At 41.4% G+C, this 144,179-nt stretch overlaps 2 long non-coding RNA genes across 2 annotated transcripts; both read right to left on the bottom strand.

The window, feature by feature from the left end:
- Nucleotides 1–57,467: 57,467 nt before the first annotated feature.
- Nucleotides 57,468–116,328, bottom strand: LOC121669955. The gene is made up of 12 exons (XR_006017971.1): nucleotides 115,477–116,328; nucleotides 114,755–115,020; nucleotides 110,435–110,714; nucleotides 107,858–109,641; nucleotides 107,078–107,167; nucleotides 92,680–92,866; nucleotides 90,738–90,834; nucleotides 88,359–88,714; nucleotides 81,085–81,172; nucleotides 69,061–69,379; nucleotides 65,976–67,622; nucleotides 57,468–62,642 (listed from the first exon to the last, which is right to left on the bottom strand). It is a non-coding gene; the product is annotated as an uncharacterized LOC121669955 (long non-coding RNA).
- An 11,843-nt stretch (nucleotides 116,329–128,171) lies between these two features.
- On the bottom strand, nucleotides 128,172–138,051 carry LOC121670006. Its single transcript, XR_006017989.1, has 4 exons — nucleotides 137,687–138,051; nucleotides 137,244–137,451; nucleotides 129,804–129,910; nucleotides 128,172–128,919 (listed from the first exon to the last, which is right to left on the bottom strand). It is a non-coding gene; the product is annotated as an uncharacterized LOC121670006 (long non-coding RNA).
- Between the last annotated feature and the right edge of the window lie 6,128 nt (nucleotides 138,052–144,179).

Here is a 144,179-nt window from a genome sequence, read left to right as displayed (position 1 = left end):
TGAACCTCACGACTGTCATTTCCACCTGGAGAGTGGCTAGATCATGGAGCAAGGGTAGAAATATGATCAGTGAATCATTAATGAAAAATGAAATGGTATTTGCTTAATTTTTAGCTGTGTAGGTTCTGCCTGGGTCCTTGGGAGGATACCTTGTGCTTAGTGACCATGCACTGTCAGACGTGTGTGTTTCTGTCAGTTAATTTTAGGGAAAGGCTGATGCCTTCTGGAGTTGTAAACACACAAGCAACAATTCCTCCCCATTTCCCCACTGAGTTTAGCCTACAAGTGGACAAATCACTCCCTCTTGGCACAGACTCACACCCCCAGGAAGTAAAGGGGAAGCTGGAAAAGTATCTTTACCATTGACTTGAAAAGGCGCTGCAAATCGTCACAGGTCCACAAAAGGATCATCCAAAAGCCAGTGCTTTTCCTCTGGGCAGTAGTGGCAATGCAAACCAAGCAGCAGCGAGTGCCTCGGTGCCCAGAAGTTCATTACTGTGTGACCTGACACATGTTCCAAGCAAAGACAACATCTTGCCTGGCTTCACCAACCCATATGTAGGGTCCTTAGGTTTTAAATATGTTTTAATTTGGTCCCATATTTGTCTCTCTGGAAGCTACATTTATGATGGGAAGTGGATGTTAACTGCTTGCTGTAAGGAGAGGCAAACTTCATCTGGATTTAAGAAGCACTTGGATAGGTCTAGTTTTACCCTCCCTGAGTCAGTATCATCCGAGGACTGAGAGGAGGGGTGATGGTCACACTGTGGAAACTTTTCAAAATATCTCCCTTCCAACAAGTCTGTAAAAACGCTGAGCTGAAAGACTCGAAGCAACTCACTTGAGACTCATTTTCAGTGTGGTTAAAGTTCTGAAACCCAGACTGCAGAATCTCAGGAAGCAGCTGGGTTCCTAATTAAAACAAATCGTTAATAGATTTAGCAGGCCAAATTTATGCTTTTCAATTAAAACCACTGTGGGGCTTGGTGTGTGCTTGTGTGTGTGCTCAGGCGTGCTGGAGATGGGTGTGAGTTAGTGGAGTTAGGGGTGTGATGTGTGAGGGATTGGGTCAAACCTCTTGCCCACAACATGCGCTAATGGATTCGGAACATCTCACTAACCAGAGTATAAAAACTTCAGAGCAGAAGAGTCACGACAAACGTGGTGTCAAGGACACTTTATGCATTCGTTTCCTGACCACAGACTGTTTGTCCTTCTGCATGAAGACAGGCATTTTCCTCAGAAAAGTTTGTTCTTATTTGAAAGCTACAAATGTTTTAGTCAGTGCGATGGGTCCGAGCTATCGACTGGCTGGTGGCCAGTCAGCAAGAATTAGCCCTTCAATTAGCCCTGCTTTTTCTGTGTACTGCTGATTTTCACACTTCAGACCAGAGCATCCATTTGCTTCCCTAGAATGGCTCTTTTGCAGGCGTTTCAGAAAAACTGGGGTAAAAGCAATTTTGTTGTTGTTGTTATTTAAATTATTTTTATAGTATGACAATAATTCTCATTACACCAAATTTGATGAAATTATTTTTATTTCCATATTTTTTCTGCTGAGACAAAGATTGCATCTGTATGTTTTTGTTGCAAGAAAGAAAGAAAAAAGCCATGTGTTGCCTCAAAGCATTAAGCTGCCGAAAAGTTCTTTTGTTGCTACCAAAATGAGGCTAGCAGCTCATATATCTGCTTTTGAACACGAATAAGCTAAAAACTGCTGTCATTTTGTAAAAGCTAATTTCTCTTTTCAAGTTAAATGGAGGACTACGTCTATAGATAATTCCTTCTCTCCCCTCCAAAAAAAAATTCAAATTTTATGTTTTCAAAATGCTGATGAGAAAATAAACTTTTTCCTGCAGTGAAATGTGAGGCAATATTAAAATTTTAAAAAAAGAAAAAGGACAGGAGACCACATATCTCCCAGAGCCTGTCCTCAGCTGATCACGGGACTCTCACTGTGCCTGACCCCTGCATGGTGTTCAAATGAAAATAGAAGCTCCAGTCCCACCTCCAGTCCTCTGACTGTATAGATATTTATTCATTTGTGCTATAAATGGGGAACTTGGGGTTATGGGTTCACTGTAGCAGATTCCAAAGCAAAATTGGGCCCCTCTCTATATACAAACATTTGTAACAGCAAAAGACTCTGTGGGCGCTATGGCTAAATGCAGGCTGGCTGCTCCATCTGCCTAAAGATTTGCTGCGACGCTCATATTTAGTGCATTGCTTTGCAAAGTGCTTTCAGAGACATCTCGATGGCAAGCAGACAAAATTCTCTTGTATTGTATTATAATGTGCAGAGCTGACCTGATTTATCCTCACTACCAACAGCGACATGGGGATCATGCAGTGTTTTTTGTAGATTTTGGAAATGCAGCAGTCCTAGAGATGTATTTGGGGTTGTCATGCTGGCAGCCAGAGGGGAGGTGGAAAGGGGAAAAAGCTGGGTAGATTCCATGGTGCTGCATTAAAATCCTGGAAAGCTCATTTAGTCAGAGATTAAGCTCTGGAGCTAAATCTGAAAGTGAGAAAGGAGAGGAAAAGCTATTGAAAACTGAGATTCTACTGCTGACTATGGAGGCCACATGACCCTGACACATAACTTTTACTGAGTTGACTATATCTCACTTCCTTTAAGTGCCTGTCCCTCCTGCTCACTCTCAAGGACTTGGCCAATCTCCTTTTGTAAATAGAACAATGCTTTATATTTCTCTATTACTCTGGAGTGACTATATCAATAATGCAGGAAAGGCATCTGTCCAGCACAATGAGATTATTTTTCTGATTTCGGTTGACAGTTATGGTAATAGTTTGGCAAACAATCTACTCCACCATCAATGACCACAGATTACAGCTGTTTTTAAAAATCTCAGCCGTTCCTGGAAACTTAGAAGATTGATTACTTGGACAGAAAGAGACAGAAAGATGTGTCAAAAGCTTTTATGGCTGAAACTTTTAACTCTGTCTTGCTCCCATTTTTCCCCCCTCCTGATTCTGAAAGTCAATGTGTAGCCTTGTGAGTGCAGAACATAATGAGTGGAGTGAGCAAACAAGCGACCGTGCTGCAAAGGGAATTGAGGAGCCGCTCAGCACCAATGCCTGTGGAAAGCAGGATGGGAGGTGTGAAGGTGCATGTGTGTCCCTCCAGAGCTGTGGAGGGCAGCCAGGGATGCTTGCTTTGTCCTCTACATGTCCAGTGGATTGTGCTGCATCCCCTGTGCATGTTGTCCCTGTGTTTGTGAGGCAGGATCTGGGTCAGGATGGTTCCTGCTTACAGCAATCTTATGGAGGGTGATGTAGGCAGTGCCTGATTTGTCCTTAAAACCTGAATTTGTTCCCCTTCATTATTTTCTTGTCCTCTCACTGAGCAGCTAGAGCATTTGACTGGGAGGCATCTGCAGGTTTATAGGAAAATCCCTGAAGAAAATGCACAGTTTCCTTTCATTATACATACTATTTATCTCACATGAATCAAAAATGGGACCTTACAATCAAATACACACCTTGCAGAGCTTAACACTACATTAAAGGACTCAGAACTACCAGTAGCCAGAGTAGAAAACACTGTTTTGAATGTATGTGCCCTTTATGCAAGGAACACAAATAACACCATGAGATCTGTGTGTCTAGCTAGCACTGGGATTTCAGATGGCAAATGCTCACAGTGAACTGCTCAGGGACAAATTTGCAGAACAAGAATTATCCTCAGAAATTATTCAGCAGATATTTTCAATTTGAGTAACAACGGAAGAGAGAAAATCAGAGGCTGCTTGTGGACAGGGCCATGAACAGATAAAAAAAAAGGGAGGTCAATTCATCAAATAAATTATTCCCTATGAATTATTCACGCAGGTCTAACTTAACTGTTATTCCTACTTTCCCAGCCTCACTACAGGGGTTGACAAAAATACAGCTTTGTCAGTTTCTGGACTTTGATATTAGCAGAAATAAAATCTCAGAGTGCAGCTAGGTCTGCCAGAGTCAGTCAGGAGGTGAATTTGGTCCTGCAAGTTGATTTTTCTCATTGGGCATGACTTTGGTATGTTATCAGCCATCATGAACCCAGAAGATGCAGTCAAGAAGGTTAGTCAGAAAAAGCTGACAATTACAGAAATCTCCTGATATTTCTTTTCCTTCTTAGATAAAGAGCAGAAACACTCCCAAGCAGTAGTGAATATGGATTAAGAATCTGGCTGCTCAAACTCTCAAAACTAATGTGGGTTCATCTGTCTTATGAACTCTTCACCCAAGCCCCAATTAGTATTATATTAACCTCTTAAAATATGGGATTGCTGTGATCTTACAATACTCCAAAATGGTCTATTAGCTACCCCATTTCCTGGCTCCATCAGATGAGAATGTCTGCAGTAGGTCACTCGAAGGCATTACTGAATTAATTCAGTAATTCAGAGAGCTACTGTGGGTACCCGGGATGTCGACCAAGCACAGCGAGCTTGGCAGACTTCGATTACACACCCTCACAATTTTACATTACGAGTGCGTGTAAACATGATCTGAGGACCTGGGCACCCGAACACTCAAAAAGAAACTAAACCTTGACCTCTTGCTGAAATTGATAAAAATTAGGTGCTTAAATCCCATGAAGAAATAGGGCCACAGTCTCATGAGTGGCCTTGGATTAAGTCCCAGGCAAATGAGATTATTAATTCTGGATGGTGCAAGCACCATATTGCACCACCATATATTCTGTGCATAATGCAGTTTACAAGAGGAATACGTTATCTCCACTTTTAGAGTTCCAGATCATGCAGAGGATTTTTCAGGTGGGCTTGGGGGAAAATTTCTTTTTTGTTGTTTGTAGGTCTATACAATCATTTCCTACTGAAAGTTACTCACAACATTGCTTGAAAAAGCCCTCAAGTTAACTAGGCATATTTTTTCAGAATCTGACTCCAACTAGCTTTTGAAAATGCAAGTGAAGCTCTCAAGCCAGCAAGGTATTTTGAAGGTTTTAGCTGAGGTGCCTGTTATATAATTCTATGGCACCACGTAAAACCTACTGCTGTTTGTGGAGTCATGGCATTGCTTCCACTGAATCCTTGCTAAATCAATCCAAAGTGCCATTTCCCAACTCATTTCCCAATCATGGCTCATTAAGCATCATGCAGAATGTAATCTATTAGCAGCGATCTCCTTGGCTGGTGAGAAAATCAGTTATGAGTCGCTAACTTTTATAAAACAGAAAAAAAAATAAAAATAAAAACAACATTATAAGGCCTGCCACTATTAAAGAGATTGAATGCAGGAGGTGTGTATTTATGCCATTGAGCCAACTTAAATGTTCATAAAGACGATGAAACTTCAGTATCCTGAGTCGTTGATTTCGAGCTTCAGGTCAGAGACAGATGACTTCATGCTGAGATTTATTACTAAGAGGCAAAGCTTTGGAGTTTGTGTCAAGGTGGGCTCATCCATCACCAGAAGAATTCTGCCATAATATTCTGCTGTCAGATCCCATCTACCCTTGATCAATCTATCAGTCGGCCTGCTTAGGAAATTGTACATAAACCCAGTATAATCTGATTAGACATCCAAAAACAGCATCGCTGGTTAATCATGCAGGTAAATTGTAGTGTGCTAAATATGACTCCTTTCTCAGGGCATGCACGTTGTGATGGGGGAATGTCCCCAGCCTGGCTAATGAATTTCTCACTCCTGTGCCTGGGGAATCAGTGTTAGAGCTGCATCCCAAATCGCCCACAGAGTGTGTGTGAGGCACTGGAGCTTGTACTTGTAAAGCCTGGCTGTTAATTTTAGGATGTTTTGCAGGCAAAAATACTGATGTTTACCAGCAGGTACAGACGATGCATTGTTTCCAGTGAATAGGGTAATTCTATCAACATCTACCGGTATCTGGTTGTGAGCTTTGCTATGTAAAAACCTGGACTCTGATCCAGGAAGGTGGAATGGTTGACTTAGCAGGGTCCTTTTGCTTTCTTTGAGTGCTTAACATCCATACAATCAGGGACAATCCTGTCCACTTGATCAATAAATCATTCCATGAGAACTCATGAGTTGCTACAACTCCAAGATGAGGATACAGGTGGATGTTGTCCACCAGAATTTGATCCTTGGCCCCATGGTGCAAATTTCATTATTGGGTCCTTTTAGGGCATAGATTAGATTTGGGAATGCTGGGTTGCAATCCTGAGTTCCCACAGTTCAGCAACAGATGCTGAGCTTCAGTATGGCTGAGACATTAAAAGAGATGAATTTTCCAAAATGAGGCAGACCAGTGAGCTGTGCTGGTGATATAATTCCATTACTTTCAAAGAACTTGAGTCTGTTACAGCCAGTCAAGTGGAACAGAGTTGTGCCTTAAAAAAGAAAAAGTTGGAATTTTTTAAATGGTTATTTATTATTATTTATTATTGTTATTACTATTACTATTATTATTATTTATCAGTCCTGTGCAAGAACATTAAAGAACAGGAGGTGTGAAGTTGGGTAGCAAACACATCTCCAAAGGGGAAGAATATCAGTTTTTCTGGGGTGTAAAATAAACCTGCTCATAGTTGAAAAAGCGGCTGCCAGTGATTCCCAGATAAAATGATGTGAAATGAAGTTAGTAAACACTTCACCCTCTGGTGCTTTGCCCATACAAGCACAATCTTGAAAATTTCCATTAATTAAGGGTTCAAATCCAAAGAAATATCCAAAGAGATGAAGACTGAGGGTAAAGTGAGACTTGAAGAGCTACTGAAAGGGACTAGAAGCTCACCTCAAGATCTTTTTCTCCAAATGTCTCTGACTTGCCTGTTTGGATAAGGAAAACTATGCAGATTGTCTAGACATGCAGAGGCTGTTGGCCACATCCATCAGCTTTATCTGAGTTTCTCTCCAAAAGGTGGCATAGACTCAGGACATGGGCAGTGCCATGATGAGAGAGGGCATTTCTCATCCCTGCCATTAATTTTCCAGTCTGAAATCAAGATAATTGGAAGAGCTCATAAAGAAGATTCCAGGGGAATTATTCAGATATGAGTTAAGAGAAAGCCTGTGCTGGTACAGATGATGAAGGAAGAAAAGGTGGAGCCCAACAGAATGTATAGATTTTCCATCCTACTACACAGGATGTTGCACAATCCAAGCAACAAAAGAGCCTGAACTGCACACGGTTAGGGGAAAAAAAAAAGGAAAAAGAGCCAATATTTATAATATCCTGAAGCCTGTAAAACACTGAGTTGTTTGAAAATCCAGCAGGAAGGTGCACTGAAGCTTAGCATCTATGTTTCAAAATAGAGTAGGAAAGGCACAGAGAGCCAGGGACATTTTCCCTGGAGCCCAGCTCTGAAATGCCAGGCTTTAATGATTTGGAAAGAAACACATTTCAGCACTACTGTGGCACAAAGTACAGCAGAGATGCAGTCAGGAGCCTGAGCAGGTCCTTCTCCTAAATACCTGAGGGGAATTTTGTAACCGCTCCAACCCACTCAAGTGCCTCCCAAGGGCAAAGTGTTAACAGTGTGGTGGCCTTGTTGGGGTCGGGCGATACCATGTATTACACCACCAAAATTGTACCAAAGCAGCTACAGGGGAATTAACCAAAGGTATTTGACAGCTGCTGTTATGCTGAACTTTGCGTTGGAAATGAATACCAAGTCAAACAGTATTGTTACATGAAACCACTACCTCAGATCTGGGTTACTGACCTGACAGGCCCTCCTTTGTTAGAGATTAAAATATTTGGATTTTTTTGCAATGGCTCCATTGAGGTAGGGTGTTGTGGTTGCTGTTTCAACTGTCTTGCTAATTGTTTATTCCCTCCAGGGCATTTTTTTGAAAATTCCCTTGTATGTCTTTAGCCAAAATAAGTACAGTTCATGGTAAGCATTGCCCGGGCATGTGATCAATTGATTTTTTAATTATTTTTTTTTTTACTGTAGCAGATGTTTATCTGTCTCTGAACGGCTTAAAATAGCACAAGACCAGGCAGTCTTATGATCAAAATGAATGTTATACAAGTGCTTGAACTTCAAGGACTCTTGCAGTGGCTGGACGGACCATTCTTTAAAGGAATTTTGATTTCTTCCAGTAGTGTCCATGTTTTTTCAGGTACACTGATTTACTGTCAAACCACCACCCCACCCTTGCAAGCATCAGGAAAGTACATGAAAGTTACATTCCAGTAGAAAAATCTAGGTAGCTCCACAACGTGCCTTGCTTGAAAGAATTCATATATATCTTTCCTCTCCCAACCACTCACTTCTGGCTATTTGTTTGGAAGTTTCTCAAGAGACCAGTTGTCTGGAAAATATGATGGATGAACAAATAAGCTGGGGGTTGGATTTTTTTATTTGGGGAAATTTTTTTTTGGCTTTTTTGTTTTCTAAGACTTTCTACTATCTGCAGATGCTTTTCAAACATGGGAGAAGCTTTCATTTTCCTCAGCATATAACCCTCAGAGTTTAATTCCCAGTGAGGGAATAGCAAAAACCAATGGACTGGGTGGTACATACATGGTTTGGATCTGTACCATCTTGTTGTGCTGAACTTTCCTTGTCACATTATTATGGTGTAATGCAAATAACTCTGAATAGTCCCATGGCGAGTGTGACCAGGCTCAGGCACATCACTCACAATCCATTATCTGTGCTTATGGAGACTCAGCACTAGATTTTTCAGAATGTGTTTCCAACACTGAGCTATATTGGGTTTTCTTGAACATAATTCTTATAAAACCTACAAAATCATGTACTTCCTCATAAATTTGTCAGGAGCGTGTGGAAGAAAGGGGCTGCTGCTATTTCTCTCTCACAGAAAATGAAAATTATATGTGAAAATTATACATGGAGAAATCATGACCAGTATTACCCAACTAAATATCCTACAAAGGTCAATAGAAACTAGAGTTTCATTGGTCCTGAAGTGTGACTTTAGGGCACAGTAGTACAGAATTAACCATGGATAACTAACTTCAGGTCAAATTTAGTAGCGGAAGGTGAAAGGCCCTTTTGCTTCCTAATTAAAATCAGTCACTGGATCCAGCCCCAGCTATTAAATTTAATCCAGGAGTCTTGCCCAAGATCACAAAGGCAGCAGGAGTGCATCACGGCAAGGATTGGCTCTCATCGCTTGGCCCCAGCCAATTCCCCTTCCTCCACCCCAGCCTTCTCTTTTGTACTTGGATTATTCCTGTCTGTGCAAGTGAATATCTGGCATGGGTGTTTGTGCATATCTGGACATCACCAAGCCAGTTGGGTTTTGCATTAAAAGAAAGGCAAACAAAGAGAACAGTTAACCTTCCCCTGCCCTGACACCCCCAATGCATGTTCTTTACTGACCACAGCATGCTGAATTAATTTGTTTTTATTAACCAAACTCTGGATCAGTGGGACAGCTAAAGGGAAGGAGGCAGTTATCAATAGATAATCATGCTGCTGTGGATTAGAGGCACTTAGCTATCTATTGTACCTTTGCTCTCCCAAGGGTCTGATTATAACCCTTGGCTACGCTTTAGATGATGTTAAAAACATACTAAAGCAACCGATATCCCTTCCAACCCCAAAACACACGCTAAAAAGGGAGATTAATCTCCTCTGGCAGCTGATTCCCTACCTGGTGGTGAGCCACTTTCATTAGAAGAGGAAGGGCAGGGCTGTGTTATATATACTTGCTGCTAACCATGCAAGTATGGGAGACATGTGACTTCACTGGCTCCGTGCTGGCCCTTGCAGCCTTGCTCCTGGATAATTTTGCCTGTTTATTGAAAAACGCTTAGAGGCAGGAGAGAGAGAAGCACATCAGGCAAATATTATATTGGATAGCTAAAAAACCAAAATGTCCTGGCCCTCTACCAGATTCCACTACAGTCATAAAAATCCATCTTGTGGACATGTTCACGTGAGTGTGGTGAAAGGCCTTTGTCGGTGCAATAGATGCAGAAGAGAGATGCAGAACAATCTGATGTTTTCCCCACACACAGGGTAGACAGGAACTCCTTGATCTCATCTCCGTTTCAACTCCTTCTGCGGCCTTTAGAAGGTCACTTCACTATTTTTTCTCCATCTGGAAAATGGGAATAAAAATAAATCACATGCTTATCTAACTATCTCCTGGGGTTGGTGTGAAGTTGTTCATAAAACACTTTAAACACTGAGCACGCTCTGTAGGGCTTGCCTTTATTATGAACTTTGTAAGTGTGTCCCAGATGAACCACTGCTGATGGGAGGATATTACTCCCACAAATTTTTCTGCCTGTAGAATCTGGCAGTGCAAGGAGACGAGAAGGGAGATGGTGAAAATATGGGGGGAAAAACAATAATTATGGGTAAGTTCAGAATAATTCCAAATTATTTTGTTAGCAGGTCTCCCTGATTCACTGAGGTCAGGTTCCTTTCATGCTCTCAAAACATACCCGGACCCCCAGAGGCTTCTCTATCTCCTTCACCTGCATACTCCCATTCCCAGAGGCTGTACTGGTACATTTCCATGGCCATCCTAGAGTCCCGTGACCCTCCCTACAAGATAAGATGCACAAAGTACTCCATGTCCTCCAGTAATGGTTGCCTTCTGCACCAGACAGCTGTTCCTCCAGGCATTTCTAAGGCTCAAAGTAGCAACAAAGCTACAAATGCCATGTTCTAAACACAGCTGTTCTGGTTGTGCAGTTGTGCTCTTCTTCCACTCCTTGACAGTTACTGCCTCAACACATTTGACACTGACACATAAAGTGTCACCTTGTGTTGGCAACATGGAGCCCACACTCACTGAAGCTAAGCAGTTTTCATGTTTGTTTATCCTGTGAGAAGTGCTTAACCAGAAAAAGTTGAACATTGGCTTCCTTTATCCATGTTCTCTGTATTTCACATCTTCAGATACTGAAATTTAACTTTTTTTCCCTTTTAATTCAAGAATAGGACTTGGATCCAAGGATATTACATTCTGAAGGAAATAATCAATAACAGGCTTTAGTTTTTTTCATTTATTCTCTTTTCTTTTTCACCCATCCACCCCCCTTTTCTCTTTCACTGGAGAGAACCAAACCTTTTAATACCCAGAATCCTTCTGACCCATCACTAATTGTTCCTATTTTTTAGGAGAGCTTGGCAGGTCTGGTGACATTATAGAAAAAGTCCTCCCTAAAGAGCACTGCCAATTTCAGCTTTAATTCCATCAGTAAACAACTTTGACTGTGTTGGGAAAATTCCATTAATCATTCATGTTCTGTGAAGAATGATACACAAAGGAGCTGTCAAAATCAAGCAGCTACTCTCCATTTGTTTGGTAATTAAGAAACTCCAGGCCATTCTGATGGTGCAGCGACACAAATTCCAAGCCCAGCTAGAACCACTTGAATGGAAGCGGTACAGAATCACCTGCGCTTAAACACCAGAGGCTAGACTTTAAAGCCCTCTTTCCATTTCTGTGCTCTCAGTGGGTGTATTTAAGGTCACTTGCACATCTAGATGCCCTATCAGGTATTTTGACATTTTGATGTCTAAATGATGTCAGCTGCCCTTGCAATGATTTGTGGGAATGCACAATAATGTGCCAGGGCCTGAGCAAAGAATATCATAAAAACATGGAATGAAAGAGAAGTAGTAATGTAGGTGGGTAAAACTTCTGATTGTGGGATTTGCTCCTGAAATTTTAGTTTAGTCAGTGCAGTTTTCCTAGGACCCATCCCTCCTCTCTCCCCTGTCAGTTTGCCCATTGCCCTTCCTACCACATTACATCTGATCCTTGGAAGCCCTACTGATTTCAGTGTGTTTCTTCTGGAATACTGCACTATGGAAAAGGGGATAGAAGCATGGGATATCCTGAGTTGGAAGGATCATCAAAGTCCAACTCCTGGCCCCATGGATCACACCATGTGCCTGAGAGCATTGTCCAAGTGCTCCAAGAACTCTGGCAAGTTCTTTCTGGTAAGAGAATCTACCTCTCAGTCATTAAATGTACTTGGCTTTTGAAATATAGTTAAAGATGACTTCTTACACAATGATTCTAAACTTTAGTGTGAAGCTCTTTGTGCAAGTTTCAACTGAGGTGGGAGTTAACACATTAAAGATATTTCAGGGTTATGTCAGACTGGTCTGGATAAGTATTCAAAACTAATATCCACCTTGTTTGAACTGACAGGCTTTGGAAAACATGGCAGATTCTGCCAGGATACTCCTTAAGTGAGCTGCAATGCTCCTTGCTGAATTGCTGGTGAGGGTCCAACCTATGCTCACATTGGAACCTGTGCTTAGTTTATCTTAGCTTGTGCTGGTTCTATCCTAGGGAAAAAAAACCCTATGTTTAGCATGGTCTTTTCCATCTTAATGATTCCATGATTCTGTGATGAAGAATAGCAGGGTGGAGAGTTAATTATGTAGGGCAACAGAGTATAAACTGACATACAGATTTGCTCCCACAGCGCTTCCAAGTAGGCTAAAATGGTAAACACAGATTGCTGAATTAGGCAATGATGTTCAGAAAGAAATGGGCTGAATGATGATCGATTTACTGATTTAATCACTGCCCTTCTCTTCTCATAAAAGCAGAACTAGAGGTTTACAAATATAAACTTTGTTAAACTTTCATACTATAGGAAATTACTTCTGTGGATTTTTTGTGTAAGCCAAGAAATATTCGATTTTCCATATAATAATTATATATGATATTTTATGCATCAGTTGTAATATTTTTTTTTTTACAGAAATAGCCTATCTACTACAGATACAAAAGCACTCTGTGCTACCTAGTGTCCAACTGCTATCTAGATGCCTCCCTAGAAACTCCAAATCAGGCAATTAAATGCTGTGAAGCCCATTCACTTTTAACTGATGGTACAAGCTCAACTCAGGCCCTTCAGAAGAAATCTATGCCTCTGGGGTTAGTAGTACTTCATGCTGCCGCCTTGGCTGCCTGGAGCTGAGGGCGATGTATTATTTACGAGATTATTATTAGATCAGCAATGATGATCCGTAATTCACTGGTGATGCTTGATTCTGGGCAGATGTTCTGGAATCAAAGGTGTTCGGAGTGATCTGCACAGTGGCCTGGTTTTTATGCTGAGGTCAGATTGCCTTGCAGACATTCCAGGCAGTCTCACTGGACTGATCCGGTGGTTGTGATGGGAATCACCTCGGAACAGCCCCAGCACACTCACCCTCCTGTCCTACTGCTCTCGTCTCCCAGTCCAAGGCTGCTCCTTCTAAACATCACCTGGAGAGTTCCCAGCCATGGGGAAAGTCTCCTCTCAGATGGAATTGGACACTAGCAAAAGAATGTAATCTTTCTTTTTTTAACAAAGTTAATAATCCCACTCATTTGTTAGGAACACAATGTCAGAAATACGTTCACTTTTTGACATTTAAATGTGACCTTCCCTTAAAACCATAATGTACTCTCTCCCTTGCATGATGCTGGCTCTGACATTCTTAACCCATTTATATAGGAGCAGTGCAGCTGAAGAGAATCCAATGATGTAACAAACCACATTTTAAGAGCTTTTAATTTTTTTTCTCCAAAATCTGGGTCTTGCCTCTATTCTCTGAGGTCCTCATAAACACTTCCTTGGCTCTGTCAATCAGGACTTTAAAACTCCTAACAGTTTGGAACAACGCATGGTCATTCAGGCTCATCAACTAACTGGGCATTTCTTCTTCCTTGTCCTAATATTGATTTCCTAGAAAATCATTCTGAAACCATAACTTGCATTTTAGGGGTGGGAAAAGATAACTAGCTATTTAGTTCTTAATCTAAATTAAGAAAATCAATCAATCAGCATGTGCTTCCATTAATGGGCAGTATTTATTTAGGATTAATTAGGGTGGTGTTTCCAATTATCCATCATGCCTATGAACAAGTTAAAATGCATGTTTCCTACCTGCTGCCAGGGAACAGTAACCATGTGCCAGCTGAGCTGCGGTGATTTGCTGCAAGTGCATTCCTGTACCTGGGGCAAACACAAAATTATACACATCACTTTGCCCTCTCTCGTGGCAGGCTGAGCCTTACCCTGTAAGCTGGCCTTTGCTTTCAGATAAAAGCATGCCCAGGAATGGTTGCTGCAGCTTAGCTGACTCATGGTAACTTGTTGAACTGTTGTGATTTGATCATCTCTTCTGTTTTTCTAATGAAAGCAGAATTTTTTTCAAGGTCCTCATTCTCTGAAGCTGTTCCTTAGGATAAAAAAACCATCCATCATCAAACTAGTGACACAACTACAAGAGTGGGCAAAACTGCTCTTCTGCATATTCTTGTAGCTTATGGAAGGCATTTAATAAATTCCTTGATATCAGACAGTTTTAATCTACATGGCTGGTAATTGAGATCGCTACTTGGCATACATTCATCCTGCATCTCATCTCTCCCTCCTATGTATATCACATCATATCTTAATTAGAAAAGTGAGTAGGTCTGCCTTGGAATACACTAGGAACGTGCCTCTTGAGGAAAAAAAGCAAAGTCCTGTTTCATATTCCATTTCTTTTGACTGCAGAAGAAGGATCAGAAGTTATAGCATGTACCACATAGACATGAATTTTTCTACCTGATGACAGTGGATGTCCTTTCAAGAAAGAATGATCAGCATTTTAGTACCAAACTGGCAACTTGTTGAAAAGACTGAGGAGCTGAGGTTTTGCTATACACCAGCAAGCCTGGAATTGCATTTGGAGAATGAGTCAGCCAAGCTGTCCAACACGGAGAATCAGATGAAATCAGGCGTGGGTTCACAGCCTGAGTCCTAAACCCTGGGAAATTACAGGCCCTGAAGGGGATCTCAGCATAGCAACATGGCAAAAATAACATAGTCCACAACAAGAATAAAAATTCTTCCAGCTAACAGGTCTCCTCAAGACAAATCTCAACTCTTCTGACCACAGCCCTAGAGAAAAAGAGTGGCCTTGATTAAAAAATGTGCTACACATCCACAGATTTAGGACCTGCTTTTCAGAAGCCATATTAATCAGGCTTTTATTTACCAATCCTAAAGACTAAATGGTTACAGCTGATCAGACTTCGTATACCCAAATATAGGGACAGTCTGGGACTTCAGCAGCCAAAATTCCAACGGGAATATAGCTGAACTAAAGCATTGTTTCTCTCATAAAGAGAAAGAACTGGTGGACCTTGTCCTCATAGAACAGCTCTAACCTTGAATAGCCATCCTCAAGGAGGGTAATCTGGGAGGAGATCAGTCTAGCTCTGGCACCTGGGGGTTGCCTCCTCTGTCCTGGCTCATGGTAGCAGAAGCTGGATGGTCTCAGCACAGTCAAGGGATTCCCAAGGATTGCCTGGTTGTCTCAGCAGAGGGCAAACATGAGGATATCTGCACCACCTCTGTTCTATCTGGACAGCTTACAAGGCTGGAAATAGCCTGGTGCTGGCATTGCTCACAGCAGTGGATTTCACTTAATGAAGGCAAAACCAGTTCCTTAAACTGCATAGTTCTGGCAGGTAGGATAATCTCAGTCAGAGCACTCCTCCCCTGGTCTCCCTTCCACCACTTCTGCCTTTCCTTAGGCATGCAGGAAAGCCTGTGATTTTTTTTTTAATTTTTTTTTAATGCCCTGTTTTCAGTAGGGCGCCTTAAAGGTCAAGTAAGACATTTGATATATTTTAACACAGGCAGCTTTGGAGATGAACAGATTTGACATATTTAAATAAAACATCCTAATAGTATGTTCTGGCCTTGAAGGCCTCAGGCAGCATACATTGTATTTGTTAGACACTATGGCTTAATTACTCTCATAAATGAATTATACCCCTTTCAATTTAAAACCATAAGTGTTGCATTTGAACTAGGGTCAAATTAAACTTTCTGTCAATTATGCAGATTACTTAAGCAATTATGTAAATTGTTAATAAATTCTTAAACGGAGGGAAATTTTTTTTCCTGCAAAAATATATATTTTATGCATTACCAAGCTTAAATATTTTCAGCACATTAAAGTATGGGAGAAAAAAAGAGTATGGTTTTAAATAGCTCTCTTGGGACTTGCTTCACTATCTCCATCTCAGACGCTGGTGATTTGGGGTCATCTGCTCTCCAGCTGGATAAGAAGGGGTCCACTGAGTTAACACCAGGTGATGGTTTTCCTTCTTTCATGGTATGAAAAGTGCCACTGAGCTTAAGGCAGGATGCTGTGGTGGCGACAGCCAGCACTGTCACTTCTTAGAGGTCAGCATAAGCTCCCCCTCCATCACATACTTTGTAAGGCATTTCCATAGATAAAAAGCTTTTGGAAGCAGAAACTGTGTTTTGCATCCATTTGCTTTATTGTTTAGGGTCTGTCTCTTTCAGTGAGGAAGAAGCAAGAGCTTTGCTATTGACTTAAGTATATACTGGTTAAATTCAAGAACAATGAAAATATAATCAAAGCAAAAGCGTTTCCTTCTCTGGATGTGTATTTCCTTCTGTTCTCCAACCACGGAAAGCAAAATCCTAATCTTGCTTCCATGAGGAAGAGAGTGGGATTACACAGTTACGACCAAGGAACAATCCCTCAGAATTCAGGCCACTGCTTGCTGGATGTGTTTTGATGTAATCACACTGAATTTATTTCAGTGCAAGAGTGTTTGGAATTTTCAGGGCTCCGTTTTAGTCCTGTCATTAGGAGGCTCAACTCTCCCAAGACCTGCTAGTCCTGTCACATCCACCAGTTTAACGCTAGTGTAACCTGATTGACTTAATTAGAAGTATGCCCTGCAACGAGAAGAGAATCAGGTCCATTAACTTCTGTGGGAACTTTCATTAGGGCTCAGTTCAGTCTCCAGGGGCTTCTAAATGAATTAAAGCTACATCCATTTTGTGCCCCCACAGAATCCCAGAAAGGTGCAAGTTCCGTTTCTGTGTCACCTCCACCCATTTGCACTGACTTGCATGTTGCTGTTATTGAATCCTGCTGATTTGTGTTCCTCCCAGGCCAATTTTTGCTTGTCAAAAAACCACAGAGGTTTCCAAGTCTCTACAAAGATACGTCCATGATTTATCTCAGCCTGGCTCTCGACTCACAACTTAGTCCTGTTTCTACCGTGATGCAAGTTGTTCCAGTGCCGGGTGGGGTGAGAACTGGAAATCCCACCAGGAAAAACAGGAAAGCAGACTAGTGGTTGGGTCTAGGAGTTCAGGAGCTTTTGCATCTCAGCTTTGGCAAGGGCAGTGTTCAAACCCAGAACTTGGGCGTTCCCAACTTGGCCCGTGACTAATTGAAATCCTAATAAAGAAGAGGCCTCTGCCCTCAATCCTCCGGGCCACTTACCTTGTGCAAATTAACATTTTAACATCAGTTATAAAATGTGCTACATCTCTGGGAGGTGGGTGGAGGGGGACATGAAGGAGGGGGAAGCATCTAATGCAATGAAATATGCATTTCAAAGCTTAAAAAGAAATAGGGAAATTCAATGAATGCTAAATTATGGATCTACAGAGGGTCATCTGTAAAAATCTACACGGCGATATCTTTAAACTCCAGAGTATTAACCAAAGGCATGGGGCAAACAAACCTGGCAACCCTTTACTTTTTATTCTTTGTGACACAGAGAAAATACTTTATAAAATACTAGATGAAAGGGCCCTTTCAAAGCTACTTTGCTTTTATGGTGCCTTTCTCTCGAGTTGTTCTGCATACTTAAAAGTCAGAGGCACCTTGAGTGGATTACATTTTTATTTTTTTTTTAAAGTGCATTATAGCTTTTTTGCAGCAGCCAACGTAACAGCCACCCGACCTGCGTTCCCAATGCCTTGTTGTCATCATGATAAGCATTTACTGTGATAGGAAGGCAAAGAGAATCAACCTTTTTAAACACACACAAAACCCTCGCTGCTTTGTTGAAGCAAGCGGCAGCCCCGGCTCGCAGGGATACACAGGGGCTGTAGACAGAAAGCTATTTAGAGCATTGAAAACAGGCTTATTACCCTGCTATTTTTTTGTGCACAGGATTTTTTTTTTTTTACCCTCCCTCTCTCTCTCTCCCTCTCTCTCCCTTTTTTTTTCCTGTGACATTAGAGAGTCCGAAGTGACATACATTTTTTATAGCTTCATAAAGTCGTCTCCTGACCGGGTCACCCTTCTCATAACTAGGGAGCAGAACGCTTGAAAAAAGCCATTCATCAACGTGAAAGGAGCCGCTGTCTACTGGCTCCAATATGCACACAGTCTGGCAAGATTCAGCTCAGTGCAAATGCTAAGTTACTCCTTTGCTAATGCCAAATGACCCGCTCACTTCTATTAGCACACAGAAGGGGACAAGAAGGGCATGGCTGCTGTCCGTGTCTGCATAAATGCCTCTCAAGATGCAGACCGGGATCAACACTTCTTGCTAAATGTACTGAACACATAAAAAAATTAGTTTCATATTTATACTAATTAAATATTCAATTAAACAAAGATAAAATTATGGGAAGAAAATTTGTTCTTGCCTAATGGGCTATGTCCCATTTATTACTTTTCCACACATATACCATTAAAATCTCTGCAAAGGGATGCAGGATTGTTACTCCTGGTTTATGTCTTCCCCTTGCTCCCCCACGGCTCTTTGTTCTGATCTGAGCCTGGAGGACTGGGGAGGTAAAACCAGGCAGAGGGACAAGCAGACTTCCCTTTTTCCTGCGGGAAAGCTCCCCAGTGAAAGTGCTGTGCTGCGAAACACAGACATTTGCAGAGGGTTTGCATACGGGAATACAGCGACACATGGGAAAATGGGAATGATTATCTTGGATAAGGCCTCTCTTTGCTATTAATGATGACCAAGACCAGCTGCCTTCAAGGTACACCCTGGAGACCCTCTAGTGGGCAACTCTGGGATGACCTGCCAGGAGAAGAAGTTTCTTCCTGACCCTCAATAATTAGAGTTTAGATTTCTGCCAGGGAGCCCGAGGGTTTATCCCAACCCCTTGGAAAAAGTGCGCTGAAGATGTTCAAAATGAACATTAGTTTTTTGTCATTATCAAAATAAATGTCAAATGGCTTTTTCAATCTTGCTTTGGACTCCAGAGAGGCTTTGTGGTAATGAATCTCATAGGTTAATAAGTCACTGGGTAAAAAAGCAACACCAAGGAAACTGTTTACTTTCTCAAATTTAAATGCACTTCATTCTTCTTGAGTTATAGGAAGAGTGATAAATCATTCTTTGATTTAACTTCTATAAGCTGTTCATTATTTTGCCAAACTCTTTCACTCATCTTCTCTCTGACTCACCATCCCCTAGTGCTAAATGGTCTTCCTAGTTTTCATTTATGATCTTAAGAAAGAATTTCACTACTGCTTTTTATTTTTGTGGCATTTCTGTGAATTTCTAATTCGTATAATTTTGCAGACAAGGCGATGATAAACTGCTTATTCATACAGTACACTGGTACCCCTACCTTAACAGGTTTATTCCAAATGTCGTTTTATTTTTTCTGCTGTTTTCACTGCAGCTATACATTTAACCATGGCTTCATTCACCTTTCCCTAATACACAAAACTTCTGTATGTTTTCTTTTTTTTCTCCCTTGAAAGATTATAAATACAAGGGAACTCTGGAAACTACAGGTCTATGTAATTAGAGCTATGTGCTTAACTGGGATTTCCTTTTTTACCAAACATGAAGGTTTACAACAGCTGCAGGTTTGGGGTTTGCTTTTTTGGGGGAAGGGGTTTGTGGTTTTTTGCTTTTGAAAGCAGAATGCTTTTGCAGGATGAATGTAGTGAGGCTCTTTACCTAGAGAAACCTGGGTTCACCATAACATTTCATTTGTACAAATAATAGTTGAGTATTTTTCTCATTATTAGCCAGAACTAATAGTCTCCATCTTTCTCCTGGTCAAGGCACTAACTTTTAAAATAATGTTCATCAGAAACATTCTGAGTTTTCTCAGAAGCAAACTGGGAGTGTTTCGGCAGCAAGTAGGTCCAGAGGAAAATTAAAGTGCATTGTTAGTGCTTCCTGAATAATGTTCTTTCCAGAACCCACCTCAGCAGATCTCAGATATTAAGTGGAGGAGGCAGGCACATCAGAAGAGACTCTAAATCTTTTGTTTGGAGGCAATCAACATGGTGTGTCTTATGGGCCTTTCAGAAGCTGTCAGTCAGAAGCAGCTTCCCAAACTGCATGTGTGCACATCACACTGCAGTAAGTCTGTGCTATAAAATTCAGAGATCCAACCAGAGAGGGGAAAAAAAATCAAGCTTTCGTGATTCCAAGCTTTGGGTCAAAAGTCCCAATGGAAAATTTGGAAGGCCTTATTAACCCTTCTTTTGTTATTGCTGTTCAGGAATCTTCTCCAATGAATAGCACTTTCTTCAAAAAGTCATTTTCCAGTTAGATACATGAAGGTCAAAGAAAGGCAAAAAATGTGGGGGAAGTTCATATATGGAGCCAGTGGCTTAAACACAAACTGCTGACCCCGTTCCTTGATGCAGACACACTGCTGTCCTGCTTTGAGCTGCCTGTGCAGGAAATAGAGTAACACATATGAAGATATTTGGGTGTCAAGGCAGCCAGGCTGTAATTGCAAATTACAGAAGAAGACGGTGAGGCTGCACTATTGATTGAGTGTTTGGAAGAGAAACTAATGTAAACATAGTGCATTCTGTAAGCATCATACCTTGATTGTGCCAAGTTAGATTAAAAAGGGCCAGAGGATTTTCTGCTATGGAAGGAGTTTGTCAAATGTTCCCCTTGACAACTGAAAGTCTTTCCCAAAATAGTGTCTCTCGAACGGTTTGCTTCTTTTCTGTGTCATTTGCCATGAAGCAAGAACCTCACAAAGAGAAAGCAACAACAACAACAAGTTTTGATTGGTTTTGCAACAGAGATTCTCTTTAAAGTCCCAAATGGTTTCCAACTGTTTCAGATTCAAAGCAATTCCAATTATATGTGGAATTTGAAGCACAGAATTGGACCATACGAATGGATGGAGTTTGAGCATCCCTCATTGCTCTTCTGCCATCATCCCAGTGAATGTGGTGTGACACTGAAACTCTGAAGATGGGAACTACCAGGCTTTAACAAAGGTCAAATGTCTGCTTGGATCAGCTAGGTTAAAATTCACCTGCAGGCTGCCTGTCCTGTTCCTAGGCTTCCTCATCCTATTGTGCTTCCTGAAGTCTCCATGTTGTTTTCTGGGCATATTAAAAATCACACTAGAAATCAGCAGAAAACAGAGGCTCTCAGTCCCTCAATCTAATCTTAAAATACAAACCACAAAGAAGAGTTATCTGTGAAGCAGAAGGGAATTTGGGGTTTCTTGAACTCTTCAGAAGTTTCAAAAATTGTCTTCAAAAGCAATGAAAATGTAACTGCTTTTGCTAGTTCTCACGTTTTCTTTGCTAGATTATTTTTTGAGTATATGTTTTCTTGTAAGGTTTATTAAACAGTCTAGTTACAGCCAGTTTCATATTCACGATTTCCTTTGGTTTCACTGTGACTTACATAGGAATTTGTGGGCAGAACTCGATGGCTGAGTAATTTATAGAGAAGGTCAATACTTGATTTGTGTGAATAATTGATTTTTCAGCTTGTTTGTGATTTTTTTTTTTTTTTTTTGGTAAACAGACTGTTTAAAGTCCAGCTGAAAAAGAGCCTTTGTTAATGTCCTGAATGCCTCAATGAGTTGAAGAAAAAAACAATCCACAGTGAAATATTTTATTCTTGGGAAGTCTTAATTTTAATCAACTTAAAGTGTACTGAGAACAGAGTGATTTGAGTTGAAAAGGAAAATTAACAAAACATTGGAGTTTTTCTTAGACTTCTTCAAAAGAAACAATTTGGTCTGTTTGACTTTTTCTTTTCTTTGCTCTTAAACCAAAAAAGAATTTTGAAAGAAGCTTTTACAACCAAAATATTTGTCTAGCTGTAACTATTGCTGAAAATAACTGCCAAGTGTGAAGAAATTGAGTATTGTCTTTTCTGTTATTTCTGTTATTCTTAAAGTCTTCGGTTTTGCCTATCAGACCTTGAGCTCTCAATTTAAATGTCAAAATATACTGAAATTAAGAGTGACCTGGAAGAAAATATAGATTGGGTTCTGAGCAACCTTGGGTGCCCTAAAGGGAACTATATTTGCTTGTTTTAATGCAATTCTAATTTTTCAAGTTTAATTGAAACTCTGAAAACAAGCAAAATAAACCTGTTCCAAGTAGAAAAAGAAGTAGCATTATTTGGAAATAACCCTTTTTCTCCAAATCTGAGGTCTGTTCTCTTGTTAGAAAAATATTCCCATTCAGGTTTCTGTTCCTGAGGTCCCACCTTGAATGTGATATTGGCACCTCCATTCTCTGTATCATTTTCCAGCCATGCTCTCCCAACAACTCTCGTATCTCCCAATCATACAGCACTGTAAACTTCAAATCCTTATAACAGCTTTGCCCCAATCTCTTGCTTCCATTTTTCTGCATCCTGCTACTTCTCTCTCTTTCCCCAACACACTGTCCTATCTTTTGCCTCCCAGTCACATCTTGCTGTTGGATCACTTCATGCTGCATCCCATTTGCATACTGAATACCAGCAGAAACAAGGTACCAATGTCGTGGGACATGACCCACAACATTTAGATTGAGATGCACACTTTTGGATCACTCACCCTAATCCCAATTGAGATGAAACACATCTGAGCCAGAACTTTGGCAGATGGCTCACAAATCAGGTGTTTGCAAAATCCCCCCTAAAAGTGGGAAGTATTTGTGTATGCTTTGTAAACTCCAACACTCCCCTGGTGACAAAGAGCCTGGTTCTCTCCTCGGGCATCCAGGCTGGGCTTAGTTTTCAGGGGATTTCCCAAAAATCATACTCTGTTTTCTGCCTTGAAATTTTTTGGAAAGGATTTTACAGGGCCTTTTGGGGGAATGGTTTTTGTGTTTTTCTAGTTTCTTTTCTTTTTCCTATTTAATTTTTGGAGCTCACCTCAACCTCTTGCTCAGTCTCCTGTAGATAATTAGCTTGAATGCCATTTCCATCCGTTGTGCTAATGTGAAATCAGACAATGTCAGGAACTGGGAGAATGGGTTTTGAAATGAGATTGCTTACTTTGTGGGTGTGCAGAGGGGATTTTTTTTTTCCCCTGGACTTGGGGAGCCACTGGTGAGAATGCTTCAGATATCTTTTCACTTGCTTTTATTAACTACATTGTACAGAATTTACACCAAGTCAAGAGCAATACACAAATGGCTGAGAGAAGGGAAAACAGCCCCACTTGCTCCCTTCACTTGAAACAAACATCAGTGAGGTTACAAAGGGTAGTTATGAATCATTTGGAAACTCATGTTTTTCAACCATCTTTTCATAGTTGCTTGTCCCCTTGACAGTTGCTGCCTGCACTCTTCCCAGTGGTGTCTGTATCAGGAGGAGATGCGTTAATCAGCTTTATGAAGTTTGACCATAGCAAGCCTCCTGCCTATACTCACTCAATCAGTGTTTAGCCTGCTGGTGCAGTTCTCCTCTTCACTGTTCCACTGGTTGAGTTCATTGTTCCAATATCCTTGGTGGAGTTAGCCAGGAAGGGATTCTGCACAAGGTCAGGGTGCCTCTGTTTCATCCTTCTCGTAAAGTCTGAATGGAGTTCAGCGGAATGACGCTTCTTTAAATAGTGTCTGTTATTTTTTTTTCTGATTTGCCTCCAGATTCCTGGGAACAAGGGGCTTAAGTCTTGCCCAGTGTTGTAAGTCAGGAGGAATGGCCAGAGAGTTGCAGATTTACACAGGCATAAAACAAGTGGAAGTGAAACCAGAGTCTCCAGTTCTTTTATCCTGAGCACAATGCCCTTTTGCCTTTTCTCTGTCTTCCACTGAAAAGAAAGATCCCTACACCCACCACCACATTGCTTTCCTACCACCTCATTACTCTTCTCTGAATGCTTCTTGCTTTACCATTTCAATGGGGAATGGGTCCGAAAAATTTACAACAGCCCTCTTGTCTCCAGGGGAGGAGAGGAACCCTGGAAGGTGCTGGGTGAGCTCACCAGCTCTCCAATCCCTCCTATTTCCTAGGGAATGTGCTTAATATCTTCTAGGCTGAACCCCATTCTTGAGCTGTGATCCTGTGGTGAGACATGTGGGTCTCTGGCCTTGTGCTTGTTTGAAGTCCTGTACCAGAGCATGTCAGTGCCCGTCCCCTGCCCGTATCAAGGCTCCAGACATCCAGCGAGTGTAAACCAATCTTCCCAGTGCGTGATGCATGCACAGCAATTTGTTAAATTTCCACATATGACACCTCCTTCCCCCGGCAACCCTCCCCACATTTCCTCTCAGCGTAGTTGAACTTTAAAAGGCCCAGGAGAAAAAAGAAATAAGACTTTAAATAATTTATTTTGGAGAAACAGTCAGTGAAGAGGAACAAATAATGTTTCACTAAAAGAAGCGGGACCTTTGACACTCCCCTCTTCGCTCGGGTACCTGAAGGCCTAGCCGGATTGCATTAGTGAAATTTTCATTTGATGGCATTTTAATATTCTGCCTTGATGACTTTTTAGCAACATTTACTTTCAGAGGTCTTGAGTGCTCCCTCGGAGGAAATGAAACATGTCAAAGCCCATTACAAAAATCAAAATTTAAATACCTCGGCCACGTTGGGGCTCACACACAATCCCATCAGTGCTTAAACTGCGGCTCACAACTACTCATTCACTTGCTCAGTTGGTAATGAGTACATTTGATGAAGCATTCTGGGGTCATGGAACATACGTTAGTGATCTAAACTTAACCCATTGATTGCTTATACACAGAGGGACCAGGGGAGGGGGTATTTTATTGAAACGTAATGTTAGAATAATTTCCGTCAGGGCTGAAATAACTTTTTTCTTTTCCTTTTTTTTAATTTTTTTTTTTAAATTTATTTAACAATTGTTTTGATGAATTGGAATGTTAATAAGCATGATGGGAGGACTTTTTATTTAAGGTGGGGAGGAAAGAGCCAGTCTGGGAATACAGAGCAGTCAGCTCAATTCTTCATCCACTCAAAGGCAAGTACAATGCTGGGGCTTTCTTCCTGTGAAACCTACATTTGAACTTCACTGGAAATTTTCCTCATTTTATCATCTACCTTCTTTTCTTACTGAAATATAGATTGGCATGGTAGAGGGAAATGGAGATGTTCAGCATAACATAGTAGAGTGGTAGCAAGAAAATGCTGTATCCAAAATATCATAGCTAGAATTCAGCATTAAAATTTTCTATAAAGTATCTGCACTATATAAATCAATCTGTACATGTACTGCATTTGGTTCCAGTGTGGAGGTTGCATTTTCTCTCAACCATTCCCCTTTTCTCCTTATTTTTCAAGATACCTAGAACAAACAGCTGCAAATGTACATCTTTCCCTTCTTTCTCCTCTCCTTCTCCTCAAAAATGGGAAGCATTTTCCTGCTGTATGCTAACCTCTTCCACGAGATTACCATGATTTCAGTACTGCAGTGTTTTGCTGTTATCATCTTTAGTGTGTGACCTATAATCAGCAGCTCAGCAGTAGATTCAAAAGTCCTTCCAGCATTTCCATCCCTAAAGAAGACTGGCTTCAAACTGCTCTTTGGCATGCTCATGCAATCAGCACAAGCTTTCTTGGTTTGTCCAATAATTTGTGTCCTTTCAGTCAGACAGATCTTCTTCATCTTCTTCCTTCCAGTTCAATGGTAACTCCAGCATTCAGACAGTAAATAGGCTGCAGAACCCAAAAGTTCATCAGGATCCAGAAAAACCTATTATGCAGGAAAGGCCAGCTATCACAAAATCTTTAGAGACAACTTTGCATGCAGGACAACCACTTTCTTCCAGCCAAAGATCTGTGTTCCAGCGTAGAAGCTCCCATTTCAGCACTAAATTGGCTCCTGTACGCATTTTGGATTTGCCTCTTGGAGCAGTCCTAGTAAGATGCACTTCTGATAACTTTGAGGTGTTCAGTCTTTGGCACTGGGGTTACAGGAGGAATGAAAATTGTCTTAACTGAGTAATTTGTTGAAACAACAAGCTGCAAATTCCTCCATGTTACAGACAGCTAAAAATCTGAAATCTGGAGAATTTTGCAAATATGCTGAGACAAAATTCAGACCCACAGTGACGTTCACAAAGGACAATCACCCTTAGACTTGATTTCATATGTGAGTGATAAGATGCCAAACAGCCCTTGAAGATGAAGGAATGATCAAACTTTGGAAAACAGCTTGGATCTCACCTGAATATCAGTGACTTTTTGAGCTGATGGGAGACTTTCTCCCTCACACACCATTAGATAGAGATTAGACTGGGCTGGCAATTCCCAAAGGCAAAATACAATAAAAACATTGTACATGGGGAAGGTTGTAACCCTTTCTTTTGTTGATGAAAGAGTAGCATAACTCTAAGGATTCATAATATTAAACAATTGTAGGTATTGTGAGGAAACCAGTATTAAATTGAATCAGGCCCTACCACTATTTTGTTGTGGGCTTTTATTGCTAGGAGGAACAAAGGATGCAGGAAGCACCTTGAGTGTAAAAGCTCTTTCTGGGATTATGAAGGACAAGTGGTTCAGTGCAATTTATACATGCTATAAATGTTGTCGAAAGTCCAGTTGTGGCCTCTTCCCAATTATTCTGCATTGCACTAACCAGAGAAGAGGAGGGAAAATGCTGGTTGTTATAAACAAACTTTAGGAGTTTCCGCTATTCCATTTTGCAGTCTCTTGGGTTATGTCACAACTCATTGTGGCCAATTTAGCTGTAAAATATTTTGAACTTTTTTTTTTTTAGTAATCTTCAAGAAATGTGCTTGCAATCAATTTTTTCAAGAAAGAATAGCTAGCAGGAGCCAGTTTTAACCACATATATTTAGATAATGTCAAATAGCAGCACAGGCAGTTAGCAAATTGGGGGAATTCTTCAGTGGATTTGTGTAATGAATAATTTTGACATTCTGAGAAAAGAAAAAGGAGAAAAATTCTCAGAACTTGTTACAGATTCTTCACTCAGCTCTATTGATAACTGGGTAAAATCAATACAGTATGAATGAGGGATCCTGAAATCAGGTAAATGGGACAAATACAAGGAGGCTTCTGAAATTCTTATTCTTGGTGAGCAGCATCAGACTTTTTACTTTTGCAGAATTTGTCAGTATATCCATTACAGAACCAGGGAGCAGAAATTGATCTGTGAGAGCTGTCCTCATCACACAGTAAGAATGCAAAGCAGAGGACCTCATGTGCACTCCAGACTTTGACGTCTTCATGCTCAAACCCATAGAAAACAGCAGCTGAGCGATTTGACTGTTGTGTGATAGTCACTCTGAGACAACATCACCACTGAAAAGCAGCCTGGTTCCACTTGCCCTGGTTCTGCCAATCTGACTCAAGACCTGCCCATGAATTTGTTGACCCATTTCTCCCTCGTTCTGGTGCCCGCCCCGCACACCGCGTGTGCAATAAATCCATCGCACACGATGCTGCACTGCTCTTCTGTAACATGAATTTATGCTAATGGCTGTCTGCATATGCTTATATCACATATCTATATTAAACTTAATAGTCTGTTACATTGCTTCTTAACCCTGTGTCCACACATGATTAACTTTTCTGATTTCTTTCAAAACCGTTATTAACACAGTGTAGCATTTCACTCAACATGTCACCAACTTTCCCTGCCTGATGCGGGATTTGGGGTAATTATGCAGCCCTATAGCTCTGTCAAGTAACACTGTACACAGAGAGTTAGGAGTTTATTCAGAGGTTTGGGGAGCTGCATGGATGTGTGTTTCTGTTCAGTTATTTCTCCTTAAAGATAAGTGGTGGTAAAGGATGATCCTTCAAAAGCCACTTTTTAACCAAGTGGTATTTCATTTCATTCAGTTAAATGAATCTTTTTGGGTCCAGATGTCAAGTTTAGACAAAGGAGCATCAGCATGCTTAAATTTGTAGTGATATTCATGAAAGTCACTTGAAAGCTGGAGTTTAAAGAATCATTCAGATGACGTGGAACTCATTTGAAAACCTTCCTGGAGACCTAGAAGGAGACAGACTTGAACCACTTTGACAATTTGATGATCACAATCATAAATATTCTTTTTATGTGAATATCACATTAAGAAAAATTAATTTTTATATGGCATAAAATACTGTATTTGCTTTTAGACATATATTTTCATTGGGAACTCCAATGAAGCTCCTAAACTTTCTGCTCAAGGGTGCACTGACACATTTTCTTCCCTCAGTCACGGCTCTGACTGCGGCTGTTAAAAGCAAAGAAGTTTGAGCTGGAAGGTTATTCTGTATAGCATATGTTCTGAAGTCAGAATTGCAGAGAAAACTCTGCAGTTTCATTTTCATGACACATTTTAAGGTTAAAATGCTACTGTCATTTATAAGCCTCTGAAATCATGAAGTTGTGCTGGAATCCAAAGGCCTTTGGAAAACTCTGCCTGCTGCATTTCACACTGAGAAGATGAATTTGGTATTTCCATCATATTTTATCTGTGGCCTTTGAATTTTAACTAGTTAGAAGATGGGACAGCAAAGAAAAAAATCACAAAAAATTGTGTATTATCTGTACCTTCATGCAATGTACATTTTCAATTCCATGGACAGGTAGGAAAGACAGGGGCTCCTGAGGTGCTTTGAAGGGAACAGCACCTGACTTCTTGGGACACACTCTGCTTGCTGAGTGGACTGGCATTTTTTACACTGAGGGGACAAATACATAATTTACTAGCTTATGTGCAAATGTACTTCTAGCTTCTGCTGGATCAGTTATGGCTCACAAACTTCTGCTCCAGTACTTGAACTTACTTTATCCTCTAGTCTCTGGCCAATATTTTTTTTATTTTTACTGGATGACAGTTTGAACTGATCAAACTGTTTCTCTAGCATTATGTAGGGCTTCACTGGCAGCCACAAAGCTATGAAATCATTGTAATCATGATGCAAAATCACTGTAAATGTTTTTAACACTAGACTACTTAAAAAAATCTTGCCAAGGGCATTGGAGATAACCTAGATTGAATTGCTCAGGTGATAGTCCTGGCTATCCCAAAGGTTAGGAAGTATCTGATCCAGACCAGTACCATGCTTAAATACAAAACAAGTGGCAGCCAAGTCTCTGTGAGCTCTCTAAAATATTGAGCTTTCTCTGGTGTAATACATGTAGCCATTATGAAACAGATTTGGCACTAGGGAGGCAAAAACAGAGTGAAATACCAGAGTGCTCTTGGGATTGATTGTATCACAGAAGTGAACAGGGAAAAGGAAAGGACTTTTGCTAGTGGGAAAAAAAAAAAAAGACTTGACAACTCAGGGATGTGTTGTAACAAGAACTTGAATAAAATAAATAGAGAGCATTTTCAGGCTGTGGGGGCTGAACGAACACCATCAGTCTTCCCTGGGCTGGAACTGCATCAGTCTCACCCACAGCTCCCTCTACTAAATTAAAATCCCATGGTAACTTTAGTTACACAGGGACACTCTGGCACAGGACATTCGCTGAGGTCTCCATGACGTGTATAATCATATATGGGATTTCTGAGTGGAAGGTTTTGGGGAGATGCAGCCTCCCACTGGCACAAACCCCACAGACCATGTCCCAGGGTGGCTTGATGTGGGCATGTTCAAGAAATCCAGCAGCCTGTCTGTTCAGACTGGATCTACATCCAGATCTTGGCATGAGAATAAATTGGTCATCAAACTAATACTGTGCCATGATTTTCCATGTCTCCTGCTGACATGCCTTACTCTTACCTACCACTTCTTTACCAGTCCTCGCTTTCAGATTCACACTTAAATTGTCCCTTTCAGGATGCTTTTGCCTTTCCTATTTTACAAGAACCATGAAGGAAATACCAGAATCTTTGTTTTAGTGCCACTAATCCTGTATTCACTTGTGTTGTTACTTCACAATTATTTGAAGGATCTTGAATTTTGGCTGGGGTAAATGCTTTTCTCCAAATTTCAGACCTCAGTAGGTAACTTCTGAGTAGAGAGCCTGCAGTCAGGACTTCCAGGTGCTGGTTCATCCAAGTGGTAGAGGAGTTTTGTTATTGTGGTTTAGGGAGTTATTGTGCCCCACTTGGTGTGTTTGACAAGTGTCGTGTGGCTCTTTGGTTTTTTAATTATTATTATTGTGGAAACACCTAATATGAGCCAAGTTCATGCAAGACTCTTGAATAAAAGATTTCATTAAAAACCTTTGTGTGGCTATTTATTATGCTGTTGATCCCTGGAAATAGAAGATGTCATGTGCAGGAGTCAGACCTTCAGCTCTGTAGAGTTTCTGCTAATTAAATTGCTAAGTGTGTCTGTTATTAGGAAAACCATGAGAAATGCAGCAAGGGGAGGGAGAGAAGTGCCCGTCTTGTCCTTTCTCTGCAGAGCAGCATTTGGATCACTCCGACCTCCAGGTCTCAGAGAAGCCGGTTTCTATCCCATCTTGGCCAAGGAGAGAAAAAGGTGACGGGCAAAGAGTCAGGGCTGGGGGAAGTGTGTGGCCAGGAGTTCATCTGGAGACTTTCAGGCAAAACTTGCCCTCCTTAGACGCACACTTCACCCTCTCCTCCCCCGGCAGCCCCGCGCATCTGACATTTCTGTCAAAAGATACCCTGAGACGCCCCTCCTCCCTCCCCCTCCTTTCTCATCCCTCGGCCCTGTTTTTTTCCCCCTCTTCTTTCCCCTTATATGTGAATAGTGAGAAAATGACTGAAAACAATGTGCCAGTTTGCAGCACTTTACACTGAGGCCCTTTTCTCCTCTCCCCTGACTCGCGAATGACTGAGAGTTGTTTTATTGTACAAAGATTCTCAGAGAAAAGAACTTTTATTTTACCCAATAACACAAGAATGGGCAACGGGCAAACAGTTAGTGCCTTGTTCCCAGCTGCCACTCAGACTGCAGCGGGGGAATCGCTAATGGGGTCTCTGTGCCGCCTCTCTCCTCTCCTCCGTCTCTCTCTGTCTAGTTTGGCTCGCGCCTCAGTTGGCTGCCTGCGAGCCAGGGTAAGATGCTCCCGAGATAAGCTGCTCCGATGGGTTTAATAACTCCAGCTTTAGTTTCTCAGGGCAAAAATATTCTGATTTTTTATCATCGAGACTTGGCAGGCGAGCATACAGCCGGGCAAGGCCATGGGTGGAGTGACACCACTTGTGATTTCTCCCTTTGCACCTTGGAAAAGGGGAACATAAGAGAAGAGCTGCAGCACTGGGTGCCCGTGTTAGGGGAAAAAAAATTACAAAATCATTTCACTAATACTTCAGCTGTTGATTCATAGTTGATATCTAAATGTCAGCCTTTTACAGCTTAATCATGGCTTTATTAACCCCTCTTTTTCTTAGCTGAAAGGCAGGCTGACTAGAAGGAAAGAAAAATAAAGATTGGAGGATGGGGAAGCTGAAATGTGAAGAGTGAATTAGACTTGTTTAGAAAAGAAAAGACTAGACAAGAAAAGACAAGCTGGGAAAGAAGGGTGTGAAAAAAAACCCAGAAGACATCGTGCCATTGGCTGTCCAAGTGTTTCATATTCTCAGCAGCAAAGTACGAAGCATAGTTGTTGGAGACATTGAGAATTTGGGAAAAAAAAAAAAAAGCCTCTACTTAATTTCATCCATAATTCTCAAAGCTCATCTGTCATTTAAAATCCTTCCAACTTGTTATGCACCAAGTCTTTGACTACGGGTAGGATTTTTAGATTCTGATGAAGTTAGGTATTTAAACTCAATGAGACATGAATCATCACATTTCCTTTGAAAATCCCTCAGTTTGGGGTCTGTTTTGATTTGTTTAATTTAGCAGGATGTCATTAGATTTGAAATAACAACATCAGGGGCCAAAAAGTTTTCACAATGGACTAATGTTTTCCTGAGAACTTCTAGTCATATATAACAGAAGCAAAAATATCTATACCTAAAGATATGGGGCACCTTTTTATTACAATACTTTAATATTGCTTGCTTACAAATATTTCTTAAGTGTTTCTGTGTGAACTTCAGGTTTTAATATTAATTTTATCGTTTATATTTTTCAGCAGAAAAAGTTTTCAGTCATTTTGAGAGATTGAAAGAGTTTATATTTCTTGCCCAAGTTAATGAATGTGCACTGTCATCTCCACCTAGACACATAGGAATTGAGAAAATTCTGTGGATATATCTTCCATTATGAATTTTATTCATGTTCTCAGTTTATTTATTTGTTAGGAAGAAAGATCTTAACGTTTTTTCTTCTGTAGTCCCTAACATGAGCTTCTGCTTCTGTTTCTCCTGAGGATCCCTTGGCTTCACTAACAGCCAGGTAGAGAGAGAGGAGGATAATATAATGGAAATTGTGCCAAGGATAATAAATTACTGTTAATGATTATATCTAACCTATAACTTATAAATAACTATAATATCCTTTACATATTAAGTAAAAAGTAATTGGCATGCAGTTGCTGTAGAGAATTTAAAAATGAGTTTAGATCTGTTTGAATCCCTTTTCTAAATCCTGGAAAAGCTGATACTATTAGAGATAGAGATACTATTACTAAGAAAGTCCAGGTGCATTGAAATCAAACATGCACTAGGCCAGTTCAGACCCTTTCTGTATGGATGCAAGATTGTTTAAATATCTTAATCCATTTTTGACATATGAAGTAGGTCTTCCCCAGTTTCACTAAAGCCTCATGTGCAATGTGCTTCAAAGGTTTATTTCCATGAGTGTTTTAGGTATCAAGTATGAAATGTTACATTTGTCCTTCATCCCATTTAATCCTTCTCCCTCTTACTATGGATAGGAAACACTTATTTTGGAAATTGCAAAAATACAAGCAGATATCTTTGAGTTCAAATCTTTCCTAAGCAAAATGAAGCTTTTAGTCGATAGACAGCCTGTATCTGGGTGTATTGATTCTGCACTGTTTTTCTTGGCATTGCAGAAAAGGGAAATATATTTCATATTGTCCATGTCAGAATTTCAGAAGTGCAGATCCCTGCTTTCAGTGTTAATGTTCCACAGACTGTATTTAGTGGCAATATACTGTAGAGATTTCAGGAGGCTCTTAGAAAAGGACTGGACAAACTTCACTTTCAACATCTGTAGTGCTGCAGTATCAGAATTTCTGGTTTGGTGAACCAGAATATAAATTTGGTTGTGTCTAGGTCACAACACAGTGATCCATGCCTAGTCAAAGGCACAGACAGTTCAGACATAGACAATTTGCCTTCTGCACATCACTCATTTCAGGGATGCAGATTTGTGGCACCAAATTAATTTGATACAGTCCATATGGGAAAATAAAGGGTGTGGCACAACTTTGTGTGTAGAGAGCCTGTGAAAATGTCAAATTCCAATTAAACCTTGATGCCTGGCCCATAAATTTCTCCAGGTAAGTGCTGTACATTGGCTTAGACTCCCTCCCTTTCCTGCTCATACTTATGGCAAGCTCCACAGTGAGTGTGATCTTAGTTAACTGTTGCTCAGGTTGTAACTCAAAGAAGCAATTCAGGCTGTGAGAGCAACATTTCAATTATATGAATAATCAAATTCAAAATGTTATTTGAATAATTTGAGTTCTTAAATTAAGCAAGCACTTTTTTTGCAAGTGGTCTATAAATTACATTTTCCGCTACATTGGCAGTAAACGGGTAATTAATATCTCAACTTTCCTTCTTAATGTTGATTTAAGAAAAATAAAATAAGCTTAGAACATAAATGAGCTTTGCTTTCACAGCTCAAACATTATTGTCCCTGCTCAGTTGGCTGTGTAGCTCTGCTGGCTTTCTCTTTCCCATAGCTGGACTGATACAGGTCCTTTTCTTTAATGTAAATAGAGGAATTTTAGAACCAAAGAAAGTACAACTAAGTTGTACTATTTTTTTCTGTTGATTTCCAAGAAAATGTATCTTCATCTTCAAAATGAAATAATTTGTTACTTCACATCCTGTACCAACCAGGCATTCTGGTTCATTTACCCAACATCAAATGAATTTAAATTTGACTACTTTCGTGAGAGGAAAAAATGTACCTAAGTTAATCCATTACAACAATAAAAATTTAAAGTGAAATAGAAAGAATATTTTAAAAATATGTCATCCAACTGCTCAGAAAGGCGCTGGGAAGATGGCCTTATTTTTTACTTTGCTGAAATAAAGAAGAGTCATTCAAATGGATAACATGGGATGAATTGTTAATATTTCTCAACCAGGGAGAAGATATTAGGTGGACCACTGGATTACATAAAGAAGGGGTCACCAGTGACTAAATACATCCATAGTTTAATCAGTTTACCCCTTCTATAAATATTATGCTGATAGGGATGTTTATAAGAAATACACTTGCTCAAAGTGTGAAGGTTAAACATGTGCTGTTCCCTTTGTAGGGTTAAATGTAGTGAAGTTTCACCCCAGTGACAATAAGATATATAAAAGACAGCAAGGGAGACAAAGAGGGAAGAAAAAAAGACTGTATGTTTCCAAAGCTGCACTTAGAAGTAGTAGAAAAATGCAGGGAAATAAAACTATCTGTTTCAAAAGGATTTCTATTTTTCATTTTTATTTAACCAATTACTTTTTTTTTTTTTTTGCAAAATACGTATAAAGCACCTATCTTAAATAGCTTTGAAAACAGATATATTTCCTATGAACTGTGAGGAGGGCATAGGAGGCTAACGATAATCATTCTTTATTTGATCACTTCCTTTGTTCATCCATCCATCTTTTAGCGAACTTGCTTTATTAACAAGAACCATTAAAAAAGCTACTCAAAATCCACTGGATTGTGATTTTTTTTTTCCCTCAGACTCTATTTCCTCAGTCTCTGCCTGGAGCTACAAGCTGAGCCAGCAAGGTGGTGAGAAACTGGTGAAGTGTCAGAGAGGAACAGTGAAATTTAGATTCTTGATTGTTGTAATATGGCCCTTGGGAGATGAAGAAGGGCAGAAAGTGGGGGGGGTCTACATAACTGAAAAGAAACTTCCAAACACAGGAGAAGCCCTGATACACACTCGGCAGCACACAGCATTTATGTCACTCAAATAGTTGTTTAAAATCAGACTTTTGTATGAAAACAGTTTTGTATGATCAGAACTTGTCTAGATGGGCTCAATTCTCACATTTGCTCCATGAGTGTCAACCCAGAAAAAACCTGTTGGCTACTTTGAACAGAACCTGAATTCAGGATTTGTTTGCCCCACTACATCTCACAGGGTATTGGAGGTCAGAACCTGCAGAGACTTTGGCCACAGTCCTGTTTTAAAACCTTGCACAAGCCCCTGCAAATCCCACAAGTGAGCCAGTGTGCTTCCAGCTGACATGCATTTCCAGCCCTAGGCCTTATGGAATGTTCGAGAGTATTTAGAAGATTTTCTACCTGATTCATCAGCCTAAGGAGGTATTAGACAGGAATATTTTTTTGCTGTTTGAGAAGATGAATACATGACCAGAAATAATTGCTCCATCGTTTCCTACTGGTCAGAGTTGGTAGTTGGTTAATTATTCAACAGTCTCTGGTGTTGCTGCCAAACCTGTGCTTTCTTCTCAGAGAGGAGCAGACAAGCTTGTTAGAGCAGCTGCCTTTGGACTGGTGCTTTTATGTTGATATGGGGTTTATTGAGATGCCAGCACTTTAATTTTAGTTTATTTCTTTATTTTTGTATTCTTTTATTTCTATCATTAAAAATGTACAACTCTCCCTGTGTATTTGCATTGTCAAGCTAAACTATATAAATATTACCTTTGTTATACTGTGCCATTCTTTTGAAGGAATTATATGCAGGATTTAATGTCTTAGTGGAATTCTAGAATTAATGTGTGCCTCTTTCCTGGTACCGTATGTTGCTGTTTTCCACTCGTATGGAAATGCAGGTAATCTTACGCCCTCCGTGACATGGGCAAGTGCTTTACAAAAATGTGTCTTTGACAGTTATCTTTCATACTTTAACGTGACCAAAGAGTGAGGCTCTTAACCAGTAGGCCTTGTACTACTTTGGGATTGGACAAAAGGCAGGAGTCTTGTGATAGTAGTATCCATTTATGAGTTTGTATTATCATTTCATAAGGCAAAACAGAAGGTGATATAAGCCCACTGCCATTCCTTAGTTTTTGACGGAACATATTCATCAAAAAAGCATGCAGTCCCCTGAGCTTGCAGCCATATGCTACAGGAAAATGTCACCAGTTAAAGATGTATTCATTTGCTGTTTTGAAAACTCTGTTTGATATTCATGCATTCCAAGTGTTTTGACCTAGATTTCTGTAGAGGCATTAGATCCAGTACTGAACAGGAAGCTAGACAGCTGTTGCTTGTGTAGTCAAAGGAAGAATTTAAAGTAAGGGGAAAAAAAAAAAAAGAATAAAAAAATGAAAACATTTATTAATGCATGCCAACATTTTGCGCAGCCAATATGTTTAATACTAGATTAACTAATATAAGCATATGGAGATGCATTTGTTGCAAAGCTTTAAAGAAAAGAACAAAGAAAAAAGTTGGATGTATCTAAAGTTCACAGAGAATAGAATTTGCACTTTATCCTATAAATGAAAGCCTGGTGAAATGGCAACATACTTTAATTATAAGCTACTTGCTAATGTCACAACATTTAAGTTTGGGGGCTATATTGTAGTACAAACCTCTCAGTGAATGCCTTGCTTAATCCAGAAATCTACAGGTAATAATCCTTCCTGAGTTTAGTTGCAGTATATTTTGCTCTGAAGCTGTATAAACAGTTTGTTTGTTGTAATCTTAGGTTCCTTTCTTGTAAATCCAGGTACAAAACAGATATAATGTAAATGTACACATCTAATTATTAAATGCTGGCATTCATTCTACAGCCATGGTAAAGATTCTGCATTTTGTTATTACTGGGTTTATACAGATATGGTTCATCTGATGCCTATAGGTCCTTTGGCCATTGAGTAACAACTGTAAATACCATGGGAAACAAGTGTTCTCTTAGTTTGAGAGGACCTTATGGGGGAACTCATCTAATCCAGCTTTAATGGGTCAAAATTTAGATGGCAAAGCTACTTGTCCAGGTTGTCTCTTCATAGCTCTTCATAGCACCTACTGCAGATGTCTTTCTTGGGCTGGGCTGGAAAGGAGCCTGTTTCTTTCCTTTGACTGTCAAGGGGATTTGGCTGATTTGTCCAGATCAGGTGCCAAACCTTAAGACAGCTACAGACAAGATATTCTCTCTTAACAGTAATAAATAAGCCCAAGTCTTTTTTAAGTATTAGTGGAAAAACTTTCTAGCTATTATGTTCAAGCAGTAATCTGTTACCAATTTCATCATTTTCTGGTAACGAATTTTATACCAAGTCAGTTCAAAAATAGAGGAAAAGGTGCAAATATTTCTCCTACCTGAAAATGGTTTTCGTTTTCCCAGTGAAAAATACAAAGATGGATTATATTTTTTTCCCAGTAGCTCTTTTCCTAAGTGTTTAAACAGTTTATGCAAACGCATTTCAGCTTATGGTTTATTTATAAACAGTTCAATTTCATTCTTCACAAAGGTGTGGGATTGGTTATTTATTTATTTACTTACTTATTTATGACTGGGTGAATGAAACTTTTTAAATGAGGGAAAAATGAATGAGGAATAGTGAAGAAATGATGCTGCAGTTCAGAATGAATAAATCACCAGTTCTAGATGTCATGAAAGTGAAGTCTTCAGTATGTTCATGAACAGTCAGGGTACTTGTGGAGGCCTGTTGAAAACTAAAAACCTGGATATTCCATGGTGTGGTTGAGATACTCACACACACAAAGAAATGTATGTATTTAGTCTCAAATGATGTCCCATATCAATGCCCAGCCTCTGGGTTTGGATGTGCTGTCGGTGCTACAGCCTCCCCCATTAGAAGTGATGCTCAGGAGGTGCATCCTTCTTGCACACTCAGAAGCCAGTTAAGGGGAAAAGACTTTTTGGAATCACCAGTCATCAAATATGGTCCCACAGGTGTGGCAGAAACGTCATGCTACAATCCCAGGAAATGGAGTAACACTTAATGAAGATAGTTGAGAAGGGCTGTGGATATCATGGCTGTGAGGGGATGGATTGAGCAGTGATGAGAAACATAAGTCGTTGGTGGTTGGGACTGTAGGAGTTTGCAACCAAAATAAAAAGAACAAGAAAAATCATAAATGCTTCCTTTCCTGTTGATTTATGAAAAAGTATCTTACTGGCTGCTAGAGAAACTTCTCCTGTGAGGTAATCAGTAAAACACTGGACTTTTTGTCAACTGTATAACATCTGTGTAACATCTCTGTATATGGCCCTTATTTCCACAGAAATATCTAGAAAATTTGTTCCACATAATCCTGTTCAGTGTGATTACTGTTGACAGTGGAGTTTGATATGTTTGATACTTCCCTTTCCCAAATCAATCAACAAAGTTAGAGATTTTTCTAAGCCTAGTTGACCCACTGGACTTGGTTGGATGCACAAAAGAAATGTTTGGTTAGTCTGACATATGGTCAGCTTTGACACCCACCCAACTGTCCGTGAATTCATTTCTGTCTGGATCATCTAGGCACAGGACCAGGATAAAGCTTGAGCACATTTGTCTGGTAATAAGATGTTTCAATCCTTCCACCCTTGCTTTCCCAGTCAGAAGACACTTTGCATCTTAAACTGACATATTTTCAATTTTTATAGTCTACTTTTCCAAGATCTTTCCATATGGTTAAAGTTAAAATTCACAGGGGCTATAGATAGCTGGGCCAGCCTTTGTATTAATCCAAACCGTGTCTGGTTAGGGAACACTACCTCTGTACAACAAAACAGGAACGAATAATGGGTTAGTTCTTTGCTAATAGCATACCTGACACAAAATATCTTGTTATCTAGCCCAAACCACTTAGGAATTAGCAGTTGCACACTGTGTTATAGGCAGTTTGAACAGATGGATTTAGAACCGGAGGCTCAAATATATCCCTTTTTGGAATTTGTCTGCCTAATTTACTCATGTTACTGTTACAGAGATACCAAGATAGCTGCTGCTACTGCTCTGCACTGTATTTACTCGGCTGCATTGCCACACAGAAATGTGATTCATAGACTCACAGGAATTGCAGATGGAAGAGCCATATTAGATCATTCAACCCGTCTCCCTGCTGATGCAGAATTGCTTGCTACAGCTACAGTACATTTGTCTAGTGTTTTGTCTGGTCTAGTTGTAAAAGTCCCCTGACATGGGACTTCCACTGCTTCCCTTGGGAAACTACTCCACAGTTCCTCTTTCAAAATTGGCGCTGTCAGAGACAGGCTAGAGAACTAGAGGGACCATTGACCTGTAGTCATTTGGGAACTCCTCCCTTCCTAATCACTAGATGACCTTGCATGGAGATGCTGCACCATCAAAATCTCATGGTGCTTGTGGACATATCATAGATTCACAGTAATGCACATTTTGTCTTCTCATTTGCCAGATACACTTTGCTTTTTCAAACCTACCAATCTCTGTTTCCTTTTCATCCCAATCCCCCTGGTGCATCTGCCAGCCCCTAACAAGCAATGACACTAAATTGACACTAAAAAACCATCTGAACAACCTCAGTCCCTGTCTGTATCCTGCACTTCTCATGTGAGGTTCAACTTTCTCATTCTCACAGATTCCTGGCCCACTGTCAGTGTCAGACTTTTTCCTCCTCATGCCAACAATACTATCTTTCTGGTTTCTTCTTTACTGCTACAGTAGCCTTTGGTTTATTCCATAAGAGTAAGACAAAGGAATTTTCAGTTTTCCGCTTGTTCAGAAAAAGTCTGGCCAAGGAGGTGGGCACTGCTATCCATCAACACCAGTAAACAATTCCTCAGAATGTCAGAAAACCAAGAAATTAGGGGGGGAGGGAAAAAGACTTGTTGATTGAATGAAACATTGCACTTAAAAATGTGAGTACACTGTAAAAATGTAAATAAGCAAAGGAAATATTTAGAAATGGAATTGTGAGCATCTCTCAACAGAATATTTATCTGACTTCTTTATGTAAGGAGAAAAAAAAGAATAAAAGTACAGTGAGGCACTTCGGTTATCAGTATGTATACTGGCTTTTCATTCATCATCTCTCCTAAATGAGGTGGTATGATCATCTCCCACCCTTCCTGATTATCTACTTTTATTATGGCTTACCAAAACAAGGCAGGCCAATGTTCAAAGATTTCATTGAAATCAGAGGGCTCTCTGCTGAAAAAAGTACAGATTTGTCTACAGATCAGGAACAACAACAAAATGGAGACTGGAGGATAAAAACTAAGAAATTGAAGAACAATCAACATTCAGACAATATAAAATGTACATATATTTTTTGGTCAGTTATACTTTTTTCCCATGTTCTGGGCCAGAATTGGATACACCAAATACCAAGCAAAAGGGGCAGTTATGTCAGTAATTGTAACCCATCTGGAAGCAATAACTAGAGTCAATCACAGAGTAAATCCTTATCTGATGAGATTTCCAGCCCCATTCTTTTAGACACAAGAGGTTCAGATAGTTCAGATAAGGTTTGGCAGCTGAATTGGTATTTGTCCCAAGCAAACCTCCAGAGTTTACCAGTCACCGGCAATAAATGAAAGTCTTTATCAGGTGATGGTTGTTTTGTGGTCAGCATGAGATAAATTGGTGGTGCCAGCCCAGGTCCTGGGAGACAAATGTCTTTGTCCAAATGCCATCACCAGCCTGCTCAACATCCCTGCAAAGGCACTGGCACCTGAAGGTTTTAACAAGCCCTCCTCCAAAGGAGGTTGGCTTTTGCTTTTGCCCTGAGGTAGAGTGGGAACCCAACTGCTTTCAAGGGCAGCAGCTCCAGCATGTTCATTCTCTAGAGGAAAAGGCTCTTTGAAGGAGACATCAGTAGAGGAAACAAGCTGCTTGGGATGCAATACACACCGTGAGATCCACATCCATTCCATCTCTTTCCCATTAGCTTGTTTTCTTGCTATGCCAGGTGTTCTCATTAGCCATATGTATAAATATTTGTCTAACTTTTTTTTTTTTTTTAATCATTCTGGTACTGTATGTATAGGGAGAAGTGAAGTCAATCTGTTTGTGAAAATCAGTATTTCAGGATTTCCTCGTGGCTGCTGGTAGCCGGGGCCTCTTTAACAACCCCTGTTGCACTTGGCTCTTATCTCAGAGCCCCTTTTCCAACTACTAGAAACCAAATTAGAAAAAAAAAAAGAAAGGATATGGATGAGATATTGACCTTCCACATGTTGTACATTTTACCAATAAGTATTAATGACAAAGACACTAAAGCGTATAATCTCCCATCAATGAATCAATACAAATCCCATTAACACTCGATGAGGGGATAAGATAGACTTCAAGAGTTTCACAGTTACTCTCTGTATAGGACTCCCTCTAAAGGCTCTGGAAGTCCTTTTTGCCCCAGAACTATCAGAATATTGTTGTTTTAGTGAAATGAAGAGTTTGTAAGAGGCCAGGAAACTCAGCAGCTGAACATGCCTTACAAATTCCAAGTCTGCTCCATACAAAAATTGATTGCTTATTTGATGTGTGTCAATTCTGTTAGAATCTGGAAACTAAGAAGTCTATGACATCAGCTGTTCAAATTGCCAGGAAGATCAAAAAAAACCTAGAGACAATTAAACATTTTCTAACTTCCTAGAAATACAAGCTATCAGTTTTTAATCAGCTGTCTCCCAGCTTCCTCACTTCTCTGCTTTAACTTGTCCCTCCAGTTTCACAAGTGATACCAACATTATTTATATAAAGACTCACCTTTGACCTCTTTCCTTGTAGTTCTACGATCATCTGCGATAGTGATTTAACTCACAGTCCTTGCACTGTGCAATTTCTGCTTCTGCTGAAGCCAAAAACTGGAGCTAAACTTCATGGGAACTTGCAAGAGGCTTGAGTACATGGATTTAGCTCACTGAAGATAGCAAAGGATAAATTTGTTAAAGAAAGCACTGATGTTTCTCAGGGTAATTGGTTTGAGTTAACCATTAGACCTACTGGGCAACTTGATAAAGTTCTTGAAATGCTTTTGACTCCAACACTGTAGTGGGAATAAGAGGAAAATTGCTTACATATATGTAAATCCTCTGGGCGAAATTTTCATACCAAACAGTCTTAATTTAGACTCATAAATCATAGAAAAAAGAAAAATCAGATTCTGAGCTGTATGTTTTGATTTGGAAGGATCTTTTGGTTTTTCTTTTCTGTAGTACTTGGTAGGGAAATGTTCAAAGCCTCTGAGAGCAATTTGTACTGAATATTAATTTGAGGGAGGGGGCTTTGAAAGCCTATCCATAAATCAACAGCAAATTTAGGTACCACAGTGTCAATGAATTGAATAAAGTAGTTTTCCTTAGTCTTCTACTTCCCTTTCTTCCTCCACTCTCCTGTATTTATGTCTCTCTGAAAATCTGAAAAAAATCTGCCTGAAATTCCATTCCTTACTCTCTGTTTTTGCAATCAGATGTGCAGTCTGTGCTCCCAGTATCCTGGGAAGACAACCAGGCTGCCTGCCTCCTTCCTGGTTGCTCTGAATTGCTCCAGCCAGCAAAGAAAACATTGTGGGACTTTGTTCAGAACAGTAAGAAACTAAATATTTATCTTCCCTCTTATAATTTATGCAGCATGGGATTAATATGGAAAGTACCAAGATTGAAAGGTCAAGTGAGCTTCCAAACAGTGTTTCATAATGATATATCCTTGCACTTTACCATGTCTTGCTTTGTAGAAAATGAAACACCAGTAGCAGTGATGCACCTAAAGAAATGATCTTAACTGTGTCATGGTCAAATTTTCAGTTACGTATTTATAAGTTTCATTTAAATTTGCTGTAGGAATTGTTATCTCTGCTGAAAATTTTAAACCTGTTTTAGTACCAAGAGAGTCTACACTTATGGGCAATTATTTGCAGGCACCTGCTGATGTTTTAATTATTCAGTGGACTGGCTATGGCATGGAGATAGAACGGTTGTGGGATTTTCTGGTGTTGGATCAAGTCAGCACAGCCCAGATTCCTGCCACCCACTTGGAGCAGGCCAGGGAGTAAAATTGTTGAGAATTCATGGCTTTCCTCTCAGACATAGAGTAGTAAAAACACATTGTCCTTTCTTGTGAAAGACTTTTGGGATGGACGATTTTCCTTCCTCCAAGCTGCTGGAGTCGCAGTCCTCACATTTATACTCAGAGGACCTCCCCAGTCCCTGAGATTTCACTAATGTGTGATTCCCTTTGTATGTCCATTATTGTAGAGATTTCAAGTGAGGCCAGTGCAAGCCACCAGCTAGGCTGCACACTACAAAAAAAGAAAAAAAAAAAAAAAAAGGGATATATCTCTGGTAATTTCAGTTTTCTTTAGGTTTAAGTTGGTTGAATCAGATAATATGACTCCTTACTATGTCCTTTATATATCTGCTCAGCAGAGTTATTCACTTCACAGTGTTCTTCTGCTCAGGCTGGAAAAGACCCTGTCCAGAGGATTGCATCACGGGTCAGAACAGCACTCTAGTTTCTACTCAAAAGATATTTTAAGTGCTTTTCTTAAGTTGAATGACCCAGGCTCCTAGAGCATATAGTGGGTTCTCCACTTCTTGAAGCCTTCAGATCAGGAGTGGGTGCCTTTCTGAAAGAGATCATTTAGCAGAAAATGATTTATTAGCCCCACTACAGTGGGAAATGGGTGAAATACTAAGACTGGAATTATAAAGCAGCTCAGCACAGGTGACCTGATGACCTTCCCTGGTTTTAAAAATCTAACAGGTTAGCCAAAGATCCAAGAATTGAATATGGCTTTTTTATAGGCATGATGTAAACAAGTTTGTGTGGATGTTTTGTGAACCAGGACTCACTGAGGTTTTGCTAGGTAGACTTGTAGCACTTTAGAGCATAAGTCCACTTCTTCATGAGTACAGCAGTCATAAAGGAATCATTTTTTAAAAAATAATATCATAGGTGAGAGTTAAGTAAAGCAATGGCTCATATCCCTTAAATATCACCTTCTTGGGAAGAAGAGAAGTGGAAAATTATAGGTGTATGGCCAGAAAAAGGGAGGGGACATGAAGCAGAACCATCAGCCATCAAAATCTTCTGGTTTGCAGATAACAGAATGAAAGACTTCCTGCACACAGGGAACAGAGGCCCTGGGGGCCAGAGCCAGCTGGGAAATGCCTAATGCTGTTTATAGAAACCCTGGCAAGCAAACAGCTTCTGCCTGGCCCAAAAGTCATAAAAAGCGAGGGGAGGGTGCCGGTCCCGACCCCTCTGTGCCCGCCCGGCCTGACGGATTTAACGAGTCCAGCAGTCACATCAAAAACACCCTGAGTCTTTAGATGAACGAGCTGTTTGTTTTTCTTCCCAATGGCTTGATAAGAGGTCACAGGATGTGTTCAATTTATTTTCTTTTTTTTTCTCTCTCTCTTTTTTCTTTTTATTTTTTTTCTTTTTTAATATATAATGAAACAATAGGTTAAGAAAGAAGCCCCAGCCCAGTCCCAATAGGTCTCTCCGTCCCCCGTGCTGCTCCGTTTCCTGCCTTTTTTGAAGCAGACATCCCGCTTTTGTTTTCCTCCAGCCTGGCCAGCGCGTGTTGACGTGGCGGCCACCAAACAAATGGGTTTTGGCCAGTGTCACCTTCTCTCCCCCGCCTGCCTGCCCGCCGCCACTCGCTCATGGCCGGCGGCTTCCTGAGGCCCAGCAGGCGCTTCCGACGCTTCGCCGGCCTCGCAGGAAGAGATGGCGTGGCCTTGCAGCCGCCCGGGCGGAAGGGACGGGAAATCCCTGCAGCCGCCCGATTGCAGGCCCGGGCATGCGGCGCACGGCGAGGGAGCCTTCCTGTTGGCCTGGCCGTGGTTCTCCCCCCTGATGCTGGAAGGCCGTGGCACGCCGGCTCCTACACGCACGCCGGGGGAAGTGCTGGGAGCTGGAGATAAGCTCTCCTGCTGCTGCTGCTGCTCCGGCTGCCACCCGGCTCTGCTGCCGCGGTGAAAGTGGGAAATAAGGCCAAGGCGCCTGGGAGACTCGCCGTGCTCTTCCAGGACCTCTCCTACCTGGAAGGGAGCACTGGGTGTCTCCAACCGTGGTTTGTGGGAAGGGCAGGGACCAAGCAGCTCACTGGACAGGAGCAAGGGAATGTGCTGGGTACCCCCAGCCTCGTGGGAGAGGCGTGGAAGAAGGATGCTCAAGGCTGGACTCGGGTATTGAAGCTTTCACACCCCTTCCTGATCTGCCAGCCTGTCCAAAAACTGAGACGCAAATGGGTTGTTCCAGACACATATGAATTCCATGGTTTTCAGGGAGTTTGGTCCCTGCCTCTGACCAGGCATCCTCGAAGGAAATATGTCCCTAATCACAATAAACAGAGTTGGAATTCAAAAAGCGACCACTGACTTCTTTTAAGGTTCATACACACCCTGACTGTGCCCAGAAGGAGTTGAGTAGAAGTGGGAAAACCAAATTTCCCCTTCTGGCTGGGCCGCCCAGAAAGAAGGATTATGGCGTATGCAGGTGTTGGCAGACCTCAGACACTCTGTCTCCGCCTGTGTAAGGGATGGGGAGATGGCATCTTCAGGGATGAGCTGCTCCTATCTGGAACTTCCTGGTTCCATGTCAGCCCAACTTCTGATTTTGGTCTAAAATAGTAAAAATTGAAAAAAAATGAGATGTCTTAAACTGCTTATTAAGGTTCTCAATTTTCCACCTTCCATCTGATGACCTCTTTATCATTCCCTTCATACCAGTGACCTTTTCTTTTGCACAAAGGATGCAAAGCTCATCCACCAGGCAATGCAGGAGTTAAAAATATATTCATATAGACAAATTTGAACACTAAAATAAAATTGTCTTCCTGAGGTCATTGTCTCTGTAGACCAAAGTGAGGGAGGAAGTACAGGAATGTGATGCTGATTAAGATACCACATGCTGGGCAGGTATCAGTTTAAACACTTTAGACTGTTACCTGCTCAGCAGGGGAGATCTGAATCCACATTTGATGATTAGACCATATTTATGTCTCAGCTCAGCAAGTTTCTATACATTGGCCTGATGAGCAGAGTGTATAAAACTCACACTGGTGTCTCCATATTCATCAGAGGGTGAAAAAATTTTCACAGGTGTGTCAGATTTCTAAATACGTAGGTGTCCGGGGCCCATTTACCCCAGGCTGTATTATGGGGAAATGAGATTCCACTCAGTCTGCCCCCTCTCACATTTGGGATGAATCACGCAGCAAACTGAGCCATCTCAAATTAATACTCGCTCACAGTTGCACAAGCAACAAAACCAGTAATGTGCTGCCTGAAGAAGGGATTCTCTAGCCCATGGAAACACTGCAGATACAGATATATTCACAAATATATACCCATCTATCTATAAACTCTACATGCACACCTATATGGGACCTATGTATAGACATTTTGCAACTTTGCACAACAAGCAGCAGCTATGTTACTTCATACGGTATTCGAAGGTCTCAAATTCTGATTAGCATTCTTGATGGGTTCTTTCAGCATGGTTTACTCAGGAAACCAGGCTTGTGCAATCACAGTGTGTGTATGCGTGTACGCGTCTGTCACCATTAGACATCAGATAATATACACAGGAGAGAGGCATTATGAATGTCCCTAGACCAGGAAAAGCTTCCTGGAGGAATAGCTGCTGTCAGTGTTTTCACCTTAAAGAAATGGAGTGAACCCAGCTACAAGACACGTCTCGACTAAAAATCTTCATTAGGCTTTATAAAATCCTGTTCTCGTGGAACTGTTTGCCCCATATCTAAAGAATTATTATGAATAAGAACTCACCAAGGAAGCAAAATGCTACTCATATTTCATATTAATCTGCTACATTTTTCACTGCAAGATATACATTTTAAAATGTTTTATTTTTCTGTTTACAAAATTCTCCTCTTGGCTATACACAAGTGGGTTTGCAGCTCTGGGCAGAGCTCAGCTTTCAGGATATTGCACTCCCACATGACCCAAACCATCTCGCATGACACAAGGACTAATATTTCATTTGGGAATTAAAGGTGCCCTCCAAATGCTCATGAGTGATGTGTGAGAGGAGTCTTTAGCCCACATGCTCTGTAAAATAGAATTCCAGAGTAAGGTCTAATTAGCACAACTTCTGCTACGGACCTGGGTGCTCCTTCAGCAACAGCCCCTGAAGATTAAAGCCCGTAAGACCCAATTATGAACTTAGGATTTAATATGGTATTTAATGTAGGACAGTGGTTTAATTTTTTCTCCTGATGTTTTATGTTTTGGGGATTATTGTGTGTGCGTATATATATATATATATATATATATATACACAACCTTGGCACTGGGGTTCACACAAATAGCAAAGAACTGGGCTGTGCTGCTGCTTACACAGAAAATCCAACTCAAACAGCTGTGATTGGACCTGGAGTATTCCTGGCTCCTGCCAAAATCCATCTCTGATGTGGAGAGTTGTTCTAGTACCCTGCTAGGCATTTGTACCCATGCACCCACTGCCTCAGCTTATTGTAACAGTTGGATCACAGACAATTTACTGGAGTTCTTTTGGGGCAAATAATACAAGGATATGGAGAAACCAGAAAGAGGAAGGGAATTATGGTTTGAATTGCTGATATTTCTGAAGGAAAAACACCAGTTGCCATGACAATAAAATGTGAAATATTCAAAGAGGTCAAAATTAAAATACATGATTTACTCTTCACAAAGAAAGTGCTACACACACACACATAGCTTGTGGATTTTAGTTTTTCTGATTCAATTTTTTAATTGTTTTTTTTTAGATTCAGAACCATCTCTTGGAATATCCCTCACTGTTCATATGCCTTCAAACTGACCTATGCTATGAAGCCCATTTCTGAAATAGGGTCCTTGTGCTTACTAGTAATTTCTATGAAATTAGAAAAATGTGTCACACATGTCTAGTCCATCTTTACATGTGCAACTAAATGGGAGTGAACAGGCCTGGAGAGATGGAGAATCCCCAGCTGGGAAAAGATGAGAGCATTTGCTTTTGGAATACGAATATGTTGGCAAACAGAGATGCTTTGGGAAGGACAGACCAACAATCAGTGCTTTGTGTTTCTTTCTTTTCCAGTTCTCTGGAGAGGGAGGACTGTTCTGTTTTTTATTTTTGTTTTGGTTTTAGCCTCCCTATAGCATATTTTCAATATAGTCACCTTGGCACCTCCTTTCTCCTTCTTTTTATGCTTCTGTAAGGAAGACTAGCTTGTACCAGAAGATTAATTCAGTATCTACATTAAAAAACTGGTCAGACACTCCATCCACAAAATTTCAAATTTGCCAAAAAAATCCAATACTTTTTGGAACACTCAAGATACAAAACCAGATTTTATTTTCCCCCTTGTGGTAGTATACTAAAATGAAAGAAGAGATTGTCATTAAAAAAAAATAAACAAAACAAAAAAGCCCCCAACAAAATACCCAGAAACTCCTCCTTCCAGGCTGGGACTGATCTCTGTTTACCTTGGGGGTTGCAGACTGGCAGGAGAACCTGCCATCTGAGCATGGCATGTGCCAAATTCCTCTTGCAGCCGAGTCCTTGTGCTGTAATTTACTTTCCAGGTACAGGGAAGCATCCAGAAGGATCAGTGAGGTGTAAACCTTAAAGTGTACAAGGCCTCTTTTGTTCTGAACTAATTATGTTGTTACTCATGTGTGCCCTAGGTTGGAGATGGCCACGGAAGAGCAGCCAAGTCTCTATTACTTTCATCCTTGGTCACTGTTCCAGCCATAGGGCATGGCAGCGATTTTGTCCTCAGGGCCATCAAGAACAGGGAACTTCAGGAATTCACAAAATCAATAAAGAGTAAAACAGTGTGTGAGTGGGAAAAGGGAGGAGAAAGGTCAGCAGAGGGACCAGCCTACCTAATGTCTGGGTCTTGTTCAACGTGGTGTGGGTGGACCAGGGCAAGGTTTTTCTCAGAAGCTCTCCATTTACTGAAATAGGTTGAAGAGGTTGAGCCACTTAAAATCAGGTTAGTTTTAGTTCCTTTGCTGTGCTTGTTCAGGAAATGTCACCAGTGACCCTCACCCGCACTGTATTTTGAAAAGAACAGATTCTGCTCTCTGTGGTGCTGCTGTAAATCCCAGCTGCATTAATTGTGCTGGATTCCCTTTGTCCAGATCCTTACCAAATTGTGCATGTATCTCATTCACTGTCACAGGTAAAACCCAGTTGAATTAATAAGTAATGACTTTGGTGGTTCAGTTTTTGGGTTTTTTTTTTCAGTCATGTAGAATGCTGATTCCTTTTATTAAGAAAGTAACAATTTGCCACCAGAAACCTTTGAACTATTCATTTAAATTCCTGAATTTGGGGCAGAATATTATGTGCACAACAGACTCAGCTCTCCTTATCTCCATAGCCTGAAGTATTCCAAGTGTTACCTGCTGTACAGTGCATATCTCATTGCAGTACATGGGGCTCCGAAGTGTGCCAAGTAATAAGCTATAAAGAGAGAAGCAGGACTCAAGCAACACAAGGATGCAAAGCAATATTTTCTCTTGACACCCAAGGTCATGGCATAAAGAAACGTGGAACAAGGGAGCGTCAATTTTCATTGGAGAACGGGGTACAGTGCTGCTGTACCAAGCAAGCAGAAATAAATTAATGTGATGGCAAACTTAGAGTATCCTCTTAAAATGTATTTGTAAGTGTGTGAGTTTGCATGCAGGGGGATGATGCTGCATTGCTCTGTATGTTTTTGTGGCTAGCAGAAACAGGCAGCTCAGACTTAAAAAGAAACACTTTTTAAAGATAATCCGCTCTGTATATGCTATAAATACCAACACACAGTTTTGCCAGGAGCTCTGGGTTAAAGAGCTGAGAGGAAGAAGTATGGTTTGCTGCCCAGTGAATTACTCATCAATGCAGTCTTAACTCATTACCAATTCCTAACCAAAACATAAACTCAAGATAATATTTTAGGATTGATTATACTTATACCTGGGCCCCTGTAAGGCTGGAATAACTATTGTTTCATTCTTCCGTTCTCTTGACTCCATGTTAAGAACTATTTGTGTATAGGGAAATAGAAAGAAGGTTGTTTGTCTGGTTATAAATGTAAATGAGGAGTAAATGCAGAAGAGTTGGATATCTGATTATTCTATGCCCAGTTGAAGTCAATGGAAAATCTATTGGCTTAGATAGGGTTTATATCAGTCCCTTAGACATTATCAATCCAGCCAGAAGGATTCACAGCATTCACTCTATGGCTCCAGCTTACTTTAATTCTTTACCTAACATTTCTGAAATGCAGACTGTAAGGGAGCATTTCTTTATAGTTAGGAAAGCACATGGTGCTTAATTTTAATGGAAAACTCTTTTTTAAACACAGACAGATCCTGCTGTGTTTGACAAATATGTTCCAGAAAGAAGCTCAATCTAGATGTTATGTGTAACTTTGTCTTATTCCCTTTTGAGCACTACTGTTCTTGCAAAGTGATCTCTCAACTGCCCAAAGTCATTACACTTTTTCCCTTTCACATTGTACCTCTGTAAATGTCAGGCATAACTACATTTTTATTTGCAGAGATACCACTGCTATGAATGAGTAAAAATTTCCTGCTCCCCCGCCTCCTTCTCTTTACCCTGTGCGCTTTCTGCTAATATGATTTGTTGAACAAATTGTTCCATTAATCTGAGGCTGTTTGACAGAGTGAGAAAATAAGTGCCAAAGTGAGAAGATTCACAAGAATCGGAAATCTCAGTCCCTCTTTCTCAAGGTAAATAGTTATTATATCAGGGTGTCAGACTGGTGAAATGGATGTACTTTCATTCTCAGTTTGTAAATGTCACTTTTCCTCAGCCCATCAGGGTGACAAATGAGGTGTGGGTTACAGTAAGAGTTCATTCCTTGACAAAGTTCTTGCTGGCTTATTTCAACGGGAAGGTAACCTCCCCTTTCTGCCCCCCACCCAAAAGCAGGGGGAGGGGGCCACATCTTCAGTCAGGAGAGAAACAAGAAACAAGGCAACTTGGGTTTGAATGATGCCCAAATTGCTCCCATTTGCTGCTAAAACCTGGTGGAGGTTTCTTCAAAAAACAAGTCATCATACACTTTGTTTGCTTTTCTACTCTCTTCTTGCTTGTTGTTTTTAGCAAAGACCCATATGACATACTTTTACTGGTGCTTATGTCAATATTTATTGAACAAGTGGTCAAGAGAGGCCACTTTCTAAGCCCTGTGTTATCTGGTTGTTAATTACCACACTGCAATGTGTTAATGAAGAAGAACACCCACCTCTTTTGACAGGTAATTGATAAGAGATCAGGAGCCCCAATGACTGATGAGGAACATGAAATGGCTTCTTTGATTGCCCCACAGATCACAACTAGCAAGGAGCTCACATGGCTCCTGGGGAAGTACAGTCCCAGGGAGAAGAGAAAAAGATGATCTAAACAATTTGAGCACCGGGTCTTTTTTGATTTCTGAGTCTCTGATAACCCTGCAGTCTCTCAGGAAAATAAGATTTGCAGTAGCTCATGAAATGTCTTCCAAGGCTGAACCATTATCTTCAGGACATAGACTGTGGGGGGGGTTTTCTAATGGTCAAGTAACCATGAAAGAAAGCTGCTCCTGCCAGAATTTGCCATAGTAGTAATTCAGAAAGATATTTGTTTGATGGATTCAACTCTTTTCTTTCAGCTTGTAGCAGCTCTTAACTTTTAGAATTATCTGATGATTCAATTTGGATTCTCATATTGAGAATGGTTTGTGGGGTTACTGTGCTTGGTGCTCTTGAACAAAATTTTTATGAACCAAAAAGACATGATTTTGTGAGAAATTCTGGAGTGAAAGCAGAAAGAAAGTAAGTGTGGAAGGATTTTTTTTATTTTTTTTTTTTAGTTTCAGAGTGAAACAAAATTTTCTTCAAAAATTAGGAAAACGAGCAAGCTGAACAGAAAAACCAGAAACAATTAGCAGACCCCACTTGTATTTGCTTAGAAGCTTATAGAAAGAAATATGTTTCCAAGTAACATTTTGCTTTTAGTGAATCAGCATTTTCTGATGAAAATACATTTTATTGCAAAATGTCTGCTCCACTGGCACATAATCCTGCACATGTCATAAGAAATGAAAAGGGTTGAGGGTGAATGGGAACAGGGACCTCCAGATCTGGATCTACTGCTTGAACTGAAAGGCTCCTAAATGAACAGCTATTATAGACTCCTGTGCGTGTTCGAACCCTCAGAGGGAGATATTAATTAAATGCATGTAACATGTTTCTTTTCCTGACTGATAAAATGTCAGGCTTTGAATTATCTTGACGATGACAATGCTTATGATTCAGAAATGGAAATTTGCTTTTCATTATTAAGAAAACCACTGTACTCCAACACTCACTTGAAAGAATCTATTTCTACCAACACGTCTGCTGTTAAATTCCCATGCTAGAATATTTGTTAGAAATTAACATTAAAATGGAGACTACACATAATCAAAGCAAATCTATCTAATTTTTTCTCTGTGTGCATTTCCAATATATTTATCTCTGTAAAATACAAGTAGCAGATAATACTGAATTTTGTATGACATCATATGCATTTCAAACAGATCACAGTCTCATCACCATACCATTATGCTTTTCCTAACAAATCAGGGACTAAAAGGCCTTACTGAAAATAGAAATTTCAAAAAGTAATAGTACCGTGAATAAGAAAAACAAATCACTTCATACTGTGACTCTATTTTTTTTTAAATGTTCTTCTCTTTTTCTCATCAAGCTTGCTCCTGCACATAAATTGTTCTTTGAAGACCTATTTTCTCTAGTACTGGCTAAAATAAGCAGAACAGTTACAGTCAACAATATTCTGCCCACTTTGCCAGAGCCTTCATAATTTATGTCTAACCTGGATAGGAAAAGCCCTTATAAATTTCAACAAATGTCTCATTAATTAACACCCCATCTCCCTAAGCCACAGAGCAGCTGGTGAAAGGAATTGTGTAGGTTGATTCTGTAGATATAAACTAGGTCAACAAGAGGGATCCATACTCACTATTGCAAGCTGATATTTCTCTGGAGGGTATTAATAGTTTCTTGGATCTTTCAGCTTAGGCTCATAACTATACAAAGTCAACAGTATAAAGCTGCTCAGCCTATGCACTTAAATTAAATAAAAATAAAATAAAAAACCCAAAATGCATTACAAGGTTTCTTTGCAATCCAACGTAATGGGTCAAATCCTGAAATCCTTCCTTAAGCCTTAAGCCAAGACAATAGGAGACTTTCTGTTGATTCAAATGAACTTTGTATTTCAATTTTTTTCTGGTTAGTACTTGATCATACAAACTCTTTACTGATTACACTATATATTCATGGAGAGTCTGAAGTCCTTAGTCAGGCAACTCTTTCTTCTTGCCTGCATGATAAATTATCTAGAAATCATTGTTCTCTGCTCATTTCTAAATACTCCTTTAGCCTATTCAGCATGCTAATTTTAGGGTAATTTATTTTTTTCTATAACTGTGCATAACTCTGATAAAATTAAATTAAGAATATAAGGCTGGACAGCAAGGGACTAATATTACAGGTCTATCTAATGCAAGGACTGAATACAAGGTGGAAAATTGAGAGGAAGAAAATGCCTGGGAAGCATTTTCCTTGCTATAGATGTCTTGCATATGAAAACCTTGTCAGAAGTCATCTGAGGAGGCAGACAGGCAATTTTCACCTATTCTTAGTGTTAGTATATACTATATCATGATGGGATGCAGGGAAAGGAGAGGAGAATGCAGTGGCTAGCAGGGAAAGATTAGCATACAAAATTTAAGCAGGATCTGATAGCAGGAGGAGGGAGTCAATGGGCAGGCAGAGTAGAGGAAGGCTTTTCCATGCTGGCAGACTCATTTCAAAAAGGTGCAGAACCAAGAGTGTAAGACCAAAATAAATGATAGCAAGAGGGTGAGCATTTATCAGAAAAGAAAGAGAGCAAGTAGGGGATACAGTGGGATGTGAAAACAGCAAAGCAGTCAGGAGTGAAGCCATAAAGCTCCTCAGAGGAGATAATCCTGCCTCTAGTGAAGTCAATGGGAGTTTTGCCATTGACTTCAACAGGGTCAGGATTTCACCCAGGGAGTGTTAATATGATGTGGAAAGAGATAGATAGGAAGACTGGGGAGATACTCAAGAGAGAGAGCAACATGGTCATAGCATATAACATTAGCATATTAACGGCTATGGCTGTTTTATTTTACAGCTCTGTATGAAGCATAGAGACTATAGGAACCTTAAGAATGCTAATATGTCCCTCATTATTAGCTAATGCAATGTCAAAAATCCTCCAACTACAGATCCCCTGCCCACCCTGCCTCTACCTCCCCCCTGCAATATCTCATGAGGGAGCTTGAGTGAGACTAATTTTGGTATTAAAAAAAAGAACAAATATCTTCATGTCCAATAAGCCAAACGTATTGATTGAATCCAAGCTGACCACAAAATTTAATTGCAGGTCCCGAATTTTTTGAGGTTAGGAAAAGTTACATTATAGTTTCTGAGTTAAGCTAAATACATCAAGACTTTTTATCTTGTAAAATAACAACCTAGAAGAGGGATAAGGAGGTCAGAGGTAGGTCTTTAGCATCCTGACTGGCCTGAAAATGGCAAAGAGATAGTGAGTGTTGACTGTCTCTAGTAATGCAAAATTTAAAAGTCATCAAAGGAAACTAGCACGGGGTATGTTCAAAATGAACAAGACTTCTGTCTTTGTAGCACAAAGACAACTTGCAAAATTCCTTGCAATAAGATTTAGGGGTGGTTGTATAGTTTCAAAAACAATCTATGGAGAAATTCATGGAAGAAAAACACAATGAGAGCTATTCAATGCATAGAGACCTTTTGTTTGAGGAGTTTCTGAGCCACAGGGATTTTTTTCTGAAAAACAGCACAGAAGTTTACAAAAATATGCTTGCATTGTTCCCAGGACATCTGCTTATATCCAAATCCAGAGAGCACACAGGGTTATACAGCTCTTAGGTCTAACATGGTACAGCAATTCTCTATTCTAAGGCAGCAGAGGCAAATTTATTTACATAAAGCCTACATTTCTTTTTTTTCCATTTTTTTATCAAATATTCTGGGGGTACCAGGTGAGAGATGAAAGTGTCTGCAGGTAAAGGTTGGGTTTGTCAGAATAACTCTACCGAGCAGCTCTAGAAGGTTTAGCTCTGCCACTGCTCACTAAAAGGAGACAAGGGTGCCAAGAAATCGACAGCTTTGTTGGCTGGGATTTTGCCTTCTACTGGAAATTCACTTAGGAGCTAATCCAAAGCCAACTAAGTCAATGAAAAACTCCCATTAAGTTTAATGGGTTTGGGATCAGGCCCTTAAATCATATGTAGGCGGCTAAATCTGCCAGTCCTTTAAAGATGCATAAATTTACCTGCTATTCCCCAAAGCACAACTGCATCCCTCCAACACCTGTCTGACAGAACTATTGCATATAATAAGAAAACCTTCCAGAATCACAAGTAAGCTGTGAACACCAGCCTGCCACCAATCTCTTCTGATGCTGAGGTAGTTAGTACCTGGGACTGCTAAAAAACTGTAATCAGGGATGGTGCTGAGATATGAAATACAAGTATTCCATCTGTTTAAGCTGAGCAGCTCACAAAACATTAGCCAACTGCTAAGTTGCTGCTTTTCTACAAACTGAGTCATCCTCATCACACATTCCACTGGGTTTTAAATGATTGACAGGAAAAAAAGCTAAGAGAAGCAGCTATTTCTTTACATTTAGCTGGTTTGTCAGGGCATTTGAAAACTTCTGGATTAAGGTGAAAATGCTTAAGGATTAAGTGGGGAGTGAAGGGAGACAGAATGAAAACATTTTAGTGCTGTGAATTTAGAAGTCAAGCAGACACGCTCAGGAGAGCTAGCAAGACCTTTACCAATATGCTGTATCTAATCAACAATATCATTTAGAGTTTTCCACTTTATGGAGGAGAAAAAAAGTAATGTTTGAAGGTTTCTCTTGCCAGCACTCTATCTCATCAGGGCCTTAATATACTCAGCATGTGTTTTGCAAAATGAGATTTTGCAAAAATCAGGGTCACCCCTTGCACCCAGGCAAGAGGTATTAAAAGATATTCATCTTTACAAAGAGTGTCCTGAAATGATGGAAATAAATATGAGCCTCAAGAACTTCCGAGAGAGTTACCAGAGGTTCGATCACACCAGAGAATTGTGAATCATAACAAGACATGTCTGGGAATGTATTATTCAAATGGAAGAGATATTGATAATATTCACATTTAAAAGACTACTGTGAATTGTTTTAATGTTGCTCGTCACATGAAAAGAGGTACCTTTCTGTACTCCTAATTTCTTTGCACTGTGGTAAGCAAGAGGTGACTTTAGTGGGTCACAAAATAATGATTTCATTCCTTGGCCTATTGCAGGTGTCTGGTAATGTTTTGAGTACTTGGTTTTCTGTGTTTATTTCGCCATCTAATATTTTTGGGCAGGAAAGGAAAAAAAGAGAGAAAAGAAAAATCACATATTATCAGTTTTACAGAGAATACTGGATGGTTCTGTCATGTAGCAGGAGATTAAAACATCTTCCACTAACTGTGGAAGCTTGGTTTGGAAGACTATAGGAAAAATTAGGGAAGTTTTTCAAATGCTTGAAGTAAGTTTAAAGACCCCAGGGAGGAAAAAGGCAAGTAGGAAGAACAAGAAGATTTCATATTATTACTTGTAGGAAGATGTTGCTTTCGCAGAGACCCCCAGAGCTGTAAAAAAAAAAAAAAACCCAAACAAAAAAGGAAATGGTGAATCATTAATTCTCAGCTCAGTTGTTTTCTTTCATGTTTGCTATTCAGAGTAAGTATTTTATGCCCATTCTGGGACTGAAAACGTTTATATACACAGTAGCAGCAGCAGCAGCATCATAATAACTGAATAATTTATATTTAAAAAAAACCCTTGCACATTTTATAAAAGAGTATGCAGGTATTGCTGCATTTGCTCTTGAAAGGACCACAGCAAATCTCTGCCTAGAAAATGTCCTGATGCTTAGGGGAAAAAAAATTGTAGTTAGCTAAAGACAATTACCACCTATGAATAAAAGTTTGAGATAATTTCAATTTATTGGTAAAGATCAATTAATGTAATGCACAAAAGTAGCAGTTATGATTTAGGCATCTCTCTATCACAGCTGATTATTTCTGAATTTTCTTGCTGGGGCAATATCTGAAGACTACCAGGCAGCTCAGATTTTGGGTGGTGTGGCTGCTAACACCAGTTTTTAACGAGCAGTGCTGATTTCCTTAGTGCTCCTCACAGCCTCGCACAGGCCATGTCCCAGTTAATTCAAGGGTCTGACTAGAAATTCTTCTGCTCTCATGGCAGAAATGTAGAAACATGCTTTAAGGGAGATGAACTCCATCCTGAGGATGTCCCAGAGATGGCATCTTCACTCTGAAACCTGCTTCCCTTCAATCCCAGCAAGATTGCTCCTCTCTGACCAACACAAGCTTATGGGCACACTATTTGCAACAGGCATCCTCCACTGAGCACCAGTTCAGGGTCTGCTTTTTCAGAAAAGAGGCTACAGAAATGAGACTGATTCTTCTACCCTCCCCTCCCCCCCCCCCAAAAAAAAAAAAGCCCAGCCTGATACTGTATATGTCAATGAGTTTGTTGGATTAATTTTTTGAGGTACCTGCTTAAAATAATGGAGGCAAAAAAAGACAAAATTAGGGGCTCGAAACATCACATAAACTTGAATTACTAATCAGCCAATCTGCACCCTTCCAAGCCCTGTAAAATACATGTAGGTTAACATTATTAACTCCCACTTAAAAATAGGCTGGTTTTGTTAAGTGTGGCATGATTTTTACTGAGTGTTCTGCTCAGCCTGGATTCTGGACCTTGGGAAGCACATGTAAGTACACGTGTCACTTGCTGATGCAGCCACCTGGCTTCAACCCTCTATCAGGTTGTTAGCCATTCCCACTTATTAGTAGAGAGGATTTTTTCTTATTTTAATCTGCATATTGCACATGCATTAAATTTTATATAAAAATGCATGCATAATTAGGCATAGCAGCCATGAAACATTCCCATTTGGAAATGTCCTGCCCAAACCCACACAATTCAGTGCCACATTTGGTACCAAGGTTTTTTGGTACATGACAGTCCATTATCCATTAGTTTTGAATCTCTTCAGTTAAATGCCTTGTTTCAGTTAGGAACTGCACAGTAGGAAATTAAAACATGTTGATAGATTGGAAAGTTATTAAGCTTCCTTGCAGTGTTAAACAAGAATTTACAAGAATTCGCTCTCCAGATTTATCAGGGATATATTTACAGTACTTGAGTAAGTGTGAATATTACTCACTGGAGATATTTAGTCACATACTGTATCTCTCTGAAGGGAGACCATATTGCATTAAATGTCTCCACCATGTTCTGTAATTTGAAAGATAAATCCTTGAGTGCTGATTAGTCATATATTGATACAGAACATCTATTATTTTGGGTCCATAAGAAGATTTTCATCTCCGTAATATTAATTTCTTGGCTATCATCATGCTTTTTCTTAGCAACCATCTTTCTTTATCATAACTCAGGCCACTCAATATTGTTACATTTCCTCATGTACAGTGCCAGAAATGGCATTGCAGGTGGGGGAGGTAAATCTTACTTAAATTAAATGGTTTGGTGTGGGCTTAAAACAAGAGCAGATATTGCTAAGGTTTTGTGTGAAGTTTTTCCAGTGACACATTTTGTGGCATTAAGGAAAAAGCTCAGACTCACAAGGACTCCATTTCTACATCTGAAAACTGGGTTGTAATGTAATTTCCCAGTGACATGGGGAGATGTTGTTTTTATTCCCAAATTATTACATAATATATTAGTTAAAATAGGGTCCCATTGCTATGATCAAAAATAGTATTTAGCACCTCAACTCCCACTGAATTCGAGTATCTGGCTTTGCTTGGGTATCTGGTAAGGCAAAAAAATGGGTGCTCTGTCTTGCATGTGTATTCTGGTCTAGTTATGAAATACAGGCAGCAATGGTGACCAGAATAAAACCCCAATTTACCAAAAGATAAGATAAAATAATTTTGATCATTTTGTAGGTAGTGAGAAATATCAGCTATATCTGATACACATGAGCTTTACTCAATACTCAAAGCCAAAATAGCTCTCCTAGTCCCTTAGCTCAAAGTTGAAGTTAGGAGCAATTTTTAAGCATTGATTTTTGACTAACCATCAGTGTAGCACTAGATTTTTCGTCTTTAAATCACAGCTGGGAATGGTATTCTCAAAATACTGTGGTTGAGTAAGAATCGAAGTTCCACGGAAAGTTACTTTTCACAATTCAATATTGTTCCTATACATTAGAGAAATATCAGTTCTCCTCGTCTGTCTTCAGCCCACTTGTCAGGATAAAAAATTGTCACGTTTTCAGCTTTTCTCATTTTTTCCTCTTTCCATTAAAAAACAAACAAACAAAATCCCCAGTAAAATAACTGCTGGCTAACAAAATCCACACGGGGACCCTAATTTACTTCTCTCCAATGTAAACGTTTTGCAAGCGTCTCAGCAAGAGGAAGATTTACTTTTTTCCTGGAGAACAGACACAGCAAAGGTATTTGGTGCCAGATGCCCTGACACTGCCCTCCTAACACCTCTCAGCTGTGAGACAGAGAGAGTCAGACCTAGGATCTCATCCCTGTGCCTTTCCAACCCGCGGCTCTCTGAGGCAGCAATGATCACCACAGCGCAGGCAGCTCCACGTCTTTTGTGATCTGAGGAGCTGCTCTAACACCAGCAATTAATTTCTCCTATTGGGACATCAGGGGCTTCAAACAGTTCACAAGAACAGCAAAATAGATGGCAAGACTCCAATTTTCTTCCATGAACTTTCTAGGTCAGAAATCAGGTTTTAAGGGCACAGGAGATCATACTGTCTGGCTTGCTCTATAATCCTGGAAAAGAGACCTGTCCTAGGCTGACCAGCTTTTGAATTGAGGCCACTGTTTTTCTTTAGTTGGTCCTGCAGAAAAAATAGATTTTTCTTTGGGCTGAATGCTCAGAATTCTTACGGAAAAAAAAAGGTGAAAAAAGGGAATGGAAACAAAAAGAAAAAGGAAATGGAGGGGGAAGGGGAAGGGAAAGGAAAAAAGGAAGGAGAAGGTGAAGTGGAGCAAAGAAGGGAAGGAAAAGGGGAAAAGAAAAGAACTTCTGCTGTGTTAAACCCAGCTGGATATAAGCCTGCCATAATTTCACACTCAAATCTTAACCTTTCCTCCCTCAGCTCGACCAGACTCCTGTAGTTCACAAAATGTTATCACAACTGAGTTGAGCTGGCTGCACACTCACAGCCTTCCAAGCACTCAGAGCAGTATGAGACAAACCAGCTGTGCCAAATCCTGAGCTGAAGCATTGCCATGAGGTTCATCTGGTTTAGATCAAAGGGCTATAGGGCGACTCTCATCACAAAGTGCTGGGAATAGGAGACCTTAAACCTTTTGATTCCCACAGTCCCTCAACCTCCAGATAAATTAAAATATTTAATCAAAATCTAATGGCAGTGACCTTGTTTGTAGAAATGCTTTATTATCCCGTGCATTTTAACCACAATCTGCCTGGTTCCTAATGCGACCTAAAGAACTAGTCGGCATTTATTACAAATGCAAGTCAGAAAGCTTCTGGCTCAGCAATTAATCACTGACATAGAGGAATTTCTTCTCTCCAGGTGGGGAACCCATCCAAAAACTAAGAAAAATAATCGGGCTAATTAATTCTTATCTGCAAAGAGCAATTAGATAAATGACCTAAAAACAGGCCTGTCACCCCTAGTGAGGTGCTCGGCTTCTAAATAGAATAATGCCTCTTTGCCAGGCCATCTCTGCAGTGAAATGGAGATCACAGGGAGGAAGGGGAAAAGACGACATGTGGGGAGGGAATGGACTGATAGGGGAGTAGGTTAATTAGAGCTGAGACCAGCCATTGATATAAAAAAAAATTAAACCAAAGCTCTGCACTCGGGTAGATTTGCTGTGATCCCATCACCTTCACAGCTCTGCCTTTGTGCAGCCAGAGGTACTAAGGAGAGTGAAGCCACGTCTCCAAGCTATGTTTGAAGAGGAAAACCGCTCACCAGGCTTGTCCACCATTGCATTGCATTTCACCTTGGTGAGTGGCATGCCTCTGACATGGTTATTAGCTCTGAACTGTGTGTCTGAGGCGTGGGGTGATGGTGCCAAAGTGAGATGCAGAGTACTCTGCTTCAATTAGTTTGCTGCAGCAGACTTCTTCTGGTCTAGTTAGGAAACATGCAGAAAGATTCAGGAGTGAGCCAAATTAATCTAAGCAGCACAAGTGAGAAGGCAACAAGAGTATTTGCACAGCAGACTTTTGGTGAACTGTGTATCCCTAACAAAAGTCTTGCTGACCTTTGAGATGTCTCATAGCCAGGCAAAAAAAACCCAGGAAGCGTGATCAAAAGAGGAGAGAAAGGGCTTTGGAATATATTATGATTATATTAAGAACTGTTTTTTGCTCTCCTGTTCACAGATATGTTCCTTGCTAGGTGGCACAGGTTATCTTTTTCCACATCCTGCTGTTCTGCTTTCTTATGTCATGACACCATGCCATGTCCGATGGCAGGAGACAAAGAGAGACACTGAAGTAATTGTTTCAGGCTTATTGAAGTATTTACAGAAATAAGCCTAAATGACCAGACATAAAATACTACAGTAGTCAGATTAAAACAATCTAGTCCAGTTATAGTTAATCAGGGCTTTAGCCTCCAAGGAGCTGATTTGAGACTAACAAAGTGTTTTCCTGCTCCCAAACCCCACGCCAATCGTGTCACTCCTGCCTTGGAGCTGTTAACAATAGCAAATACAAAAGTAAATGCAAGTCTGCAGATAGTTCTACTGTTTGCAAGATCCAAAGCTTCTTACAGTAAAAAAAAAAAAGAATAAAAAATCACTGTCCCCAAGGCTACAGATGCTGGTAAGAGACCTTTGTCTCTGTCTGAAACCTTGTGTGACCAAGGTTCCTATAATTTATACAAAGCAGATGCCTGCTTAAATGCTTTACTCAAAGCTGTCATGGCCCCCACATCCAAGCAGTTAACAATAAATTACAGGGACTAATGGATTAGATTAAGATGCATGAAAACATTGTATATATTCTGAAGAATGATACTTCATCTACAAAAAAAAAAAAAAAAAAGCCCTGTGAATGTTTGGAAAGGAGAAGAGATATATATTCCAGTTAAGTACTTTGCTGCTTGCATTGGCTGAAATGCGGCGGCACAACAAAAGCAACCATCTGTGTTTAAACACAAAGGAAGAGACAAGCAAGTCTGTGTCAGTTTAAATTTATATTTTCCCTCGATGATGCTAATGTGAGGTTTAAGGCAGAGCAGAGCCCACGGGATGCCTAAGGATGTTTCTGGAAGATGGATGCATGTTTGGAAGATGGACAGCTCAGGCCCAAGTGTGAGCTTCTGCAGGACTGGGGAGGTTCTGGGGAGAAGGTTTGCTGCAGGAGTAGGATTCCTTCCTGAGCTTGTGTCCACTTTAAACTTTGCCAGAATTCAGAGAAGATGAGTAAGTTTCAGTTTGGACTTTTTGCTGCATATATTATAATGGATAAGGCTCCAGGCACAGGTTGTTGAGGGGGTCTAGCTGGAATATTGCTTTAATAAATATCCTCTCTTCATTTTTTGCTAAGATGCAGGAAAGTTCTCAAGAACTGTAAATTCATACATGGATGCAGTCCAGAGTGGATACTTGCTAATACTGCTGCATAATAGAAGTGCTGGGAGAATCTGAAAATAACACAGGAAAAAAATTAAAAAGTAGCTGGGAAATTTGCAGGCCAATTGGTGTTTTCAGATAATGTCTTTACAAGAAATGCCAGTGGCACATTATCCAAACTTCCCAACAGAAAGACTGAATGATGCAAAACAACACAGATTCACTAATAATTTAATTAAATTTAGTAAAGAAAAACCAAAGTGTGAAAACATCTGAACTGCAGTTTTCCTGCCAAAGTTCTTCCCTTTTATTTCTGAGCCTACTTTGACTTTTTTAAGAAGAGCCAAACCAAGACTCATTCCTATCTTATCTAGAGTATGTTGACTGCACCATATTGGTAATATTCATGCCTACAGTAAAACTGGAGCTACTTGGAATTGAAAAATTTTGGGGCAGCTGGTACATAAAAGTCCCCAACCCACTGCAAATGTCTGGAAGGTCTGTTTCCTCTTCATGCATCCTGTACAAGAATTGGGAGTCAGGAGAAATACCTTTTTTTTTTTTTTATCTTTCAACCAACTCACTTATGTTTAATTTATATGGAAGTAGGTACAGCCTCCTTCAGCACCAGAGCATTGGGGTGTTTTTAATGAATAACTTACAAGAAACAGTCACCTGCTAACAGGTCAGCCTCTGTTTTGTGTTTCATTCTAGTTTCATTAGTAAAGAGAAAAATGGCCTTTGATTGAATTAATGGAAATAGAACCACAGGGTCTAAATTATAAAGTATCCAGTGGTTATTTCTAGTAGCTTCTATTTTCAACTGGGCCTGTGATTTTTATCATCTCAGGCTCAAAGCTTTGGTGTTTGTCTGTCTTGGACTGCAACATGGAAAGGTTTTGCTTTAGCAGAAATCACATTTCATCTTTCTCTCTTCAGTGATGCAGCTAAACAGCCTCTGGCTTTAAGGCTATCACCCCTACTTGATCCCTGAGCTGCTGGGGTTGCTCTCGACAGAAACTTCTGGGCAGACTCCCTTTGGTTGTTTGCTTTTTTCTCCCCTCCACTTCCCTCCTCCTCATATCCCTGAACCGCCACCTTCCAGCGAGGGGCTATTTTTATTTATGTATTTATTTCTTTCCATTGAAACTGCAATATCTGGAGGTGGCTACAGGCAGGACACAGAGCCATATGCTCGGCCTAACTTATATAAACAGCATCCTGGGTGACAGCCTTTCCTAGACCATCTGCAGCTGCCAGGGAATCCATTATTTTTCTGGTCCCTAGGGAGAAAAAGTTCTTGAGCATCATTACTCCTAGGCAAATGTAACTGACTCTACCATGCACCCTAATTTGCTTGCCATAATTATAGGTCGCTCACCCCCCTTTGCTATTTATAAACCCTTTTTATTTATTTTTTGTACTTATCAATAATGAATGGAGGCTAGTGAATCATGGGGCTGTAAATTTGAATATTATGAAAATGCTAATAACAAGGTATCATAGGCAGCAGCACCCAGGTCTTATCAGCTGGTCAGATGCTCTATTAAGCAGCCAGTGAGGAGTTCAAGCAAATTGGTTATGTTAATGTCCTGTAGTACTTGGGGAAGACGAGGAGTTAGCAATTAATTTTTTTTCCTTCTTCTTCCCAGGCTGCAAGCCGACAAGGCAAATTTATATTCCTCCTATTCTGTGGGACCCCAGCTCATGAGGGGGGCAAGGTGAAAATGCAAGAGGCTTCCAAGAGCTTTCTGAGATCTAATTGAATGGTGCAACTGAAAAAGCTGCTGGAAGGGCGAGGGGGCAAGCAAGGAATAAATAAATTAATAAATAAATAAGCAAGCAAGCCCCAAAACAACGGGAATGAGGCATTCTTCCCCATTCATTCAGCTGACAGTGCTTTTGCAACTTAAACCTGTTTTATTAATTATGTTTGACATTTCCTTAATTAGTTTCATTTACATCCCATCAGCCCCTACCAGACGATTGCCCCATACATCATTTCACCAGAGGACTGAGATGCCTACAGAATTACAAAAACACCCCCCCCTCACTGCAACCCTCCGTAACTCATCACTGTATATTTCACAGATTCTGAGAATTAATCTTTTCACCTCCTATTTTTCTTAAAAATATATGGACATTTCTTTTTTTTTTTAATTATTATGAAATTTTCAAAGGAATGTGATGCAGGACTAAATTTCTAGTTTCCTTCCATACGTACAATTTGCTTTGTTTTACAGTTCTTAGGTATCCTGACATTGACAAAATATGGACTCTGGTGAAGGATCCAATGCTATGGACTCTGTCCTGGCTCCAGAGCCCTGCTAGCCACCCCAGTGCTTTCTCCAGTTAGCTCTAGAAACTCACAATATTTTAATTTATAGACAGCTTCTTGCTGCCCTCACAGTTGTTATGCATTTTTTCATATATTGATTAATTTCTACAGAAGCCATGACAGAGTTTTCACAACTTTAGTAAGAATGAAAGTCTTTTTTTTGTTGTTCCATGCCATTGCTCAGAGCTCTCTCTGGCATGTTTGTCCTACCTATCTCTCCATCCCCTCCAGGGGCTGGTTTGTGCATTGTCACTTTGCACGTTGAGCAGCCAGACACAGGACTGGCATTAGAGCCAGGCATTTTAAAAGTACACAGTATTTTCAAATCATCACAGAGCACTGTGCAAAGAACAGTGCAAGTCTCAGCTTAGTACAAGGAGCACGGAGTGCTTTCAGTCTGGAAGCTCCACAGCCAAAATCACACGGTGCTGCCTCAGGAAATCCAATCTCCTGCCAGAGCAGAGCCCCACGCGCCCGACCTGGGAGCCACCTGGCAGGAGGCTGGACCTGCTGCCCACTTGGGCTGTCAGATGTCTGGTGCAGAACCCTGCTCCTCTGTCCAGCACTCAGCACAAAGCGACTGACTGTTCCTGACTGGGGTAAAGTGACAACCTGTTTTTGCTAATCCCAGAACGTGCTACCAGGAGCTGTCATTTCAGAGTCATCACACTCTCTGTTGATATCACTGAAGTTAATCATGCAGAAGGAAAAAGCTTGTATTAAAGCAGATAATTATTCCCCAGTTCCTTAATAATACATGCAAAGGAAAGTGATTCTTATTGTCCTGGCAAACTGTGATTTTTTCAGCACACTTTCTGCTTAGTATCAATGCCCAGGTATCTTTTCTCCTTTACTCCACCTAGATCAGGGTTGTTGCACTGTGCAGTGTCTGAGAGGTTTCTTTACTGTGGACTGCTATACTTTGTACTCAGCCCATACTTATGTTGTAACATTGGCACAGTGGGTGCTAATTGACAATAAGTAACCTGGTTATCTAGATTGATTTGAGAAGTTTATCCAATTAAAAAGGCAGCTGAGGAGATGTTGTCCCTATCCAACCACCTACCTGTCCTTGTAAGGGCTGTCCAGATTTGTGTGTAACAGCAGTGCAGGGATTTGCCAGCTCAAGCCCTCCCAATACAAATACCAGATGGACTTACAAGACACAATAAAAGAAATATTAATGCAACATATGGAAATATATTCACTAAAAGAAACAGACTCAGAGAAATATTTATGTGCTTGCTTTCTCAGTGGGACTCATTTGCTAGGGCAAAACTTGCTGCAGTCTCTTAACCACATTTCTCAGCCCTTTTGGCTCTGGGGCCAGGTCACGTGAAGCCAGGCAGATATTTCTGAGCTTTCAACATGATCCAGATGTCACAGATGCTCCTGGTGCTCTGTCCTCTCCAGCCTTCACATGGATGGCCCAAGACTGGGTTATAACCAACTGTCTCCTCAAATTAAGTCTGCCCAAATCTTTAAGCCTTCACTTTAATAAAATTCTCTCAGCCCTCAACCCTCGGAGGAGAGGCAGAGGGGAGAAGAAGGGGGAATAATGCTCTCATTTCACCTCAGAGGTTATTACATCTGTGCCTTGGGAAGCAGCAGACATCAGGCCTAGAGTTCCACAGTTGGACTAGACATGGAGAAAAAATCTTGCAATTTGTTCTGAAACCAGAGAGATTTCATCCTGTTTTGGAAGACTTCCAGGTAAAAGCCATGTCTGGGACCCTCTCCAGATTTTCTGCAAGGCACTGGCTGTTTCATTTCCAGATCATTTCAATCCTGAAGATCAAAGGGAGCCTGATTTTAAAAGCAGGAATTAAGTACTGGTGAAGAAGAAGGCAGTTTTAACTTTGCTGTAACCATGCACACGATTCGCAGAGGAGTTTCATCAAAAAGTTTCGGGAGTGCTGGTTTTGTTTTGTTGTTTGTTTCTTGCTTCACTCCTTTCCTTGTTCTCTCTTATCTTTGATCCAAGCATTTCCCCAAGACACTGCAAGAACATGGGTGTGAGGGGAATATGAAGCAGATTGTAGGGAAAAGGTTGATAAGTCCCATTTAAAATTTGCTGGTGTTTTCCTTTCTCAAGAATTCAGCTCAGAAGCAGTTCAGAGGAAATTTGGAGATGAAGACGAGGGATGAAATACATATCCCTGCAGGACCACAAACAGCCCTGGGTGTTGTTCTTCCAGCTCTGGCTTCACACAGTGGTTCTTTTTGAGTGAGGCTGGCTGCTTTTTAATAATGTCCTCTTCTGTCGTTGATGCTCTTTCATGGCTGGTTAACCTCAAAGGGTTTAGATCATTTCCCAGCCTTCCTGCTTGGATTCCACTACAAACACATGAACACGAACCCCAAACCCTGCAGTTCAATTATGCATAGTTAAAAAACCTCCACTAAAGTAGTTTGGTAGATTTATCAGATGCTGCTGGGGCTTCAGATTTATCTCAAATAGCATCAAATGGCCAAAAAAGAAAAAAAAAAAAAAAATATTTTCCTGTCACATGCTGTCATACATTGTCAGGGAACCTTGTGCTGTAGCTGCTATGAAGTTGAATCTGATTAAAGGATCAGCAAACAAGGCAGGTTGAGGGGAATTTGATCTCATCATTGCTATGCCTGGAAATACCTGTCATCTTCTAGGTTGTCCTGCACTGTGACACTCTTTCTTATCCAGTTTGCCAATGGACATTCATGGTGACATTGTCTGCAAGCAAAAAAGGGGAAAATAAAAAAAGAAAGAGAGGGATTTGAACCATACCAATTTTATTTTCAAGTTCTGTATTTTTATTCCTCTGAGATCAAGTCTAAACATAAATACCAATTATCAGAGCTACAGACAAATGAATACTTTGTTGTAAAACAATCCTGCTTTATTCAAATGAGAGTAGAGGTGAAATTAGAGCTACGCAGGATATTATGTTAAAAAGCACACACACACAAAAAGAAAACAAAATGTCTAATTTTAACATAGTGTTGTTATCTGTGATTAATGATTTCCGTGGGTGTATAACTCTTATGCAAAAATGCCATGTAATCATGTACATATTTGATTAAATAGCTTAATTTGTGTTCATTTAAAAAAAAATAAAATAAAGCCAAATAAGCTAGATAATGAGTGGGCGTGTTGTAGGAAAAGCAGATGGGATTTGAGGCACTAGCTGTGTTCAAAGGAAGCCACCAATTTCACTTCAAGAATATTTGCGTATGAAAGCTGATATTTTCTAGAAACATTCATGAGTAGAACACAGAGGGAAATTTTGCCAAATTCTGCTGTTTTTAATGAAGGCACGCGGGGGAAAAAAAGTTCAGCTGAGCCCAGTTAAATTCCCACTCCATAGGAAGAGCGTCTTTATTTATTTATTTTTCTATATTTACTGGGAATGTTTTCTTTCTCTGAGTCAATTATACCTAAAGCATCCTTTTGTTTACTTCTGAGCCTCTGACAACAACCTCTCCTTTCCTTGCCTTCACCTGTGGAATTAAATACTTATTTTTTCATCACACAATAAAAAGACACCTCCCCAGACTGGAAATAATGGGATTCTTTTGTGGTAAAGCTGTGTAAATCACAGTGTCAAATGAATGGACAGAGCTTTAATGGGGCTAATAAACACATCCCTCTGTATTGAGCAAGGGGACTTTTTATGAAAATGATCAAATAAAGTAATAAAAAAGAAGGGGCTTCCCCTCTGGGTTTATGATCTCTCTTGTTACACATCATGTATGACACACTGACTGGCAGAATATATGATGGACTGTCATACATTGCAGAATGACTTCAATTAGGATGATAAGATGACAAGTTCCCATAGTTCATATCTGGGTTGGCTGTGGGTTTTTTTCAACGGGGCTCTTACTTTGACCTCTTTCTTTCTAATGTTTGATATGAAATTTAAAGGGCCAGTTGAGGTCATAGGAGACAAAATATGACTTATGTCAAGGGAAGGAGAGGAAGGCTGCTTGTTTCTTTGTTTGCTCTTATATCCATGGGTAGGATCCTGTAATTCAGCCTCTGACTCATTATTGAAAATTAATGCCAACTGCTCAACCCACACTCACAACTCCAGAATTATAAACCAACATGTACAGCCTGCCACTTTAAACTGACTGCAAAAATCACTGCAACCCCCCCAAAAACCTACCAGCAAATCTGGAGGCACATCAGACAAGGTGACACATGATCCAACATCCATGAGTGTCATTTATTTGCTTTGTACTGACCAGCCCTTCACATGGGATGACAGGGAAATACCTTTATTTGCACAGGAAAGAGACTGACTTCAGGCCCATAAAGACACACTGGAAGAAGCAGAAGGCTGAGATAATTTTCACTCCTGGGATTGTCCAGCTAAAACGTTGGTTTGAATCTCTCTATTTGGTTGAGATAGGTAGAAAACTTTAACTTGAAGAAGGAGTTGTGCCCAAGATGGGTGGTGAGGCAATGCTGTCAGCACTTTGAACCTTAAAGAAGAAAAAAAAGGTACAAATTAGGAAGTACTTAGAATTCACTGTTGGTTTTGAGGGTCTGAAAAACTTCACATGTTGAAAAATACCACACATCCCCCCCCAAAAAAACAGTGTACAAGCCCTTCTTTTAGGGCTATTTTAGAGTTCTTTAAAGGACTATGTTCCAATGGTCATCAAGAGCAAATATTGCTCTTGTAATACCTACATATAATACTAGTGGGTCAGGCTCAATCTCAGACTGCTTCTCCTGTGGCAGCTATAAAACAGATAGAATGAAGATGGAAAGCTATTCATCCTCTGCAGAGCTAAGCAGGCTCCCCCATAGTGCTGATCCTGGAGAGCATCATCTGCCTGACCCCAGGGATGCTCCCTGGCCAGACAGCATCACCTCACCCACTCAGAATCTGACCCAGGCATTTTACATGGTCGCATGATTTGAAACAGCCCACCAACCTGGAAAAGGGAAATGCTTTCCAGTGGAAGAGCTCACATTTTCCAGGTGGCCTATTCTGCGGATTCAGCGTTATTGCAAAGGATTTGCCTACAAGTCAAAGAATTGCTTGTGTACAAGTCTCGAAAGCAAATCAGTAAGTGGAAGGAGTGGGATAATGGAGGCACTTATCTCTGAACAAAGTCACAAGTTTGATTTGCATAGGTCCTGGCAGGAATGACTCTGACTTTGAAGAATGGCATATGTCATGGTACAGCCACAGCAAAGAATGTAACTCAAACACAATGGAAAAGAAAACCTCACTAGGTAGAAACTGAATACTGACTTCACTTCTCCTTAGCTCTGAAAAGCCACAAATATCAGCAGGTTCCAGGAAAAATTTCATGGGCATCTACTCCTTGGGATAAATCGAGGTCTAAATCTAGACTAATGTGCATAGAAGCTCCTGTTGAAGGAAAAAAAGAAAAAAGAGAAGAATAAAGGGGGAAAATTCAGCTGAGTTTAATCTGAAGAGTGTATCCATCACCAAAAATGATACAAATCAGCTATTACTGGATCATGCAAAGGCAACTCCACTACCTGTGATCCTTCCTTCGCTTTCTAAACCTCTTTTCAGCCCAGCCTAATGAATTGTCAGAACTGTCAGACAGCTCCAAGGAATGACAAATGTCTATGATTTGCTGCTGCTACTTTGCTGAAAACACCTGATGTATATAGTCCTGAAATCCTCTGTTTTGTATTAAAGGCAAGTGTAAACTGAAGGAATTGGTATACATGTTGAGTTATTTTTTTCCTTTTACATAAATGGAGCTTAATGAGAAGAATATGATAAAAGAAAGTTCAGGTTGAATATTAAGGTATTCCTAAATCAGGAAATGTCAAAAAACAAGGCAGAAAATACAGCCTCAACCATGGCCCATTTTGAACATTTTACAATCCCATATTTAGTTATATTATTTAATATTGTATATACTAATTCTCTGTGACCTAAAACTTGCAATGATATATCTCCACACTTGCGTGATGTTTTCTTAATCAGAATTATAGATAATACAACACAAAGCATTCTAACTTCACAAAGAAATTGTTTGACACACAATAAGCTCAGACAAATAATTAATCTGACAAATATCAGAGTTTGAGTTATACAGGCTCCAAACATTTATTAACTTGCAGCCAGATTCTGTGAACATTTGTCATTGACTTAAATGGGTCTAAGATTTCACTTCTTGACGAGTGACAGGCCCTGATGGGTATTTAGTCATTTCTGCTATACCAGATTGGCACTGTACTTAATACATTTGCTAATTCTGTCATAGAACTTACTCTCTATAACATTCCCCTGCATCTTCCCTAAAGAAACTCTTGTGAATCTGTCCGTTCAGTAACACATACAGAAAAAACATAGTTTTGAAAAACAGACAGTATGAGTCTTGCCTAATTAGTCACTTGTCCAGCACTGTAATGCATTTAGAAAAGGCTCCAATTGACTGGGGGAATAATTTTTGCTGCTTCAATGCTTGTTGGATATTTTCACAACAATCACTTTTTTTATATGACTTCATGGGGAAAAGAGAGAGACACAACCATGGTACTATCCTTGAAGGTAACAGACACTGAGATCTGAGTAAGGTTGGGAGTGTCACAAATTGTGTTTCTCAGCTGAAAGATTGGAGACAAAACACTGAGGTTGTAGAAAGCTGAACCAACTGCGTAGGAACCAAGCAGAGCTGATCCTTCATATCACTGTCACAGGGTGAGGTTTGCTGTCACAGACTGAGCTGCCTGGGAATACAGTCCAGATTCAAAACACTGCTGAAAGTAGGAACCTTAATCAGAACCATGAGGACATTTTGTCATATTTCTTGTAGACCACCTCATTTCCACACTTGGAAGAAAAAATAACACTGTTGGTAGATCAAAAGGCACTGCCAACCACTCCCCTCCAAGTGGGCACAGTGATCTCCATGAATGGTAGAGCCAAGGGTGATGCTTCAAAGATAGAAAATGAGGTTGAGCTAGGTCTTGATGTTTTATCAACTTCATTAATGCTTCAGGCTCTCTGCAAACCAAGAACATCCTCAAGTCTTATTTCCCAATGTATCAGGCCTAGTCCAAAAAGAAAATACTTGCCCAGCCCTTGAAAGACTAATTAAAGGAGGGTTGGGAGAAAACAACAAAAAAAGCCTACAAAATTTAAATTGATTAATTGAGTAACATGAAAGGCTGTAAAATTGAAGGCCCCTGTGCTGTGTGTCTTATAATAAAGCTCCCCTGGCACACACTTGCACAGCTGCTACCTTGGTGTGGATGTCTGCAGATGATACAACATTGTCATCTGTCTGGATATCATCCCAATGAACACATTCCTCCTCAAACCAAACCTGTGAGCCTTCCTCTTTTACAGACAGGCAACTGAGGCACAGAGAATACAGCTAAAGACCTCCAAGGCATGAGTTTGCTGGCACCTATTGAAGTCCAGAGCAACGAAGCCTCTAAACGGAGGTCAAACACTGGAGAATTTCATCTAGGAGGCTTTGCCCTCAGTGGTCAGTTCCAATTAATCAGGGCATGGAAAACAGGTCCCCACATATTAAGTGACTGTCTAAACACTGGCATCCTGCCTCCTTTCCCTTGTGAACAGACGTGGGTTTGGGCCAAGCCTGCCTGAGTGAAGGTATTGGGTTGTCATCCCCTGTGCTGTCACATCAAAAGCACGTTGATGGGATTGTCTGAGGATCTCCCAGGGCATCAGAGCTGCTGGATAACAAAGGGGGGCTGGTGCTTTCTCAGCAATCAGAGCTGAGCTCCCAAAAGCAGCCTCAGCAAAGGGCAGGAGGAAGATCTCTAATACTGCTGGTCCCATAGATGCACTGCAAATGAAGACGTGTATACCCGGGCAGGAGGAACAATGAGAAATGTATGCCAAAGAGATTACTGGGTTTCTCTGTTAGATTAACTCTAGTTTGACAGTGGTTGGGTTTGGGAAATCCTCTATGATTTAAGAATAAGAATTCTTCTCTAAGTGGCCTAAAACTCACTGCTATATCATCACTTGCTGTTGTCAAATAAATAATCATGCGAAATCAGCTGCAGAGAAAAGTCGGCTGTAGAAGAGAGTTCATGCATGACATATGATATATCTTTTCACAGGGACAGATACATCTTTCTTACAGCCAGCGTGCAGCTTCCTTCACTGCACCTTCCCTCCCATCCAAATCACCTCAAATAAATGTGAGTTCTGCTGTGTTCACAGTAATTCCTTCATTTTTAAACACATAATGGAAATGTATAACTAGTCCTCATAAAAATTTATATCTCAATTCGTCCCTTTAATTTATAACAGGCCCTCCAGGCAGTTATTATTCAAACATTAATAAAATGCCTATGGATCACCAAAAGCATCCATTTTCAGATCTACCTCCCCTCCTATTTGTACATATATAAAGCCAGATTAGAGTTAATGCCACTTCTGTGTCTAACAATTACGCCTTTAATAAGATAGGAACAAATGATATATTATCTTAATCATGTTAGGAATTTGAGTTCTTTCCATGAAACAAAGTTGAATTTTTTATGCCCTTTGTGACAATTGTTACTTAACAGCCTATGTGTTTGGATATTGCAGTTTATGCAAATGTTCATGTTCTATAAATTTTAGATTTATCTCCATTTATCATTGCACATGTTCTAATATGCAGACATTATGGTTTAGCGTCTGACTCTGCACACAGTCTAAAATATGATTAGGATACCTTTCATTTATTTATAACATGGAAAAAAGGGTAGGGGGTGGGGGGGAATAGCTGTTGTAGAGGCAAGATCCTCCACTTCCATAAAACCATGTATTGTGCAGAGCTGCCAAAGCCATCTTAGAATTTGGTCTTTCATTTACCAACAGCTGAATTTCAAAGGATTGAGGTTTATAAGGGAGCTCTTCATTCTGTGTTTTAAAATCAGCAAAAGTTCATTGTATATCACACTTTAACAACTCTTACTCAGGAGAGTAATTATGGCTAATATGAGCTCTCCCATAGAGAGACAAGGAGACAACTTGCATACACAACTGTTTTTGGATTGAAGCCATTTAAGAGGATCATTAGGATCATAAAGATTTGTAGGAAAGAAAACACTGGGATTTTTCATTTTTCTGCTGGGAAATTTAAAGCTTCTTGAATTTGGAGAAGAGAGTAAGAAAAGTAGATCCTAAGCCATAGTTTCATTCTGCAAAAATCACTACGGTTTGACTTCAAAGAAACAATAGCAAATTATGTAATCTGAGAAGATGGACCTTTGCATAGCCATGAAAAAAAAAAAAGAACACCCCCAAAAAACTAACTGCAAAACCCGGTCTAAAAGACGTTAAATTCACTCAGACTTCATCCATAGGAACTCGCAGTGATGTTTCAAGTGGGTGCTGAGCGAAGGGGGAATTACCAGGAATGGAGCTGGCGTTGTGGTTTATTTACACCAACACTGTGAATGGGCAGGAATTCAGCTCTACCACCTTGCCTTCATGATGGAATCTGTGTTGCACCCAGGCTTTAGCTGCTCAGGGAATCTGTCTCCTTTAGAGAGCTCACAGCACTGATCTGGAGGATTTTATTGCTGTGTCTCCCACCCCTGCCAGCAGGAAGCTCCTGTTCACTCACCGAGGTGTCCCTGCGTTTCCTGGACAGTGTAGAAAACACTGATGAAGACCCAGGGAGGGACCAAAACTGAAGTGAACCCCATTAAGACAGGAGCTGCCTTCCTGTGTGTTTCATTATTAATACTGAGTTCAATTACTCTGATTTCTTCTGTTGATGAATTAATAGCACCAGAATCAAGTCCCTGGCTGATACCCATTTGTCTTTGCTTATAAGTGCTAATGTGATCCTGTTCCTTTAAAATCAAACTCCTGCTTCAGTCACTTTACATCTTTGCAACACTAACTGTCTTTTCACTAATTGGTTCTGTGTAAATGAAACAAGCTGAAAAACACTGTGGCACCAATAAATATTAATAAGTTATTGTTTGTTTTCTTTACCTTGCTTATGAATTCATACAAAGACAGTGCTAAGACATTAACTCCAGTCTATTAATTGCCACCTGATAATTGCCACCTGATACTTTTCTCCTGGATAATTAGGTACCCATTAGTTCTAATCAAGTAGTTACTTAATTATTGCAGTAATTAGTCTAATGGACTAGCAAATTGAAGCTTTATCACTTTTGGATACTTAATGTTCCTGACAGAGTACTTCACAAGTGTCAGGGTTCCTGATTCAGCAACCTGCCATGGATGAACCCCCTGCTGCCATCTCCACCCCACCCACGCTGCTCCCCGGACACACACAACACAAGTTGGGTGTGTGAAGCCAGAAGCAACATAAATTTGAGCCCCTGCTCCTCCTCGTTCCCCTTCCCGTCCCTGCCTATGCCTCACCTCCTGTGCTCTTACTGCTCAGCTCATTCCATGCCAAAAGAACTTTGTTGGGAAATTAAATAACATCTTGGCATGGAGATCACATGCGTTAGGCTGTACAGCAGCGTGAGTCAAAGAAAGGAGCTAATGTTGGCAGGTGTGGGAAGGAAAAAGCAACTGTGAGGGGAGAAATAATAAGGAGTGAATACTCATATACAGCCCTGCTTGGAAAGGGAAAGGGAGAGGAGAAAAGCAGGCTGGTGGTAAATGAAGGCATGGCTCCAGGGTCTGGGACTGGTAATACGTCTCTGTTTCATCTCCAGATTGGAGGTGCAAATCTAACAGAGATTTTTAGTGAATAAAAAATATGGAAAGTCTTTTTTTTCTGCCCATGGCCTCTGTATCACAGAGTTGGTAGACAAGAGGCCATTTCTCTGACTCATAGTTGTATAGTTAATATCACAATTCTAACTAGACTCTCAATCCCACAGTTCTACAATATTCCACTGAGAAATGCCACCCTCACCCCTGTACTCTGCCCATGTCTTCATCCAAGCATCATCCTTGTGCACTGTGCTTGCTTTTGGATACTGTGTTTGAGATGGATATAATATGCACAGACATTTAGAAGCATTAAATGTGAATTTATCTCTCCCACTGCTCATCTGATGCAGACTCTCTCCTGTTTCTTCATGTCAGATTTGTATCAGAATTGATCATCAAACCCTTTGGCAAGTGTCATCTGCCCCAGACGCTGCAATGTGTAACATATAAGCATTCATTGTACTGGGAAGGGGAAAAAAGATTGATCCTGACCAGAAATAAAGAGGCTAATTCCATTCAATAAATGCTTGACAACTTGCTAATGATTAAACTACTTCACATATGTGGTAAGATTATGTATTCTGAAATAGATGTATTTATCTCTCTTGATCGGATAGCTCATGTTTCCATTTCTGCTAACAGTGGAGCACAATCTCAGATATTACCCCGAGAAACAGGCTCTGGAACATGCCCTGGGTGGGTCCTGCAGGAGCCTGCTGGGTTTCCAAACAGCCAGGTACCTGGGTCTGCTTTTTATGGACGGCAAGGTATAGGCTGGTGGCACTGAGGAGAAATTAGTGGTGCTCACCTGGGTTTTGACCTACTATGGAACTGGAGCAAGGGCAAGTTGTGGGTCAGATGTCTCTTATGTGTCAAAAGCTGTGTAATTTATAATTTAGGTTACCACACAGAGACCAGAGTCCCCTACTCTACCATTTAATGCACACGCATAGACCAAATTAAACCCCACAACCTAGAATCCTTGCAAAGTATGGAATTTATTTTACTTATTGACCTATCCTCAGTATGCTAATATTATCAGAGCGGACAAGCCAACAGTATTCAGGGGAAACAAGTAATTTAGTAACTTCATCCCTCCTAATTCTTCTCACTGCATGAAAAGCAGTGTCCTTTTACAGTTGCTTTGCATTCTTACCCAAAATATGACAGACCATGACAGAGAGGTCACTGGCTCCTGAGTTTTCTGCCACAGCTCCACATGCATCCATCACAACCAGCTGGGGATGTTGTTTCTTCTGAAGTTACTCTTGAGGTAACAGTCAATAAAACTTCATGCTGCTACTGGAAAATCCTGCCACAAAACTGCTTAAACACCTGTGTGGGGCCGCTGAGCAATAACAATCCCATGCACTGAAAGCAAAATTAGGCAAAGCATATTTGTCCCATTAAGAAAACATATTGCTTGAAATTACAGTGCCCCAGGATGCCTAGTTCTTGCTCATGGTGCTGGATACAGAGGAGAGGGCTCCCAGCTCTGTTCAGCATGGGACCCGTATTGACCCGATTTCAAGTGTTTGAGAACACTGTCAAAGCAACCTGGCAGAGAAGGTTTTGATGGTGAGAAACAGCAGCATCCTTGTCCATCAATAGCCCTAAGTTGTAACTGATGCTAAAAAATAAGCAGAGCCACCTGAGGAAGGCAGAAAACTGTGGAAAATCAGTGATGCTGGATCCATCTGGGCTCCTGAGTACAGCAGGCACACAAGACCATACATGTATCCCTCAACGAGCAGCTGATAACTGGGAAACACTGACAGCCTCATCTGATTCCCCAAATTACTTGGATTTCTCTGTCCCACTGGAAACAAACTTGGTGCAGAGCCGCTTCCCCATGAGTGCTCCCCAGTGCATGAGCTGGCACTCGGGGGACAAAGGGGCAGCAGGCTGGGGGGACCATCACAAGGGTCTCACCCAAACTGTGCCAGCTCCAAGACTGAACAGAGACTGTCTGTCTCCAGCACTATTGATCCTGCACAAGCACTAAATTCATTTTAAGGATGCTGAGAGACAGCGAGTAAACTATACGTGACAGATGTTAGTCACATTGCTTAATGTACTACTCGGAGGTGTTCACATGCTCTCGTGATGAGGGTGCAAATAAAATCAAGGCAGAATAGAGTGAAACAGGCTGAGAAAGGATTTTTAGTTTCGGAAAGCAAAAAAAGGGATTTTTTAGCTTGAGGGGGAGTAAATATCTTCATATTTTTCCCTCTGGATCTGACATCATTGATTTTTCCTCTGGATCTGACTTTGAAGCAGACTTTTAGAATTCTTCAGAAATGACACTGCAAGCAGCAAATTAGAAGACAAACTGAGAATACCATTTATATTGAAAATAGCAGGAAAAACCGTCCAGTGATTATTGAGAGAGATGCAGAACTCATCAAGGCAAAATGGTTTGGAAATCTTATGAAAGAGAAAAACCCCCCAAAATAATAAAGCAAGATCTTTTGTACCTTTCCCCACTTCTCTCTGTGCTGTTTCCAGCACTTCAGTTCACAGGCTCAGTTGCAATCAATTTTAGCTTGTAACAATTCAGCAGTTTAAGATCTTCATAACAGTTTAGACCACCGCTGTTCAATGGGCTGCACTGCTTTTGGAAAAGCCTGCGAGTCATGCTGGGGAGGAGTGTAAAGTGCAAAGGGAAGGAAGAATCAGGGAGACAAGCTGCTTCCAATTTGTCTATCCAAAATCTAGGATACTTTTATGGAGTGCAGGTTATTATTGGAAAGATCCTAGTCTTCACCTCTTTGAGGAGCTCTCTGAGTGCTTCCTTTATGTGTTTTGCCATTTTCTTGCTTGGAGCACATGCAACAAATGCCAGCCCATGGGATACAGGGGATAAGGCAAGATGAAAGACAACCATTCAGCTTTCTGCCACTGAATAAAGCAGGGCTGCTTGCCTCTATGGGAAAGTCAGTAGCAAAGTACCTACAGGGTGACCACTAAGTGGTTCCTCATGAGAACCTCTAGCAAACATCAAATGCAAAACACCTTTCACAAAGGTAATAGGGATTTTACCTAAGAGAGGCCCCCTGAAATATTAGTGAGGGGTAGCTGTCATGGTCAGTCTGGCCCTTGCTCCCATCTCCTGACGGCCAGGAGCAGTCACATCCTGGGAAGTGTTTGGCACCCAAGCAATTCAGTGGCAAAATGACACTCAAAAAGCAGTGGCTGCAAGCAGAATCTGAGGAAAGCAGAGTGATTAATTACTTTGGAAGGACACCCCAAGCCATAATGTCATCCAAGCCATAATTTCATCCTCCTGGCCATAACCAGGCAGAGAGCTGGGAGCAGCAGCATGAGCAGCAAGGACACAAACAGCACGGGCATCCTAATCTGAACCAGCCCCCCAGAAACAGTCTGGGGCTGCTGGATGGCCTCTCACTTGTCCTCTTGGAGCAGCAAGTTCCCTGCTTTCCTGCTCACCCTGCTCTCATCATTTACATCATTCTAGCAGAGCATTGAGATGGCCTGAGGGCACCAGTAAAGACAGAGGACTGATCACTCTGAAATTTGGCTGTGTGGGTGGTCAAACTCCTGGGTTTGGGGACCTTTGCTTTTTGTTGTATTTTGGAGGATTTTACAGGTTATTCTCAGCTGCCTCTCAGACAGGGCCATGATGAAACCCAACATCTTGCAGAGACATAAAATGGAAAACAGGCAACTCATCAGAAAAGTAGCAGCTGTTTTACACCATCACTAAACAAAATCATCATACACTAAAAACTAGATTTAGCAGTTTCAAAGAGCTACTAACACAAAATTAGCTGGAGACAACAGCGTGGTTTTGTAACTGACAGTGCTTCACTCCAACGCCCTAATTCATGCAAAAACAACTTAGGAAACATTAAATGGCTGGTGCTTTTGGAAAGGGGAAGAGCATCCTCTTTCAGTGGCTGCTTAGGAAAAACATACAGATTTATTACATCATCTTTTTTCCTTTTACAAATTTTAAATAAGAATTGTGTCAAAACTGCCACCTCTTAAATAACAACGATGCTATAGTCCTCCTGACAGAGGGAGATACCAGCTTTTATTGGCAAGTCATTTGTATTTATGGCAGGCTGAAAGCCAGTAAAGAGGTTGTGCAGAACTTTAACAGTGAATGAGATGGAATAAGAAGGCCTTGAGCACTTTGGATCATCAAATACTTCAATAACTGGATATGGCTGTTCATACAACCATAAATTCATACACATAGAGAGGATATAAAGACACAATTGGCACATGAATGGACTTTTTTTGCCTTCTGGAAGCTCATATGTGTGTGTGTGATCTGTGCTAGATACAGGTGCAACAAAAGCTTTCCTTCAGCCCAGCTGTGTTTCCCATTGAGGATAAAAATTTCCCTGTGTCGTAGAAATATCCTGCCCATAACCAGCACATTTTATGAGAGCCAGAAATCTGCCTGGCAAGAGCTGATCATTCTCTGCTACCAAAGGATATGTGTCTTGGCTGGAGGTCTGTCATCTTTTAACAGTGAAGGGGTGAGTCCTGATTGCTTGGGACTAGATTTAATTTGTCCATACAATTACTAAGATAAGAACTTGGTGTATTTTCCCATGAAGTAGCTGCCCTACTCTCGCTGAGGTCCTTCTATATCTCCCATATTGTCAAGTCCCTTCATCTGTGTGATCTGACCCTGCCTGTCTTAGGGGATTCTCCCATCAAGTCCCATCAAAATCCTGCCTGAGGGAAGAATTCAGGGCTGGATATAGAGTGAAAAAGGAATAAAGTTTTAGCCGAGGTCTGGCTATTTGTTCTGTGCAGACAAGTTGTGGCCCTGAAGAAGTCTTTTGTTTCCTAAAAAATTGTGAGGGTGGGAGTATAAAAAATGCCCTGTACTTCAAGGGTATTTTTATTTAGATCCTACTCTTCAAAAGACTGTGTATAGCAGTAAGAGTCTAGTTGCAATCTAAAGTTTGAAAAGTTGCAGACTCTTGCAGACAGTCTGATGGATCTAAATTTTTCAGCTAAACAACATCTATGCTCTTGACCTGAGACCTAGATTTCACATTTCAGGAATTAAATGAGCATCATTTTCTAAAAGACATTAGACCAAGGCTGGGCTATCCAAAGGATGGCTTCACGATTTAGATGAAGATGTTGTCATGTCAAGGAGACTTAAAACCTGACATATCTTTTTTCTGTTGAAAAGCCAGACCCAGTTTGTTATACCACATTGTAGCTTCTTATGTGCAGGAGACAATGGAAAAGTGGAGGTTGTTCTGGACTTAACGCTTCTTACAGGATTGTCTGCAGTAACAGGGCATAGAGCTCAGTGCCCCAGACAATATGGCCTTGCCTTATATTACTCTGTTCCAAATTTATCCAAACACTGTGCCAAAAATGTGCCAAAATATAAAGGGAATATTTGTGACCTCTGCCAAACTGTGAATCTTCTGTGTCTGAGATACCTCATGCTTTGATTAGACTGAAGGAGCTGAGCCTGAAGAAAGGGGAGTGGGATAGGAAAGGAAAGCTATTCCTTACATGATGCTGCAGAGTTCAGGTGTGCGTCTGAGTGCTCATCCTCCATCCATGCAGAAATCCTGTTTTTCTCAGGAAGGTGTTCAACCTGCTTTTAAAAAAACCCCAAAAATAAAAAAAGATTAAAACAAAGGTAAATTGTGATGTGGACAAGCAAAGGAGATGTTTCTCCCTTGAAATTGCTGTATTCAACCTCAAGGAATTGGACCCCTCACTTTTCCTTGGCTGCAAACAGAAAAACTCAGCTTGTGGCTCACGGGTACGTCCCAAAGTGTGATCTTCTGGGATCTGGGCAGCCCCTACAGCCACCCAGATATGCCACTGCTGCAGCCCTGGGGAGGTGGAGAGAGAGCCTCCTGGCAAGCAAGGCACAGAGCCAGAGGAGAGATTGACTGATCTTGTTTCAGATCAGATGGATGGCTCTAAGTGACCTGTAAAGACACTCCCTGAGCCCTGAGCCACAGCATTAAGAGCCAAGACACCACTAGCACGTCTGAAGTAGTTATTAGTGACTGAAGTAGCACTTGTCAACTGTGACTTCAGTTTCAAGTAGTAGTTTAACAGCATCAACTAGGAGAAAGGTTATATCTCAGTGCGTGCGGTGTGCTTCTGACACTTAAAGGAAATAATTGGTAGACTTAGAGCAGGGGCAGATGCCAGTGGTAGAACAGGGGAGGAGGTTGGGTACTCGAAACAAAACTCCAACAATATCGTGTGATACAAGAGCCAGGGATCCATCCTAAGCCCTGGCATATAAAGTATGAGGAAGCTGTAACCCAACCTGTGGAAGGACCTCTCTTCTCCCCACGTGAGCTGGGTTGCTGTGATTTCTAAAGACTCATCTACAGCTGCAGTTTGTAGCCCTGTCCTAACAAGAGGAAAAAAAAATGTTGCCCCTTGAAGTTGTTGGCCAGCCTTTTGGAAAGGACATGTAATGCAATCTCCAGTTGATTTTTGGCTTCAGGACAGCCCAAGAGAGAAAACGTGTGTGTGTGTATTCATGGGTACTGTGGAGAAGGCAGGAAATCGTCTGGAATGAAATGCAGAGTCTCATTTTACCTGTACTTGGGCTGTGTGATGCTCAAATAGAGGAATTAGCATGCAAATCCAGCAGTCCCCTAGCTGTCACCACCTTCCAATTAGCTGCATTTGATTTTGGTGGGCGCTGAAGGATTGTGTCAGCAGGTGAGGTGGGATGTCTGAAGGGTGCTCTGGCTGCCACGGGCAGGAGAGTGCTGTGTGTGTGCATGTTTTTCCCCTGTGCTGATAGCTGGAATGATGCTGGCCTGCCAAAATAAAAGCACTGCTGTCACTCACTGGCCAGAGAAACTGATTCTGGTCTTGGTGACCCTACATTTCTGCAAATATTAATGTAACAACTACAGAATCATAGAATATCCTTAGTGGGAAGGGATCCAAAAGGATCGTCCAAGTCCAACTCCTATTTGATCCACCAGTTATCAAGGTCAAAGCATGGGTGTCTCAAACATAGTTTGGAACAGTCTTTCTGATTCTGCTCCCCTACTGCCATCTCATAACCATTTTCTAATTTATATTATTGATTACCGGCATTGCACGAGGCATCTCACAGTCCTCCTCGCTGAGGTTAGGGAGCTGCTGTGCTTGGTGCTGTAAAAATATAAAATATTGCTCTTATCCCAGGAAATGTTGAAACAAAACCAGGGGAAGAGGAACTGGCAAAAGGAGAACATAGCAGGAGAACAGCATAAAATGCAGCTGCATCCAGGGAAGAGAAGAGCTTTGCAGACTTACTTCTTGCTGTCATAGGGAAACAGTGTGTCTGTTCTAGCCAGCCTGCCTGGGAGGGTGGAAAGGATTCTGGCTCCTTGGATGCCCCTCTGACCTTCTCCTGACTGTGACCAGCAGTGTTTCATCAGACCAAGCTAAAGAGTGAGGCAGAAGAGTGTCTTCAAAGTAAAGAATAGCTTGCACTTGTTGAAACAGAAGAACTCTCATGGAGAAATATCTTCCTTTACAAGAAGGAAGCCAAAACAGCAACACATTGGTCACACTGATAAGCTGGAGAAATTACATTTACAGAGTAATTTGGAAAAATGTACATGTGATTCAATTTGTCCAGAAAAATAAAGAATGTTTCCACAGATAAAATCCAAGTAATTCTAAACCTCTGTAAGAGTTTCAGTTGTGTGGAGCACCAGAAAATTCAGCATCTTTTCTGTTTCTTGAAACTAAAACTCAGAAAGATATAGATATTCTTTAGGTAATAAATTAGAGGGAGGTGAGCCAGTTGAAAAAATTCCTTATGTTTGAAGCTTTAGTAACAAGTATGAGCTCCAGGTCATGATAAAAAAAAAAAAAGAGAGATGCAAAGGGGCAAGATGTTGTGAGGAAGAAGCTGGAAATTCATGGTCAGCTTAAGATGACAGCTCACCGTAAGTGAGTAAAAGTCAAAGGCACTGCATGAAATGTCAGTTTTGGACAAGAAGAAACAAGTCCAGAGTAGACTTTTTGATGTGATGCTTGAGCTTGGATATGCAGATAAGTTTGCCAAGAGAAAGGTATGGGAGCAGAATGGAAGAGAATAAGGATTTATATTTGTGAAGCTAACATGAAATTGGAGGGTGGGGAGATGATGAAGAGCCTGCAGTCCACCAGAGCAGCATCGATAAAAGACTGAGACCTGGGTGCTCAGAAGAACAGATTTCAAAAAATAAGCAATAATGCCAAAAATTGCTAACGGTCAAGAGGCTGCGGCTGGCAAATTGCTGTCAAGTTTTGCCTGAGAAATACAGAAAGGGTTTGTTGAGAGCAATTTCAGTGGGATATACATAGAAGGTGGAGAAATCACTTTGAATAATCCTAGATAGGAAAGGGGGCAGGGTTTCCAGAGAGGCAAACAGACGCAGAGAGAAATGCTTTCAAATGGAATAGAGCATTGTATTAATGAGAGCTGGAGAACACAGAAGAGTGAAAGGTTCAGTAGCATGAGAAATGGAATGAGAGCAGAAACTAAAGATCAAGAGATGAAATTAAACTTCTGGGTTATAAGCGTAAGAAAAGAAGAAAAATGTTTGTGACTGATGGCAAAGGGAGAAAGAAGCAAAAAACAACCTGATTCATCTTTCTCTTTAGAAAAATAAGTGAGAGCCAGAACACTACTGTAAACAAAGAGGAAAAGGGGAAAGTTGAGGCAGAAGTAAAAAATGCCTTTGGAAGAAAATATGAGAGATGAGGACCAGGGTCTGGAAGAGAAGAAAAGAGAGGGCATCACCAGGAGAGAGGAGGCAGATAACTCAGATGTGGAGGAGAAAGTGGAGTGGACCTGATAACTGTATCAGTGGAGGGCCAGGATGGGACAAACCTGAGGAAAGGCAGAACAATAGATTCCAGATCCAGCTTGACCTGCAAAAAGATCATTGAATTTCTTCTAAAAGCAAGGAACAATGGGAGAAGGCTTTAAGTTACTGTTAATAACAACATAGTATTTAATCGTAACAAGAATACCGATGCTACTCTGAGCTATACACATCTGTTTCTGTTGGATTGGATTATCTTAAAAGAGAACATGCTAAAAAAGCTTAAAAGAGCCCCCCTGCCACCTTTGGCACCTACCCCAAATCAGGCCTGCACATCCACCCCGTGTCTCACTGAGACTGAGAGCTTCTGTCCTTGAAATGTTAAACTCATTCTCTGGTAGGTGTGGACAGTCTTGTGTATCACAGAGCCAGGAAGAAATTCGACATCAGCATGTCACAGGGAGGGGGGAAAAAACCCAACTCCTGAGAAATGTTGAGAGCGCATATATTTTTGGCAGAGGATACCAGCCAGACATGTCAGCTGATAGCATCCATAGAGCTGGAAGACGGAATATGAACTGCAGTACAACAAACAGAGATTTCACAACTGAAAGCAGCACACTGACATTTATATTAGCTCCATTTGACATGACCTGATGAGCTGGGCTTGGCTGGAGCAGAGGCTGTCACAACAGCCACCATCCACCCATTCTGGTCCAGTCTTCCAGCCCCCCTGCCCTGCACCTTCCTCACTCTCCGGGAAAAAAAGGACATCAAACCCATCCTGGTGCTCCTTGCTGTGGAAAGGTTGGTTCCTGGGCCAAATGCTCAGCGAATGGGTGGAGGCAGTGCTTTTACCTTGTTCTGATTGAGACCTTGTGGCAGACTATGGCCACCAATGCAAGTCAGGAGGGCTTGACAAGCTCCATCTAGAAAAGAAACGTGGTGGGGTCAGCAGAGGTTCCCCTCCTCCAGGCTACTCTGCACTGAGCAGAGTGACTCCTTTGACCTTGGTGGAGTTACCTTGATTTACCTGAAGGAAATAGCAGAGCCCAGCCCGATAAATTCCGTCTGGTTTATGGCTTTGCGTATGAGAGAAAGGGAAGTTCGGACCTGCAGTCCCCAGGGCTACTTTGGGGGCTGACTGTCAAGGTGTGTTTTTTATTGTGTGTACTGCTTGTCTGATGATAGGAACTAAATTGAGAAGAGGCTCATTTCTCACAGGCCACTGAGCAACCAGAATGTGCTAACTGTCATACGTAGGAAGCACTCAGGTGTCGGGATTGTCAAGAGAGAAAGTGCAGTGCTTTTTATTAACTGCAAGAGCAATCAGCTCTGTCTGGGTCTGCTCAGTCTTGTGGAAACACATAGTTCACACTGGGCAATGCTCAGAGGCTTAACACAGGTATCAACACGGTGCCTCCAGTAATAACTTCACATCAGAGCTGTTGCATTACAGAATGTTGCATAGTCACAACTGTACTTGTGGTGCTTGGTAGTCTGATCCCTTGAAGGCATTTGCTAAGCCTAAATAGGCTGAAAATTGCACAACTCAATTGCATATTTAAAATGGATTTTGTCTTGCCCTCTAAGGTCTTGCACAGTGCATGCAAAGGCTGCGTGCACCCCTCTGCCTGGCGTGGTGCCCTGCTCAGAGGCTGCCTGTGCTGCTTCATCCTCAGGTCTGAGCAAATGCAGCTGCTTCCAAGGCTTTGGAAAAGAGAATACAGCTAGGCAGAGTGGGGCATGGCAGAGGGACTCTGAAAAGAAAATGATGAATGTTCAAGGTCAGATCTGAAGAGGCTTTGAGCAACCTGGTCTAGTTGGAGATGTCCCTCTGCTCACTGTCTGTCTGCTCATGGACTAGATGACCTTAAGTGTCCCTTCCAACCCAAAGTATTCCATGATTCTGTGAAGATGATTTCAAGACACTCGTAGTCTTTTTTTCCTCAAATTAAGTTCAGGTCCACTGAGTCCTTCCCTGGAGGATGTGAAAATATCCTCAGATTTCAAGGGGAATTCAATCTGATCTTGATTTGAATTTGGTTAACTTGATTTGAATTAAAATTGGGTTAGATTCAAACACAATTAAAAAACAAAAAAATCAAATTACGCTTTTGAGAAGTGTTTCTAACAGCAGCATCAGTGCCATTTAATGGTGGCAGAAGTGTCAAATGTGGTCCGGGTTTCATTTGCATCCCGACACTGTGTCACTGCTGGACTCTGTGAAAGGAGCTCAGGCACTTTCTCTTCTCAGCTGGGACGTCTCCAAACATGACCCAAAGCCACAAACACAACCAGATCCCTGCAGCATGCATAGGAAAGAGGTCAAATATCCCTCACATCCCTAATTTGCTTCCACACTGCCTAGAGCTTATCAGAAACAGTATAAAAGGTTCAATCTCTGACAAGGAGTCCCTACATCCATAAGAGCTGCTACATCTCAGGAAGCACCAGAAGTGGGGAAAATCTCTAACCTGTTGCCTCAGCTGGGAGTTGTCTGCCTGAAGTGATGGGTCTATTATATTTCCCTAGCATAAAATCAGCTCACAATTAAATATATATGTGTGGGCAAAGTTCCAATCTGTTTACTTCCCCACTCTACCCAGGGAGAGCTCTGAGAACAGCATTGAAACAAGGGGCCAGCTGGGCCAACAGAAATGTTCACGTCTGGCTGCAGTGCAGCACTTAGCTGCAAACACAGAAAACAGCCCACTACATCAGAGAGAGAAAAATGAAATACACGAGGCACACTGCCACTGCAGTGCTTGAGCAGCTCCCTTTTCACATGGTCGGGGGTGCTCAGCGTCCCTCCCTGCTCCCCGAGTGTGCAGTTCTGCCTTGTGGTGCTCAGGGAGATGCCTGGCCCCAGAGCCATGCATGCAATTCCCTGGGTTATGGGGTGGGCTGCATGTTGTGAGGACAAGCAAAGTGACACATCCTGTCACCAGAGCAGGGTCGGTCAGCTGTACAGCAGTCTGTGCCCTTAGCAGGTGCTTCAATGTCAAAGGTATTAAAGCTGGTTATTTTCAGCACTGTGCCGAGTGCTGTGCAGGCTTGTTCCTCCGCTACCCCCATTCTAATTAAATTTATAGGGAGCAGCTATGAGCTGGGCTAAGAGTGGAGCTGTCAAGTTAGGAGGGAAGTACCAGCACTGCAAAACCCTCCAGCTGGAAAGACAGAGTTTCTGATGGTTGCTGTATTTTCTGGAAATTATCTCTCCAGTCTCATCTCTCATGTATTTCCCCATATATCTCATCTCTCTGTCTCTCACATACCCAGGTGCATGCACACACGCAGAGGCACGTGCCCACTCTCTGAGTTATGTGCTACAGTGCCTGGATTTGGTGGATTACCCGTCTTTACAGGAATATATACAATATAGCTGAGGCCTCTATCCTTCTGCCAGCTACATCAGCGTAAGGCAGGCTGTTCCAGCAGTGAAAATGCCTCATTTAACCCTAGATACAGGCAATTCTGATTTTCAGTGGAGCTGGTAACAACAGGTTTGCAGCTCTCAACTCGTGGTCTTGTGACCGTGTGGTGCAAAGTTGTCCCAGAGTTTGCGCCTCATCCACCACCATAAGACTTGTTAGAAGAGTGCTATGGGCATGTCCTGGAAAAACTGGGACAATCTTGGTCGCTGTTCCAAGATTGATTTCTCCAGAAGGCAAAAAACTGAGGTCTTCACATGGTTTACAGTGAACATTTCCTACAACTTTCAGCTTTACATAAGACCATCCCTGCAGAGACCATCAGCTCTCTGATTCTGCCTGAGTAGTGCCTCCAGAGACAACAGCACCTTCGGGGATGGGGCAGCCCCAGGACCTAAAGGATGCTCTTTTTCTCCTCTTCAATTGTTCTTTGGGGGTTCCCCTGACCTAGACTGGGAGAGGTGATAAGATTGCAGCCAGCAGCAAAATGGCAGCATGCCAAAAAAATATATTTTCTACAGCCCTTCTGAGGGTCATGGTACTTCAAACTACAGTGTGTTCTTACCTGCACACACGTGGAGTGCATTGGCTGGTCTGTGTGGCACAGCAGAATGTTCATCCAGTTCACTTCCCTTTGGCCACATAGAAGAACAACAATTCCAATAAAGCTATCTCATCCAGAGGTTGCTCACAAAATCACCAGGGAAGGCGGCTTGGTGGAGGGTTTCAATGTGTTGTTGTACACATTGCAGTTGGCTTTGAAGCAACTTAAACATCAGAGGATGATGTGATTCTGATTTCTACATCTCCTGGATGAGATGTTGCATTGCAAAGCCCAAATCTGATCCCCAGAGATTTTCAGAAGAAAAACTCCCTCAACAATTCTACCAGCACTGCAATTCCTAAGACAGTTTTCCAAAACTGAAAAAAATCAGACAAAGATGAGGTGAATGATATATAAGGGACTGAAGGATAAAAAATTCTTTTTGGTAGAGCAGGGAACCTGAAAGAGGTGCTGAGTGTCCACAAAGAATGGGAGGGAAGACAGAGTTCTTTCAAAGTCAGGCATTAGGTTTTCCCTGTTACTATTTGCTGGTTTGTCAAGGAAAAAAAGAACAAGCTAAAGTAAACAATCCAAAACTTCATGGCTGATAATGTTAGAAAATCTTTCTTTAGGTGCTGGTCATGGGTGACACAGAGAATCAGGTGCATGTGATGCCTTGGTACCATCTTTAAGTAAAATCTAAAGAGTGGGGATTGGGTGCAATTTAGGTCTCCTCATGAATGACTTAAGTTTTAAGATGTTTTGAGATATAACCTGAAAAACTTGTCATCCCTTTCTGTCCCACAGAGGATAACTAACGCTGTAAAATGCAGCAGGGATGTGCACCCCTTTCTGATGTCAGGCCCATTTTAAGGTCAAGCATTGAAATTCTCTGCTGGTGTCAGCTGAGCTTTTGTATCTCTTCCTAGAATTTTACTCACCAAGGACTCTTAAGACCATGCACATTCATTAGTTTAAAAGAAGATGTAATTACCCATCCATGTTCCATTTCCTCCTAACCTTGCTCATGTAAGTAGGTGGCAATGAGTGCATTTGCTAGCTAGTGATTACCAAATTAGTTGATTGATAAACCTTCATGAGCATAACTTTTAGGGAAAAAAAGTGAAGTATTAACTTTAATGAGTTGATCTTTTACTTCAACATGATGTAATTTTTATTAACTTAACTTGAGCCAATTTATTAGGGTGGGAAGGGAGAAAGGGAGAGAGCTTGTATTCCTTTGAACTCATACTGCAACAGAGGCAAACAAATGGGAAAATTTCTTAATGTACTTATATTTTAAAATCCACATTAATTATAAATCCACTTATTCTTTGTAAAGGCAGGGTCTGCAGCCTGGTTGGGGGAGGGAATGGGGGTCATGTATAAATTGTCTCCCAAGGACCCCACTGAAATTTCCATAGCATTCGCCATATGACACTGATGTGTGAAAATTGACATGAAGATTTGAAAATTGGGACCGAGGGAGACCAAGCATAAAATAACTTCAATTTTGTGCTCTCTCTGTCTCTCAGAGGAATAGTGCAGTGGACTGACCAACACAACACAAACAAGTGAAGGGGAGAGAAAAAAATATTCAGGGAGAGGGATAGTAGTTATTAAAGAGAAAACACACTCCTCACTCACAGAGAGAAAGGATGATCAATGGACTTAGTCACAGAGAAATTCAAGCAGAAAATTGCTGCTGTTTTTTATCTGAGAGGCAGAAAGTTTAACCAAACCAGAATTCTCTCAACTCACACCCAAGGCAAACAGTGAAGAAAACCACTTTGTTTTGAAACAGCGGGAAAACTGTGTAAGTGTAAATTTTTGTTTGTGATTTTACAAATGTTATGATGCCAAATAAACTGTAAGGTAGAGTCCTCTCCTCCAGAAAAGAGCTACGTTTTATTCTCTATCTATCCTTTCCTTCTTTTTGTGATCTGAATGTGGGTTTTCAGAACTAAGTTTTGGTATTTTGGAGCCTCCTGCTAACACTTGTCTACGCCAAACCCAGCTTTAGGACCTGTTCCTTATGCCTCCCAATAAATTAATCATTTTGCAAAGGCAGAAGGTACCAAAACATCACTGGCCTATGGAAATAAAAGTTCCTCCCATGAATTATAACTGCTGTTCAGGAAATAGATACCCATAATTTTCTTAGCACTGACTAGGTATTCAATAGCTCACATCTTTGGGTTATTGGTCAAAAGGTTAACAGGTTAGAAATTCACTTTGGACTCTCAGCAGGACCATCCAGCTCTGCTGTGTTGCACTGCAGACAGATACCTTCCCTATCTGCAAGACCATGGGGTTTTTGCAAAACTAGATTTGTCATTAACTTAGTCTTAAAATTCCACATCTGATCTGCTCTGCTTTATAGAGACACTCAACACTCACCATCATCACGAGCATTGGAGGAGAGTCCTGTTGCTACTGCTGCTATTTCTCTTTTGGGTCACAAGTTGTTTGCTGGTCCCTGTTATCCCAAAGACAGCTGCAAGACAATGGAAATGCAATTCTGTATATTTCTGCATCGTATATGGATAGAGATAGAGATGAGACAGGCATGTAGACCATGGTTTTAGCTTTAAAACTACCCATTCTCTAGTTGCAGCAAGTCCTGAGGTCATTCTCAGGCTGAGAGGATGCACTGTGCAGTCCTGAACACTCAGCCGTCTCCCCTCAGCCTATTTTTCTCAGGATTACTGACTTTATTTTATTTAGCTTTGTGGCACATAAGGTTCCTTGTGCTTGCTGATATGATGATCTACAAGAGCGGTGTTCACATGCTATGGATCTCATTTATTACGAAGTGAAGTATATAATAATGAAAAATAGCTACAGCTATTCCTTCCCTCTCCAGGGTATCTCAGCACCCTTATGGATGACCGCACACAGAGTCAGCTCCATAGAAACAAATGGAGGGGAAATGGCAGCGCACAGCTCCAAGCTGGAGGACTGAGTGCCTTTGGTCTGGAGCACGCTTGATCCATAGCTCCTGTTGAAGGCACATTACAGACGGTGCTGAAAAAAATATATTTTTTGCAACAGCGTGCCTAGATGTGGAGCAGATTGGCCTTGTAGGAACTGGGGAGCAGGCAGAGAGGAGAATTCTCTATTACAGCAGCCTGTAGGAAGCATTTGTCAATAAACACCTTGAGGATTTTCTATAGAGTCCAAAGCAAAATGCCCCACGATTCACGGTCCAACACAAGAGCTGCCCATCATTGACTCTTAATGCTCTGCTGAGCATGAAAACAACAGCATGGAAACAATATGAAAAGGCCTTGCAGGTAATTTCACAGGGTAACAAGAAATGCCAGGCTTATTGTAATTACTGGCACTGGCGACAACGGAGTTAGTTTAATTTAAATGCTGGGACCTTTAGGGCAGCTTCTGTGCTTCACACACTGCCTGGATTTTATAAATTTTGTGCTTTGACTCATCTGATGTACTTACATAAAATTAGATAATTTGAGTTGCACTCAAAATGTGCTTTTGAACTTCTTTCCTCAACTAGGAAAGCTAGGATGTTACATTTACATTAAAAAAAAAAAGAAATTGGAAACTTACTTGATGATCACCTGATTCCAGCATCTGAGGCTTTAAAGAAAATAATGAGAAGACTACAAGAATTCACAATACTAGAACAATAACAAGGATGATGATATTAATAAGGGTTTATTATCATGTAAACAGAAAATAGAATGCAAGGCAGTATCTAATCTACAGCATCTAATGATTTCATTACTTTCTTTTACAGCCTGTTGCAATACACTGGCCATAAGGCAGTATTGCCTTGAACTGTAGTTCTGTAATGTGTCTGTCTTTTATTTAAGTACTTACATCTCTTTGTACTGTGCCTGAATATGGCAAGGTTGATGCCATCTCCCTTTTAATGGACTCATATCATTAAGTTACTTCCAATTTACAAAACTGTGTGGTCAGAATATGGCTCAGTACTTCTATTAGCACTTTTAAATCACTCGGGAAATCATTCTAACAATTATTTCTTCACTCTAATAATAAAACTAATAATGTGTATGTTTCCTAGGTTTTTCTTCAAATATGCTTTAAAGGGCTTGAATTTCTGAACTTTAGAACTCTCAGTTTGTATGACGTCTTTGGTAAAAGCCCACTCATTCCAATACAAAGGTAATTTAAAAAAGATTTTCTGTACTTATTTATGTATAATCACAGTGCAGATTGCATCAAATGCTTTAGAATGTGCGTATAAAACACTCCTGGCTGGTTTCACGCACTTGGGAGATAGTCATCTCCCTGTGAAGTTCAAGATGAAATATTCAAATAAGAAGAAAATAAAAAGGATAACACCCACCTTAAAAAGGTCTTCAGAAACCTGCTGGGCAGAGTTTGAGGAGGAAAGATAGGAATGATATACTGCCATTTTTGAGAAGCGATGGAAGAATCACCTCGATTACTACCATGGAGAAACGTTTTCAAGGTAACTTTTAACTCCAGAGCAATAGTAGCAAATACTTTTCAAGCTGTCCCGAAGATTTTAACTAGAAAAGCAATATTCACAGAAGCAAAAAAGACAGTTATAGGCCATTGGGTGCAATGTAATTGGCACTCAGCCCCAGCCACAGAGGTTGGAAGCTCTCTCTGAGTTTGACACAGGGCATATATTGAACTTGGAGGCAGTTTAGTGAAAGCTCATTTTCTTGGACTATATAGTTCTGTCAAAATGCAAGCGCTTCACAAATGGCTTCAGAAATCAAGATGGAAGAATAAAGTTCCCACAATTCTGAAATGTCCACTTTTAACAGTTCGGAAGTAGAGTTTGAGGTTTGTGTCTAGTTTTTATATATGTGCATTTAAAATAGTTTAATATCTATATATGTAAAACCCCCACAGTTTTAGATATACCGATATATAATTTGATATATATGTTTATATTTTTAGATATATATATATAGATACATGTGTGTGTGTGTGTGTGCAAATATGTGTATGTATTTATAAATATCTTTTCCTTTTTTGGAATTTTTGGAATTAGAACTTTCCCTTATTGGAATATTTCACTTATTGTAAAATTATTTTAAAGCTGAAAAGCAAAATTAAACACTGTTTGTAAAAAGGATAATCTAAAAGTTCAAATATTTCAGAAGGGAAAGGAGATTAACCTCAAATTATTTTTGTAAGTGCTGATCTGCAATGGATTAATCAGACTTTTCTAATTGGAAGTAGAAAGTGAAGGAAGAAACTATCTGGCTAATCTTAAGGTAGATGCCATGAGTAAAATCAACTAAGTGTAGAGAAGAAACAGCCCTTCTTGTAGGCATCACATTTTTTTTTACAGACAAGGCTTCTTAAGGACATTCTTGATATCTTAATACCTCAATCTTGTTCAGTGTCATTTCTGAATGAGACCATTGTTGAGGCAACAGTGAGTTGCATAGCTCCATCAACCTTCTTTAATTTGCTTGGAGATTATGGGAAAACCTCTATAAATCAGTTTTATGACCTCATGAAAAACTTACAGTTGTATGGCATCACTTGCATGAATTATGAGATAGCCACAAAAAGGACCAAAGATGTCAAGGACACCAAAGTGAAGCTTTATGTACCCTGGGACATGGCAGCACATGTCACAAATCTACACTTGGTAGAAATACCAAAGGCAGACATGGAAGCTAAAATTCTCTGTTTCCTAAGCATGAAACAGGACTTGGAAAGGCTGGGAAAGAATTGTTAAAATAATGTTGATGAGAGTCATTAGTCTGAAGATGTAACAATTTAATTCTTCATTAGCATTAAAAAAAAAACCAACCCAACAGAATGCGCACAGAAAAATATACTTAATGAGAAAAGAATGCAGGTCAAATACTCTTTTTCCTATTCAAATAAAAAGTTTACATAATGTCTTTTGTTAGAGACTTTATACAGTCTGAATATGCTGCAGCTGTGGCCACATATTCAGTATGTTCACAAAACAGACCTCCAGTTGCTCTTTCCTGGAGTTCCTTCCGCTTTAATATTACATCTCAATGTTTTTCTCATATTTGTCAAAACCTAATCCAATCGTCCCTGAACTTTATGTTGCTTCGTGGTACTGTAAACCTAAAGCAAAGCATGAACTTTGCAAATTGAGTTGAAAGCCATAGAGACGAGCATCTGGAGGTCAGTTTTTTTGTAATGTTAGAAGCAGAGATAGCCATATATACCCTGACTATCAGTTAGGTGCTTCCATCAACACTAAAACCCTTCATAACATCAAACTGATTTTGGCACTGCTTCTTTTTGGAGGAAAGCTAGAAGAAAGATTCTGACCGTGCTAAAGAACCCATGCCAACTTTTTGAGGGGACACAACAATATTTGACTTCACATTTTAATTTTCTATCATCTAATAAAGAATTATTAAAAAAAAAAATTAACCGAAGTAAAATATTCTGGTTTTGTCAAAACATTTCTTTCTTTTATTGACACCAAATAAATCTTATGATGTTCCCTGGCATGAGTACTGGCTGTTTCCATTGTCACTCCATCCAGAAGGGAGCCAGGCTCCCAAATCTCAACCTCCCTGTGTTAAATGAAATGTTTATCCTCCACCAAATACTGATCAGCCTAAACATAATCCTGGTGTGATTTGCCAGGATAGAGGAGGCAGAAGGTCCTGAGCTCAGCCAGAGTTAGCCCTGGCCAGGCTGATGCCTCTCACCTTCCCTATGTCCCTGCAGCCTTGTGCTCAGGGAGGGGATGCAAACGTAGCTCTGTAGCACCTCTGGAGGGAGGATATTGCTGATGCTGTGTTGGCTGTGCTACACCAGTGTCCTGCAGCCATTAAAGGTGGGTCTGACAATATCTGCTCCCCCGCTCTTTAATTCTCACCTTCTCCCCTTCCTGTCCTCATTCAGATTTCCCTGGGACTGCTCTTATACCTTAGAGCCAAGCAGACTTTTAGTCCAGGAGAGAAGCAGCCACTGAAAACAAGATATCTGGGCCCAGTGTTGTAAACTAAATTATCCCATTTTCTATTTTAACAGGGCTTGGTGTCTCTCTTTGGAACAGAGAGCTGAGATGGAGAGATAGACTTTGCCTTCCTCCCCTCCCCTGCTCTGCTCAGCTTGATGTTCCTACTAATTCTCTCACTCAGGCCCTGCTGTTTGAGTCTCTTCTCTCTTTTTTCCCCTCTGCCATTATTCCAGGTGGTTACTCATCCCATTTGACTCCCCCCAGAGTGTCACCAGGCTGCTGCTAAAAGCTCTTCTCTTTTCTCTCCTGTTGTGTTCACTCTTTCTCTTTTTTTAACTTTTAATCTTAGCCCTCAGTGAGGTGTGCTGAACAGTCATGATGAAGCATTGAGGATGTTAGAAAGTAAACTACTGGAAGAGGTCAGCAAGAGCAGAAACCAATAAAGCAAAAGAAGGAAGTTTGATATGTACGAACAAAGCAATTGGTAATGATGTGAAATAGTTGGGTCAAACAAGGGCTGTGCATGAAAAAAAGATTCACCTCCAAACACCTGAAAAGTTTACCTAACCTGCTTCTCCTTGACAGGAGCCAGTCTGTTGCTGTGAACCACTGCTAACAGCTTTATAACCTGCTTTATTTGCACATCTCAACACCCATATGAGTGTCTGGCCATCAGCAGCAGGGTGGATTCCTTTCTTTAAAAGAAACTCATGAAATCCTATAAGCCTCCTGTTTCCTTTTCTCTTCTATTCATTGCTGCTTATTACCTGAAAGGTGTGATTTCAGACTAAGCTTCCAATATCCTCTCTTAGCACCAGTAAAGCCATTGAATTCAAAGGGGTGGCCTCTGATGTATGGGATTGTTCAGTGTAAAGGTGGCTTTGTCGAGCTCCTACTTAGCCAGAGAGCAATCAGATACTGCAGCTTCTACTAGAGAGGGCAAAATTCCCAATTTGCCAAGCAGGGGAGCTTTGCTTACAAGTGGAAGATGCTTTTTTTAGACGGATTTCATGTCTGAATTCCCCAAATTGACCCAGGAAATGGTGGGGGGAAAACAAACAAACAAACAAAGAGAGAGGGAGAGAAAGGAAAAAGAGAAGAATCATCTATCAGTTCAGATTAACCCATTTTCATGCTTGGGAAAACCAAGGTTTTTTAAAATAGATAGTGAAAACCAATGGCAATAGGGGGCATTTTGGGCACAGCATATTAAGGACTGTCTCCTCTCCTTTCCTCCCTTCTGAGGGGGTGGCAGTGCAAGAGGGCATTTATTTTTCCTCCTTGGACACTTGCAAGCCAAGACCTTTTCTGGCATTTCTCTTGGTACACCTCAGGGGAAATATTTTCATGAAATTTCCTCAGAAAGTAAAGAACTCCCTGTTGGTCCCTGCTGTCCCTGTGTTGCTGCTGACCCCCTCTGAGGAAGTGTTCTGGCATTTCCACAATGGCTGAGGTACACTGACCTGAAGGGAATAAAATTCCTGGAGCCTTGCTCAGATGGCAAATTGGACAGAACTTTTCCCTTCTCTGGGAAGGCAGCCAGCCTTCCAGCTGCAGCCTGGGCCACCTCGGAGCAGACCTGGAGGGCACTTTCCAAGACCTCAATGAGAGCAGCCTTTATTAAAAGGAGAATTACAATATTAATAGGAAAATTATTTTGCTGCTAATGACAAAGAACTCAGTTTCTTCATACTTGGACACAGTTATATTCCCAACTATGCCAATCTCAATATTATCTCAGATGGATGCTTGTTCCCAGGAGACCCTTAGGGGAGTGACCTTATGTCCCTCTACCTTTGATAAACCACTGCCTGCATGCATATAAATCAATTAACACCATCATCTTATGCTAATTTTGAATTTAGATGGCATGCTGGAGATAAACAGGGGTGTTTATGGCTGTCTAGAAGGAGACTACAACAACAGTCTTCCTTCTTCCCCAATACACACACACAAATACACCCACACCCAGTGCACATGCACATCGGGGTCCAGCAAACCCCCGACTTCAAGGAGCCTTCATTTAGCTTCTTGTGCTCTCTCTGTTTTCTAGGGCAATTTGGACAAACAGAGCAGCCAAAATAACACCGTGCAACATTTAAACATCCCTTGTCAGCCATTTGCTTTCTGGTTTGCTGCTGTGTCATTCCCATTCCTGCCTTTGTTGTTGTTCTGGTATTGCTTTGTTTAATTTAGGGTACTCTGAGGGTTGTGATGTTACCAGACTGGGAAGAAAAAGAGATTTAGAAGTGGAAAAAATTTACTCTATTCATGAATAGAGCTTCCTTTTTATCATAGCCTGACTATCCACAAGAAATAGCACATCCCAGCCTCCCCCCACCCCACCACAGAGCAGGACTTACTGGTGTAAATGATCAAGAGCCATGCTGAAGCACTGGGTCCAGACAACAGCAGCTGGGAACACATCCAGGAGGCAGACGGAGCCTCAAGACACAGGGGATGATCAAAGGAGCGCCAACAGCGTTTGTGATCAGACCAAATGAAAATTTCTGTCTTCACCCCCTCCCTGGCAGTCAGGTGAATGGCTCATAGGTGGTGGCCAAGGCACAGCAAGCAGACACAGAGGAGCTTTATGGCCCTCCAAGCTCATCAGCAAAAGCTCCTTGTGCTTCCTTCTGGAGGAAGGACTTCTTGCCCAGGCTCTGTCTGGGTCTGGACAATGAGTGGAGTATGAGGGTGCTATTTGTAGAGCAAAACACATCAGTATCTGACATGTTTTAGTGCAAGACATGCAGAACTGGATGATGAGAATCTATTCTCTGCCATTGACATATCTCCATGATAAACATATTCATGAACTAGGGGTAATTTTTATCTCTGATCAAAGCTGTAAGCAGGCACAACTCTTTCCCAGTTGACAGCTCTGGGCAAGGAATGGATATGGCAGAATTGTCTAAAATACAAGTCAAGTTAATTTCCTTGGATCCTGCAATTCTCATCAACATGGGCATTTTCTGACGATGTGATTTACTTACGAGCAGTGCCCAGCCTTCTATGCCAAGGCAAAGAAAAACAGAGGACATATGCTGAAAAATTTGTAACATGGTCCCCTAATCAAGTGCTGGCTCCATCCTGTATCCTGTTATAAATTGTAATCTACATTGTGTCTACTGTACACATGTCATTATTCTTTCCTCCACTCTGCCTGATTGCATTTAAATACTTTAAGTCATTATTGGTTCTCCTATTATTTATATGTAGCTTGGCTTGGTGGCTATCCTCTTTTCTTTCTAGCAGAGGGACCCAAGGTTACTTTTACTCTTTGTATCTGAGGAACCAATTAATTTCCAGCATCCCCCAATGCCATCCCAATAAATAGAGGCTGCTGTAGCCATATTTCCTTCCACAGGGAGACCAGGCTGTTGAGCCAGTTCTGAATCCAGTCTTAGTTCTGCTCCATGGTTGAGATATTCAGAGGATGGTCTCAGCTGAAACCCTTACCACTCGCCTGATTACTGTGTGTGCTGCTTTCCTTGCAGCTTTTCTGTTACACTAAGAGTACTTGTGTATCACTTTCACTCCCAACCCAAAGGGACCCCATTTCTGAGCAGTATTACAATGACAATATCCATGGTTGGAGAAGGAAAGCTGAGGGGTGTTTTTATTTTTATTGGGTTTGTAGTTATTTCTAATGTTTTTGCCATAGACTGTTATTTTTTTCCTTTTTGTAGACTCCTTGCTTCCTCCTTATAAATCCACAAAATACCCTTAAAATTATTCATCTTTCATTTAAAACTGCTGGGGGCTAAACTGGTCCTTGTGCGGTCTGGAGTGAGGAATTAAAACACTGCAGCAGCTTTCATGGGAACAGGTGTCCTAAAAAGAGAGACAGGCACAGGCACACCCTGGGCACAACCCCTCTATAAATAACAGAACCCCAGCCCTCTTAAATATCCTCAGTAAATCTCCCTAGGAGTTTTAGGGAGACATCATATTCATTTAAGACTGGGCAGCCAAGCAGCTTCCTTGCTGCTTGGGGGCAGAGGAGCAGTGGCAGTGTCAGGCACACACAGACAGGTGGTTGTTTAGGGTGGCAAACTGATGGAGAAACAGCATTTATGGTGGTGTCTGCCCTTCTACCTCTCTGTGCTCTGTGCCCTTCCCTATTTTTGCTAAACTGTCACCTTTCAGTGTGGGGGAAGGTGAGGCTGTGCAGGTGGTTGCGCTCCCCAGCTGTCATAGGTTAGCAAGCATAGTCCCGGAAGGGGCGTCCTTGCTAAGGGGTGCTTACAGTTTCCTCTGGGAACTGATAGAACCTATCAGCTGGCCAGTTTGAATATGGACAATTCTCTAAGCCACTTAAAGTTGTGATCACCTCTGTGATCCACATTTAAGAATAGGCAAACTCCCCCTCCAAGCTCTCTCTCGTTTCCGGCGCTGGGACAGGTGGCTGCAGGCCCCGTGTGGGGGCCAGCGGGCCCGGCCAGGCCCTGCTTGGGCCAGGCTGGGCCGGGCCACGGCCATCCTGGAGCCATGGACCTGTTCCAGCCGTGGAACCCCCCCCACTGCCTTGCCGTGGGCAGCCGGAGCGGCTCGGCTCTCCCCCCTCTCCACTGCGATAAGAAAAATTCAACATTCCAGCTGCAAAGCTGCAAGGCCGAGGTGAGATTAACCCTTTTATTGCTGTGAAGAGCTGAAAACCTGAGGGAAGAGAGAGAGGAGATGCTTAAAGCTGCAATTCTGTTGTGAAGCTATGATATATCAGAGTATCCTGTTGTAATTTCATGAAGATATGGGGGGTGGAGTGTTCAACTTGTGAGCAAAAGCACCTGCGCTGAGATAGGCAGATGCTGACGCAGCTGTAATTTCATGAGAAGTTTGGACAGGGAGAGATGAACCAGATGAGGACTTTTGCTCCAAACGGGAAAGGAGAAAACCTCAGTCCGTAGAGATGAACCAGATGAGGACTTTTGCTCCGAACGGGAAAGGAGAAAACCTCAGTCCGTAGAGATGCTCCCAGAGATAGTCCTAAAGATGAAGATGATGAAGACCCTTTGCTCCCAGGGAAGGAGAAGGGCCTCTGTTTTTGTTTCTGAACGGCTCAACCTTAAAATTGTACCCCAAAAAACTTCAAGAGTGGACCCTCGAAGGCAGTTGCGGGAAAAGCTGCAAGTCGGGGGAAAGGACTCACACGCAGGCAGAGAGACTCCTCTTCCTAAATGGACTGAACAATATTTGGAAGTGGGCGGCTGTCTCGTTGTGATAATGTTTTCATAGCATGAGCAAGAAGAGACTTCTCTTTCTAAATGGACTGAACAAGGTTATTATGGAAGTGGTAAACAGACTGAACATCTCAAGGGTTGTCTTTTCACATTGTCAGTGGGAGAAGGGAGGAAGGTGGGGGGAGGAGGAGAGTTCTGAAGGTGGTATAATTTTTTTTCTTCTTTTAGGTCTGTTAATAAACTTCTTTATATTCTTTCAAGTTTGGTGCCTGTTTTGCATTTCTCCTAATTCTTATCTCACAGCAGATAAACAGTAATGAGTATTTTGGACCAAACCACTACACCAGCACAGGCAGATTGATGTGACTGGAAGCTGGCCGAGTCCCGGCGCTGCTTTACGCCATCCCAGCTGGTGGCACTACATCATCCCTGCAGGGCCAGGCAGGTGCCTTGACGCTGGCAAAGGGGGAGGGCAGGGATCAAGCACGAGTCAAGGTCAGCAACACGAGCAGCGATGCAAGGGGAAAATGCATCACAGGCAGTGGGGTGCTGGCCCCATGCTGAGCCTGGGAGCAGCTCAGAGAGGATGCTGTGAATGTGGGACTACCCAGCTACAGACACAAAACTGGGCTTTTCTCTCCTTGAGAAACAGGGAGAAAAAGAGGCTTCCTTCAGGCAGCAAAGCACTGTTCAGATCAGACTTTTCAAGGGAAGTGTGCTGAACTGGAAGGCAAAGAGGTCTGACATGGGCAAAAAACATAAAATTAAGGATAAAGTGCGAAATCTTGCTGGCCAATGGCAAGAAACCCCTCTGTTTGTGAATCTAATAGGCGTGTGACACACACATGGTGGTAGTACTTGAGCCTTCCCATCTGGCACTACTGATTAATCAAGTGCCTCTAAACCGAGGAAACCTCCGAAAATATCCATCGACAAGAGATGAGAGTGTGAGAGAAAGTAAGACAACTCCAACTGTGTCAGCAGAGGCTGTGCTTGATGCTAACAGGTGGTGACGAACATTGCGTGATTTAGAGCTCAGAGGGGAACAGGAATCTGAAAGATCAAGTGTCATTCCAAAACACTGACAGAGTTTGGGACCTGAACCTTCAGGCTTCAGGTCTTCCAGGACAGAGCAGAACATGAAAACAGGGAGAGGAATTAGAGAAATCGGCTCCAGTTCAGCATTTCCTGCCTTCAAGAACTCTTCATTATAAATAGTTAAAAAAGAAATTATGAGCTCACCTGATATGCCAACCTTCTTGAGAATGCAGAACAATGCAAAGTCTGTTTTTGTTCAGCTCTTAGACCAGCATTCAGATCCCATTCCTTGCTATCAGTAGCACCTTACATCCTTTACACATTAAGTTGCGGTGACACCCATACCCATACCCTATAGAAATGTTGATTGGCAGAATGAAGACTGGCAAAAGTCGGATCTACAAGGGATTTATGAATCCAGTTCAGTGGCTCTTGTTTATAAACAGCCTGGTTTGCTGAATTGCTGTATGCATCACTCCAGCAAAGATACACACAGGTCTCAGGTGCTCTGCACACAGCAAGAAATCTGCAAGGCACCAAGAAGTGAAGGAGAAGAGGTGGAGTCAATGAAATAGAAGTGCTGGAGAAGAAAAAATTCATATCCTCAAAGTTTCAGGACTGAAGTTCAGCAATGGAGAGAATTCACTGGCCTGGCAAGCCTGGATGCTGCCACAGGAAAGCACTTTGGAACTGCCATAGCACTGTCCCCAGTATCCTTAGCAGTTATACACCCTGTTCTTCTCCTCAAGCACAGAACTACCTTGAAAATAGTTTATCCCTCCTACAGTCAGCATTAACCAGTAATATTAACCAGCCAAGGCTTTGCTATTGAACCCAAATAAAATGTGATCAGAATTTGGGTTGATGAAGACCTGGTGGGGGAACTGCACAGAGCAGAGAAGAATTCATTTTCTTTTTCCATTGTGTCAGAATGAACCCTCTGAAAAGAAGACTGTGCAGCTTTAATAATAAAAAAAAAAAGAAAGAAAGAAGGAAAGAAAGAAAAAAAGAAAGAAAGGTGCCTCAGTTGTCTCGGCAGCTGATCAACAAAGGAGCAGTCGTGAGCTGTAACCTCTTGGAGCTGCAGTCTGGAACATGACACATGTCAGGCTATGATAAATGGTGCGGAGTGTGTGCAATTTCAAGCGCAATGCCCTTGAGATGCTCAGGACCCCGATCGCAAATGTTATTGTTAAATTAAACCTTAAAGGAAGGATTGGGAAGGGGAGGGGTGAGCTTGTGCGTGTGTGCGTATGTGTGTGAGAGTATGTGTGCATTTATTTATTTATATATGGGTGGATATATGAAATGCACAGAAGAGAAAGGGAAAATGGCAAGGTGAGGAGAGAAAAACTTTATATTTCTTTTAATTGAATTGTGCATCTTCTAGGTCTGGCTGAGCTATGGGAGAACTTCAGGCAGGGTTTTTCTATCCTACAGGCATTTTATTACTTTTGCTCCATCACAATTTGATAGCTAGAGATCAGCTAAAGTAGGCAGGTGCAAGATTGGAAAGCAGGTAAATAAATAAATAAACACATGCCACAGATGTGCAGTTTCTCTAGCTCAAGTGTTCTGCATCCAGGTACCTTTGAATCCAAATGAGTGAAGCTTCAGAGAGTACTGAGTGCTGATTTTTGGGAGCTGCTGGTCTCTGAGGGCTAGTTTGTTAGTTGGGCTGTTGTTTGATGGTGTGTGTTTGTTGTTTCTGAGACAAGTACTCACTCTTAAAAGCTGCTCTGAGAAAGAGGCGACGTTCACATTCACCTCCCACTATGAAGAGTGCAGGGACTGAATTTTGCAAGTCCTCCAGGCAGATTTCAGCCCCCATCTGCAAGAACGGCCCCACTGTGCAGAACACTGCTTCTGTGGTGTCAGCATCCTTTTTCCTGTGGTTTTGGAATGGGAGTGGGGACAGAGGCAGTGAACAGTGTTTTAGACAAGCAATTGCAATAGTGTGAGTGCTGAAGGGGCATGGAACAATGATTAAGAAACAAAGCAACCTCTCCCATATGCTGAATAACCTTTTGCCAGGAGAGGTGGCAGGGAGGGCTCCATAAGCCTCACCCTCTGGATTTTGCATCATGTGGGTACTGTAGAGAGCAGGGACTGGATCTCCTGGGCTCCCATCTCTGCAGCTTCCAGGTGCTTCCTTACTCCCTCTAAAAAGATGAGAACCAACATACAACCTACCTTGAGGTTGTCTCTGGTCACCCTGCACCTGGACTTGCATCTGTTCCTCTCCCCTCTTCCTTCTGTTGCCTATTTTATGTCTTCCATCTTTCCCATGTGCAAAGGAGCCTCCAGTTTTAACTCCCACAGATTCCTCAGAAGTCCTCTCTTTACTTTCTCCCTTTCCACCCTCCCTCCCCCATCACATCCATGCTAAGTGCAATTAGTGTAGGCAGTGCAGGAAACACAGTAGAGAATGGAGCTGTGTAAACGAGGGGGAGGACACAGAGTGGGTGAGGTTTGGGGTGGGGAGAAACTGGAAAGTGTTCAAGGGGAAATGCTTACATGGCTTGCATAATTGAAGGGAAGAAGCAATGAACAACATAAACCCTCCACTGGAAAAGGAGATGGGAAAAGCCTTTAAATCATGATGAAAAGTAAATTCAAACAAACAGTAAAAGGTAACAAAGGACTAGCAGTGACTCATTTAGCAAGATATATTGTTTGTTCTAATTTTTACCAGGTACAAGACAAACCCACTGGTTGCAAATGACCAGCATAAGAGACCTCCATGACCTATTTCAAAAACACTTAGGACAAGGAAAACAGGTAGCAGAGATCTGGCTGCACCAGCAGTAATCCATCTGCTAACTGCTCCTGGGTACCTCCATAGTGACTCATTGTCCATTAAAGCCTTCAGAGTGTCACAACAGCATTAAAACCAAGACTCAGATTTGGGAAATATAACAAATTCAAAGAACATATTAGATACCAAAGTACTAAGATTATTATTTTTAGATGCATCTTACGAACATCCTACAGTTTGTTTTGTACTTTTTGGCTGCTGTTGCCTAGCGTCCAGGAAAAGTCAAGTCCTTTTTTGGTTCTTTGGAACATTTTCCCCATGTTTCTTGTTATTAAAGAAAATAAACATTAGACAAAAGCGGACTTTATTGTATCTATAAATAATTCAATGCAGATGGATTCATGGAAAATACCAGCAGGCAGATTTTCAGAGAGAAAGAAAGAGAGGGAATGGTCTAAGGTTAGATGGTGAGGAAACAGAAAGAGTGAAGCAGCAAGAAACTGCAAGATGTGATGAGAAGAACAGACAGAAACAAGAAGGTAATGAACGGTAACTGAACATAAGGATACCTTGGAAAGACAACTCCATCTCTTCAAAAAGTTTGTATCCTTTAGTTACGAGCTTCCTGCTACCAAGGAAAAGAAGGCACTTGCTGTGTGTCTTGGGAGGGTACCAGAGACTTGCATTTAATCATCTCTCATCCTGATGTGTTACCTCTCCTAACTTTTCCTTTTGGGGACAGGTAGCAGGTGCTGACCATGTTGAGATGCTTATTTAATGATGCATCCCTCTCCTTTATGACCTTTCACAGGATCCTGTGAAAAGGATAGAAGCCTGTGTGGATGGATGCCAAAAAACTTGTTGATATTCAGTGTTCTGTCTCATCCTAGAAAAACACCTGTTGCATCACAACATGGAAGGTTATATGAAATGAACACTGAAAAAAAGCTAGGCCTGTAGGTTGGAGGAGCTGGTGAAGAAATGATTGGTGGGAATGAAATACACTTTTAGGAGGAATGGAGCAGCTTTGCTTGATTGCAAACAGCCATTTCAAGGCCACCAATTTTGCTGACGTTGCACCAGAAAAGCCTTCCTTGAGGTATTGCTTCTGCCAGGCAATGTGGAATAAAAGCCAGTTTAGGACTCAGCTGGAATCACTGAAGTAAACATAAAGGAAAAACGTGTGTTACATGGGATTCCTCCCTGCACCATGTAAGACATACGAGGCCTCTTTGTCCAGTCACTGCTGGGACATGGACTGTATTTTTGTGATGTATCTTGGCTTTTGTATCTGTGCATAACCAAAAGGCAATGGATACTGAAGTGGAAGGCAGAGGAGCTGTAAACCAGGTCTGTGGCCACAGCTGAATATGTCTCTGCTCCCTAGGAGTGCTTTTGGGAAAGGTGCTGCAGCAGTGAGCTATCTCCTGCAAACACAGGGCATCAGGGGAGGGAGACAGGAAGGTTTCTAGGGAAGAGAACCACCCACCCACAGGTGGGAAGAAAGGTTTACTTCAGACACTAGAGGAACAGAAGTAGAAGCATGGGGAGAAATCTTCTTCTTGCCATTCTGCTGCCTTGCCACATGCTGGGGGAGCAGCACACTGTTCTCCAGCTGAACAATGCCCAGTTCCCACCACATGCAACGGGAAAAGAATGTGAGCTTTGCTTTGCTTTATTATCAACTTGTGCTGTGCAGAGATAACTGCACAGGCTGCTCGGTCCCCGAAAAGCAAAGATGAATTTTGATCAAAATTGGATTACAGGGTATTTCATTTCTACTTAAGAATGGTTCTGAATTGGTTTCCCATTTACTCAATATCCACAAAAATAACAAAATAAAAACTGTCAAGACTGAATAATGCTGCTGAAAAGAAAAAATAAAGCTCAAAAATTTGCTGAAAAATAATTGGACTGAAACAGCTCCAAGTCAGATTAGCATTAAATCTTCTTAAGGATGATGAAGGCTCTTGCAACCAAAGGCAAGTTATTTCATTAGGCTGATTCTGCATATTTAATTCTCAGTGTGCCAATTTAATGTAATATTTTTTTGGTTATCAGGGACCGTTCTTTCTTGATATATAATAATGACATTGCATTTGGTTTAAAAGTAGAAGTCTACAATCAAGGCAATCACAGACTATTAAGTGCTCAGTCAAGTCCCAATCAAATTGTGTTCAAATGGGTTAAAGGGAGATGGTCAGAGCTGCCAATCCCAAAATACAGCCCAGCCCTTCAGCCCATCCTGTGGCCAAAGGAGTAGTACTCTCTTGACTTCAGCAGACTCTGTGATGGAAAATATTTCTGTCCAAAACAAAATTGTCCTGCAATCTGGATAAGCTATTCAGAGCAGACAGTGGCAAATTTAGCCTTTTCTCCTGTTCACAAATCATCCATGTACGGACTTTGTTGTTTTAATGCTTTTGCATGTATTTGCCTGACAAATACTAAATATAGAAATAGCTCAGCAGCCTGGTGACATTGATTATATCTTGTATTATCTACAATAGATTGTGGTATATGACTGGTCCTTTAGGTTACGCTGCAATTTAGCCATAGAGCAAATATGTTAAAATACCAGTGTAAAACATACTAAATCAGATCCTCATGAATTTTAAAGCCTGGAGTCTGAAGCTCTTCCTCAATCTGTTTACTAAATCAGTGCGGCTGCTCTCGAATTAAAGTGCAGTGCCCCATAAGCAAGATCAGGCTTATGAGCCATCATAAACCCACTTTGCACTTGTAAATGGCAGCTGATTCAGCTGTAACCTGAAAGCAGTTTTTGGGACCAGAGTATTAAACATTTCCAAAAGTTTCTTACCATTGTCAACCATCTAGACTCCTTCAAAATCACCCAGCAGGCCAGGCTGTGGGTTCTGAATTAAGTGAAGTGTCTGTCCTCGGTAGGCATCTATTGAAATGCAAGAGAAATGTCCCCTTTGTATTAAAATGCTTGTTTTATAACTAGACGTTTATAAATATGTGTGTGTTTGTGAGGGGATTGATTGAAAATAAAGTCATAATACCGAAAAGAAGAAAATCTCCATTTTTGCCAAACAATGTAGAAATGTTGCATGTTAGGGTCAGATACAGAGGCAGATTCCGTTTAAAGGGAATTTTGAGGGCTCACTGTGATGGCACAGAAACCAATGTCAGTGTTTGCTACCCTGAGCCTAGTTTGGTCACAAATTGCTGCTTAAGGACCTCAGGTTTCACTCTTCCATAGAGGAGATAATGTATGTCTTATGGCTTAGTCTTTTTTCTGGTGCCAAAGGGGCAGAGCCGGGGCTGTAAATGTCTTCAAAACTAGACTGGAGAGGACTGAAGCGTACCCATGGCACAGGCTGCCCAGAGAAACTGTGGATGCCACATTCCTGACAGTGTTCAAGGCCAGGTTGGACAGGGCTCTGAGCAATCTGCTCTAGTGGAAGGTGTCCCTGCCAGCTCTGGGGGGGTTGGGCTAGGTGATTTTTGGAGGTTGCTTTGAGCTCAAACCTCTCTCTGTGAGATGACTGAAGGATATCCATACATTCCTTATGCCCTGAGTGGACATTCAGCCAAGAAATACTTGTTCTATAGTTACACAAAAACTATTTATTACCTGTGAGAGATCTGATCCTCAAGTATGTGCCAGGGAAAGGAAAGTATTGCTTGGGTCATGTTGTCTCCTTTTGTCTCAGATATCTTGCAGTATTTCTCTCCAAGTAAACTTTTCTTGCTGATGTGCCAGTCTCTTGGAAAAAAAAAAAACAAAAAACCCAAAGAGACAAAAATTCCCCTTCTGCCGACATTCCCTTCCGAGTCTGGGAACCTCTATTGTCTTTTCTCTGGTAATAAATGATAATAATTAAAGGCAAATACACAATAATTAGTCACACTAGGTTTATCCATCTGGCATACCTGTATCTCATCACTGTGTCTTTGAAACAGATGACAAGCACCATATTGCACAACATCCTGCTAATGGGTCTGAGCAGGGAAAGAGAAGGTAAAAGGTTACCATGAAAAAAAAAAAAGAGAGAAAGTAAAGAAAGTAAAAGGAAAAAAAAAAAAGGTTAGCAATAGGGACTGACATTATAAACATTGTAGAACACTTTAAAAAATAGTGGTGGCTGACTGTCAAGTTATAAACCACTTACCAGCAGATGGGTTTTCAACTGGGGGTTAGGAAAACATGGAAATATGCAGCCCTTGGCTTAAACTACCTCCTCCTTAAAATACCTGTACCTGACATACCTACTGTTGAAATAAGGATCATTTCCTGGAAGATTTTAGTTGGGCATGCAGATATATGAGGAAAACAAACCATTCTAAAAGCTAACTGAAAATTTGGTTTCTTTCTGAGGATAAGACATTACAGACCTAGTAATCAGCTATTTTGGTCCCTCTTTCCTAGGTTGATTGATGCACACCAGGAGTCTCTCCATCGCTATCAGGGCTGCCTGAGAGAAGGCGGAGGAAAATTAATACAGCAAAGAATTTTCAACAAATATTTGCTTCTTTAAAAAAAAAAAGATCATACAAGTTTGGCATTTGATTTCTGGGAACTTGTGAGAAGCAGAGATTTACTTGTATAAATAATCACAGGGAGCCAATTTCAGTCACACGTATTCAGATTTCGATTAAACCTCTACGAGTGCTTCAACTCCCTTTCAAAGAAAAAGCAGATCCTGGCATGGTCTGAGAGCTGATTGTCTGGTTGTAATGATTTTTGTGTTGCAGTGCAGTCATGCCCAAGATGTCCTCTGTGGAGCTGGGCCCAGCTATGTTACCTAGCTGCATAAAAACGAAGAAAGCAAACAAAGGCAGTGCCTGACCAAAAGCCTCCACAACCTTAGTGTAAGATGAGCATCAAGCACAAAAGTGATTTTCTGCTTCCCCAGGTCTAACCTGCCTGAGCCTTGCAGAGCTGATAGCTGAAAGCTACCAGATGGCACTCTCCGAAGCAATAATATTCATTTTTAAAGTAGTTGATGATAGATTCTGAGGTAAAAAAAAGTCATTTGTAATTTACACCCACTACCCATCCGAGCTTCAAGGCAAAATCTTCCTTCATAAACATCAACCTGTCCATCAAGCTGCCCTGTCACCTGCACTCTGTGAAGATTTGTATCTGGCTGGGATTTAGTGAACATCTCAACTCTGCCTTTGCAATGAAGCTGACTCTTCTGTAGGTGTTATTGAGCTCAAACTCACCACAGGTCATGAGGTGGTTGATGTGATGCCAGTAGCTGAACTCTTCTCTGTTGAACATCCCAGTCTCAGGAAGAGAATAATCATGACCTTGGCCAAGCTTCCCTGCACTCAGGCAATGCATCCAGGTGTTTGAAAAAGTGGTAATGGCAAACTGGTTCATTTTCATCCAGTTCTTGTGCATTGGGAACTCTGATCATACAGAAAGATAAAGAAAATAATGGAAAATGCCTTTTGAATGAAGGGAGGTTCTACAAGTGATGCTCCCCTAACACCTCCTACTGAACTCTGTCCCTGACCACGTTAACATAGGGAATGCATCATTAACTGAGTCGAAAGAACAGATTTTTTTTTTTACACCTGGAGCTTATCTTGCACAACTCTGCCTCCCAGAAGCACTTCAGCCAAGCTAAGCCCACTGGTGTACATCACACACAATAAGCTGTGATGCTCTTGCAATAGTCTGGAAACGCAAAAATTTGCATTGGTCTGCAAATGAATTGTCTCCCTCAGTCTGGGAAGAACCATGAAGCTCTGGGATGGGGAACTTATATAAAACCAGAGCAAAACCCTGGAGTTTGTCATTAATTCTTCCTAGGTAAATTAACTGGGGACAAGCTTTTCAAAATGCTTCCTGTACATATTTTCTATACAAAGAGACCTTCACTTGTTTGTTTCTCTCTTCCTCTGGACAGTCCCTGGTGATGATTTTCACAGCTCTTATGGAAGCAGCTCATTGTTCTGCAGAGACTTAATTAAAGTGTACTTCCATGTGAAATTAGGCTATTGTATTTATTTAATCTTTATGGTAATTGCTGTAGAAGGGCTGTGACTGCCTGCATCCTACTCTCACACCCACCTCCCTCTCCACCCCATGGCCACCACTCCCTGAAGGAAATGGCAAGTTGTTCTGTCCTGGTTGAACTCCTCATCTGCTCAAGTGATGCATTTGAACTTTAACCCACGGACAGCAATATTTGCTCACCATGCCAGCGTCTTTCACAGAATTAAGGTGTGCTGGAAATGCTCTGCAGAGAGAAACATTTGTTTGTGGTTTTCTTCTCCCACATGTCAGCTGATGCTACATTGACTTCTTACAACTGTACTGACTTGTCAGCAGAGCTCATGTGATATTTCACACTTTCTGTGCCAGTCCATACATCTTTCCTAGGCTGGAATTTGTCTTGAAACTGTGCACTCCATTGCCGTGGGAAAGCTTTTTCTTAAAATTAAAAACTAAATGTCTATGAGTCCAGCTTAATCACCTGAAATGTTAAAGATACAATGTCAATGAACATACAATTGCCAGGTAAAATTTATGTCCAAATATTATCCAAGCAAAGTGTAAAATAAAGCTCTGGCACTTGGTTACTCGTGTGGGGAGTAGGAGGAATGGTTTCAATTTGTTTTCAGAACATTTCCACAGTGAGATGAGTCTGTTTTCCAAAGAGATGTTGGTAAATTGAAAACAACATCAGGTTTCATTGAGTCCACTGTGCCTGGAAACGGATGAGTAGAGTTGCAGTGAGGAATAAAAATGAAATAAACGTAATTAAAGTCTCCAAATGATCTGATGCCAAAGTGATTGGCATTTTTTATTTTGTCCTCAAAGACTGAGCTCCCAAAAAGTGTTTGTCCTGAGATGCACCAGCAGACAGGCTATCTGCCCCCCTCTCAGACCATACCTAAACTTCAAATCTGACTCAAGAGAGTCACATCACAGGAAGAGGAAAATTGAGGTCTCTGGCTCATCACTGTAAAGATGAAATTGCATTTTCTGTCATAGTCCAACATCCTGTTTAAATTACTGTTGCTGCAATACTCTCACATACAGAGGCTTCATATTTAAGATAATTTTTCAGATTGGTTGAATAAAACACAAGAATCCAGCATTTCATAAATCAGTTGTCTGAAGCACAGATTATAATCCAAAGCATTTCCAGAAATTCTCTCATCTGTCTTCTGCCAGGTATGTATTTTATGCAATTGATAACCTCCACTTTGTTTCCATATGAAACCATTCTCTTTCATTCTGTCCCATAGGGCTCTGTGCTGGCCCTGGTGCTTGTGAAGCTCTGAATTGGCTTCCTCTTCTAAATCAGCATGAGGAGTGAATTATTATTGCAACATCACATCACTATCACTCAGATTCACTTTGATTTATCTGCCGGCTGATCCCAACAGCCCAGCTCTGCTTTCTTGCTGGGTTGATGCAGCTATTGTTTCAAATCTGGTGGTAGAGAGACCATATCTGTGCTCTTTCTTTGCAGCTTGCCTTTCTGGATGGTGGGCTGTGTAACTCCATCCTGACATAAGGGACACGTCCAGCACTTTGGAAGAAGATATGAGAAACCACTCACTAGGCAAAAATGGAATAATTCATCTCCACTGCACTGAAAAAGCTTTAACCTAATCCTTTGGGCACAGAGAATTGCTTCAACTCGAGGTTTTATAGCCATTCAAAACTTTTTTAGTGTTAACCCTGGCTATTCCTCTTCTCCATGTAACTATCTGATGGCTGTATAGATCCCACCGAAGTCTGACTCTGGGGAAATCTTCCCACAAAATTAACTTTTCTGACACTCTAATACCTGAGCTAATATTTCTTACTCTGTTTCATTTTTTGGTGCAACCACAACAAGGTAAAGAAAGGATGATTCATAACTTCTGAAGAGGCATAATATTCAAATATCTGGAAGCTTTAGCTGGTGTTTGAAGATGACCCATCATAGGTGCTGTGTTTGTACATCAAATGAGTCATATTCCAGTCTGAGAGGGCTTCCTATCTTAGGAAAACACCAGATTTAGTAGCTACCTACAATAACCAAAGGTGTTCAAAAAATGAGTAATTTGCTCTTTTGCTTGTTTTTCCCTGGAGCAGGCTCAGTTTTTAGGTAAAGGGAATCTGGGGGATTGTTTGTGGGACTTAAATTTGACTTGATTTTGCTCCGTAGCTATGACCTCAGCTATCTGCAATCTGTTCCTACACATTCCCCCTTGTGCAAGTCTAGGAAAAGGGGGCATGAGCTCAGCAACTCAAGTAAGCTTCCACCTGCAGCCCCTCTTGAGTATATCTCCTTAGACCCCTACCTATTTTGAATTTCTTCTTTTGTACAATGCCTCCTCTCCTCAGAAAATTGCTCTTTTATTGAGCTTATTTTTGGACTCCAAAGGTGCTGTCAGGAAAGGCAGAGATGACAGTCCTCTTTGATGCAATCTGGGTAATATGACTGCACTTGCTGGTGTGTTGTACCTACAGGAGTGTAGGGAATGCATCTGAGGGGACGTTTGATCTTCCATGACTATCTCTTACAATCCCATTTTTATACGGTTTATATACACTCCACGTGTGTGCAGGCACTGCAGCACCAAGGACTGATCTCAAACAGAGCATGGCCATGTTTAAACTGGCCAGTGTTATCCTTCAGCCCCTGAACAATCCATGGGGGTGGCCCCTTTGGCCACCTTACAGGGCCTAACGGAAAGAAACAAGGAAAAACAAAACAAAAGGCCCAGCGACTATGAACGGGTAGAAACTTCAGCTTCATTATCACTCCCCTTCATCTGCTCAAAAACCCTCGCTGCAGGGGTTGTCATGGTGATGCAGGTTTGACCTCTCACTTTTTACTCTTCCAGGAGCTAAAAAGGTAAAAATGAGCCATTCTGTCTCGAATGAAAATCAACCTTCCTCAGTCAAAGGACGCCGAATTGCTTTTTCCCTTTTTCAAACCCGAATGTTTCCATAGGCGACACAGAAATATATAAATAACCAGCACCAGCTTCAAGGAGCATCTGTGGGATGTGGCAGTGGCCATGGTGGATGGGGCTCAGCAGGAATGGTCCATCCCTAAGTTTCTTAGAAGTCACAAGGTGCCACCTCCTGCATTTCCCCTTTGCCGTCTACATTCTGTCTCTGCAGCCAGCTCCTTACTCAGCCACTTCAGTGTGGGGTTCGTGCTTGTGGCAGCTCTAGGGCAGAAAAATCAAACTATTGATTGAACTGTGTGGCAGCCTCATAAGGCATTATTAGCAGCTTGCTATAAGCAGGACCAGAAAGGGTAAAATCATTTATTTTTATTAATATTCTCGAGACTTGGGCTTTAGCGAACCTGCCGTTTCCCTGGGTTGGCAGCAAAGTGATTGCACCGTCTCCTCGTTCCTGGATGAAGCTGGAAATGCACATGGAGGTCCTTCTGTTTGTGTGAGGGGGTGGCCTAATGTGTTGGGATAGAGTCCTTGTCTGAACTACGAGCCGAAGTAATCTCCTTCTGTCGATTACTACTGAATCTAAGTCCTCTGCTTTGATAACCAAATCCTTCCCTACTTGCTCATTCCCCCCATCCAGTCTCTCCTTCCACCACTTTCACGCAGTGCCAGGGTAGTTTGACATGTGAAACCAGCATGAGTTCAAATCAAATATTCAGGTTACTGACAAGCTGGCCTTGAATGAAACATTTGAAGAACCTCTGATGCAAATTCTCTGATGCTTAACACATCTCCATCAAATCTCTTCCTGCATGAGACTCTCTCTACCAGTTCTACCTTAAACAAAAGCTACTGAATTTATCTGACAGAATCAAAACAACCCAAGGTATATATATAAATACACACACACATTTATATATTTTGCATGTGTGTGTGTATTTATATATGTCATATATATATAAAGCGCCAGCCTTAAAATCCTACTAAACTGCAACTGAAGTCTGGAGTCATCTAAAGTTCAAATATTTCCCATGATTTTGGTATGGAAGTTTATGAGAAGTGTTTCTGGATGGTGTACCAATGTAGAAGGTCCTCACAGCACCAGACTACAGGAGTTCAGCTCCTCCCCAAACACCATTTTCCCCAAACCAGGGACCATCTCTCTGAAGATCCTTCACTCACACATCCTTGCTTCCACTTTTCTGTCCTTACAGATGAATCTTTAGTGGAACAGGTTCAACAGACAGGGTCTGATGGTCCTTCCTCCCACCCCATGTGCACTCACCAACCCCCAGACATGCTCCACTGCCTGGGCCATCGCCCTTGAAAGTTTTGTGCCTGAACCCCTGAGGTGTTTCAGCAGAATGAAGGCACTTCTGCCTCCCATGTGCTCCAGAAGCAGAGCTGTGCTGAACACCGAGTTCCTTCAGGCCCAAGACTATCACTCAGACCCAGCCATGGGACCTTCTTAGACCTTCCCTTTTGCTCCTTTGCAAAGCAGTAATTCTCAAGCCATTAGGGCCTCCCCCCTGCCCACCATCTCAGTAACTTCAAGTGTTTTGAGAGCTGAAGAAGATGGGCAACCCCTGCCATGACCCACCTTTCTCCTTTGCCAGCCTCCCCGGTGTGTGCAGACCTTCCTCTCCCCATCACACATACCAGCAGCCTGGGCTGTCCTTGTCACAGGCCTCATGCTCATTTCTGGAAACAGCCACAGGCTCTCCCTTCAATGCCATCACCTCCTCCAGCTCCAGCAGTGACCATCACTACAAGAGTCACCATGACCTCCTGATTCATTCAGAAGAAGCATGTCATGGAGAGACACAGTAGATTGCTTCTTGCTCTCAGCTAGAAGACCATGATGCCCTGAATTATGAAAACAGACAGTATTAGTGACAACACTCTAAGAGCACCTTGTGGAAGGGCATTCCACAGGTTAATTATATCTGTGAAACTTTTCCTTTACAACAGTACAGCCCAGTGAGTCTGATTTGCCTCTATAAAAGGTGGCTGTCATATCCCATGCAAGCCATTTCTCTAGCACAAACAGGCATTTTCTAAGGTTAAGCCTTACAAGGGAAAAAGAAATATTTTCTCGGACATACCCTTTTGTCTTAATTTTGGTTATACCAAAAGCAAATCTACCTCTACACAGACTTTCTTTGGGGTGGGAGGGATTGAAGCAAATAGTGCCCTGATCCCATTGGTTTTGTACTGTAACACTTTGGAAATAAGATAATGAGGGGATGTTAGGGAAGTGCTAACTTCTGTATATTCATACTTAGAAGTTCAGCCCTGAAATGCAAATTAAAAAGGACTTACCACCACTTTTTCTCTCTCTCTGTTATCCTGCATTTTCCACAGCCTGAAAGATATAAGTCATTAGATAAATGACTGCCAGTGGAATGCTATAGCTGCAATGTAAACCATGAAGAAAATATCCATAACAACAACAACAATAACAAAATAATGCCTCCCTCAGAGAAAAGTTCTGCTTTTCACATTTAAATGTACTAGTTATCAGTTATTCCTGTTCATAGGGCATTAAAATACATGCTGTTTCCTAAGCACTGGTGCAGCTCTAACTAGACTCAAGCTTGGAGCTAAAATAGAACATTTTTTACCAAGCAGTATAATGTAAAACCGTTGTCTAAACATCTCTTCTCCTTACTAGGTTTCTCTACAGTTTTCTCCAGAGAATCCTGCTTTTTCTTTATAGCATCATCATTTATGTCTTTGTTTATTAGTGGAATGAACTTGTCAGTAATTCTCTTCCCACCAGCCAACCTTTGTCCCAGCTCCCTACGTGCTCATCTCTCCAGCTTGGATCAGACACAATGGAGAGAGCTCCTGCCAAAGTCGTTTCAACATCAGCCATTCAGCCTGCTGCAGGGCAAGGAGGTCACCTTTGGAGCCTCGCTGGTGGCCTCCGGAGCCCAGAGGTCACTGTGGGACCAGCAAACAGTGACCAGGGCTGCAGTGGTCATGCCCAGTGACTCTGGTGTCCAGAAGTAGCACTGTGAGATGGAAGGGATCTTTCAGAGTGCCCTGAACACACAGGCATGGACTCAACCCAGGCATGGGGTGGGAAGAGGTGTCTGATGGGATTCCCAGGACAGACAGCTTCCATGTGGCATTCCATACTGGGCTGGGCTGTAAGGTGCTGCCACGAGGCTGGAAGCAACTTTAATGCCAAAGACCCCTGAGATATGAGGGTGATTCTCAAATTCCAGGACTCATCTTCTGATTCCACCACTCTAATTCACCAGTTTAACCCATACACTGCCTGGACACATTCTGCAAGTGCTCCATCCTTCAAAAAGACAAAGTTTATCTCCTCTCAGTATTTTGGTTTTAACTCACAACTTCTGCTTTCACGGTTGCAAGGGTACTCCAGTCTGACTTTGAGTCCTGCCAGAGATTTACATCTGTGAATTTTAGGTAAACCAGCTGTGGAAACTAGTGACTAAGAAACTCTTGCCTAAAGTTGGAGCCGATTAGCAGCAGAGCCCCCGTGAGCGGCTCCTCTCTGATGGGGGGATTTGCTGTGTGAGTGGCCTGCTGCAGGTTGAGAAGTCGCTGCTTGTCAGCTGATCCATGGCAACTGTCTGTCCATGGCAAATGAGAGATAATTTAAGGGAGTTTAATCCTTTTTCTTTGCCAGTCCACATGATGAGTTCGTGCAGGGTGGTTGGTACACAGTAAATTCACGCCGTAATTTACTGTTCACTAATTTCCCCAAGCTTTTAATTTCACAGTGTCTCAGTTTCCTCATCTGTACAAGAGAGATAATAAATACTTTCCTTTCTGGCAGGAGTGCTCGAGATCCTTCAGCAGTAAACATAAAAGCAAACATCTTAAAATAGTTACTTACAGAAACTTAATTTTTGGGGTAAACAGTTATTTGTGTCTGATCTTATACTACAACAGCATGAGACTACAGGTAGAAGCAAATAAAATTTGAAAAGTAAATAACTACTAATGTTAAAAACAGCTAGGATACTGACCACAATATTATTTATATGCAACTGGAATTGCAAATACTTTTTTAAAGCTTTCTGTTTCAATCCATCTGTGATTCCTTATAAAGGGAACAAAACTAAAATGATGTATTTGCCATAAAGATGCACTAGACTGTTTCCTTTAAAAAGAAGCAACATGTGTCAGGAAGGCCTAAACCTTGTATTTCTCAGGAGGCCCTAAACTTCTTTTTGAGCAAGTGATGCATGATCAGACCCAGAAAACATTGTGGTTTTATTTCAGATTTTTCTAGACTGTAATAGCCCGAGGGTATGTGCTATAAACTGGAGGAGTTGGAGGAGACTCGTTTTTAAGAGGAACATGTTTAGGTTTCTGTTTTTGATTGGAATGTTTGTTTTAAACTTTTCTTTTAGGAGAACATTTCAATACTAGTCACAGTTTCAATGATGACTAAATTCACATTGCAATCCCAGTCCCTGGGAATTGTCCTATTCTTTCTGGTGCAGCTGAGACTTCAAGAAAGGAAAATTTGCCTTTAAAAATTATTCTTCATGCTGAAATTATGAGTACAGTATTAAAACCTAAAGACTGTGGAGGTCAGGAAGCAAAATGAAAATCAGGAACTTCTTTTCATTAGCATCCATATACTGAAAATTCAGATTAACATATAAAAAGGAAACACTTGAAACTTGTGTATATGGATATAAGACTCTTTTTTCCCCCACAGCTGCTGAAGAAAACTTTTAGATCTGCTCCTGCTCCAGTAACAAAGCAGTTTAAATTGAAAATGCTTTCCATTTCTTCCTTTTCTAATTCTTCAGGTATTTCTGAGTGATATTTCACACTGGCAAAGAACAACTAATTCCAATCAGCGGTTGCCTCCTTGAGAGAGTTACAACGAGGTGCAAGTCAGCTCTGCTCCGTTCCATGGTACTCAACTGCCATCCACTGGAGGAGAGAGGCAGAGGCAGGGGCTCTTCTTAATTATTAAAGTCACAGCAAAAATAAAAAAGAAAGTAAGGACTTGGGTTGTACTTTGCTTATTTATCTGTTCTTTTGTGTCTCCCTAACATGAAGAAAAATTGATGTTAATAATTCTGAGAGAATACAACTGACAAGAAAACCCTTTTGTTTTCTTGACCAAGCAACTGCAGTAGTGACTGTCCTTAACCACGGTCTATAAATCCAATAATTCTTAATAACCATATGAAGCGAAAGAAAAGAAAAAGTGGGAAGGAAAACTACGGTTTTAAGATAAGAACACTGTTTAATCCAGTTTAGGGGAAGTTAGGATCCTTAGAGCACAGTCTTTTCCACTAGAAAGCACACAGGAATCTCCTTTAGTATGCTTATGTAAACGTTAAATTCTCAAAATATCACTGATTAAATAAAAAGCAATTACAATAAAAGTCTCTAAGTTTTGACTGCAATAAGAGTAACAGCAGAAAACAGGCTGGCTGTAGCCAGGGATCTTGTCCATCTGACCGACATTTTGATGCCTCAGCTGACTTGAATTAGGAGAGAATAACTTGGAAGATTTTTGAGTTCATCCAGCCCCAAGTTAAGAGAGTCTTCTGAAGCAGTGACTTATATTGCTTAAGCCCATGCAGGGAGCTCCCGGTTGTGCTCTTGATGGCTTTATTAGAAACACAGCGGTGGATCTGTGCGATATAAAAACCATCCGGGGAGACCTTCAACACCTGACCCCCCTTTGCAAGGAACAGAAATATTTGGGTGCGAGGGGGATAAAAAATAGCTGCGAGTGCTTCACTGCTCCCGGTACCTCCCGTCACCGTGCCCTTTCCCCCCAAAGACGCGCCTCCCATGCAACACATGTTGGAGTGAACTTTTGCTCCTCAGAAAATGGGACGACACACTTCCCCGTGCAGGCAGGCGAGGACATTTCCCTCAGATATGTGCGGCTCCACGCTGAAGGATGCCGTGCTCGATAAGGTTGAGATCCCTGGTACCCTGAGATCAAGCTTTTGGTTTCTGGTGAGGCCCTTGACAGCTGAGATGGGCGTCTCTTGTTTGATTGTCGCTCTCCATCACGCTCAGGGAAAGCACGGCTGGAAAGCTGGGTAGAAATATCCTTCACTGCCTTCCCTTCTGCAGGAGCCTGACTTGTGCTTGACTCGTGTTCTGCAAATGCCGCAGTCCTTGCGTAGACAAAATCCTACCAACTCAGAGGTTTAGTTTGCCTGGCTAAAGACTGCAGGATTCGACCTCTGGAAGCTCATGCTAAGTCCTCGCAGCTCTGATTTTGAGTTTAAGCTTTGGCCTGGAATAACAATGACTGTGAGGGAAGCAATAGGTTATGAGCTGGGTTAAATGATACCTGCTTCTTGCCAGAAAGACTAACTGTATTCAAGCAACTTCTGTCCTCATTTTCCTTTAAATAAATATATAAAGATGTTCAAACTTCCTATCTGGGCTGCAATAATGAAAATCATGTGCACATTAATTTGTACAGGGGTCACTGAGTCTCCCCAGCTCAACGGTTTTCAAACCGTGTGTAGTAAGCCCATAAAACACTTATTTTTCATAATTTATGAAGCATTACCTATTGTGAGTCCACAATGCCAGCTGACGTAATACGTGATAAATTTGAAATAACAAAACATTTCTCATGTATTTTCCTCCTGATGTGACAATGTGGGGCATAAATTTAAAATAAAGTTCCCTTAGAAGACAAAAGCAAGGCAAAAGAAAAGACTGCTCTTAAATCAATAAATACTTATATTCCACCAATTTATTGAGCCATTCCCCACTCCAAGGCTGCAGCTCCCAGCTTTTTGAAGCCTCTTGCTACCCCTGCTTCAAAGCTGGAATGAAAGGCTGCTGGAGTGGGTCACTGGTGCCCCCCATGAGTCACGGGGGTGGTGCCGATGCCGCAGCTGCCAGTGCTGCCCTGTCCCTCCACAGCCACCAGCGTGGGCTCCCGGCACAGCTGCTCCCTGTCCTGAGCCTGGAAAAACCTACCCAGGAATGATGACAGGCAGCAGGGCACAAAATCAATACCGTGTAAAGGTAATTTTCCTCCGTAACAATTATCGTCCCTGTATTCCCAGGAAGAGTAGCAGTGAAAGGCTTTGCACTTTTGAAGATAACTTTCTAGTGCTAATTTAGTAGGCATGCAAATATGTAATTGCAGGATTATAATACAGAGCACAGAGCACTGCAGAATACACTTAAAACTCACCTATGTGGCTCTGAAAGCCAGCTGATAAATTCTCATATTACAGGAAACACCTTACAGGCTGAAGGCTGAGACTCTCAGCATCTGTAAAATTGCCAAGTGACTCTTACCAAGCAGTGAATACCATGTGCTCAGCACTATTTGGTTTCATTTTGTCTTGTTTTGTTCAATTCAGTGCACCAAAGCAATATCTGCTTCAAGAAAACTCTGCAATCCAAGGAAAGGAAAAAATGTAGAAGTTATTTGAATGCATGAGGCAGAACAGGAGTGAAGGACAGAGCAGCGTAAAGAGGTTCAGGGACTTTGTCTGATGTCAGTACTCTGTTTTATAAACAAACACAAAAATATTTAAAGATTGTGAAAAGGTGGCTTTACAATAAAATAATGATCTTTCCTTTTAATTTCAGCTTTTGTATTTGTAGAGATTGATTAAACTTTACACAATAAGCCCAAATGAGAAGGAAAAAAAATTAAAATCCATATGAAAAATACCCAACAGGAATGATGTGAAGTTCAGTGTGTTGGAAGTCAGTTTCCCCAGGAAAAGACACAGCACATCCACCACAGCCAGGCGTGCAGGGACATCTACTGGCAGAGCAGCCAGACCTGGCCTTGATGAGTACAAAAATCTCATTTTACACAAAAAACCCCATCGGTTTTAGTGACAGCAGAAGGTTTTGGTTGAGCCAGTAAGAGGAACGTGTACAGAAAAGGGAGAAAAAGACACTGGCCTGTCCCAAGGGTGAAATTAATCTTTTGCACAACACATCTCAGAGTGGGGTGTCCTTAGCTCAGCAACCCTGGCTGCAAAACCATGCCCATGGTAAGGATGTTGGGCACACAGTCAATCTCACCCTTTCCAACACCCTTCCTGCACCCCTCTCCTGCTGATTTGGCCGTGTGCACAGGGAAAGCAAGGCTCAGGTCTCACCACAGAGTTCTCCTGCATTAGCCTTGGGGACATCAGTGAGGTTTGGCTGCTCTTTCCTCCCTCTCCCCTGGCAGCAGATACCCCAGGCAGAACGTTCTCAGAAGTAAAAGGCTCCTTGCCTCATCTCTGCCCTTTAATATAACCACAGGAGACAAGACACATTTAATCCCTTCTGGCAAGATATGTACAACAGACTGATGAGATAGAGCAGGAACCAGCCTGACCCCAACATTTGAAACACTGCCTACCCTTCTTGAGACAGGGTGAGGATCACAAGCCAGGCCCCTTACTGTAAAAAGATAAGAAGAGTTTCTTTTTCTCATCTCCAGATCAAGACAAATTTCTCAACTCCTTGTAGGAGTCCTGATTCTATAACTCATAAATGGAAATAAGTGTCTTTCTCCCCACCCCCACCCATGGCGTCTTCTCCACATACTGCTTTCTGCCCTCAGGGTATCTGTTCTATACTTCCAAAAAAAGTCCATCTGGTTATTTTACTGTAACACACTTACCAGAACTGTAAGATCATAGAAAAAACATTGGAAAAGGACCCCTGGAGGTTTCTAGGCCAGCCTCCTGCTTCTTGGAGCTTCATTAACATTGACACCAGATCAGACTGGGAATGCTTTTGTGTAGGTGATTCCTGAAAGTCACCAAGGAGAGAAATCCCACCACTGCCCTGAATGACATGCCCTAGTGTGGTACTGCACTCCAGGTGAAGAAGTTTAGTTCTAGTTTTAGACATAAAACATTAGTCTTGAAGTGAAACACTCATCCTTAGTAGCTAAACACTGTTCAGCAATATTGAAATTCCAGCTTGTACCTGGATTTGAAAACCACCCATCGGGTTATTTATGCTTCAGTTTTAGTTCAAACCATCTTTCCTCCAGCACAGACCCTCAGAAAGGCCACAGCTGGGCTAAGCCCAGATTTCTAACACACCTCAACCAAGAAATGGGGGAATAAAAAGGTTGAGAGGGGTTCACAGATGAGGCAGGAGAGCTGGGAAGCAAGGGACCATAGTGATGTACACTGACAATGGCATAGAGACTTAAGATGGGACTCCTATAAATACCATGGACATGTGCTACCTTTAAGTCCCATTTCATCCACCCTAAATATACTCACTTTTACTTTGATTATACATGGCTTTCAGCATTTTTAGGCTCTTCCCAAAAGCAGCTGCTAAAATCCAGCTAAGTGTTTCTTTAGAAGTAAAGCACCTACAAAATCTTTCACTTAGCTGACATTATGAAATCAGAAAATGACACATACAATTGCATTCCTTACAGTTATATACTTCATTTAAAACATTTCACCTGTTTTTATTTTTTTTTCTTTCTTTTTTTTCCCCAGTCATTACACAACATCTGAAAGATAAGAGAGGGAAATCATTTTGTTACTTTAAATACTTATCTCAAGCTCTCATTTTGAGTACATCGAATACATGCACTGTGCTAAAAAATGCACAAGGGAAAAAATTCCAAGGATACAGCTAAGAGATTGTGAGAAGAAAAAAACAGAAAACAACAACAGCAGATCATAGAAGAAGAAGTGTCTAAAAAATGAGAAACCACAAAAAAAGGGACAGAGCTATAGCATGGTAGAAGAAAAAAATAAATGCACCACATAATTTATTGCAGGGAGAGTTCTGAAGAAAATGTCTTGTGAAATAAATATAATGCTCATGAGGACAAGAGATCTCATTCATATCCAATCTGTCTTGTGTAAAGAACTAGGCAATAATGTTCAAGTAAGTGAGTCACTGCGAGCTCTCCCAGTTCAGCTGAAGATTGCTCAATAGAAATAATAACAAGCCTCAGAAAAAAGACACTAAGTACAGGTGAGAAAGGGAGACAAACTCAGAGCAATAAGTACATACAAAATATCGAGATTGCTGTACAAAGTAAAGGCATGATATGTGTCCTTCTCTATCTTCCAGACTATTCCTTCTGTGCAGTGAAGGTCTGTGCCCAGGCTGACAGCTTCCCTCTGCCCATGCTTGAGACGGCACAGATGTGAGCAGGTTGCGTAAAGAGTGATTTATTTACGGATCCAGAGCCAGGGATTTCTCATTAAAGGACCTTCAACTCCATACTCTGTTCCTCACATTGAACCACGGATGTCCAAGCCCCAGGAAACGTCAAGTGCCCTTTGATGCCACCACTGTCCTGTTGGCAGAGGATCTGGTGAGGATCAGGAAAGTGGTTGCTCAGGATGTAGGTGCTTTGCTAAATGAGACTGAGATGTGTTTGCCATGAATTAGCTACATTTAACCTTTATAAAGAGGAATAACCTTCACTGTGTGTCCACGTGGTCTTCCTTAGGCAGACTGAGGGTGTTTGAAGTCATGGCCAAACAGGGTATGGGCAACCTGGGCAGTGCCAACAGCTGTTGGACATATCAGGAGAGCCCTGGACCAACACATCCTTGGGAGAGGCTGGCTTGGGCAGGACAAGAACAGCATCACACAGCCCTGGGACTTCCCAAGCACGGCATGCTGGCACAGTGACCTACCAAAGGCATGAGGGCCCTTCTGTGGTGAGAACAGAAGGCACAGCCATCCCATCCACCAGCAAACTGGCCCTGCTCACCAGGAGCATGGCTGGATCCTCACAGAGCCCACAGCCCCTGTCTGGGCACCTTGTGCAGGCAGAGGAGAAGAAACAGGAATCTTCGTGAGTGATTCATCATGCTCTAAAATCTAAGCCTTATGGGAATGCTTCAAAACACACAAGTTCATTTCCTCCAAAAATGCAGCAAAACTGGATTTTATTTGGTTTTTTCTTTAACTGCTTCTCTGCTCGCAGGTCTCTCAAAAATGCTTAAGAGGAAAAAAAAGAAGATGGGATCAGATACTTTTGATGTAAACCTGCTTTGGCAGGTGTGAGGTGGGAAGGGAGAGGGGATTAACAGGATGGCAGAAAGATCCACTGATGACTGCATCTGAATAGGGCTTTTTCCAGCCCAGGATTACAGGTTCAGAGAAGGAATCTCCTTGTGACTGCTGTTTTTAGCTGCTACAAATGTTTGCATAGCCATGCTAAAATGCAGTCAGAAAATTGTTTTGTCTGGTTTTGCTTCCACTTCTTCCTCGGTTATTGAAGGTGAGGTAGCAAGGAGACAGCACCATGTGAAAACCAGCTGTGGGGAGAGGCAGGGAGGATGTAAGGGATGGGACAGAACCAAGAGGGGAAGGGCATTCGCATCCAGCTACTGGACATCTGCAGTGAAACCATCCTCACCCTTGGCAAAGCAAAAACACCACTGGAGTACAACTCTGCCTGCTGGGTGGTCCAGCATGTCCAGGATCTACCAGCAGGAGCCTGAGTTGCATATTTAAATACTAAAAATTTCTGATAGCCCAAACTATTTAGAGAGAAAAAGGCTATCGACTCACATTTGGAAAAATGTCCTCTTGTCTGCACAGCTCTACATTTTTCAATCTAAATTTGGAGTTTTGGCTACTGTGATTTTTCAGGGTATGAGATGTGGGTGGGTATTTTTGTACAAGATAATGTATATCTAAAATGATACAGACTGTTGCTAGAGCCAGAAAGATGTTACAATGTCAGAATTGTGAGGAGAACAAAATATGCATTTTAAAGACTAAGAAATAGAGAACAACAACACCGTCTAAGTGACCTGACTGAGGTTAGAGCATGAGTCACTCACGGAGGCAGGCAGGGAAGTTGCTTTTGTGATCCAAGTCAGAAGCACTTGGAATTCACTTGCTGTAAAAAAGCTCAGCAAAAAGGGTCCTGGGGGTTAAAAAAAAAAGGAATGGAAAAATTTACCATGGTCTATAGGTGCAAAAAATGGCTTAAATGGACACCTTGATGTCTCTGAAGCACTTGTTAGCAAGAGAATGCATCTGCAGCTGTGCATCGGCAAACAGAACTACAGAAGCACTGGACTTTTAAATGCAATTAATGCATCATTTGTCCTTCTTTAACTCTGTAAGATCTCCCATCCTACTCTCCAGCCATTGCAAGTGGTTCTCTGGCAGGGGATACACTGCTGTGTTCTGCACACAAATTTTGGCTGGTCTTATTCTTATAAATTCCAAGTATTAGGGGACATACAGTCAGTTGCTGTGTATTGTAACATCTCAATTGAAGTCAATGGAACTATGAAACTACACAATAATCAAGGAATTACCTGAAGACAATAAAATCATCAGCCTGACTCTTGATATCATTGAGTCAAATGAAAGAGAAAATAAACATTTGTGAGGTCTTGTTATAAAAGAATATCCCTACACCACCTTACACAAGTGACGTGAATGCAGACTGAAGGACCAAAAAACACAGAAGAAAAGGAAAAAATAGAGTTCATTTTAAACATTCTGATTCTTTCAGCCCGACTTCATGCTTTTAGAGAGCTCTGTGATGACAATACAAACAGTAGCTCATTTCTCAATCAAATTCCACCCACATCAGTGTGTCACACTTGTGCCTGATGAGCAGGAAAGGGGTAGTGGTGGGGTGCTACATACCCAGGGGCATGTAGATACACAGAAATACAGATACTGCAAGTCTCTTTTCAAGTTTTTTAGTGCCTGCTCTAGTCCTAGATACAGGGCTGAGCTGGCAGCAAAGCAGGTTACCACATTCTGCATAACAATACCACAATCTTTTGAAATTTCAGAGGGAAATGTTTATAACTCACATATTTAATTATGCTTTCTGATATGTCTCTGAAATAACTCCAGTGACTGTGATGATTTCTGTCTTGACAGTGGGCAAACTGAGGCTGACTGACCTGATCTGCCCCCAGCCACCCTTCTGCAACTGCTGGGACTGAGCTCCGAGTCCCCCTCCCCTCGCAGAGCCACTGTGCCGCTCTTTTCCAGGGCATAATTGCCACATCAGTAACGATGAGAAGATTTTATTTGATTGAAAGGCTGCTCTAAGTACCCAGCTTGCAGGTTACATCTCACCTGCAGGAACTTAGGGGCTATACAGACATTCGATTTCATGATTCATTTAAAGCGATACGAAATGTTGCTTTGAAGCTCCCCCCGTCCCCATTCCCTCTTCACATCCGGCGACTGCACAGTGAGTGGAATTATACTCAGCATGTCACACTCCAGTGGACAGGGATGGTTTGTAAAAGCTGATAAGCCTCGTTAGGATTTGCAACTTTGTATGAACTTCAGTGATAAATACTGCGTTCGTGAAATGCCAAATACTGCTGGAATGTTGGCGTGAGCACGACAGAGATTACAGCTAATGTGGGAGCGCGTAGGTACACTGTGCAGTAAATTACAGTCATGATATGCAGCCACTTTCTGTAAAAAGTGGTGGGGTTTGAGCCAGGGGTATCTCCTATAGCACAGTACACAGGGATCTAATAGAGCTAACAGCTCCGAGTGAAATTAATGAAGCGGGAATGGTATGACGAGGACCCTGGGTGGATATGGAGGGAAGAGACAATATTTGCCAATACCTTTTCATGGCTCTTACTCATGGCTTACCTGCTCTGGTGAGGATGTGAGTTTATGAACACACCCAGCCTATGGCTAATGACTAGAGAGACTCCTTTGCCCTTGATTTTAACAAAGAAATTACAACTCCCGTCAAGAGCAAACTTTCAAATCCTCTTCCTTTCTTTTTTTTCATACATGATCAAAAGGAATTTCAGAATGATGTCCCGAACTCAGATGAAAGCAAAGTTTGATGTTCTGAAGTGCTAAACTTTTCCGCTTTGACCTGCACGATTGAGATGAAGGAGAAATTTGTCTGTAGTAATTAACATGACAAATAACTGTGAATGGGAACTTGCTGTTCTGAATGACAGCGTTGTCTTCTGCTTCAGGGTGAGAAACCCAGGGCCAGGATCCTGGGGATCTATCCCTTGCTTCCATCTGACTCTTAAGAGGTTTGAAAATCTCTGTCTCTCACCTGATGGAGACAAGAACAGAGGGTGGTCTCCTGCAAGAGCACAGCACCTTCAGATGCATCCTGCTACATCCTGCAAGATATTGCAGGGGGGAAAGAGCTGATTGCCCAGAAAAAGAATAATCACCAGTGATTAAAGGTATTTCATGAGCCCTGCCTTTCATGCTGACAGTTCTGCTATAATCATTCCCAGCATACGGCTCTGCCTCTGTGCGTATTCATCTGTTGCCAATTGCCTTGTAGTTACTTTGTGAGTGTGTTAGTTGGGGAGTCTTCTCTTGTTCTTTGTTTTTACAGCCCTCAAACACAAGAGATCCTATGACCAGGATCCTGGATGCTTTGAGGCACCTAATAAATAATTGATAGCGTTCCAATACCCAAACTATGCTTTGCCATATCAGGAAGCCTGTACAGCAAAAAGATAACTGACATTAACTAATTGCTATTGAGTGGTTTTCAGGCAATAGATCACATAGGTTTTTCTTTGTTTTCTAGTGGGTTGCTTTTTAGGGCTTTTTTTAATTACAGTATGAAAATGCAATGCATTTTATCACCAATTTGATAGTAGATGGCTCCAGCAGAGAATCCTAAAACTTTCCAAGCCACAGAAACAGATTGAATTGGGTTAAGCTGTATTATCAGTGCGGAGGGGGACTTGTGCTGCTGTCTATGTTACATCCATTCCGCACAAGGCATTTGTATCTTTAGACATATCATTTTGGCTTTGCTCTTCAGATCAGCATTATCTACAGGAGACACTCTTCACGAATGCAGCAATCCCCACCTCATTCATTCCTCCTTTCTGCTGGCTCGTGCCTGGTGGGAAGCGAGCAGCTCCTGAAACCCTGCCCCAAGTTGCTGGTAGCAGCAGCATCTGTAGAGCTGTGTGGGAGGAGAGCAGAATCATCCTCACCCTTCCCAATTAAAACTTCATCACCAGCACCAAGATAACAATGCAACAGAAAAACACTGAATGCTGTTCTCACTGGTAACCGACATGACCTCCGAGCTCAAAAAAACCCAGTGCCCTGTTCTTGTCCCGCTATTCCCCTGCAGCCTCACCCACGGCGCCCATCAAACAATCAGTCACAGACCCCATCTGTCAACACGGGGTCTGCAGTTCATGGAATCTGCCCGACCGTGGTGTTCTATTACTGAGACTCTCTGTAAACAGAGGTGCTTTGAATGACTTGTCGTCTCTTACAAATTGCACGGGGAGAATGAAGGCTACAGGACTGAGTGACATAATTGTAAGACAAAAATTACAAAGGCTCTTCTTTCACTTACCCTGGCAGTCTTAGAACTGAGCTAGACTTTCACACACAGTGCCAGGGCCGATCAAAGCTGCCTTGTAAAGTTTTTTTCTTGCTTTTTTTTTCCTTGCTTTTTTTTTTTGCTAGGGATCCTTGATGCTAAGTAAATTTGCATCAGGGTTGCTTTGTGCATCACAGTCCTGTGTATTGTGATGGCCAAGTGTTCCCCTTCCGATGGCAGTTACTGATCTTGATATTTAGGGTGAAGCTTGACAAAATACAAACTCTTAACATTATATTCTGTGGTTTGTTTTTAGTTTGTGTTTATATCTTCTCACTCATGTGTCTTCCAGCCCTTTCTTCATCTCATCCATTAAACAAAATTCACAGTACCTTGAGGCTTACATATCTGAAGATCCTGGGGAAACCTCCACTCTCATATTCAGTTAAACCAGTCACATCCTCTTGAAGAAGCTCTTCTGTATCCCAGTCCTGTCCCTGGGAAGCAAAGGTCACGGTTAGACTAAGTGTCCAGATGTCAGAACAAAGGGACCACATTTGTTTAATGGATTATGAAGTCCAGAGAGATATAGAGATATTTGGGATCTAGTGATACTTCCAGTGGGTCATGTGTTCCATGTATTTATCATGTTTTCCATTTAAACAACATAGAGTCTAGCCAGACGCCATTGTGACGGATGGCTGATAGCCGTGTGTAATAAATAATTTTTAAAAAAGCAGAAATCAGTTACATTACAAATAAATTATTCTGGCTTCAAGGATGCTTTTTGTGTCCCTATGTGTAATGCTATAAAAACTTTTTTTTGCTCGCATGAAAAAGATACTAGACTTTTGTAAAGTAGAAATCAGCACCACCAAAGGCTTAATTATATAATGAAACATTCTCAAAGCCCTCACATTAGCTCACTGACGCTTAGTGGAAAAGGCATTACCTAGCAACAGTCACTTACAAATCACAGGAAAAGTAATGGAGATTATATGCTACACCACTCTATAGAGTCAAAATTGGTAGCAGGATGTGCTTGCCCTTTCATTTCATGTGGAAAAATCCATTGTTTACAGGTGTGAGGGTGTAAGGGATGCACTTCAGGGGGAGAACAGGCCTGTTTATCCATCATTAAAAAGTAATCTTTAAAAGAAGGCCAAGCATGGACCAAGGCACATTAACATGGCCAGAGAGGGCAGACTGCAACACAGGCATTAGAAAAATTACCTCTACTTTTTTTTCCTCAAAGAAATTGCTCTTCATATGTCATTCATTCTCAAGTGCTTAATTAAAAGGATTAACTCATTTTTAAGTGCTGACAAGCTTGAGTTCCCCAGCACCAATGTCCTGCATGTGACTCAGAGAAGTTACTCACATCAGGGTGTTCAGCAGTTCCTTGGCCTCCAAGATTTGATAGATATTGCCTCTGTATTTTGTTTCCATCCCACTTCTGTGCACCACAGTGGCAAAAACTGTTAGAAACTGCAGGAGAAATACATTGGTATTTTAGAGACAGAGTTATTAGAACCAGCTCCATATTGCAAATGCAGCTAGCAAAGAGAGAGCTGGGTTTTATTCCGAATTATGCTTTGTTAACAAGTTGTTAACTAAGTTCTCACTCCAGAATATTTAGAGCCAGCTAAATAATATGTGTCAAATCATTGATCTGACAAGTTTCACAACTTTTTTTTTTCCACTTTAAATTTCAAATATCTATTCAAAAAATAGCATGTTCAGTTTTTTCGCTCAGTTTTAATTACTGGCGACAGCAGGGAGGGAGAAAGAACAAAGCTGAATGCAGAGATCCCAGAGGGAGTTTGCCATCTCTGACCATTAGGGGAAAAGAGAAAAAACCAGGATCTTTTCACTTGGAAACTGAGCCCACTTAGTGTGGAGGCCCTGGGAAGAGAGGAAATGCGGAGTCCTCCCAGTGGAAGAATCGTCCTTTGCCATCTCTTTGCTGATCATTCCTGTAGGCGGCTGCTATGGCAGAAAACCTAGTACAACAGCACTGTTGGACTGAGGCAGAAGTTCTGCAAGGGCGCAATGTTTCTTGGGTTGGGAATTATACAGCTGGCACTGGGGACAAAGGGAAAAGTTACAGCACAGAGCTCTGCTCATTATACAGAAAACTGTTCAGAGACAGGTGGCTTCAAAGGATTGCAATTCTGAGGGATGAAACTTTGCCTTTTGCATGTGTGTGTGTGTGTGTATGCAGGCACACATGCACACATCAATGAACATTTGTCTCAAAAAGCAATGAAAGTGTTTCTGGTTTCCCTGGGCAGTGCTCAGGCAGTCAGCTGTGGCTCGGAGCAGGCATGTGTAAAGAGAGCCCCCCCGTCTCCCCTCGTCTCACTCATCAGTCCAGGACTTTGATGATGATATTAAAAGCAATGTCCGTGAGACTGAACTCCAGATTATGCTTTGGGACTCCTCCCATATCACAGAGGAAGTAGCAGGATTTCTATCTGGACCTGAGAAATAAAGATGCATTTTCTAAGTGAAATACCTTAATCTAGGTTGCTTAATACAGCTGAAAGCCCCTCGGTGGGCACAGACCACTAGCAGATCCAGCTGGAGTGAAGTTTAGGCAAGGCCATAACTTGGTTATCAGTAAAGACTTGTGCTCTGTGACAATCTTCTCTCCCACTTTTGGAGATCTCAGACCAAACAGGGCTGCTGTGGATACGATGCTGCTCAGTGCGTGTTCAAGTAGCACAACTGGATTCCTACCAGCTCCAGTAATTATCAGGTATACACGAAAGAGCCAATCAAGCACCCAAAAGGACAGGCTGCCCTCTGCTCCCCCCGGGTGCAGCTGGCTCCTTATTTCAAGCACAATCTTAAATTACAAGGAAAAAGGATTTGCTGCAGAAGCAATGTTGTTTGGTATCAAAAAAGATTCCTCCTTCCTTCTGCCACCTCCCCCCATCTGCTTTTCATGTTTTATACAAAACTTGCTGCTCTGAACACTCCTGGATTTTCTCCCCTTCTAATAATAAAGAAGCGAATCTGATGTCTCCCACTGATGGCTTTCTAACCTTCAAAAGCATGTGTTTATCATGAGTTTCAGCTATCCAAAATAGTTTTGACCTGAGGTTACCATGCAGGCTCAGCCTGCTTCGAAGCAGGTTAAATGGATGATAAGCAAACATTTCATTACAGACCCTTAGTTGTTGTAAGGATGTGCAAATCCCTGAGAAAGATTTTCAGCATATCCTCCCGAGCAGTGTGGGGCTTTGGACCTGGGAGGTTCACTCAATCAGAGCCCTGCTGTCATTTTGCAAATATCTCCGCTGACTGTGCCCTGCATCATCACTTTGTGGGGCCCTGGGTGAGCCGCAGGGCTGGGGAGAGATTCCTCCCACCTGATGCACTGTGAGGGATGAGATTTTTAACTCTTAATTGAAAACACTCTTTTTTTTGCTATCCTGTCCCTTCTCTGGTTTCTGTCTGAGCAGAGGAGTGTGGAGAGGTGCTGATGGAGAGTTGGGTGGCCCTGGGGGAGATCAGTCCACCTCCCAGCCCCTGCCTGCTGCCTCATGTCTCAGAGCCACATGCATCCAGCAGTTCCAAATTTCCTGCCAAAACTATTTTGAGCACCACTATGCCAAGTCCACTGATCTATTGCTGGGCTACCTGTGTCAAGTGAAAACGGTCCAGTGTGGACACCGCACAGCCTCACCCCACCAAAAAGCAAACAGGCACTGCTCAGAAAGCAATGCTCTTTCTGCATCTTCCTCAAAATAAAAACACAAAGAGATGAGAGCCCTAGTGGCTAAACACACCCCAGTACCAGAAAGGCACATCTGTGAAGGACCAGGTACTTTGTCTCTCTCAGCTCTGTGTCTCCTTCCTATTTTAATCCACACAACAGCAGCACTTAATGGGTCACCACCTGCATTAATCCTGAGCAGGATTCCCAGCCCCAGCTGTCCAGCCAAGGACCATGCCCCATTTTCTTTATTCCCACCTCTCTTCTATACCCATCCAGCTCAAATGTTCTCAGTGCAAGAGCCTGAGCTAATTAAGGATAGAGAAAGGTGAAGCCTGAGAGAGAATTCACAGTGTACACCCAAGATGGTGTACACCTCGTGTCTCTGTTTCCAGCAGCACAGGAGATGGAGGAGTGCAGGGCATCGTGTCCTTGCTCCGTGTGCTCCAGGTTCATTACCCAGTCAGTGGATTGTTGTTCTAGGCCAAGTTTCAGATAAATGTATGAAGAACATTGCACTGCTGGGGATGAAGCTTCCCAAATCCCTAATTCCAGCCTAACTGCGCCAAGGTAATCAGTCTCTCTGCTCTGAAACTGCATGGGTGACATGCTGACATAGCTGTGCTATCCTGCTTAGTTTCATCTGTCCTCAACATCTACTGGTCTCCAGAATTATTTTTCTTCAGTCCCAACCATTCCTGGTGTTGGGCTGTATGTATCAGTGTTCAGTACAGCCCCTTAATTTCTATGCTATCACTGGGATTAGCATGGATTTACCTATTTTTTAAAGAAAAGTGTGCAGGAATAAGTCTAATTATACTTTGCTAACTATGAAATGTCCTTCTATTTAGCAGATGCTTGGGCCCTACTTTGACCTAACACTGAGTGTTTCAAGTAAACTGCCAGCAGCCCCGTCAAACTGTTGTGGGTAATTTGGAGTATGAAATGTGTTAAATTATTCAAAGAGCTGAATAAGCATAAACAGGCAGTACAACGAGAGAGATATGCATACCCAGCGATGCTGGTGTGACATTTAATACATCATATTAGCACTCCTGTTAGTACAAAGAGCTGGATGCCTAGCACAGCAGCCTGCAAATTCACAGGCAGAACAGCGCCTAGCTGCATTTTGTCCCCCATATAGCCTTCCTCCAACTGTTTTCCTTTGAAAAGCCAAATACTGCTTGCCTATAACCAAAGGTGAAAGTTGGGAAGGAAAATTTGATTCCTTCCTGAAATGCAAAGGGCATGAGGTCCATCTAACCCACCTCTGCTTCATGCTGGTATCAATCATCCTGCTGAGAGCAACTGTCTGATTTAGAACAGTGGTGTAAAAAAATTCAGAATCAGGCTCAAAATTCTCTGGTTCTGGAAAGGGGACCCCAAGACAGATAGACTCTGTGTAGTAATAGAGCTGAAGTAGCAGAGAGCACACGCAGGATCATAACACATGTCTAGCTCAGAAATACATCTAAAACCCCATGTCCTAGTAAAAGCTGACACTAATTCAAGACAAAACCCTGCCTTTTACCTACTGTGGAAGCAGTCCATTATTTCTTATCCTTCAAAACAAAGAGTGTTTTCAGGTTATAGAGTATTTCTGAGTTCTCAAGAGATTACACTTCAGGGGATGAATGAGATGCTTCTGTAGTCAGGGTTTCGTGATGGTGAGCAGCAAGAGGGAGGGGATTCTACTTTGAAAGCTTTTTCCCATTCTCAGAAAAGAAAAAAAAATCCAACCTGTACTGTGGAGAAGTTTGGGTCTGGCAACCCAATCTTTACTGCTTGGTTTGTCAACGAAAATAAAAATAAAACTTAAAAAAAAAAATCCATACAGCCAACTCATAACAAATAAATGGAATGATCTCTCCTGAGAGCGGATGGAAGGCCCAGTGATGGAGGTAAAGTAGCCTGGACAAAGCACTCATGGATGTGAAAATACTGTCAGCAGCATGCCTGGATCAGCAAGGGATGGACTAGATGAGCTTAAAGGCTTTTCCCTTTCTTTTCATTTTCCCCCTTTTTCTTTTTTTTCATTTTCCTCCCTACAGTTTTAAGTAAGGGGCTGTAGGGCAGCAGAATTCCTTTGTGTCAGGGGGAATTCTGATTTTAAGTGGTTCTGAAGCTAGTTTGCTGGTTAGCATAGAGCCACCAGTTTTTTCCCGTTTCTTTACGCTAAAATTTGATTTTGACATTCTCTTAGAAGGTGAGAGGAGACATTGGTACATTTTTTTTCACGCTCCTTTGGGACAAATACACTGCAGGGTGTCTCTTGGCTCTCCTTTTCCTTGCTTCTAAACTCCATTTAGTGATAACATGGGATTGATGAGTCTAACTTCATGAAAAATGTTTACTAGCTTTGTTATCATGAGTACTTAGTGATACTAAAAGGAGAATAGCTCAGTTTTCAGATGGTGAAGGGGAACTTGTAATATAGGCACTTGGAAAAACTCCATTTGAATTCATAATCTGAGCCAATTTTCATTCCTTTAGGAGTGAACTACAGAAAAAATATTAAATGTCAACTTGCCAAAAACATAACCTCTGCCTATAAACACAATGGAGACAGACAAACATTGTGTGGGGAAATGTCAATTCAAATTCAAATCTTAATATAAATTTGGGGTTTGAAATACTTTGAGACATAAAAGTTGGCTGTTTCCCTAGAAAAATGGATCAATTATTTAGGAGTGTTTGTGAGAAGCCAGCTTAAAATCATAACAAGACTTTCAGTTCAAGAAATGTGAATGTGAACATCGAGTTCATTTAGTCAGGCAACAAAATTAAACCAATCTCTCCTTCCAAACTGAACCAAGTAACCAACATCTAGAACCACCTACTGAAATTATGTGAGAACCATTTGAAATTATGAGTTGATACAGAGAGCTTTTTGCCTTCTCATAAATATCTCAAAAACAAAAAGGGGAAAAAAAGCCTGTATTCTCCATTTCCCCTGTTGCTTACACCAGTCTTTTTGATTTAGGGAGGATCACATCTCTGGGCCAGCTCCCCTTCCTCATAAGGCAGCTGGGAAGAGGGAAACGTAGGCAGAGTCTATATTTGTATATCTCTTTGGATTAGAAATGTGCTTTTATCTCCCAGTCACCCCCACAGTCTGCACTGTGGTGTGTGTTACACAAGGTCAGATAAAAATAACAAAACTTGAGCCCAAACTGTTGAAGGAAATTCGTTTTATGGGACCATAGTGGAGGAAGCAAAAACCAAATCTTCCTCCAGATATGCATAGCACAGAAATCAGGCCCATAGCATCAGCTATTGCCCTCCTTGGAGTGGCTCATAAGGTGATGGATGACTTATTGATATTGATGCCGTCGCACTGCAGGCAAAACCATCTAGGCAAAGACTGGGAAAGGCAGCCAGACCATCGAGGACTAGTTGACATAGCTTGGGAGCCAAAGTGAACTCCAAGGTTCATCCACTTCCCAGCACCTCAGCAATAAAAATAAATCCTATTAACTTCCATCACAATTGAATTCTCGTTCAACTCCGCCACAGTAGCCAACTCTTATTAGAGAGAGGGCACGTCAAGAGCCCACGCTTAATCCCTGCTCCCAACTCTACTGGTCAACATCCTCTGGTAGTGAGACACTCGACAGGCTTGCGAGATCCTGGAAATTGGTTCAAAGAGGCTGGAGAACACTTTTGTGAATCTAGCTGGCTGCACACAGGAGCTGACTTTTCCTTGCTGACTTTACGTGCAACAAATGCACTGCATAAAGCACCAAGTATTTATTAAGAAACACGTAATTGCAGATTAGTTCCTTTTAAACGTTTTAAGCTACCTACTAAACCAGATCTAATAATAAAAACTAAAGCCAAAAAACTTGCAAAATTTCATTAACAGAGGAAAAATAACTTTAATGGTCATTGCTGTGGTTTAAATTAGAAGAACTGGGAGGGTAAGGAGAGATTTCTTTGAAGTGCCTTCATCCTCCAAGGAATATTGCTATAGGTTTTTGCTGATGTTCATTCTCACAAGCCCAACTATTTTGTGAGTCACCTGGAACTGGTTTCAAATTTAAAATATTACCATCTAGAAGTCTTATTGCAAGTAACCTCTCTGCAGCTTTCTTAGTTCTTCTAAATGACTTCTACAACTCTGCAGGGCTTTATTTTGCCTTGGTTTTTTCTTCATTTTTTGGTATATGTGTTTTATTTTTTAAACAAGTTCTTCATGCAAAGCACCCCCTCAAAGCAAAAGCCCCCACCCTTTCTTATTTTTTTCTCTTAGATATGAAACTATTTGTGGCATTCTTGTGCATGCTACATGAAATATGATCAAAGAGAAGTCACAGAGCTAAAAAAAATCTTTAACTTTCTCTTTTCTTCCTGCTTTACGTATGTAGTAGGTTTTACAGTTTCTCTGCAATAGCCAAGCTACACTTACTGTTTTCTTTACTTTCCAATTGCTGATGTCAGTGATGCCTTCATACACACTTCATCTAGCCTAGAAGTGTACAAGAAGAGCCAAAGCTGAAAAAAAAATACTGAAAGCTTTCGTAACAGCCTTTATCCAGCAAGTTTCAAATAGGGCTAATTTTGCACTTTCCCTGTATTTAATGAAAACAATTTCAAAGTTGAATTGTCCTCAAGCACTCTCAGTTTTGTTTTCTTCTTCTCATTTTCCTTTCTTGTTCCCCATCAGTGAACGGACTCAATAGCAGTAGAAAGCCAAAATACTTGATCATTGTGCCCTTTCAGTGGGCCATAATGATACCAAGGCTGCATAGAGTATTAGGCAAGACAGTGTGAATGAACCTCTCCTTTTATTTAATAATCTGGATTTTACAGGTCATTCCTGGGAAAACTGTACGCACATCTGTGCAAGTTTTCCACAGGCGCATACAGAGCTGTTATCATTTGCCAGAACTTTCTTATTTTAGTCCTAGAACTGTCATTGTCAAACCAATCCTGTGTTTCTTATTGACTGAGAGGTAGCACGAATCCATACTAAAAGCTCTCCAGGGCCTTTAAAAGGTTTTCATGTCTGTAACAGCACATCTATCTAATCTGCAGTGGTCTGCTCACGTAAGAACATTAACTGGTAGAGATAAGCACAGGTTTCCAGTTTCTTACCTGGAGGGCAGTGGTTAGGTGGTTCATAGGCAAGACGACCTCAGGTTGTCGCCAACTTTATCCTGTTATTCTGGGTGCTCACACAAATGTCTGAAGTTGTACATGTCATATTAGCAGCCACCTGAAGGCTGGATATGCTATCCATTCTCCTCCTTCACAGGAATGGGGGAGAAAGTGATGGGAATGCATCCAGCACTTTCAGCAAGTGCTAAAGGGGAAGGAGGAGAACAAAGTGAGGAACACAGTGACTTAATGAATAGATTTTCATGCACTAATCAGTTTGCCCTCAAGAATCAAGAACAGAAAATCTTAATCCATGAGCATCATGCAGATAAAGACAGAGTGCAGATCAACTGAAGGGATTCTTGACAATTTTAAAGATATTTTGCATAGTCTATTTAGATTATTTAAGAGTTTTCATCAAAGCAAACCAACTGCCTTACCTGATGTTTGATGTTCCCAGATTCTTCACTGTTCTTCTGTCCATCCATCCCATCTGTCATGGTAGCGTAGCTGTCTCAGATTGCTTCTACATCCAATGGAAAGTTGCTGAATACAGAAAAAAATACACAATCAGGACAAGCAGGGTAAGGTGGGACACCTGAATCCAGCAGCTGAAGGATTTTGTATTGTTTTTAAGCCCAGGGCAGGGTTGTATTTTTTTTATGCTAGACTCTGGCCTGGGTCACATCAGGCTCTAGTGGCACTTCAGCAGCACCACACCACAAATGGACGACCCTAAGGTGACACAGTCTCATGCCTGGGTGCAAGGAAAAGAGTGGATCTGACCTTTGAGTTTCGCAGCTTTGACACTTTGATCAACCCCTACTCCATTAATAAATGAAAGTTCACCTACAAGAAGACACACCCCACTCTTAGTATACTAAGTCTCTGATTTGCTGATCAAAATAAATAAAGTGCTTGTGATTAATTTGGAAAAGTAGCATCAGTCGGGTGACTAGGGCATCTGCTTGACATATTTCCCATTCCTTTTCCAGCACATGATGGAGACTCTCTGCACTAGTAAAGCAAGGTATTATAAATTCAATATCCAAAATTTCCACCATGCCAGCAATTGTTTTAAGCCTGCTTCTTGTGCCTTTTATCTCTCTTACAAATCTTGAAGGGAATCGGATTCATCATTACACAAATGGCCTTTATTTCTGGCTGTTAAAAACCTGATGATGAGCAACATTTCCAAGGAAGAAAAAGCAGTCAATTTCCGAAGCATGTGCAGAGTTAATGTCTGCAGTAATTGCGACTAAGTACGGTAGAGCAGAGATGCTCTGCCAGCTGGAGCCAGGGATTAAAAAGGAAACATCTGTGCTGAGATTATAGGAACAGAGGAAGCTGTGGGAAGGAAGGAAGCGAGAATGCCCATGTAGGTCCACCTACCTCATTTGAACTTCTCCTTTTCCCCATGGATTTGTTTTCCTCTCACTAAATTCTACGTATTTACCATCATGAGTGAAAAGAAATCCTGTCTGATTTCTCTGCTGTTTGACCTTTCCCTTGGACCATCCTCATGGCCACACATGGTACCAAAATGAGTCCTAAGAGAGGGAGTTGGGCATATGCTTAAAACTGAGCATGTTTTAAAGTGATTTGCTGAGCAAGGACACCTTTGAGCATAACGACTTGAGATAAAACTTTGGGCCTCAACCAACAAACTACTTACAATGAAACTAACTTCAGGCAGACAAAAAACTCCCTCAGTCTCAGTGGGACTATATGCAAACTTAAATTTACATGAGTTTAATTATTCAGCTAGTCTAGGAGATAAACAAGCAGAAAGACTACAGTCCAACAGCAAACTATTGCCCATTATATCAGAACTGGAATGCATCATTGCAGATATTGAATACTGACTGTATTCTTAATTCTGCATTCAATAAAACATGCTGAATGTAATGAAAATTGTGTTCTTTTCAGGTATCAGAATTTTAAAACCTGTCCTTCCTTTAGGAATTTTTTCCTCTTCATTCTTACTTAAATAGTGAATGAAAGCTACAGGAGATGAATTCCAATAAAATAATAAAAACTCTGGTGGCTAGGTAACGTGTTAAGGAAGAGGAGACATACTTAAAACATTTTTAAAAACATAGTAAGGAGAAATTTCTATACATGCACAGACACATATTTATCTACTAGCTTAAATTCTAATGAAATATTAAATGTTGCTTTTATCTTTCCCAGTACCGAAGATTTACAAGTTTGCAGTAGATTTGCAGAAATTGCCCTTTGTACAGGAAGGTCAAAAAGAGATTAGAGAACTCTTCACTTTCATAATATTTTGTTTTTGTTTTTATTTTTATTTCTACTCCAATTGCCTTTGAACTCGTGTTCCTCTGGTGAGGTGAAAACTCAGGGGTGAAGGAATTGAAGGTGGGGAGGAGGGAGGAGAGGAGGAAGAAAAGCTAGAAGGGAATTACTCCTTTCAAAAATAAATCAATCAATAGAAAAAGCACAGAAGTATTACTTTAAAAAAAAAAAAAAATTCCCAGAGCCAGCACACACACTCCATTTCTGCTAATTGGATTGTGATGTGTTTGCCTTTAATATGTGCAGCCAGCCCCTATGCCCTGCCTTGTGCACATGTCATGTCCTTTTAACATCAGCAGCCACTGGCCTGATTCTCAGTCCTTGGTAACATGTTCCCAAGTAGTATCGTGTAACGAGGGGGAACAGAGGGAGAGGTGGGGGAGAGCAGCCAACGCCGGCACAAGCGATTGGTGGCTTTGTTGAAATGCTACAGACAATTCTCTTCTAATTGCTGACCCTTTCATTTGATTTCAATCCTTTGTTTCTTGTTGATATGTCGAGGAAAGGCTACATCGGCCATAAAACAAAAGGATGGATTCAAGCAGGGCTTTTCCTTAATCCGCTCTTCTCCATTCTCTCTCACCCTGCTTTCAGCAGATTTTCAATATCATTAGTTTCTCTGAGTGTTTGCATTTTTCTGTTCTTGTTTAGAAAGGGAAGAGCTGTCAGAGACCACAAAACTGTATTGGGTTCAAGCCACAGAAGTTTGAATTGCTGCAACAGCATTGATGAAATCCTAAAAGATAGTGAAGCTAGGGAAGAGCACAATGGGCAAGGAGAGGACACCTGCTTGCTCCATCCTTTCTCAGACCAAGTTCCCTCTCACTACCACACCTTTAGACTCAATATTTTATCTATTTATTTTAAGCAATTTGCTGAAATAACTTGCAAAGGTACCCTTTGCCTGCCTGGTGGGACAACACATTCTCCATACAGGAGCCCTCTGTGTTACTTGGCTGCCAGAAAAACCAGAAGAAATTTATGAGCTGCACCTCCAAAATATTTTCCTTTCTTTTCACTCACTAACTCTGTAGAAAGGATCTTAGAAAGCTTTAGATGCAAGTATTTTGCAAGTTCCTTAAGGAAAGAAGCAGGTTAGCCATTTAACTACTGCTCTTTTAGTGAGATTGGCCAGATAGGACATTTAAAATAAAGGATTTTGAAAATAATGGCTTCCACCATCACTAAAAGTGAAATACACTTGAATAACATTGACTTTCTTTTAAAGTGTGCAGATGCTTCTGCATAGGTTAAATGTCAGATTAAAACCTACATGGACTTTTTGAGCGGCATGTGAGCAGAAATCAGACAAGACCCATACACCACAAAACAGACTTTGCACTTATTCTGGGACCACATCTGAGTGCCTGATCATTTTGCCTGATTTTTTCCATTTGATTTACAAGAGGAGAGTGGTGAAGTTGGACTGGGACACATCAGACTGCAAATTACACCAGACTTTGAGGTCTCACTGGTTGGCTCTCCAGGGTTTATCTGAACTAAGTGCATGTTGGGTTTGCTCAATGGAACCTTCTCCTAAATGTAGTTTCTCACTGGGTTCCTGGTGTGTCCATATTGGTGTGAATAAGAGATACCTTCTGGTTCAGTGAAGATACAAGTTTGCCTGCAAAGTTACTCAGTCAACCTCTCCAACGTTTACTTTCTGCTTTAAAGTGAACTGGAGGACTTTTTGGACTTTGTTATGTCAGAACCACCGAACTCACCTGCAGATTTCCTGAAATCTGAGATCCCAAGTGATGCTTTGTCTAGAGATCAACCCTTGAATATCCTGAAAATAAGTTAATAAAAGCAAACTTTCATCCAGCAGGGACAAAAAGTGAAATCAGATTCACAAATACAAACTAGAAAAGTGATCATACTGCCTTCCTTATTTAAGTCATAACAAATACCAAACTCTGTATATTCCATCTCCTTAAAAAAGGATCGATGGCACTATCCTTTGTCACACAGGTGGTGGTGTGCAGTGGGGTAACACAGAGATCAGCCTTCCTTTCCTGTTTTGGATCCTCAGCTATCCCAGATCACCAGCTAGGTGACAGGTACCTGCCCTTAGCATCTCTCACTGTTAAAAACAAAGAAGCAGCAGCTTTAAAATTTTGTGAAAAGACATCTTATGGCTGTCTCTATCAAAACAGATCCAGAATTTTAACCTGTAGTTTTTATCACTTTACACAGTTGAGCCATTTGTTTTCTTAAACTGCTCTGACCACCTCTTTGGGCAAGACCAGGTAATCCAAAGCTTTCAACTAATGACGGACACTACAGAGAATAAAAGAGAGACAGCATGGACCATTTCAAAGAAAACCAATGCAAACTTAAAATATCCTTGGAAAGTGGGAAATAAGCTAGCACATGGGTACTTAGCACTTTACTTACTTTCCTTAAGGAAATACTAATAGCAATAAAAAACCCAAACCATCAGGAGCTCCAGGAAATAAAAAAACCCCACCTAAATCCTTAAAACAGTAAGGATCCTGGCTGATGCAGCTTGAAACATCAATTAGTTCCCCCCTTGACCTGTGTTTGATTGGCAGATATGCACATCCTGAACTCTGAAACCTCTCCTGCACCTTAATTGTGTGGCACTGCTCTCCATCCCAGTTCTGCTGCAGTGGGTTTCAGTGGCACTGGCACAAGCTGCTGACAGTCCCTGTACCTGCAAGCTGAGCCCATGCTGTGCCATGCACTAGTCAGATGTGCAGCTTACCAGTGTGTTACCGTGAGGAAAACCCTGTAATGTAGCAGCTTGGCAAGGGAATAATTTCCCTTTTATCTCTTATTAAAGGGGATCAGGTGTTTGCCCATGAGAACTGCACTCTAAGCTACACGATTCTTTTTTTTTTTCCTGGAATATGCCCATAAACTAGATATGTGTCTGTTTAAATAAGCATAAAATTATGAGTATCCTGCAGCAAAAATGAGACAGCAGCGTTCAGGAGTAATGTGGATAAAAAAGCTTACTCTTTTCCCCTTCCATGACTTTGGTGGTGAACTTTGAGCCTATGGAGAATTTTCAAGGACACAGAAGAAGGGTCCCTACAGCTGACAAAGCCCTTGTAGAACAAGCTTTTCAATATATTTGATTGAGAAGTAGCAATAGAAAAGCTGTGATCTGTATTTATGCTCACATGCAATCCTCAGTATGCTGGCAGCTCGCCGTGTTAAGGAGCAGCATCTCCCTCAGGTTTGCCATACACCCTCCACTTTTCCAGACAACACAGAGGACTTTACTGTTGTCTGAGTTGAGACCAAAGAGCTTTATTAGTTGCACTGACTGCAGGATTCTCATGTTCTTGAGCCGCCTTATTTTAAAGCCTTTCATTTCCCAAGACAGCTGCAAGGTGTCCCTTCAAGGATTTTGCTTTTTTGATTTATACTTTTATACACTCAAATCTCAATCGAGATATCCCAGCCTCATTCCATCCCTGACCTTACACTATCAAACTGGGCTGACCCTCCATCTCTCAGGACTGGGCTGGATTCCAGCCCAGGTTATGGAAGCACTGGGGCAGAGCTGCCAAGCAACCCATCAACCTAATCCCAGGGAGACGCTTCACCCAGAGCTGCTGCCGGCCACGCGAGCCTGCTCAACTCTCCACCCTTTGAACTTCTGACTCCAGCCTTGTTTTTAACCAAGGGTTCGTCCTGGGTTCACTTTGTTTTTCTGAGAAAATCCTGACCAAGCCGAGCACGGCGATCCCACAGATGGCATGGAAGTGGATGACATGGGGCTGAGAACTGCAGACAATACTGAGAATTGTCATCTTTCTGTTTTTTTTTTTAAAGCAGCAATTTCAGCTAGGAGTGAGCCTGTTGGCAGTGAGTTGGAGTTCCTGAGAGCCAAGGCACCTGCTTCTGGTCATTGTTCTCCATCTACCACACCTGTAAGCGTGAGGATATCCAGGTATTCGATAAGCCCCAACCTCAGCCAAGAAGATCCAGCCCGCAGAGCGGCAACACCCAGGGGTTGACACTTTTGTGTCACAAATCTGCAAGTGAAACACACCCAAATGAAATAAATACCTTCCCATTACATCATCACGCTTTTTTTAACTTTAAAAGAAAGAGAAAAAAGGAGATGCTTTACTGGAATCATCTTACTGTCAGAATCAGACTGGAAAAATGCAGCTGCTGCATAAACCTCTTGCCGAAAATCCTTTCACTGTCAGTAACCCCCTGTTCTGCACAATATATTTCTCTTAAATTAATCCCTTTAAAAAAAAAATCTGTAGAAGCAAGAGAAAAGAAGCTCTTATTCAGGAGAAACTGAGGCAATTTGAGCCAGTATAGGCTGGATTAGCTTCCAGCATGGAAGCCATTTAAATAAACCTCTAAACAGTCCTTAGTACTTGCTTAAATAATAAAGGGGGAAAAATAGAGGTTTTAAAGCTGGAGGTCTATAAAATCTCTATTCCTGTCCTATTCAAGAGCCACCCTTAGCTGCTGCTGATGAGAGCAAAATTGGGAGCAAATAATACTACCATCCTGCTTCCTCAATAATGCCTTTAAAACATATAAGTGCCAGTTGAATTAGCCTATTTATAAGACTTCTTTTTTCCCCCTGACTGTAAACTCCTAATGACTCTCCGTTAC

The sequence above is a fragment of the Corvus kubaryi genome, unplaced genomic scaffold, assembly GCF_017639235.1.
Source record: "Corvus kubaryi isolate FWS band 111438036 unplaced genomic scaffold, C.kubaryi_AGA036_p1.0 37394, whole genome shotgun sequence".
NCBI classification, from domain to species: domain Eukaryota; kingdom Metazoa; phylum Chordata; class Aves; order Passeriformes; family Corvidae; genus Corvus; species Corvus kubaryi.
This window is presented reverse-complemented; position numbering and strand designations above follow the sequence as displayed.